The 108,875-nt window shown below is 33.8% G+C and overlaps 6 protein-coding genes across 7 annotated transcripts; all 6 read right to left on the minus strand.

The window, feature by feature from the left end:
• Positions 1-21,365: 21,365 nt before the first annotated feature.
• Positions 21,366-48,393, minus strand: CDase (neutral ceramidase). 2 transcript variants are annotated; one of them, XM_065369565.1, is made up of 15 exons: positions 48,258-48,393; positions 32,039-32,252; positions 31,785-31,910; positions 31,264-31,407; positions 30,991-31,167; positions 30,786-30,913; positions 27,043-27,244; positions 26,715-26,924; positions 26,509-26,628; positions 26,238-26,435; positions 25,908-26,132; positions 25,728-25,820; positions 22,957-23,133; positions 22,156-22,265; positions 21,366-22,081 (listed from the first exon to the last, which is right to left on the minus strand). In XM_065369565.1, the coding sequence occupies exons 3-15, from the start codon at positions 31,902-31,904 to the stop codon at positions 21,898-21,900; spliced, it is 2,088 nt and encodes a 695-aa protein (XP_065225637.1). In that variant the 5' UTR covers positions 31,905-31,910; positions 32,039-32,252; positions 48,258-48,393; the 3' UTR covers positions 21,366-21,897. The 2 variants fall into 2 exon arrangements, with proteins under 2 accessions (XP_065225637.1, XP_065225638.1); XM_065369566.1 differs by having other exon boundaries at positions 32,035-32,252.
• Positions 45,293-59,907, minus strand: LOC135849239 (transmembrane protein 135 homolog). The gene is made up of 9 exons (XM_065369567.1): positions 59,462-59,907; positions 59,246-59,376; positions 56,196-56,319; positions 55,938-56,098; positions 55,725-55,839; positions 55,465-55,632; positions 55,239-55,379; positions 54,357-54,520; positions 45,293-49,583 (listed from the first exon to the last, which is right to left on the minus strand). Exons 1-9 carry the CDS (start codon positions 59,618-59,620, stop codon positions 49,526-49,528), a joined length of 1,221 nt encoding a protein of 406 aa, XP_065225639.1. The 5' UTR covers positions 59,621-59,907; the 3' UTR covers positions 45,293-49,525.
• A 3,867-nt stretch (positions 59,908-63,774) lies between these two features.
• On the minus strand, positions 63,775-81,639 carry LOC135849510 (heat shock 70 kDa protein cognate 2-like). The gene is made up of 7 exons (XM_065369986.1): positions 81,250-81,639; positions 70,005-70,236; positions 69,671-69,921; positions 69,188-69,586; positions 68,829-69,098; positions 68,177-68,424; positions 63,775-64,368 (listed from the first exon to the last, which is right to left on the minus strand). Exons 1-7 carry the CDS (start codon positions 81,421-81,423, stop codon positions 64,071-64,073), a joined length of 1,872 nt encoding a protein of 623 aa, XP_065226058.1. The 5' UTR covers positions 81,424-81,639; the 3' UTR covers positions 63,775-64,070.
• A 6,167-nt stretch (positions 81,640-87,806) lies between these two features.
• Positions 87,807-98,799, minus strand: LOC135846628 (uncharacterized). Its single transcript, XM_065365830.1, has 2 exons — positions 92,039-98,799; positions 87,807-88,021 (listed from the first exon to the last, which is right to left on the minus strand). The coding sequence occupies exons 1-2, from the start codon at positions 93,249-93,251 to the stop codon at positions 87,999-88,001; spliced, it is 1,236 nt and encodes a 411-aa protein (XP_065221902.1). The 5' UTR covers positions 93,252-98,799; the 3' UTR covers positions 87,807-87,998.
• Positions 98,800-98,931: 132 nt separating this feature from the next.
• Positions 98,932-101,211, minus strand: LOC135846627 (uncharacterized). Its single transcript, XM_065365829.1, has 3 exons — positions 100,906-101,211; positions 99,633-100,834; positions 98,932-99,098 (listed from the first exon to the last, which is right to left on the minus strand). The coding sequence occupies exons 2-3, from the start codon at positions 100,832-100,834 to the stop codon at positions 99,056-99,058; spliced, it is 1,245 nt and encodes a 414-aa protein (XP_065221901.1). The 5' UTR covers positions 100,906-101,211; the 3' UTR covers positions 98,932-99,055.
• A 1,002-nt stretch (positions 101,212-102,213) lies between these two features.
• Positions 102,214-107,556, minus strand: LOC135847429 (uncharacterized). Its single transcript, XM_065366947.1, has 3 exons — positions 107,198-107,556; positions 105,886-107,101; positions 102,214-102,395 (listed from the first exon to the last, which is right to left on the minus strand). The coding sequence occupies exons 2-3, from the start codon at positions 107,099-107,101 to the stop codon at positions 102,373-102,375; spliced, it is 1,239 nt and encodes a 412-aa protein (XP_065223019.1). The 5' UTR covers positions 107,198-107,556; the 3' UTR covers positions 102,214-102,372.
• Positions 107,557-108,875: the final 1,319 nt, after the last annotated feature.

Here is a 108,875-nt window from a genome sequence, read left to right on the forward strand (position 1 = left end):
TGAAGACTTCCATACTGCAATTGTAATACCCATTTTCAAGAAAGGAGATCAAAATGACCCAGGAAACTACCATGGAATTAGCCTACTAAATGCTGCTTACAAAATACTTGCGAAGATGCTAGCAAGAAGAATTGAGAGCCATGTGAAGCCAATAATATTCGAGAATTTAGAATGCAAAACTGGATTTTGGAAGGGAAGATCATGCATAGATGGGGTATATGAAACAAAGCTGCTGATGGAGAACTCAGGAGAAGGAGACAAGAATATAACCTAGAAACACACATGTGCTTTGTTGATCTGGAGAAGGTGTATGATCAAGTACAAAGGAAGAAGTTGTTTGAAATCCTGAGGAAAATCAAAGTGAATGAACAAATAGTACGCTTAATTGAGGAGTCGGCCTGCAAAGTGACCTAACTGCAAAAATTGAATTTTTGAGATAGCGACACTATTTGGTAGTCTAGGGCATGCATTACAAAAGGAATATATCACCTTCATCCAGTTTCACTCGTAACACCTCTTCCCCACCCCTTGAAAATGATGAAATTAAATCTGTAGCCGGCAAAGTGAACTTATTTTTACGATTTTCTGAAAATGTGTTTCATACGGTACTGTTTGTTGAAATCAAAATTAATTTTAACCCCTTCTGAAGAAATTCAAAAATTTTGGAGACATCGAAAATCGCACTGGAGGCTCCAGAGTGATTCGAAATGGCAAAATCGTAAGTTGAGAATAAGGCACAACTCCAGTTTTAGCTACCCAGCTTCCTGTACATAAAAAGATCTTCAATGAATGAATAAATCTTTGCTTTCATAAAAAATAACATACGCAATGATAAAAGAACAATCATCTACGAATCACTCAAATAAAAGAGATGTGTCTTCACCGAAAACCAAATACGAATTGTTTATTTATAAAATCTAAAATAATCATTAGAATTTCAAAAAACCATCCATTCTCAATAGCCACGTATTCTTATACTCTCAATAGCCACGTATTCTTATATTCTTATACTTCCCTTTTTTTTTTTTTTTTTTTTTTTTAATAAATATAAATATATCAACTATACATGCGAAAAATTTATCTTTAAAAAATTGTCCAAGAATATCGATCATTTGAAGCTGCAATTTATGATTCACCCTACAACATCTTCACTATCAGTATTATTACCATCATCGTCAGTTAAATCCATAGCTCCTAAAATAAAAAATAAAAGAAAATAAATTAATTTTTAAATCGTATCAAAGTCTGCTCTACTTCTCACCAAATTACTCCTAAATTTTAAAAACTTCGATTTTCCCAAAGCTTTTGTAAAGAAATCTCCAATTTGTTCTTCTCCTTTAATCCATTTTAAAATAAGATTTTGTTTTGACACTTCGTATCTTATATAATGGTATGCTAACTTAACTACATGCTTAAAAGTTTGAGATTCTTCAGTCATAGCTATCTTTATAGCAGATTTATTATCCTCGTACATAACAGGTATAATAAACACCTTTAAAATTCGAGTTAACATCTCCTTTAAACAAATCACTTCTTTACAAGCTTGAGACATTCCAATAAACTCCGCCTCCGCTGAAGACAACGCAACATGCGTTTGTTTTTTCATTCTCCAACAAACTAGACTAGATCTCCAAACATAAAAATTGCATAACCTGTAGTCGATTTTCCACGTATGTCACTAGTACCTAGTGAAGCATCAACATAACAGGTTAATCCTTCATCTTTTTTACCTTCATAGATCAAACCAAAATCTGTAGTTCCTTTCAAATATTTAAAAATTTGAATCACCCTATTCCAATCTTCTACTTTTGGTTTATTCTGCTTTCTACTCAAATAATTAACAGCATAGGTAATATCTGGTCTTGTAGTATTATTCAAAAAAATTAAACTTCCAACATCTGTTCTAAACATAGTTTCATCAACTTCTTTGTTATTCTCCTCCACATCTTCATTCTTCAATTTTCTCTCCAAATCCAAAGTTATCATTGGCGTATGTACTACTTTACAATTTTCCATAAATTAAATTTTTTCAACAATTTCTCTGTATATGATTTCTGATGTATGGACATTTTTCTTTTACTCCTATCTCTAACAATTTCAATACCAAGAAACTTCGTTGGCTGACCTAAGTCTTTCATTTCAAAATGCAAATTCAATTGACGTTTTGTTTCAAGTATTTTATTCTTACAGTTTCCAAAAATTAGAATATTGTCTACATACAACAAAACGAACACAAACTTATCCTTTTTTCTCCAGATAAAAATACAATTTTGAAACGGATACGTTTTAAACTTCATTTTAGACATTGTTTCTCTAAATTTTATAAACCACCTCTTGGGTGACACCTTCAAACCATACAACGATTTAATTAGTTTACAGATTTTAGTTTTTCTAAATTTACCATCAACTTCGACTCCATCAGGTATTTCCATGAATACTTCCTTCTCTAGAACACCGTTTAAAAAGGCTGTCTTAACATCCATTTGTTCTATTTCTAAGTCATATTTATTTGCTAATGCCAAGAAAAAACGCACATCATTAGTCCTAGAAACAGGTGAATATGTCTCCAAAACATCATATTCGTTATTATCCTGATAACCGAGCACAACTAATCTACCTTTATACCTAAATTTTCCATTAGATTCTACCTTCTTTGCAAATACCCATTTTATTTTTTGAAATTTTCACACCTTTAGGTATACTTTTCCTATCTACGTATTCCCATGTTTCATTTTTTAATAACGAGTCTACTTCGTCTTTGATTCCTTTTCTCCAATTTTCTTTTTCTTCACACTTCATAGCTTGCTTGTATGATTTAGGTACTTCAATAATTTCATCCAAAATTCCATATACACCTTCCTCCCTATCTAAAAATTCATCATTTATTTCATTATTCAAATCTTGTTCAAACTCCAATCGAATAAAATGAGCTTCGTTATCTACTTTCAATTTCTTTTTGTCATTAAATTTACATTTATTTTCATCCCAGACATAGAAATCTCCTAAAACTTTACTTTCAATAAAAACAACATCTTTTGAAAAAATGAATTCTCCTGTCTCCGGTTGAAATAATTTATATCCAGTTGTCGTACATCCGATTAAAAAACCACGTTTACATCTCTCATCTAATTTATATTTCCTTTTTGGATCATACACATAAGCTAAACTCCCAAACATCCTCAAATACTTCAATTTTGGTTTTCTTTTTGTTAACATTTCATATGGGCTCAAAAAATTTATGCCACTATGAGGCAATCTATTATACACAAATAGAGCAAACATTAATGCAAAATTCCACAATTTTTGTGGCATCTTAGCATCAAATAAAAGTGCTCTAATTATTTCTAATAAACGCCTGTTAAACCTTTCAGCTTTACCATTATGCTGTGGCCTATAAGTCTCCGAATACTGAGGTGTAATTTCATTTTTTACAATCAATTTTTTAAATTCAGCAGTTTTATATTCAGTACCATTATCAATTCTCAAAGTACGTACATTAAATTTATTTCCGACCAACATTTTCATATCTTTCAAAAATAAACGAAAAGCAACATCAACTTGAGTTTTATCTTTTAAAGCATATGCACGAGCAAAACGTGAATAATCATCCATAAATGTAACTATATACTGATCTCCATCATAGCTAATCGGTTTAATTTTACCTATCAAGTCTGAATGCACACAATGTAAAGGTATGTCATGAACGTAACGTATTTCTTTACAAGGTAACAAAGTACACTTCGATTTTATACAAGTTTCACAATTTTCAATTTCATCTGAAAATTTTACTCCTTCAAGCTCAGGTGAAATACGACTCAACTTCTCCAAATAATCTTTTGAGCAATGACCTAATCGAACATGCCATAACAAATCTATCTTCTTCTTTAAATTTTCAACATTCTCCGAAGACAAATTTTTTAAATCATCAATACTGATCTGAGATCTTGTTTCCAAATATTTAGCCAAGCTGGACCCATCACTGATTTCCTTATACGAAATTTCAAAAATCTCATCATTTTCCAAAATACTACTTTTTAACTTTTTCGTATTATCATTCAGATCGAAATCTTCCGACTCTCCAAGCTTTCGTTTACCACAACTTCCACAACTATCAAATTCCAAAGTACAGAATTTACCATCAAATTCTCCTCGTAAAATAATTACGTTTTTGGTATTGAAAATTTCAACTCCGTTCGATGAAATTAAAATTTTACCTCCATTATTAATCAAGTTTTTAACAGAAAATAAATTTTTAACCAAATTAGGCGAGTAATAAATGTCTTTTAAAATTAGATTTTCGCCATGTACTCCCACAATCTCCATTTCACCAACATGAGTAATTTCTAAACTCGCTTTTGAATCCTTATTTGCACAATGTACCTTCTTAACTTAATCAAATTTCCTAATATTTTTAAGATTACTCAAATTATTTACAATAGAAATACTCACACCTGTATCAAGTATGAATTTTGTAATAAAATTCTTACCAAGGCCAGCAGCCAAAGCAACATTATCGGCATCGCCATTATCATTTTGATCACCATTCCAGTACGCCTCCTTTCGACCATCTCCATTTTTAGTTTTAGGCTTTTTCGTTTGACCACCTCTCGAATTATCATTTTTATTCAAAATTCGATTATCTAATTTAAACTTGCTCGGAGCGCCTACATTTCGCCGAACACCACCACGACCTTGTCCACGAGCAGTGCAAGTTTTAGCAGTATGAGTCGTTGTTAATTTTAAGCAGGAAAAACAAATCCACGCCTTACTGGTACACGTCTTAGCAAAATGTCCACTTTTACCACAATGAAAACAGTTATTTTCCTGAGAATTTAACGAATTTACATACGAACGCGGAGAATACCCTCCTCGGCCACAAAATCTTCCGCGAAAATTACCACGAAAATTACCACGTACATTATTACCGCGTACATTTGAATCGTTATTCGCACTTTGATTATTAAATTCATTGAAAAATAAAACATTACTGTTATCGTTTTCTTCCGATTCAATACGATTCGTAGATTCTTTAACGTTTTTGGTATGTACCCAAAGAGTATTTTTAATCTTGTCCCGAAGAGTATTTTTAATCTTGTCCAACGTCGTATTCGTGAGACCTTTATTTTCAATTTTCTCTACAATGCTCGGAAAAGCAACTCAAATTGCCTGCAGAAAGTTCATCTTGCATCTACGGTCGTCATATTTCTCACCGGCAGACTCCAAATCAGAAACCAGCTCGTCGAAACGCGTTATGAATTCTTCTACAGTTTCTTTACCTTTTCTAAAAACGATGCTTGAAAAACGAGTTGATAAAGTTAAAACTTCGGATAAGGTAAGATTTGTTTTAATAAGGTCTAATTTTCTAAGCATGTCACCAGCCGTTTTTTCACTACTTACTAAACGTCTATTATGTTCATCTAAACGAGTTAATAAAAAAAGATATACCGCTAGCTTCGGATCTTTCAATTTCTAAATCAGTCAACGTCTTACGATATTCGGAATTTTCTTCGAGCAGAAAATATAGCCCCATGGCCTTCATTTTATTGGTGATTATTTGTCTCCACATTTTATACGCAATCGATTCATCGAGAATTGTCGCAGGATTAGTGTAGTTTTGTTTAGCCGCAGTTGACTTCGCTGATGCTAGTTTACCTTCTAATTCTATAATTTTCAGTTTTAATAAATTAATTTCATTCGATACATTTGCATTGTTACTTGTACTCGTGTTGTTGTTATTAGGATTGGGATTTGTAGGAACAGCGGCACCTGCACCTCTTCTAGCACCTCTTCTCGAACCCGTTGACATTTTTTTTAAGCGAAGCAATCAGACACAAACGCTCATCTACGAATCACTCAAATAAAAGAGATGTGTCTTCACCGAAAACCAAATACGAATTGTTTATTTATAAAATCTAAAATAATCATTAGAATTTCAAAGAACCATCCATTCTCAATAGCCAAGTATTCTTATATTCTTATAAATGAAAAACCGGAGAAAATGGCGTACATATCACTAAAAAACTAAAAAAAGATGTATGTGTGGCCTGCAAAGTGACCTAACTGCAGCATTTTTCATTTTTGTTGCACTCTGTAGCGAACCCGTGTTCATATTTTTCAGAAACAAAAAGGTGATTGGGTGAGTGAAGGTTGACCCTTTTGATTCCCGAAAACAGATTTCAAAAATGTAACTTCATTTTCCTAGGACATGTTTTTCTCATTTATCTTGAAATCAATTTTTTTCAGTTAGGTCACTTTGCAGGCCGACTCCTCAATTGAAGAAATATACACGGATACAGTAGACTCCCAATTATCCGACCTCTGATTATCCGATGTATCGATTATCTGATCAAAAAAGTGCATCCGAAGTCTTCCGATTAACCGACCAAAAAAAGTTGGATAGTGTTTTTTATCCGACTTTTGCTGAATTTTTGATCAAATTCATGTCAAATTACAGTTTTTGTCTCATATAATACATGAACTAAGCATGAATAGTCATTTCTAACTATTAATACACAAAAGTTGGAGCGTTTGTCTCCCTTTTGCGCCGATTGTACGGTCGTTTTTGGTTTTTGCGAATTAATTTTGACATACTAAAACTTTAGTCGCTGTGCGAATGCCCTTCACTAATTTTAAAATTTTACATTTTTCGAAAAAATTGTATTTTAAAATTTGATAGAAATCACAACTCCAGGGACTGGTAATGTCAACTCACAAGGATCACGAAAATAGATCCGGAGTACCTCTATCATTTTAAAACCTTGGAAACATCAAAACATCAACCTTGATTGATATTTGCCTGACGTCATACGAAGGCATTTTAATTTTTTTCGTTTTTGAAAAGATGAGATTTTGTTGAATTTGAATGAGACTTCTATTAATACAAGTAATTAAATTAAATTTTTTAAATTTTCGTCAATTTGTTATACATTAATCAAAACAATATACATCGTCATCATTTCTTGAAATAATGGTGATTGGAGATTGGAGAAAGATGTTGAAAAAAAAATGAACACATAAAGTACCGCAAATTTCGGGCTTAGGTGTTATTTAACAAATGAAAATATGCAGATTTTTCAACAGAAAAGAAAACAACTGATCTGAAACGTCATTTTCATTATAATGTGTAAAGACTGTAAAGAGGCAATGCTTCCAAAAGTTCCAGATCCAGAAGCATCATTTTCATAGATTTCGATAAGAATATGATTTTTTACACGACCTTTGACTTTGAGCTCACTGTATGACTTTTGAAGTTCTTAACTATTTTTTGCGAATTTCACAACAATCGCTTCAGGTACATAACTTTTTTTGCTGGGCTTTACATGACCTGAAGATCACCTTTTTCTTGTAGGAGGGCGATGTTTTAGAAAATGGGTAGAAAATATAAATAAATAGTGAGTAAATAAATTGACCAAATTTTATTTTGTTAGCACCCTTGGTTCAGCTTGCAGAAAATGAAAAATTCATAATTTTTTTTCGTGCATTTTTTAAATTTAGGTAATTGATTATTTTGATTCAAAAAAATTTTTAAATGAAAAACCAACAAATTCATGAGAGAACCCCTTGATAAAAAAAATACCAATGGTTTCAAAATACTATAGAAATACCCTATGATATTTTCATTTGAAACCAACAAACCATTGTGTTTTTTTTTACTAGGGAATAGGAATAACTTCTCTGTAACTGGATAACTGGAAACAATTGACGATTGACCCATTTAGGCTCAGATTAAGGGTTCTGCTTCAAATTTTTTTTGGATAACAATTTTTTCTACGATTACGAAAATTTTTGGGCCAACTCAGATTATGGTTAAGGCTAAAATTCTGATCTGACTCACATCCCTGGTAAATGTGTGATTATCAACGGAAAGATAATTCATTTTTTTGTTATGGTATAAAAAAGTTATGAAGTGCTCGAGATGGATTTTGAGAAAAACTCAAATCGATTTCTCAGTGCACATCGCGGTCCATTCAGGTCCATCTCACTGGCCACCTTTTTTTCCTAAGCAGTTTTCAGCACAAAGTTCTTTTTTTAAAAGAAGGATAGTATTTGCAGATCTTTAAAAAAAATATTTGTATCAATGGAAAGAAGATAAAATTCCCTTAATTATGGTACAAAAAAATTGAAAAAATGATGGGGTCCAGCTATAGGTAGATGGATGTTGAGTGAAAAAAACAAACTTCTGCAATTCTTCACTTGGAAATTTTTATCCATTATTCTCCTGCACCTGCATAATAGCCAAGTTCAAGAGTATTTTGTTTAAATTATTGAAATTAACTTCTAAAAAATAAGGAAGAATTGATTGACACAAAATTCTTTTTTACAATGACGTCATGTCATGTACGTACATTTTATGTAGAATTTGTTGCGGGATTCTCCGCAACTGGTCGACTTGTCTAACTATTAATACACAAAACTTGGAGCCATTTGGTACCTTTTGCGCCGATTGTACGGCCGTTTTTGGTTTTTGCGAATTAATTTTGACGTTTAGAAACCTTTGTACCTGAGCGAATGCCTTCAAATCTTTTTGAAAATTCACATTTTTCAAAAAAAAATGTAATTAAAAAATGTTTGGATTTTGGAATTATTGGTTTTCGATCACGGAAATAGATCCGCAGTACCTCCATCATTTTGAAACCTTGGAAACAATAAACGAATGAAACCTTGAGTAGGTTGATATTCATGTGACGTCATACGAAGACATTTTTTTCGTTTTTGAATTATTAAATTTTTCAAATCATCATCAATTCATTTTTGAAGTTCTTTTTGAGAATAAATAGTGAGCAAATAAATTGAACAAATTTTTTTTTGTTCGCAGTTCCGGCAGTTCGCACTTCGCACCCTCAGGCCTCAGCTTACAAAAAATAAAAAATTCATAATTTTTTTCTTGCATTTTTTTTTATGTAGGCAATTGATTCAAAAATTTTTTTTAATAAAACACCAACGAATTCATGAGAGAAACTCCTGATAAAAAAAATATTAATGGTTTCGAAGAAACACCCCATGATATTTTCATTTGAAACCATTGTTTTTTTTTTTTACTAGGGAATGTAAATATTCATCAATTTATCAGGGGTTGAAACTGTTAAAACCCCCAAAACCAAAAATGAAGGAAAAACCAAATATAAATCTGTTTTGTGCAAAACTCAAAACCAAAAATGAAAAATATTTGATCAAAACCACTTAACCAAAAACCAAAAATAATAAATATTTGATCAAAACCACTTAACCAAAAATCAAATATAAAAAATTTAAAATTTAAATCATCAGAAATGCCAAAATATGTGTATTGTGTAATGTTTTGACATTTTATGCATTAATGACTAGTAGAAATGAATACAATAATTAATAATACTAATACTACCTAGAATTAGGCGGCATAATGCAATAATTGGCAGGAAAAAAAAACCTGAAAACTGAAACCAAAAACCCAATACCAAATAAAAGTAGCATAAAACTGTAACCAAAAACCAAAAAACCGAATAAAAGTAGCAAACAACTGAAACCAAAAACCAAAAAACCAATTATCAAAAGGTAAAAACTGAACTGAAACCAAAAACCAAAAATAAAATTTTCAATCAGTTTCAACCCCTGCAATTTATCTCAAATACTCAAATTTGATAGAAATGATGGTGATTTAGAAAAACATCAGCTTCTCTTTCTCTATAACTAGACTGGACAGCTAGAAAGAATTGAAATGACAACTGACCCATTTAGGCTTAGGTTAAGGGTTCTGCTTCAGATTTTTTTTGGATAAAATTAAAAATTTTGAAGATAAAATTTTCTTATTATGGTATAAACTAGACAGCTGCGCTTAGCGCAGCTGTAATAGTGTGCGTAGCCTACTTAGTTAGGCATCAACGTAGTTTCAAAAAAAAAACAGGTTTCGAAAAAAAAAGAACAAAATTTCAAAAAAAGATGCAACTACAAAAAAAAGCACAACGTGACTTTAAAATGATAAGCACAATGCGATTTTGAAAAAAAATCACCAAACAATTTTGAAAAAAAGCACAACGCAAATTTCGAAAATAGAACGTGATTTTGAAAAAAAATCACAACATAATTTCCAAAAAAAAACAATGCAAATTTGAAAAAAAGCGATTGGGATTTTGAAAGCAGAACGCAATTATGATTTTGAAAGCACAATGAAATTTAAAATAAAAACACTTAAAAAAAAGAAAAAAGCAGTTTGAAAAAAAAGCACAATGTGATCTTTAAAAAAAAACACACACTACGCAATTTTGAAAAAGAATCACAACGCAATTTTGAAAGTAAAACAACCTGATTTTGAAAAAAAAACTCAATTTTGGAAAAAAGCACAACACAATTCTGAAAAAACTGCGCAACTCGATTTTGAACAAGAAGCACAACGCGATTTTGAAACAAAAGCACAACGCAATTTTTTTAAAAAAAGCACAACTTGATTATGCGATTTTGAGAAAATAAGCACAAGGCGATTTTGAAAAAAAAACAACGCGATTTTGAAAAAATAAACAACGCAATTATGGAAAAAAACGCGATGTTGGAAAACGTGATTATGAAAAAAAAGCACAATGCGATTTTGGAAAAAAACGCGACTTTGAGAAAAAACACAACGCGCTCAACGCAATTTTGAAAGACTCAATTTTGGAAAAACCCAACACAATTCTGAAAAAATCGCGCAACTAGATTTTGAAAAAGAAGCACAACGCGATTTTGTAATAAAAGCACAACGCGATTTTGAAATAAAAACACAACGCAATTTTTAAAAAAAAACACCCTGCGATTTTGGAAAAAAACGTGATTTTGAGAAAAAGCACATAGCAATTTAGGAAAATGTGATTTTTGAAAAAAAAACGCGAATTTGAGAAAACGCACATCGCAATTTGGGAAAACGCAATTTCAGAAAAAAGCACAATGGGATTTTGGAAAGAAAAGCACAACATGATTTCGAGAAAAAACTGCACAACGCAATTTCAAAAAAAGCACAATGGGAGTTTAAAGAAAAGCACCACGATTTCTAAAAAAAAAGCACCACGCGATTTTGGAAAGAAAAGCACACCGCGATTTTAAAGAAAAAGCACTGCGCAATTTTGGAAAAAAAACGAGATTTTGAAAAAAATGCACAACGCAATTTTGGAAAGAAGAGCACAACGCACAGACAAAAGCACAATGAGATTTCAAAAAAAAGCTCAACGTGATTTCAAAGAAAAAGCACTACGCAATTTTGAAAAAAAAATGTGATTTTGAAAAAAATGCACAACGTGATTTTGGAAAGAAAAGCACAACACGCAGAAAAAAGCACAACGTGATTTTAAAGGAAAAATAAGCACAACGCGATTATGAAAAAAAGCACAACTTGATTTCTGAAAAGAAAGCACAATGTGATTTCTGAAAAAAAACCACAACTCGATTTCGAAAAAAAGCACCACCAAATTTCGGAAAAAAAGCACGCCATTTTGAAAAAAAAGCACAATGTGATTTTGGAAAGAAAAGCACAACGCGATTATGAAAACAAAAGCGGTATGCAATTTCAGGAAACAAAAGCACAACGCGATTTCAAAAAAAAAGCACAACGCGATTTTAATTGAAAAAAAAACAAGAGATTTCGGGAATAAAAGCACAACGCATTTTTGAAAAGAAAGCGCAACGCGATTATGAAAAAACAGCACAACACGATTCCAGAAAAAAAAGCACAACAGGATTTTAAAAAAAAGCACCACATGATTTCAAAAAAAAGCACAACGTGATTTCAAAAAAAAGCACTACGCAATTTGGGAAAAAAGCACAACGCGATTTTGAAAAAAAAAGCTCAACATGATTTTGAAATAAAAAAGCACAACGCGATTTTAAAAAAAACACCACACAATTTTGAAAAATAAGCACAAGGCGATTTCAAAAAAAAGCACACCGCGATTTCGAAAAAAAAAGCACAACGCAATTATGAAAAAAAACACAAGGTGAAAACAAAACGCGATTAAAAAAGCACTACGAGATATCAAAAGCACAGCATAATTTTGAAAGCACTGTACGCAAAAATGAAAGCTTGAAAGCACTATGCAACATCAAAGGCACAGCACAATACCAAAAGCTTGAAAGTATAACGCGACACGGATAGAACTTCTCTGGAGCACAGCCAAAGCGCAAATGACTGGTGGGATTTGGTTACTAAGGGTAGCCACCTGCTTTCATTGTCTATGGTACTGAACATGTGTAAATGAAACACCTGCAGGTGTTCTAAAAACCTTTCTCAAAATTGAACAATAGAGAAATGTTTGAAATTGAACAATGGGAAAGATAACACTGTAGATAAGAATATTTTAGGTGATACCTTTCTCATTGTTCAATTTTGAAAATTTAAAGGCTCTTCAAAAATAAATTTTTACCACCCGTTGTGTTTGCTCAATTCAATAAAAACCGGCAGATAAGTGAACATAAAGGGTGTCGACTTCGCTTTTGATAAATATAACACCGGAGGGGTCGGCTTTGCTTTTGATAAAATCTTTTCTATTGAAGCATGTGTTTCCAAAACGCACTAAGTCCAAAAAAATATTGATAAGAAATTCAAGGTACTTAGTACAATTTGGAAACGTAGAAATTACCCAAATTGGTTGATTTTTTGATATGTTGTAGCCAAGACCCTAGGGCACAACATATCAAAAAATCAGCCATTTTGGGTTGCAACTTTATGCTAGATGGCCTTGCAACCTCAGAATCTTAGAAAATGGACTTAGTGCGTTTTGGAAACACATGCTTCTATTGTTTAATTTTGAAAAATAAATTTGATAATTGAACAATAGAAAAGATTTTAGAACCCCTGTGGTGTTACATAAATTTGGAAATTTAACTGACAGCGGCTTCACTTTTGTCGGCTTCCTTTTTGATATGGCCCTTTTCCCCTTTTTATTCTTTTTTTGGTACAAATTTTCGTAATTAATTGCAATTGAGTAACTGCAATTATAATTACGGCATTGAATGCCTCACGCCAAGCCGCATCTACGTAAATAAATTTCAAAAAAATTGGCCTGTCCATCTAAGAGAACATTCGTTCCAAAGAATTTTTTCACTTTCAGACCGAAACTAATAGTGTGCTACGCACACTAAAAAATTATGGAGTCCGCTGGTCCAGGTCTTCTATAGATGGATTTTGAGTAAAAAGAATCAAACTTTTGCAATAATTCTCCACTTGGAATTTTTTTTCCATTCTCCTGCATATAGTCAAGTTCAAGAGTATTTTGTTTGAATTATTGAAATTAACTTCTACCAAATAATGGAGAATTGAATATTGATTAACACGAAATTCATTATTTTCACAATGACGTCATGTACATTTTATGTAGAATTTGTTGCGGTGGTCGACTTGTTTATTGTAATGCAAGTTACAGTATCACTCTTTTTGATAAAAAATTGATGAATCTGACCTATTGAGTTCTTTATTTTTTCATACCTAACTAGAGTATAAACTTTTCCTGTTTCCTGGGTATTTAATTTTGAAGCTTTTAATTATACTCTTTTCGTGCCCCGACTTTCATTCATTAAATTTCAGTAAAAAATCAAAAATCGATTATCCGACTTTTTTGGTTATCCGATGTCTCTCCACCCCAATTAACATCGGATAATCGGGAGTCTACTGTAATGTAATAAGAGTAAGATCTGGAAACATGTCAGAAGCAAAGAAGTTAGGAAGAGAAGTAAGACAGTGATGCCCAATGTCATGTAGTCTGTTCATCTTCTACTTCGACGGCATGATTAAAGAATTGCTGAAAACCAATCCAAAATGGCTAGACATCAATGACACCCATGTCAATACCCCGCTATTTGCTGATGTTCAGGTGGTCTTTGCTGACAATGAAGATGACTTGCAGAAAGCAATGCACAATCTTCAGAAAGTAGATGATAAATTACAGAATGAGAATCTCATCATCAAAGACAAAAGGCGGGAGTATAATAAGGTTATATCTCAAAAAAGTGAAATTTTACAGGAGAGTGATTTTCTTTTTTTTTTTTTTAAACTTGATTCATTATTTTTATCAACTTATAATTAATTGTGAGGAATGAATAACTAGCACCTCATTTTAAAGATCTGGTATCCTACCTTCATTTAGCATAAGAACACTTTGAAAAATAAAATCTTGAAGAGGAAATGTTTCAATGCTTGGAAAACATTTTGAGTTATAACCTCTCATTAAAGTTGATGTGGAGGCGAAAAGAAGTGTCCAAAAAATTTCATATTAACAAAGTTGTAGAGAATTAAATTTCCAATGGACATGATGTTGTTAGTTTTTTTCTAGAGTGCTTAGTTTTTGAGTTTTTCTCAAAAAACTAAAATTTTGTTATAGTTATATGCAAATTCATTTTTCTGAAAAGTGATCAATTTAAAATTTTTTTTTCATTTGGTACAAACCAATAAAAAATGCACTCCTTGTGACTATTTCTAACTGACAAACATTCAAAACAATCAAAACTGTTTGTAAACGCTTTGTATGTACAAAATTTGCTCAAAAAAGGTGGAGTTTTTTTGAGATGTATCCTTAAAACTCCAAACAATTTGCAATGTTGTTGGGATTTTGAGTTAGGCCATTTGCATTTTTTACAAGATCTAGATAATGTACCCAACTCAAAGTGTTATTTTTCGTTGAGGGGGGTCATACAAACCCCAAAAAATGTTGGGAACCCCTGGAAAACTAGAAACCTACGATTTGCGCCAAACTTAACGTTTTGAAGTATATATTCAATTATCTTGATGAAAAAGTTTAATTAGGCTCCCTGTATGTTCGTAATTTTGAACGCTTTTTTTAGAGCCCCCTCCCCCTTTAGGCACCCCTAAAAAAGGTGTTTAAGCCCATTTTTTCAAATAAATTGAAGAATTTACATTTGAACCACACTGGCAAGTGCTCGATAATTTTTCATTTGATTTTTCCTGTAACTTTCAAAATGAAGTTTTTTTGGGCCAAATTCTGAGATTTTACTCTTTACTTGGAAAAACGCCAAAATCACGTTTTCGCAATTTCAACGAAGTAAAATCTGAGAATTTACCCCAAAAAAGCTTAATTTTGAAAGTAACAGGAAAAAAATTTCAAAATTTTTTGTTCCGAAAAGGAGAATATGGGCTACAGGAAAATAACATTCCTGAGTAGAACGTGATTAGATGGTTCTTGTATGTGCAAAAAAAGGGGGTACTTTTCAATGTAGATGTAGAAACTAAAATTTCTGAAAAATTCTCTCATTTCCTCATGATCGTTCGATTTTGTGCAACTTTTGGAAGCTCCGTATAAAAAGATTACCATTGTGTAAGGAGGAGAAGGTGCCAGGGAAAGTTCATTGAAAAGGAGACTGTTCGGACTTGAGAGCAGTTTTCTGATTCTGAAATTGAGCATCAAGAAAAAAATGTCTACGATTTCATATTTTTAATAATTATTTCAAAAATTTGCCTACGGTACTCTCTACAAAAAAGAAAAAATGCACGATGGGCACTATTCGCGATTACAAAATTTTCAAGCAAGTGCCTGCTTGTAAAAATATCGCACACACTGTAGCGGTAGAAATGATCACTTTCAGAGAACGCGATGTCCTTAAACAAGACCCCAACAGGGGGTTGTAAATGAGCTTTTCGGCTTTGAGTTCAATTTGCAACTAAAAACGTTTGAAGCCTGCCACGATATTACGCATTTGACTAGAATTTTATAATTTTTATTTAATTATAGAAGTCTCATTCATGTATACGATTTGAGCAACCTGTGATATACGAGTTTACGTTATCAATACCATACATGAATTTATTATTTGGCTAATTGATGCATATTCATTTCCTGAGGTGACTAGTACCTGAGATGATATATTTACCAGGGCTTCCTACCTGACCAGTTCATGATGCATTTTATTATTTTATGACTTCGCGCTTCCCGATATCAAGATCCCCGTTAAATCGTGAATTTGTATCGGTTCACGAGGCTCCTTAGGAAAGAGTCATGGGTCATAATGTTGGCGGATAGTTGTATTTAAGCGAAGAAATGTAATTATAATTATCGAGAATCAACAAAAGCAATGTGTTCGATTATGAGATGTGCCCCCCCCCCCCATAGCAGACGCGGACAAGTCCATTTTCCGATGGTAACCAGAGAAGATGGTTAAAATGCGGTTAAATTACTTTCTCCCCCTACAACACGTAGCACTTAATGCACCAATTAATATTTAACGTAGCGTGCCCAGTAATCGACATGCCTCAAAACGTCGCCAGTAATCGACACCTAATTTCAATAGGCGAAAAAACAAATTCATTTCTGTTATTACCACTTTTACTGCAGTAAAAACGATCGATTAGGTCTCCAACTATTCATGCCTGTCAAAATCGTCTGTTTTCAAGACCCAAAAGTTTAAAAAAAATAATGTTTTGATCAGCTTGAATTTTGGTGGCATTTTTAGCTAAATTTTGGTGTTCAAATCTAAGGAGCAACGGTGAATGGTTAAGGATTTCTGAGTAAATAAATCAACTTTTGGTGGCAAATTTTATTTTAAATGTATTTCATAAGGTTTTAAGACGTGGATTTTGCTTTTGTTGATGTTCTGAAAGCCTTAATATTTAAATAATAAGTGAAAATATCAACTGTCGATAATAGGGTATCGAATAATGCATATCATACCAGTAATCGACAGCTGTTGTTTCAATGCAAATTTCACTGAATTTTCAACTTTTGTTGATTTAGAGTGGTTTCAATACTTTTTTAGTCGGATGAAGTGCAAATATAATTTCTTTTAAACCATTCTAACACCAAAAAAAATTCGAAAATTACATACATTGAAGCAACCTGTCGATCACTGGTACAATCGAATTCCATACCTATTCAGTTCAGTACCAATCATCGACAGTGGATATTTCCACCTAAATTATAAAATTATTAAAGCTGTGATTATGGTTTTATTATTTCATTTCTCCGAAGTTTCAAATTTTAATGCATAATTTAATTTCTCCTACATGAATCAATTTTCAAAAAGCAGTTTACATGTCTTATTTTATTGTGTCGATAACTGGCACCCTTTTTGTCGATAACTGGAACATGCGTGTTGATTACTGGTCCATGTATGATTTTGGACTTTATCATGAAAAAACGTAATTACTACATTAAATAATGAATAAAAATCTAAAGTAAAATATATTTTGTGTACCCAAATAGTGCCAGAAGGTACACAAAACAAATGCAGCTCAGTAACCTAAATTGTTTTGAAGATACATCAGTATTTGGAGGAAAAAATTCTTAGCACTGTCGATCACTGGGCACGCTACGTTACCACTATCACTGGCTGTTCGAGATTGAACGCAATAAAATATTTTTTTTTTCGTCGGATTTGAATGTAGGTACGTAGGTATAAGTAGATAGGTACTGACTACCGACTATTAAATCAAAACAGTAGAGTGCTAAGATGCTGATTAAACCGAATGATAACATGTTTAAAAAAAAAAGATTAATTGCGCTAAATAATGAATAGCATTTCGTTTGTTCTACATAAATAATCGTTAAATTTGTTACGTCGAGTTGGTTTATTACCGTGATATGTGATCAAATATTGTAAGTGATAAACGTATTTTATGGCCGAAATATGTGATCAAATTGTAAGTGAAAAACGTATTTTATGACCGAAAATTTTGCTTTATGAGTGATTTTTTCGGTATAAGAGGTGCTTTTGCCCTGTTAATTGATAAAATCAGGCTTGTACTTAATTGGTATTTAGGGACGAACAGAGGCGGGGAGAAGATTGAACAATATGTTAAAAAAGGATATATTATGTAACGTATAAAATATCTACCTACTTGAATATTTCTGCTGTTGAAGTAGAAATACTTGTACTCGTACATGGGTAATTTGAAAGAATGAATTTTTCGCCTTTACTTTGGAACATCTGGTCAGCTCAAATTTGGCTGGAATTTGGCTCATTGAAAGTTCGTGTTACCAACACCTCAGAACCAAATTTCCAGCTGCCGATGAAGTTTATTACAGCGCTTTCTGGAGCGATTCCGGTATGCTGGAGAAAAACCAATTTCTGCTGGAGGCTCCAGATCGTCTCGAAAATGGTCGCAATCCATTTGGGAGGTCAACTTTAGTATCCACACCAAATTTCATATTTATATCTCGTGGTTTACTACTTTTATGAAAATCTTGTCTGTATATAGATGGGCTATTTCAGCCATTTTCAGAAATTCTTCAATACTCGAAAAATCAACTTCGGCTGCTGAAAATTTGGTTTTGAGGTGTGAGTGATATGACCTTCAAGTGAGCCAAATTTCAGGAGGGTCATTCCATGTGAACTCAACCAAAAAAAGGCGATTTTGAAAGTCATGTCTTTCGATTTCACTGAATTTTTTTTTACAATATATACCCACCCAGTAAGTAATAACCCCGCAATCAGTTTGGTCCCGGCCCCCTCAGGGGTGGGTGGGGGGGGGGCTTTCATTATTTTCACATTTTCTCTCGTGGTACTCATCTTCAGCAGCCCATTCCTCCGAAACTATGATACTTTGATCAAAACTGATTTCACAGTTCGAAAGGGCATTGCATTTAAAACTTTTTAAGCATTTTGAAATTTTAAAAAGTTGAAAGTTGAACTTTCAAAATTTCAAAATGGCGCTGTAAGTGGGTGCTACCATTTAAAATTTTGAAAAAATTATTTCCATACATGAACCTTTTGATGATTTTTCGAAATATTTAAGTTTCGAGATGGGATCTCTTAATGGTGGAGGAGCACTCCCACACTCAATTTTGGGCGAAACTTTTGAAAGAAAATCTGGGGCATTTGACATATCGAATTCTATGTTTTTGGTGACGCTAAACACGAATATGACGTCAGATTTTCGACAGGAGCCCATCCATGGCCCCAGCACCTCCCCAAAAGGGGTAAAATATCAAAAAAGTGTTTTTGTTCGTGCGACAATGGAATAGTATGTTTTTGGTGACGCTGGACACGAATTTGACGTCAGATTTTTGATCGGACTCCATCCACGGCCCTCAAAAATTTTTATGAAATTTTACCTATTGATGTAGGTTTTGGGGGCCATGGGTGAGGTCGCTTTAAAAAAACTATGGCAATATTCGTGTTCAGCGATATCGAAAACATACTATTTCATGTGTCACACGAATGTAACCATGTTTTTGGGAGTTACCCCATTGGGGGGAGTGCTGTGGGACGTGGAGGGGTCCAATCAAAAATCTGACGACATATTCGTGTTCAGCGCCGCCAAAAACATACTATTTCATGTGTCGCACGAACAAAACACTTTATTGAATTTTTACCCCTTTTGGGGTGGTGCTGGGGGCCATGGATGGGGTCCTATCAAAAATCCGACGTCATATTCGTGTTCAGCGTTACCAAAAACACAGAATTCTATATGTCACATGCCTCAGATTTTCTTTCGAAAGTTTCGCCCAAAATTGGGAGTGGGGGTGCTCCCCCTCCATTAGAAGATCCCATCTCGGAACTTGAATACTTCGATAAAACATCAAAAGGTTTACCTATGGAAATTTTTTCAAACTTTTAAATGGTAATAGCTCCCACTTAGAGCGCCATTTTGAAATTTGAACTTTCAATTTGAAAGTTCAACTTTCAACTTTTGAAAATTTCAAAATGCTTAAAAAGTTCTAAATGCAATGCCCTTTCGAACTGTGAAATCAGTTTTGATCAAAGTATCATAGTTTTGGAGGAAAGGGCTGCTGAAGTTGAGTACCTCGAGACAATGTGAAAATAATGGAAGCCCTCCCACCCGCCCCCCGAGGAGGCTGGAACCAAACTGATTGCGGGGTTACTACTTACTGGGTGGGTATATATTGTAAAAAAAAATTGAGCGAAATCGAAAGACATGACTCAAAAACTTTGTTTGAGTTGATATGGAATGACCCAGGCAAATCTGAAAAGTGACGAGTTGACAAAACCTGACGAAGTTAGAATGAAAGAGCTTGCAAAAATATCCCAAAATCCAAGATTTCAGGTGCTAATTGTAAGTAAATGCGAAAAAAATCAGAATTTCACCTAATTGAGTAGAAAAGGTAAAATCTGGTATGTATGTAATCTACCTATTTTTGAACCTCCTTCCCCTCCACCCAATGTATTGAAAACTGTCTCAAGCCGTTTTGAGTAGTTCTGGAGTCTCCAATAGATGTTTAGAACTTGAAATTTCTATACGTAATTTAATTAAATTGAGTTGGGACGTATTTTTTTGGAAAACTGGAATTTCAAGAATGTCACTAGAGGCTCCAAAATGGCTTAAAATCATCTTCAGTTGACTTCAGCTCACATAAAAATCCTCTGGAGGCTCGAGAATTAAAACCGTTTTCAAAAGTTCAGAAGTGGGGGGGGGGGATTGAAAACATGTCACATGGAAAAAATTTGGTTCCCCCCCCCCTTTTTGACCCAAAAATTTTCAAGATTTTCTCTGCTGGGAACTTCCCTTCTTGTCAGATTTTTCATCTTTCCAAGTTTCCAACATATTGAAAAAACTGCCAAAAAGAAAAAATAAAGGGGGAAACGTTCTCAAAATTTGATTCTGAAGTTTGGGTGACGTGCTCTTTTAGAGAGCCAAGTTCATGTCGATGCGAATTTTTTTTTTTCAAAATAATAATTAAAGTAATATTTTTTCATGTGACATGTCTTTATTTCTTTGCACGTAGTTTAAACAATGAAGGTAAGTAGTTAGGTACACTTTTTAAACAAAAAATTTCATACAATTTTTTTTTTTTTTTTTTTTTGAAAAAAAACTTGTGTTTGTTAAACAAACTTACCTTTCGAAGGGAAAAGAAGTTGCGCACTTATTTGAAACTTATTTTCAGCTTATTACGTGCGAAAATAATGAATGGTACTCGATACTTACTCATTATCGAATAACGATTGAAACTAAATTACCTATACGTTCCAATTTCCTGTATGCCTATACTGCCTAGTTATTCACATTCAACTAAACGTGCTTTTGTTATCTTGTTTTTTAGGATACGTCATACAAGTTCATCGAAACGTACGGATTCAATTCAATATGTTGATGTATTCAAAATTCGCCGAATGTCCATCGGTAAATCGAAAATCATCCGTAGAATCGCTTCTGCATTAGGTAAACTTGACTTTATTGTATTCTTATTTCATTTTATTCCAATTCGAAGAAAAAAAAAATAGTGTCTTCCGTTTTTACGTAAACGTTTAAGTTTTTTCTTTTTCAAATCGAATTATAATCTCACTTTCGATGACTGTCTTGGATTCAGAATAAGAAGGGCTCTAAAAATGAAATTTATCAACTTGAATGATTGTGTCACTTGGTCATTTTTATTCGAGTCAAAATTCACGAGGAAAAGTTGTCAGGTGCTTATGAGCGAGTCAATCATATTTGCTCGAGTAGGTAATAACTTTTGATGAAAAACAGAAAATTTCCAAAATTTACTATCAACATTACAAATTATTGTACAAGACAGGTATACACACAAAAATACGTATAATCAAATTCAATTTGTTGTCGATTTGATTGAAATGGAATTAAATAGGTATCATTACAAACATATCACATATGTACAAATATATGTATTTAGATATCTTGCATTCAAACGCAATGTTTGCTCTTATTTTACATTTTTTTTGGAGGAGGAAAGGGGGGGGGGGTGAGGGACAAAAAAAAAAACAAAAAAAAAACGTAGAAAAATACGAGGAAAAATTGGCGAAAATTAAAAAAAAAATGAAGCAGATCCAGATCGCAATCTCGTGTAGATGTTGCATTCAACATCCGGATTCGCTGTTATCGGACTCGTTAATCATAAATTACATACTATAATTGGCCAAGTTTGATTACGAAGAAGCGCAACGAGAAGGGGTATTGAGATCAGTAGTGATGGAATTCGCATCGAGGATGAGTATTATAATTTTATATGGCAATATCCTTAGGTAAGTACATTGGGCTTAAAATTTAGTCACTTTGAAGACTTGCGTGGTACCATTGTATTCTTCCTTGCTGCCAGATATGTATTTAAAGGTGCCGAAATGACGAATACGGTAATATCCGGGTTTAACGTGAGGTTCGATCGTCCATTTAATTTCTACTTCGCTGGTACCCGCGAAGAAGGAAAGTCGACGCCATATAAATCTATAGAGGGGATCAAAACCAGGTTAGAAAGGGTACGAATGAAATGGTGACGGTTGAAAATGTGGGTTATTTACTTGGTTTCCCAGTCTGCATCGGTAGCGATGACGGTCCAATCACCGTCGAGTAGTTCTACGGTAAGGTAAGTGTCTTCGTGACGTAGATTATTTCTCGGATGTCCTGCAACCTGTGAAACAAATTGAGAAGATGATATGGTACGTCATTACTCATGAGGAAACAGAGAAAGACTCAATAGGAATCTCATGAAGTGTCCTTTGGGAATTTGGATGAAAAGTGGTCTCAGTTGTAGTACCTCACTATTGAAATTTAGCTGCCAGTTTCAAATTTAGCTCCCATGTTGAAATTTTGAATTTTAAAATTTTCAAAAATCGCTACCCCGACGCTTAAGTTTTTCCCACAGCGTCGTCGTGGGAAAATTCCGACCTCTCGCGCTTGTACAAGGGACTTGTTTCACTTTCCCATTCAACTTTTTATTTCATATTACATCTTTCAAAAATTATTCAAATTTTCGTCAAAAATGAAAAATTTGAATAATTTTTGAAAAATATACGAGTAGGTACCTAGTATGAAAAATTTAGTTGAAAATGGAAATAAAACATGCACCTCGTGAGTCCAAATTTTCCAACGACAACACCTTGGGAAAAACCTGATCTTCGGGGTAGTGGTTTTTGATAATTTTAAAATTCCGAATTTTATTGTGGGAGTTAAAATCAAAACCGGCAGATAAAATTTTAATAGCGTTGTACATGGGCCAAGGACTTCCACTGACACCACTTTTGTCCAATTCCGGGGGGGGGGGGGGGGGGGGGTTACTTCATAAGGTTCCCTAGTCAGTGATACCAAAATACATGACTTACAAATTTCACCGAAACAGTGCTGCCAATTTTGACAGATGCGGGAGGCTGCTGTGTACAGTCACCAAAGTTGTAATCCCATTGAGGATTGTCGAACACAACCGGAGGAGCTAATGAGATCAATTTATTGAAAAATTCAGCTGGCGTAGGACCTGGCGAGATCATATCTCCGCGTACACCCTGAAATTTGAAAATGCTGGTGTAAGTGGTGCACTTGAAAAAAAAGAATTTTCGAACTCAAACTTTTCGAGTTGAACAAAACCAAGTTTAATCGAAATATCGTGTCTTAAAAACCCATCTTAAAATCTTGAAGTTCATTTTTTTGGATTTTCGAAAATTTTAAAATTTAAAAGGGCTGTTTTGAAAGCGATTTTTGAAATTTTTCTTGAGTTATGAAATTATTGAGCTAAGTGGATCAAAAAGGAAAGGGATCTAGACGTATTCAAATGGTTCACGGTAATTTTTCCGAATACGAATTCCCGAATGGAAATTTCCCAAGTCCTTTGTTTCCCGAAATCCCAAAAAAATTTTCTTTCAAAGAATTTGAATTATTTTATTCAGAAATATTTTGTATGCTGTGGCTCTGAGCTAATTACTATTTTCCATACTTTTTTTTAGGACGTTTGTGTGACCTTTTGGTTCGATTTTTGCCAAAAAAATTCTTTTTTCCCCCACATCACTTTTTTACCAAAAATTGCTGAAAAGTCTTGCTTTTTTATTAAAAAATTGTAAAATTGAATATTAATACATTTTAATTTGTAATGTTCTGCTCCTGTCCCAAAAGGTCAATCATGATGAGAAACAATTTTAATAAAAATTTTGGACCCCAGGAGCAAGTATTTTGGGGTGGGGGGGGCTCAAATTAGTTTTTTTTCTTAATTTTTTCATCGTCATTTTTCACCAAAATTCTGAAAAAAATTTCGCTATTTTTTAGATGGGTTTTAGAAAGTTTAAAGAACAAAACTATTTTAGGAAAAAAATTTTGGGAAATTTGCCCTTAAATTCCATAGTTACTTCGACCCTTCATTACAAAATGGCGGCTCAAAATTTTTAAAAGGGCATAACTCCTCAAAAAATTGCCAAAATTTTTCCATGATTTAAGTAGTTCTTTGGAGTTTTTAAAACCCATCTAAAAAAACGCGAAATTTTTTTTCAACATTTGGTGAAAAAAATGAAAAAATTGAGAAAAAACATCCCCCCTCCCAAAAAAAATACTTGCTCCAAGGGCCCAAAATTAATTCTCATCATGGTTGACCTTTTGGTGCTGGGGGCGGTCATAATCTGTTTCAAGGGCCAAATCACCATACTTGACCACGTCTTGACCAGCTATGCCCATTCTGGAGAAAATTGAATGATCGCTGGAGGCTCCTGTATGACTTAAAACTAGTAGCTGTTGATATGCAGGAGTTGAATTGATCATTATTTACATTATTTTAATTTGCTCAAATTTTTTTTTATTTTTGTTTTATGAAATTCATCATTGAACCTTCATGGAGTGAACATCTCAGTATACTCATACAATGTATTAAAATGCCTAGTAATATTACCGATCCGATATTGAAGAAATCGATTGATAACAAGAGGGCCTTACTAGCCAAATTGGAATTGAAAAACGCCAAACCTCTAGTTCCAAACAATGGTGAATTCCAATTACCTAAAAGAGCTGTTAAACATCCAATTACTTAATGTTGCTCCACCCAACATCTCTACGAAAAACAAATTCAATTCCATTGCAGTGGAAGAATCTGAAGAGAATTCGTCGACTTCAAAAGAAACTTCAAAGGTTAGAATCCCCCCCCCTGATTATTCTCCCGGATGTTGCAAATTATATGTCTGAACTCTTAGAAATCAAGAAAATTACGACAAAAAAAATTTGAAACCAAAACAACGAATCAGGTTCTTAAGATATTCTTGACAGACATTAATGATTTTCGTAATTTGACCAGACAATTTGAAGAAGATAAAAGACGATTCTTTACATTTAGTAATCCTAAATAGAAAAAAATTTCTGTGGTGATGAAGAATGTCCCCTATTCGATTACAGACGACAAAATTCAAGATACCCTTCTTGAAGAAAAAATTCCAGTTCTAACTGTCCGTCGCCTTTACAGGCTTTACTAAAACCAAAAGCCAATTCCAGTCTGCGCTATTGATGTTCATGCAAATGAACTGAAGCAGGCAAACGAATCTTTGATCTTAAAAGTATCTTCCATGCCCTCATTAAAGTAGAAGAATGCCAGAAACCCAGTGGTCCCGTTCAATGCTATAATTGTCAAAATTTTGGACACAGAAAAAACTTTTGCAGACTCGATCCATGGTGCGTCAAATGTGCTGGCAGTCATTTAACTTTGGCCTGTGAGCATGGAAACATAGCTACTGCAAAGTGTGCGAACTGCGGTGGAGACCACACTGCCAATTTCCGGGGATGTCCTTTATATCAAAAATTAGAAAAAGTGAAAGCGAATAAACCGACCAAGATGAATCTTCCCACATCAATTGCTACGTCGAAAACTAGTAATTCATCTTCTTCAGATCTTTGTAAATTACAAATACATTACTTTTTCCTCTCTCTCTCACTCTCTCTTTATTTTATGAAAAAGTTTAAAAATCGCCCTTGAAGCAACTTTTTTTGAATTATTTTTCAAATTTTCGAAAATTCACCAAAAATTCAGAAATGAACTTCTGTGGGGTGGGGGGGGGGGGTTGGGAAACGCTATTTCGATCTAGCTTGGTTTCATCCAAATCGGAGAGTGTGACTTGTCGTATTAACGTACTTTGAGCTTAGAAGCGAGCTTTTCAAATTGACTAATGTATAATGGTAACGTATAAGGACCGAATATGGTGGATGCTCCTTCGTATCTTTGTACCTGGATCATGAAAAAAAAAATGATACAATTAATGAATAAAATGAGGAAATGTGGATACAAGAGGAAAGAGTTCGAGTCGAGAATTACTTGATATTCTTCAGGAGTGGTGATATAATCGCTATAAGTATTGCACAGACCGGCTATTATCACATCAGTGTCTTTCTCCAGTTGTAGAGCTTTCCTCAAAGCGGTTCTCAGTCTTCTACCAGACATGGTGGTGAATTCGCCCGGAACACAGACGATGGCTATTTTTCCAACGAGCGCTAGTTGAGTAGAGACAATATCTGGTTGCCATTGGAAAGGGAATTTCATCTAATTCAACGCAAGATGGTATAACTAATATGTAATTAAAGGGCTCCTTCTAAAGAGGAAAATGGTAAGTATTTTGATATGTATTTGTGGTTCGTCAAGACTCACCTCACCGGTTGTCAATAGGATTGGTTTGATGCCATGACAAGTGGTTTGATTGAGCGATGGTGTAGCCAAAGTACTGGTCAGCATGTTCCATAGAGGATTGTCTGGCATAGTTTGACTTTGCTTGAACGAGAATAAACCCGGACCGTCGGTTGTGCCGGCTGCGAAACTGTGCCCCATCGCAGGCAAACACCCAGTTACCTACGTAAATGACGAATTGATGAGTGAAAAAGTGCCCATGCTTCAAACTCGAGCTCTAGCTGGTTGCACTTACTATTTTACTTATTTTGGTTATCGGATCGGTATACTTGGCCGTCTGCGAAGGCATATGAACGTATTGATGAATCGTCCTTATATCACCAGTGACTTCGGTACTTTTTGAATTCCATAATTCCTGAAAACAGAAGATTATTAACGACGGTTCATAATACCCTGACTGGAATTCGGTTACACTTTGAGTACCCACTACAATATATTTACCAGAGCTTTACCATAAAGACGTTCGGCTATTATCTTGGTGCTCTCGAACATATCCTGTCCAGGACCATTAGCAATACACAGGTCTTTCTCGTTACCACACCTGCTGCTATTCGGTTCGCATTCGTTGCCCGTCAGTTGACATCGTGCGCCCATTATGTTAGGTGATACATCACCCAGATTAGTCGACGCGAAGGCCGCTACAAAAGGACCCTGGAATGGATTTTTAAATTATTTGTATGAGCCGAAGTCTATTATATACTTAGTAGGATTCAAGTACCTTTTGATGAAGTGATTCGAAGAAATGCACATGTGATTAATAATGACTTACTTTGCCTATAAGTGATCCCTTGGGGTTCATTTTTTTCTCGAATAGGATCGAAGCGTATCCAACGTTGTCTGTAGATATCAATGTATTGGTGTAGTTCATGCTGGTTGGATGTACAGCGAACCAGGATATCATTCCCATTGGTTTATTGTTGTCGTCTATGAATTTCAATTGTACCATTTGTTTGTCGACGTCGTATTCGTATCTGTGGAAAATCGTAATGATTTATTGATTGAGCGATTCGAAAAAAAGGAAGAAGTGTAATAAGTCAAGTAGTCCCACTGGTTTGTTATGTTTGTTGAAGGTTTGAAGTGGATTATATAAATTCAAAGCCCTCGAAAGATTTGATCAAAATTTCATATCCACTGCAGAATTATACTGTTCTCGTTTCAATTTCTCATAAACTTGAATATTGTTTTGACATTTTAGATTTGAAATTTGCATTTTTTTGAACGAGCTACTCGTGATAATTTTTTTTGTTGGTAATTTGAGTTGCACAAATTTTCGTGTCGGGTCGTTCGTGAACGACTCATCAATTTGATTTAATGAACGAGTTCGTAACAAATCGTTCGCGAACGATTTCGCAATTTTTTCAACGAGTCGTTATTTGTGGATTTTTCTAGTTCTGAAGGAATCATTCAAGGGCAATTTCAATGATTTTTTTAATCAATCATTTACGAACGAATCATTCAAGATTGGAACGTATTTTTCGTGTCGAATATTTCGGTCTGTGAACGATTTGATATGTTTTAAAAGAAGTATTTGCGAACGATTATGAATTATGATTTTTTTGAGTCGGTCGTTCACGAACGACTCATTTGATTTGATTTTTCATTGCAAAGTGGCTTATGGACTGATTGATTTTTCTGTTTTGTAAATGAATCGTTCGTGAACGATTTTCGAATTTTTCTCATGAAGTTGTTAGTAGTGATTTTTTTTTTCAATTTTGAAGGAATCATTCAGTAATAATGATTTCTATGGTTTTTCAAATCAATCGTTCGCGAACGACTGGTTTGGATTTTTGAAGTGATTTTTTTCAATTGTTATATAGGTCGTTACTTGACGATTCATTTGAACCAGTCGTTCGCGAATGATTCATTCATTTCTCGAGTGAGTCTGTTTTTTCGTGTGTGATTTTTCTTTGTGATCTATGAACTGGCTTATTTTCTCGTTTTGTGAACGATTTCGAAATTTTTTTCAAAGGTCACGACTCATTTGATTTGATAAAGAATGTTTTTTTTTTTTTTTTGATTGGCACGAATCATTGATTCTCAGGCTGTTTCAAATTATTTGAACAAAAATTGTTCGCGAATAGGAATAATTCTGCAGTTTTTTCAACACGTGTGATTTTTCAAATCAGTCGTTCGCGAACGATTCATTTAGGTTTTGAACTAACGTTAAGAAATTACTTGGTTGTAAATTTGTGATTTTTCGAATCAGTCGTTTTCGAACGACTCTTCTCAATCAATAATTTGTAAACAATTTCAGAATGGCTCCTCACGTTTTGAACGAATCTTTCACGAACGATATTTCAATGTTTCAAAGGAACTGCTGGTGTTTGATTTTCAATAATTCAGTTTTGATTTTTCATGTTTTTTCAAATCAGTGGTTAGCGAATGACTCTTTAGTCTATTTTCTAACCAATTTTTCATGCAGAATGTTACCCTTTTTCAATTTGTCTGAATCGCCATTCAGGGAAAAGTTTCGAATTTACAAAATGAATCGTTCGCGAACGATTTCACCACTTTTTCAAAAAGTTGCCTGTACTTAATTCTTATAAAAATTCTAAAGCAATAATTATTTGGCTATGATTTTACGTACAATTTTTCAAAACAACCGTTCGCGAACGATTCATTTGATTTTTGAATAAATTTTTCCCGTTGGATGTTTTGACCTCTAGATAACTACCAATTTGCAAATAGTTTCAGTTTCATATTTTTTGAACGAATCGTTCGCAAACAATTTTTCGCAGGCTTTGAGCAATCATTTCGTGATTTTCTCGAATCAGTCGTTCATGAACTACTCCTTCATTTTCGTACATGTGATTTTCATGGAAGATTTTCATGATAGACCATCGATTCGCGAATGGTTTTTTAGTGTGTGGAAAAATCGTTCGCGAACGATTCGCAATTTTTTCGACGAGTCAATCGTTCTTATTGTTAGTACATATTTAGGGGAATCATATGATAGTAATTTTTGGTGATTTTTGAATCAGTCGTTCGCGAACGGTTCACTACTTTTTGAACGAATCGTTCGCGAACGATTTTGAAATTTTATCAGCAAGTTGTCTACAATAATAACAATTTTTTCAAAAATTGCAAAAGGCTAATTTGCAGCGATTTTTAAATTATTTCTTAAATCAGTCGTTCGCGAACGATTCACTCATTTTTGAAAGAATCGTTCGCGAACGATTTTGACATTTTTTCCAAAAAGTTGTCTACAGTAATAATTCTTTCAAAATTTGCAATTTGCAGCGATTTTTTAATATAATAAGTATACTAATCAGTCGTTCGCGAACGAGTCGCTCATTTTTGAACGAATCGTTCGCGAACGATTTTGAAATATTTTCCAGAAAGTTGTCTACAATAATGATAATTTTTTCAAAAATTGCAAAAGACTATTTGCAACGATTTTTTAATAATTTCTCGAATCAGTCGTTCGCGAACGATTCACTCATTTTTGAAAGAATCGTTCGCGAACGATTTTGACATTTTTTCCAGAAAGTGGTCTACAGTAATAATTCTTTCAAAAATTGCAATTTGCAGCGATTTTTCAATTTAATAAATATTAAATCAGTCGTTCGCGAACAAGTCGCTCATTTTTAAACGAATCGTTCGCGAACGATTTTGAAATTTTTTTCAGAAAGTTGTCTACAATAGTAATATGTAATTCTTTCAAAAGTTGCAAAAGACTAATTTGCAGCGATTTTTTAATTTCTTAAATCAGTCGTTCGCGAACGGTTCACTAGTTTTTGAACAAATCATTCGCGAACGATTTTGAAATTTTTTCAGGAAAGTTGTCTACAATAGTAATAACTCTTTCAAAAATTGCAAATGACCAATTTGCAGCGATTTCCCATTTTCATAAATCAGTCGTTCGCGAACGATTCACTCATTTTTGAACGAATCGTTCACGAACGATTCTGACATATTTTCCAGAAAGTTGTCTACAATATTAATAATTCTTTCAAAAATTGCAAAAGACTAATTTGAAGCGATTTTTTAATTTCTCAAATCAATCGTTCGCGAACGATTCTCTCATTTATGAACGAATCATTCGCGAACGATTTGACATTTTTTCCACAAAGTTGTCTACAATAGCAATAATTCTTTCAAAAATTGCAAAAGACTAATTTGCAGCGATTTTTTAATTTCTTGAATCAGTCATTCGCGAACGATTCACTCATTTTCGAACGAATCATTCGCGAACGATTTTGAAATTTTTTCCAGAAAGTTGTCTACAATAGTAATAATTATTTCAAAATTGCAAAAGACCAATTTTCAGCGATTTCCCATTTTCTTAAATCAGTCGTTCGCGAACGATTCATTCATTTTTGAACGAATCGTTCGCGAACGGTTTTTTAAAAATGTTCCGAGAGATTATTTCTTGTAATTATAAACACCCCCCAAAAAAAACATTTTCGTAATTCGATTCATTTCCTTCGTGGAAACGAACGAAACTAGATTCAATGCAATAATCCTATCAGTAGGTATAGGTATCAATGAGCAAAGTCGTTCAACACTCACTTTGCCCTTTCAGCTTCCGGATTCTCTTTGTAAGCGGTCGGACTACGATTAATATTCGCATTCAGCAAGATTCCTACAGATTTATAGATTCTACCTGGTTTCAAGTTCTGGTGAGCTCGTTCAACGCTCTGTTAAAACGATGAAAAATGAGACTTCATCGACAATAATTCCTTGACTAACTTCAAAAAAATGGTCACTCATTTACCAAAACGATCCCTTTGGTCAACGCACTATACGTTTCTTGATTGAAACCCAGAGTCGATACGTCGAACAGGAAATCCATCAGGAATCCTCCAGGAGCCGAATGAGTATGAGTTCCACTAATCATGACATTATTCACCGTGTACAAGTCTTCGAATTTTTGACCAAGTTTTTTCAAAACCTGCATCGTGTCAAATTTCAGAGCAATTAGATTAATAAAAATAGGTATTTCAAATTCACACGAAATTATAGTGATGAAGAGTACACGTGGACGTACCTCTTTCCTCAACCCATTTCCTATCATTCCGCAATCGACACTGATGAAAACGAAGTTCTGATTATGCTCGCTGACAATGAACGCCCTGGAGAATTGTCTCAAATGAATTCCTTGACCTTTTTGATCTATATTGGCGTATCCCATCTGTAAACCGAATTACATTCTGTTGAAAAATATTGGGCGAAATTTTCCGTCCATACTAATTGACATAGTGTTAATTTAAAAAGTGAAGAGGCGGATCGCTCGAGTCGTTCGGCGACAATTATGGCGATTTGTTTGCAACAAAGTGGCTTCGTCGATGACCTACTCTCTATTACTTCCACGTGTTACGTATTATCATCGTCTTTGTCTCATTGTACGAAACAATGAAGGATTTTCTACACTCTTTGTTGACTTATTGGGATAATGATGGTCGATGAAAATAAGGATGTAATCGACAGTTTTGTCATTGGATTTAATGATTTTTTTCGGAGTAATTTAAAGAAATCGTAATTAATATAATAATCGATTTAGGTACTCACAAACGGAATTCCTACAGATGGACCGGTCACGTCGGCGATTCCGACACCAATTTGTAGGGCTTGCAGACGACCCACGAACGTGATCCAGACGATCAATAGCCATCGTATCGAGATCTCCATTTGTTTCTAAAAATACAAACACGCGAACTTGATTATACTTCTCGAGATATTTTCGTCCGAGGGCGATTATTTCTCCTTAATTCGAAGTAGGTACAATCTACCATGCTAGGCTTATAAGGTATGTACGTACTTACTCGACGAAATTAATGTTAATTGCGATTTTCACGGTAGCGAAGAATGGTATTGGTATTCGGAGGCTTTTCGGCGAGCATCGAAATCATCTGTTAATGAACTTGGAATATTCGCCGAGTCGCGATCTCGTGATAAGTGATTTTTTACACGTTCGCTGCTGCGTCGACGACGTCTTCGGCAATCGAAATCAACGTCACATTCGAGCATACTCGTATTCTGCACACGAATGAAGAAATAAAACAATATAATAATGATAATAAATGCGTAAAGTAGAAGTACATATTAGACTAGGTACGCTATTATATGATTCATACGCCCGTAGCATACTCACAACAGGCAAACAAATCGAAGATAAAGAGAGGAAACAACGCTTTTGTTATCTTACTATCGTATTTCGCGTGTTTTTTGGAGCAGTTTCACATATGACTGCGTACAGCATACATATACGAGTAGATATTTATTTCATTCGTAAAAAAAAAAAACGATCGAGTTCGGCGATAGTAGAAAATATTTTTCGTATAATAACCGCGAAAACAAAAAAAATCAAACAGGAATCCGGTATCAAGGTTATGAACGTAACGTTAATGACTTTTTTTTTCTTTTCAATCGCTGCATTACCTGTATTTATTGCAGTGCAGATGCGGGTGAATTGGACGAGATGTGGATCGGGCCGGAGGAGGGGGGTTGCCACGGTGCATCGTGGCACGGAAACACGTGATAATTTTATGCATGCTTTTATTGTTGCACTCGCAGTATTGATTGATGGGTGTTGATAACGATAAGACCTTCTGCTAAACGTTGATGAAAATACGTTGCAAGTTGTATAGATTTTAGGAGAGTTGAATTTGGCGGGGAGGGGGGTTCTGGTTGTGGGGGTGATGGAGGAGAGAAGGGGAGGGGGGTTAATTTCTAAAAATTTGACGTACTCTTCGTTTTTTAGGTTTTTTAAATGCTGAATTGGTCAAGGGTTTGAGGAGGTCTTCTGTAAGTTTAAGTAGTAAAAATATTGATTTTTTTCCGTAATTTGGAGTTTTTAGATAGACTTTTAATAAACTGTAAGGTTTTTGATTTCATCAAGGTGAAATTTTGGTATGTTAAATAAATAACTCTTTTTTGAATTGGGCAAAATCTAAATCAGCTAAAAAATCTGAAAGTGAAATTGCCAATTATTCGGTCAAATTTCCTAAAAGTTGTCCAATTTACAGATGGACTTCGAGACAGCTTACCACATTAAAGTTTTGTTGTAAAATTGAAAAAAAAATCGTATAACGTTAATAGAGTTACTTATTTTTTAATTGGAATTTTTTTTTCGCAATCTCCAGTGGCATGAAATTTTAAACGAATTTTGAACTTTCATTTCCAGGGCTCTATTATCTACTTATGACAGGGGGAGTGGGTGTGGAGTGAATGGAATCTTGAAAATGCTAAAAATGAACTTTTTATAGCTGTAGAATTCATTAGAAGATGAACTTTGGTTTGAAAGGATCGCCAACCCTCTCCCCTCCTCTCAAAAATTGATAAAATGCTTTTTTTCAAACTTTTTAATGGATTTTCTCACGAATATTTTCCATTGATTTAGTTGCCTGATTTGAATTTATGAACCTGTTGATTTTTCATGTAAAATTTTGACGAAATTGAACGTAAATTTTGAAACTATTCCCAATTCTCTAAAATTTTACAATAATTGGTCAGGGTTAGTGATGTTGATATTTAGAAAAATTTTATATCGATATATCACGATATTTTTCCAACAGATATCGATATATCGACGATATATCGATATCTTCAATATTGCCTTGAAAGTACCTATTTTTCCCATTTGTATACTCAGTCATTTAAGTTTAATTGCGAATTAACAACTGCAAAAAATTTGGTACGACAAAAAGTTTTTTTATAGATTTTTAAAAAAGTGAGAAAATTTTTTTTTGAAAAAATTTTAAAAATTTCTTTCTAATTTCAATTTTTACTCATATTTTTGGCTGTTTTCGTGCATTTTTTCCTCAATTTTTGACGATACGATATATCGTCGATATTGATTTTTCATATCGATATGTCGATATTGGATCTCATATCGATATATCGTTTAAGATATCGATATATCAACACCACTAGTCAGGGTGTCTAACAGGTCCTACTGGTCCTATTAGTCCTACTAAAGTCCTACTTTTTCTCAAACGTCCTTTTAGTCCTGCTAAAGTCCTACTTTTCAACAATTTCAATCCAAAAGTCCTACTTTTTTTCAATTAGACGTTTTAAAACTTCCAATTTTTCCCCTTTTTTCCCCAGAATTTTTAACAAATTTTGTAGGAAAGGGCTCATTTGTCGACTTTTTTAGATTTTGAATTGCACATTTTTGAGAGCTTTTGCCCTCGCTTTGCTCGGGCTATTTGCTCCTCTTTTCTCGCGTAAAAAACGTATCGTTCAAATTCAAGAAATGTTCAAAGTTTGAATCAGAAAAATAAACTTCTCTCTCCATGAAGAAACTATTTGTTTTCACTTCTCAAAACATGATTGAATTTTTGAAAGCTTTTGGCCACGCTTCTTTATAGGACTTAATTGCTTTTCTTTTTCAAGTTTGATTTTTTTTTTCAATAATCATCATTTTTTCAATTTTAAAATTTTAAAGCAAAATAATAAAATTTTTACAAGTAAATCATCACACCAAAAAAACATTGTTTTATACCTCTCGAAGTACTGATTTTCGAGAGCTTTTGCCCTCGCTTCGCTCGGACCCGTTTGTTTTTCTCTTCTGATTTTGAATTTTTCTAAAAAAAAAAATCATTACTCGAATACCGTTGTTTTTATGCCTCCTGGAATACTGATTTTCGAAAGCTTTTGCCCTCGCTTAGCGCGAGCCCATTTGATTTTTACTTGTTTGAATAAAATCCTACGGTGCTTGAAAACATAAGAAAAGCAAACGTTTTTTTACAAAAAGTTGACTAAAAACTTAAACGTAAATTTTTACTACCCTCCCCCCCCTTAAATTTTGTTAGACACCCTGTTGGTTCAATTTCGAAAAAAAAAATCGCTTTGAAACTGTTAAAGAGTTTTTATTGTGGTCCTTATTTCGGAGTTTCGCGGTCTTATGCCCCACTCCCTTAAGTTTTTGAATTTAATGGTGAAATAATCCCCCATTTTAAAAAAATTTCTGTCAAGGTCAAAAAAAATTGATACAAGGAACCCCCTCGAAAGTGAAATTTACTTTTTGGAAATGAAATCTGACTTTTTAGAACTTTGAAGAAAGTCAACGAGTAGCTAAAATCATATCAAACGTTCAACGATTTCTTCCCAACATTTTCTCAGATTTTTCAAAACTTGGAAAAATCCTTTTGAGTTTCTGAAATTATGTCAGACTGTTCATAACTTGAAACTTTTGTGGAGAAGGAGATCTTACTCTCATTTTTTTCGATGTTTTTCATTGGTGAGGCAAAAGGACTCCTTACAAGAGGACCATTGTGTAAGAGAGACTATGGGCGGGGGGGGGGGGGGTTCGAATGGAGGCTTATTCAGAGTGATTCTGTCTCAGAAATTGAAACATTTTTTTATTTTTATTTTTTTATCAATATTAAACTTTTGGAAAAAGCAACATGACTTTGAGAATCGAGAAAGTTTCTTGAAAACGGAATCGAAAAATTTTGACGTATGAAATTCGAAATTTTGAATGAACATTTTTTGATTCGATTTTTCGATTTTTTTTAAACTTTAAAGGTCTTTTGGCATGACTTCTTGAGTTTCAGGTGATGGGGAGGAGAGGGGATGGGGGGGGGTCAGAATAAAAAAATCACAAAAATGTTCGGCCCAGTTTACAAAAAAATTGAGGGATTCCACAAATTTTTTTCGCACTTTTTTTAATAAAATTCTACGAGAATAGTAATGATAATTTTGATCTTATTTCAAGCAAATGTTTTTGCCATTTTATTAAAATTGATAAATTACGTTTATATTGGATTTTTTAAAACTTTCGCGTAGTTGACGCTCTGGCAGGAAAAATTTCATTATTTTTTTCAAAAATTGAATCCCTCTCCCCATTTTTTGAACGTTGGTTGAATAAATATAAGTACATATTATCTACACACCCACTGAATCAAATCCCCTCCCCCCTCCCCCGCTGTCTCAAAATCTAATATTAAGGGGGCGTTATTTTGACTTTCTGTAAAATTCAATTTTTCGAGATTGGTGATATTTTTTTCCAAACTCTCAATTGATTAAGAAAATTTCCATTAATGTTTTTTTTATAGAGAAAGTAATCATTTTCAGATGATTTTCTATGACTTTCGCGAAAGATTGGACGATTTAGAATCGAAAGTGGTGAATTGAGAGAATCGAAGGATCGCGACTCTGAATCCGATTCAAAATCACGATTCTGTTTTTTCACTCAATCGTCATCTTACCCCCCCCCCCATCCTTTTTCGTCAGTTCCAAAGAAACATGATCTAGTTTCTGTATAGCACTGAAATTTCTTCGAAAAGGTTACTCAAAAATTTAATTTGTCTTTAATTATGTACTTTTTTCGATAAAATTCATCATTCAGTCCAATTTGCTTGAAATTTACCTGCGAATTGAGGAACGAAACATCCACGAAATTTGAATAGAAAATACTGATTTTATTCTGGAGTTTTTTTTTTTTTTTAGGTAGGTACACGTTTATTTCATTTTAAGAGTATTCCAAAATATTGTCCCAGCTTTAGAAAAAATATTTTTCAATGTTTTGGCATAATTAACTCGAAATATTTGAGAAGAAAAAATATTTTTCAGAACACTTTACCCTAAAAATGTCCAACCGCTTAGTAGAACATATTTTCCTGTGGTCTTGGATTTTGGAGTAATGACTTGGGGTTGACGAGAATTTCGTATACATAGATACGTTTCTTTTTGAGGTGGACATTTTTTCTTGAAACAGGTTGTGCAGGAGCTATAGCGAAAAAACTACGACCATGGATACCTCTGGAGCTAAACATTTTTCAAAAGAAATTCTCCATTAAATTTTGTCAAAATCCTTCAACTTTTTCTTCGTAATCCACTCCAGTATCTCTTCCTCCCTCTTTTTTCTTGGCAGAAAATTCTTTGAAAATGAAGGAAAATTATAACGAGAAGTACTGATTAAGATATCTACGACTCTAAATCACGAATGGTTATTTAAAAAAATTGAAGAATTTGTAACATTTTCTATGTATGTTGTTGCCTTAATTAATATTGCCGCGTTTAATGATTAGAGAAAATAAGTAAGAGGAAGATAATCAAAATTTGACGAGATAATTTCTCCTAATCTAAAATCAATCAAAAATGATAACCTCATAATATACTTCAAGTAAGTAAACAAAATCAAATCAACATATTCGCTGGTGTAGACCATCTCTCGAGACTCGTGCTGCTCGTGTTTTATCTCAGTCAAGGTGAACCTGTGCACCATCACTATTAATGCGATCGCCTGGCATGCGATAAAAACTGCATAAGTGATATTATACATAGATATATCATAAGGGAGGATTGAACGTAGAAAAGCTTCGTCATCGATTATCATGGTCTCGGTCTCAATTCTCGTGTACGAATTAGTGGCTTGGAAGATGATTAAGAGGTGAGGGGGGAGGTGTTTGGATAATAATTTAAAAATATTAATCACTAGATATGCTACCTAATAAGTAATAACCATTACGAGAAGACATCGAAGGTGAAATCTGTCTGCCATCTTTCTATGTACCTCTACCTAAATGCTCATTTTTATGCAGTTCAGTAGACGATTTTTAATTTACGTTTATCTCCAATATTTTGTTTTATACGATATTGAACAAAACACTGATAAAGGTATAATGAGAAAGATAGAGACAGATTATAACACTAAGCAAAATGAATCATGCAATTTATTTAGTAAGTAATCATAAATAAAGACGCGTGTATTTATGAAGGCTGATATAAGATATAATCCAGACTATTTTCCTCCTTTTTCTCCTCGTCTTCCTCTTACATTCAATTCAGTCGTGCGATCGGTGAATAACTCGTGCTCGAGTTTGCTACACTACTAACACGTGTATATTGTTCCAGCTGCAACGAGCTCTCGTCGAGCTGAGAATAGGTACCTAGATATTTTATATTGTGCAGTGATCTGTGTCCTTTCATCACAGCTTCATACCTGACAATTGTTGTGTAACCTTGATGAGATGTTTGACGATAATTATACTCGGTAGAGTTTATATAGTATGTGGTTGGATCATATTGCCTATGCATTGTTCGTTCTAGAGTATAAAAAATTGGCTCGAAAAAAGACAAAATGTTGACCATAGTGATGAGTAGATAGTTTTTTTTAGACCTTTTGAGACCCGAGAAGAATCTGACGGATGAAAATTGAAAAATTTCATCATCTTATATGAGAAGGATTATAACTTCGTTAAGTACATTTTTTTAAAAAATTGAGATTCACTCAAAATTTCATTTTGGAATTTGAGGAGATGCTCAAAGTGGACATTTCTTTTATCCTGATTTCCAAAATGAATTTTCGATGTAGGGATACGAAATTTTTTCGAAAAGTTTCTTTAGATAAAAAATCAGATAATTTTGAATAATATTTTAGGTTGAAAATTTTTGAAACCAAAATCCAAGATTTTGAGAAAAAATAAAAAATGATTTTTTGCACAAGTTGTGACGATTACAAAATGTGGAAGTGACATAATTTTCAAATCAAAAAAATTGTTGCTCAAAAATAAATAGATTGACAGTGAAAATTTTAATTTGAAAAAAAAATATTTTGGAAATTGAGTTTCAAGGTCGTTCCAGGGTCTATTATGAAAAATATCATTTTTTGTAAAAGTTTTCAAGGTCATCGAAAGATTTATAAGTATTTTACTTCGACCCAAAATTCCAAAATGAATTTTGATCCCAGTGGGTGAGCTTTTACATTATAGATTCTTTGAACTTTTATATCTCAGCTTTCTGAGAACATTTTTCAAAATTTATAGAATCTCATTTTCACCAAAAATTGTACTTTTCATGGAACGACCTTGAAACTCAATTTCCAAAATAATTTTTTTTTCGAATAAAAATGCCAGCCGTCAATCTATTTATTTTTGACCAAACATTTTTTTGATTTGAAAATTATGTCACTCCCACATTTATAATTCATTTTTTATTTTCAAAATTTTGGATTTTGACTTCAAAAATTTTTGACGCAATATTATTCAAAATTTTCAGATTTTTATGTTGGTGTAATATTCTGGCTAGATTTCATCAGCTAACTTGACATTTAATCGGTTCAATTCGTTTAATCGCATATAATCGTTCAATTCATCCCCTAATTAAATTCACATCCTAAATCAAAATATTTACTCACGCCATCAAAACTCATTGAAACATTGTAAATTAAAAATCACTTACCCACGGTTTTCGAGTCAATTAATAGACGATAAAATTTTGAAGCTGTGGGCTCTTCATTTCCCACAGCCACCCCCGATTCACACGATAATTCGCACCCCCGATTCACACGATAATCTGGAGCTCATAAAAGTCAAATTTGAAATCTTTATGGCTCCGGGCTCACGCTTTCGGCTCGCGCTCTCAACCATTTTCGATATAGCAAAAAACCGAGATTTGAATAACTTTGATTATTTCACATAATAAAAAGATGACACTTGCAACAATTTGTACAAGAGCTAATGAGCTCTAAGTACCTTTTAAACCCTTTTTAAATTAACCACAAGTACATTCAAATATTTGACATGACTTTTACAACTTTTTTATTACTTACTAATTATTCAGTATTGAACCCTTTTTCATTTGTCGCGCACACTTACCCTCCAAATTGCAATTTTATGATGTCGTAAATGTCACCCGCATTTCGAAATTGTGCATCCCTTTTTGATTCTTTCCCAAAATAAATTTAACCAACTGTCTAACCAATTTGCGGACTTCGAAGTCCTCCCTCTCAAAATCTGACCAATTTTTATTGTAAATACAATTAGGGTGAGTTAGCAAATCCTCAGTTGTTTTTCAGATCTTCTAATAGATACTTCGAGTTCTATATTACAGTTCGTTTTTTAACTGCCTATTTTTGTATTTAAAAGTGCGTACCGAATTTTCGTTTTATCAAGTTTGCAATTTTTGTCAATTGTCGAGTTCACAGTTTTACTAATTTTTTTGTTCAATAATTTCTGAGTCGCTTTCGGAGATTTTAATCGCCGAATTAATTCGCGAATCCAGCGGCACTTGCGATTTCCAGTTTTATTTCCTGATTATTTATATTGTACGAATTATTCTACTTACTTGGTGAGTCTCCTTTTGGAGTTTTATTTATTTATTTATTCAGATTTTTGTAATTAAGTATTTTTCCTTTTTACTTCGCCTAAACTTAAATTTCTATTTTTTTTGTGTGTGTAAATAAAGATTTAAATATTTCCGATTTTAAACAGTAAATTTAGATTTTTTATTTTAATTAGGTTTTAAAATAATCTTCTTATCCAAAGTTTTGTAAATTTATATTTCGAGTTTATCAAATTAAAATTTTAAACTTTAATTCTCAATTTTATTGATTTCAAACTTGAGGAATATAACATTGGTATTACCTGAAGAATCTTTTAGTACCCCTAAATCGAAAATTTATTTTGAAAATCGGGATGGAAAAAAATACCCATTTTTGAGCATTTCCTCAAATTCCAAAATGGAATTTTTAGTAAACCTCAATTTTTTAAAAACAACTTCTGGTAATTTTTAATTACCTATTGGGAATTTTTATGGAACCTTCTGCAGTTTTGACAAATCATCATTCAATTTTGAGAATTTTCGATTTTAGGTCTTGGTATTTTTCAATAATCTGAGCCCTTAAGCAGTCTCTGCAAAATTTTACCCAAATTGGGCACTAGGCATTTCAATTTTTGATATTTTTGAGTGATTTTCACAATCAATTTTACAATTTTTATGATACTTTCTTTGTGAATATTCATTTCTCGCTCATTATTAAACGTCGAGATCTTCATCTTCAGAATTTTTACTTCAGCTTTCGACCATTATTATTCCATCGTATAAGTATCTGTTGACTGATCAATAATTTTATAACTAACTAATCCAACGTAATTTTTCTTTGTTTCAGGTGAGTACAAATTTCCTTCCAAAACTGATAGAATATGAACTCGCGTATGAGAACAAGTAAGTAATTTTATAATCCTTATGAGAAAAGTTACCTCTAACTCACTTCTACATCTGTGTCCTTTTATTTTCAATGGCAAATCAAAAAAAAAATTCTAAAATCACAGAATTTGAAAATCAGCTAGCTGAAATAATTGTCCATCAAGTTTGAATCGAGGTGATCTGATTTTCCGAATACGAATTATGAAACAGTAGATCAATTAATTTTTGAGTTCACAAACGATTTTGATTTTTAATAAATTTTTAAAAATATCAAACTTGGCTCAAAAGTGGAAAAAATCAAAATTTCACCAAGTTGACCAAGAAAGCTGAAATTAGGTGAGTATCCTGTTTTCGACCCTTCAAATCGATTGGAAACAGTTTCAAATCATTTTGAGTGGAAGTTCTGAAGCACCCTATAACAGATTTTTGAAAATTAAAATTCAATATATCACTCGACTTTATGATGATTTTTTGAAATTTTAGCCCCCTTGTTGGGGCACAGAAAGACATTGGGGGGGGGGGGTAGGACCCAAAAAATAAATTCATATTCGTACTCAGCGACCTCGAAAATATACCATTCGATATATCACTCGACTTTTCACGATTTTTCAAAATTTCAACCCCCTTTTTGGGGCACACGAGGGGCTTTGAGGAACTGGACCCAAAAAATAAGTTGGTAATCGTATTCAGCGACCTCGAAAACATACTATTCGATATATCGCATGTCCAGATTCGTTTTTCAAATATATGATTCAGTTGCGTGTTACTTGAAAAATTAAGCACCCCCCCACCAACCCCCGGGGTGGATTGAAGACAAATCAATGATAGTGTAATTAATTGTTGAATGAGTAGACTTTGTGAAAAAAGTTTGAGCAAAAACGAATGATATAAAGTGGTAACTTTGATCAATTTATTGAACTGACCTTTTTTGAAACACCTACTCTTTCCACCCCTTTTTTCAGACACCCCTTTTGAGGGATGGGTTTCGAGCGTAGTATCAAATTGTCGAAAATTTGAAGGGGAACATTTTTTGTCATGGTACTTTTCATCGTAAACCTAATATTTTCGGAGTAAATCGCAAAAAACGTGAATCGGAACCGGTTTTAGCCCCCTAAAAAAATTAGCTCCAGGGTTTGGAGGGTCGGGTTTTTTTTTGTAGTTCAGGGGGTTCATCTGAACACATTCCCGAAGAAAAAATTTATGTGCCAATTTTTTCCTTTTCGTCCTCGCTTTTTTACGTTATTTTCCTGCTCTATTACCCAATTGAGTTATTGAAATGAAATTTACTTAGTATACTTACTCAATTTTAAATATTCTGAGTCGATTGGAGGTGGTTTTAGACTGTTCTGGAGTATTCGGGTATATTTTGGAGGATTTTCTAAAAATGTGTGAGGGGGAAGTGGGTCGAGTGGAGAGCTTTCTAAAAATTTGGTTGAAGAAAAAATCGTATTACAGAGTTTCAAGAAGTCATAGAACGAATGACAGAAGCTGGCCAAAGTTGAATTGCCACAGACAACAATGAAATAGGTACTACGACGAAATATAATAATTAATTGGAAAGCAATTATATAGATATAGAAACGCTTGACACGTGTATTTTTCTCTTTTATACGAGGATGAATAAAGAAATACCTACTAAAACTAAGACTCGTGTAAATATCTCACTCGAATACGTCGAGTCGTCGATCATCTATTAAAATAGGTATAAGCCCAGCTTGCGATATCTTCGGCTATTGTTTCTTCAATGTTTAGTTTATTATCGTCTTTGTACGTATTTAATTTTGACGTGTACTTGAACATGGTTCTTGTATTTGTTGTAATTGATTTCGTATGTTTTTTTTTTCAACTTGTCACCAGGTTCCTCTTTGAATAAATACTCGTACCTACAATGTTTTCAAGGTATTTGTGGTTTATTTTTAAAAATGATATGAACATTGGACACTCGGTGAGAAGCTCGAGTGGATTTTATGTGTGTATAGAAAGTATGGGAGAATATTTTTAAGGTTCTAATCATGTGATAATTAATGTATTAGGTATAAAAAGTTTAATCGAGTAAAGAGTGATTCAAGTTGGTATAATTAGGCATGCGTGAAATTTGTTTTATTGTTCGGAGAACTACTTAATCAAATATTACGATCTTATCAGTAAAATTAAAATTTGGAAATAAAACACCATAGGCGAGTACGTTTCACGTTATTCGCTCTTTTTATTGAAGTATTTTACTTGTAAAACCACAAGTAAGTGCTAGCTGTGTACACAGTGTACTAAAGTATACATACTTACATACATTATTATTGGGACAAATTTGAAGATAAACCCAAACCTACTGTACAGCTACGTCGAAAATAAATAAAAATACCTAATGATCCTACGATACAATAATTGTGATGGAAGAAAACAGCATGTTTATATTTTCCAAGCTCGAATGCGTCGTATCTACTTCCATTTTCAAGAAGAAATGCGAGGAAATGAGTAAATAAATGGGATCCAGTTTCATACTCGTACATCGAATCGTACCAAGAAAACATCGCAGAGTAGGAGGAATGGTGAATTGAAAACCAACGTACGAGTACGGCGAGTACATGTGTGTGTTTTGAATGAATTCGGTAACGGTAAGTGAGGAAAGGAGTGTCGACTCGAAGAGATTAATTTTTGATAATTATACCGGTTATTCGGCGCGTAAATTGGCCAAAAGTGTAATAATTAGTTATAAACGTTGAGCAAATGTTCCCAAAGTTTGTATTCTGATGTGAAGTTTCAACTCTGTATGAATTTTTTTTGCTCGTTTTGATGTTGTACTTTAGTATTTAGAATTAGAACGAAGAAAAAAATAATCTAGTTCAAAACTGTGATTTAAATGAAAAATTGGAAAAAAATTTGACCATTAAAAATGGAAATTTATTCAAAAACCAAAAATACTTGTAAGTTTTCCGCATGAGAAATTTTTCAGGGTGAAAAAATTGCAACAGAAGCTATAGGTGGACCTAAAAGGTTTTTTTTAAAAGCTAGAAAATCCTGTTTTACAAAGGAAATGATATTTTGACGCTAGAATGGCATTAATTTGACAAATATAAAGATATACTCGAGCTTAAATTTAATTAATACTATTTAAATCCTGACCTCTTTTGATGATTCACGGTTGCAGATGTTTTTTGTTTTTTTTTTGTAGTTCAACTGTACCTAAACAACACGCATTGCTCATCGCGAGTAGGGCTACATTAAGTGAATTAATTGAGTTACTCGACTTGTAAAATTTACTTTATCAAAATGATGCGCAATAGTAAAACTTGTAAGTTGTATGTACTCGTATTAGACGAAATCGGAAATTTCCATCAGAAATAAGTCGTGGTTTTCCCTAATGAGATGTCGAAGAAGTCGTTCGGCCAGTTTTTTTGGACGAATTTTCGTACAGAATGAGTTTGCAAGTACATATGATCAGTCGAACTTCACAAACTGGGTAGGTATTTGCACATTTGAAAACAATTTTTTATCCAGCTTGTTTATGGCTTTATGTGTTTGTATTCGTATTGTTGGTTATTTCCTTATTCTTAATCGTGTTTGGTGAGTTGAGTTGAAGTCAATGCCCTTTATACTGTTAATCGAGAACTTTTTGTTGTCGACGTTTTTTGTGAGAAGCAGAGAATTATGTACCTTACCTAGGATGGCTCTTATTTTGAAGTTTCGTGGTTTTTTTTCACTCCTAACCCTACCCCTCAACCCCCCTCCCCAGTTGTATTTTATGAAACGACAATTCTTCATCTTTTGATTTTCCCTTAAGTTAAGAGGAAATTGTACGAAGAGCCCTCCCCCTCCCTAGTAAAAAAGAATCCAAACAATTGAAAAAATCCCATTTCGCTAATTTTCTTCATTTTTGGGTCTGTGTTCTTCTGAATTATTCCATTTTCGAGAAAAAACCTGCGCCGGTCTCCACAGATATTTTGACACCTTTGTATGGTGATCTCGCCTTCCCCCATCCCCCCCCCCCCCCGCCTAAAAAATAAAGCAAATCAAACCCTGGTGAAATTTTTTTAATTTCTGATCTGACCAGAATCTTTTTAAATGAACTAATTTTTAAGAGGAAAAAGTAAGGCATCCCCCTCTTTTCCAACAATATTTTTTATTTTCATTTTTTCAACGTATGAACCAAGTTTGTTTGAGGGGCCGACAATTTTTTTTTTTTTTTGTTGAAAAACTCGAGGGATCATTTGGAAGAATTCTGGCGCAAAAATGAGAAACTTTTGAGTGAATTTGATTTTTTTTCATTTTTTGATTATTTTTCTTCTGGTTGAATGCTCCAAGTTTTCACGGTGTTCCCCCCCCCCCTCCTCTCATAAAAACCGGTAATTTGTGGAGGGGAGGGTTGGAGAATTGGTGGTAAAAAATTGCAAACAAATTTTCCACGACTATGAAAGAGCCACCCTAACTCGATTATTGATGAGCCAAAAAAGGAATTCTCATTCGAATGGGAATGCTTAAAAATTTAGTGAGTTTGTCACACGCCGTCTAGACGATTTTATTTTTTATTTTTAATCAAAATTAGGTGAGATATTTTCAAAACGAAGCATTAATTTATTTCACATCAGCTTGATCCAAAAATATTGTGAGGTTCTGCGATTTCACTTTGATTTTTTTACAAGCTTTCTTCGTTTTTCAAATGTCAAATAGAATAACCTTCATAATTTTCTTCGTTATTTTCAACTTGATGGAGAGGGAAGAGGGGGAGGGGGATGGGACTGAACTTTGAAGAAGTGTCTTATCGAAAGCGAGATTGTTGGTTGAACTTCTGGAACCAGTCTATTGGAAGAATTTTAATAAGAGTAGAGTAGAGTAGATGTAAGAGGAACTTCTGCAATGAAAGCTCAACTTTTTATGAAAAATACAAAAGTTGAAAAGGTTCTATTTGAATTTTGAAAGTTTGAAAACGATTACCGCGAAAATTTTGTGAGTTATTCAATTTTCTAATTTTCAAAGCAGGATCTCAACACTCTCATGACTTCAAATTTCAGCACCTCAAATTGATTTTCAGCAATCCAAAAATTAACAATTTTTCAAGAAATAGGTGTATTTTTTTGTTTGAAACTTATCTACCAATTTTCCAGTAAAAATACGAAAATCAGGTTTGAATCTAATATCGACTCTCTTTTCTAACGGAATCGCACCATTTTCAATTATCGTGGAGTCTTTGGTGCGATTTTCAAATTTTCCAGAATTTTTGAATTTCTCCAGAAGATGCGAAAATTGACTCAGGTAGCTAATAATCAAAGTTTGGCCCATCTTCGACCCAATTAACGAGTTTTTTTTCAACTGCAATTTTGGATTAAAAATACTCGAATTGTACTCCCTGGAAATCGCTCCTTATTGTGGACATCTCTTTGAACAGGTTGAAAATGAGCCAAAACCGATTTAATCCAAGATTGCACTGGAGGTTTCAGAATGGCTGGAAATGGTGAGATTCGGTCTGAAGTAGTCGATATCAACGTCAGAACTCATTAACAAAAAAAACAACATTAATTTTCAAAAATCATCGTCGATTTTTTGGATTTTGAAAAATTTGCCAAAAGCCAAAAAAATCAATTTAGGTCGCTGAAATTTTGGTTATATATTGGGTCTTCAGATCATGCCCTTTCAGGGTGTCTGACAGTCCTGCAAATCCTACTAATCCTAGTTTTGTACTGCTTTTGGTTGATGTATTCTGCTTTTTTGAAATAAGACTTTGAATTTTCAATTTATCTCCCTCTAAATTCGTTGTATTTCCCTCCTGACTGATGGGAAAATTTCATGTAAAAATAGATTTCAGGTAACAGAAGGAAAAATACAAAAATTCGCTTCTCTTCTTTTATTAATTCGCCTTTTTTTTCAAAACAATTCCGTTAAAAAAAGTACCACCTACTTATGATGAGAATTTCATGTAAAGAGCTTGAATTAAGTTGAAAAATTTGAAAAACAAAAAATTAAGATGGCAAAAATATTGATAACTCTCTCCCTCACACCCCCCCCCCCTCACCTCAAAAAATATTTAAATACCCCATATCAATCGCCGAAAAAGTGAAAATTTTTGGTGTAAAATTTTGACTCTTCCCTTCCTCCTGTTCCGAATGAAAAATTGAAATGATAAAGATATTGTGAGCCCCCCCCCCCAGTCTCGATAAAATCTTTGAAATTTTCAAAAACTTTTCTTAAAAAAACGAAAAATTGAGTGTAAAATGTTGGAACCCCCCCCCCCCCCCTTACGTAAAGAAGTTGATAAAATGTTTGAAAAATGCCCTGCCAAGAATCCTGCGAGAATTCAATTTTTTCATTTTGAAATTTTGCCCTCCTGTAAAGAAGTTGGTAAAATGTTTGAAAAATGCCCTGCCAAGAGTCCTGCAAAAATCCTGCTTTTTCATTTTGAAATTTTGTCAAGCACCTAGTAGGGCAAAAATCTCATCCTCGTTCAAATGTACGGGTCTTCATGGCCTTTTAAGGCCCCTCTCCTAGTTTGATTTTTTTTTTTTTTTTGAGATAAGACGTCTGGATGTTCTCTGAGCTTTTCTCTCCCCTCCCCCTCCCTTCTCATCGCTAATTTTGGTTGAGAGTTTTTTGCGACGAGTTAAGCACGAGGGGAACGATGTGTCGGAAATTGAAACCTGATTTATGTTACCTAATGTGTTTTATTGTTCGCACCCTAACATTATTTTCGAGAGGTCCCCCCCTTCAACAATACCCTCACACCTTTCGATGGATTTTATCGTCCTTTTTTGGGGGCTTTCTCGAGTAAATTACTCAATTTCCAGTTAATTTTTGTTTAAAATGTTTTTTTAAGCAGCATCGGCATGACATACATGACTCCAGATCAAGTTTGAAAGTGGAATATAGGTAATTGCAACTCGTATTGCGGATTGAAACGGATGTGAAATCGGCAATAGATTTGAAAAATTTATAATTTCAATTTTCAATATTTTTATTTGGTGTAAGTATTAAAAAATGAAAAAATTCAAAACAATTAGATTAGAGTGATTTCAACTAGTAATATTCCATTTTTCTTAACATTATCTACGTACACGTAGGTAGGTAGAGGTACTAAGTACATAAATAAATATAAATTGACAAAAAACTTTCAAAAAACCTTACCATCTATCATATTCGAAGCATCGCAGAAAGATTCCATTCGCGTAAAAATACCTCCTTTATTTACAAACTGATTACGAACACTCGGCGTTAAATTTACACAATTTTTTTTATCGTAGGCTATATCTTAGCGTAAAAGTTTCGAAAAATTCTACTCTCAGTAATCGCACATAAATACCGATTTATTAATAGTAAAAAATATGATTTAGAAAATAATACCAATATTGAGAAATACTAAATCAGAAACAGAAATACGAACAATATACGAGTAATTCGAAAAAACAATTTCGCGAACGATCACGCCGTTTCGAAAACACCGCACAGCACAGCTGTTTTCTTTCTGTGTACTCGTGTATTTCTTTCTTCGATACACAAAGCAAAGCTACACTACGAAGTACATACGAGTACTAGTACTACGAAGACGACGATGACGAGGAGAACAGCAACAAAAAACTACAGGTTCCGACGGGGTAAATAGGTGTAACTGTAATGGTCGGGAGATATACTCGCGGTTATAATAATAATAGCGTTTTGGCGTTATCACAATATAGATATACGTGGGGTACTCGTATACTATGCTATTATTCTCTATCTCTATCGTATACATGTGTGTAGAAAGAAACCTAAACCTATACCTAACCTATACACAGATAGAGAGAGAGAGAGATCACTAAAGACTAAAGAGCTGAATGCTGAAAAGAGAAAGAGAACAGAAGCAGTGCGTATAGCTGGTCCAGTCTAGGAGCCTGTGGACTTACAATTTATATGCACACTGTTGTAGTAGAGACGACGATCTCTGGTGACGTTGACGCTGTCGCCGGACCCCTTCTCCGAATACGCACACCTATGTACATATGTTAACGTGTGTAGATGAAAATTAATCGTACTGTACATTTTTTTTTTTTTAATATACTGGTCTTATGGTTAGTCATCGCAGTGTACTGGTACACAACGATACAAGGCTGTTGAACTATTAACACGCTTTGTGTTCGTCGATTCGAGCACAAACAACCGAAGAAATCTGTGGCACTTATGACTATACCTATAGTACGAGTTTCTTGATTCGGGAGACGGAAGACTGGAATATAATTTTATGAAAATATCGAATGTATTGTTATCTTTCCATGGGCAACTGGGTGTAGTATAGGTTGTATAACTGAAGAGGAAAAGTCGTCGAGGTTTTTTAATTGGACGTCACGTGGTCGAAATGTACGTGCTATTGTGGAAAAATGACCGTGAAAAGGCACGATGAGCTGGGCTACTCTTCTCCTCTAACTGATCATCGTTGTAGGTATGGAATTAAGGAATGCTTCGAACATCTCGTCGGAGCTGTAATAAAATAATAAGCCAACGATTAACAGTACGTAATACGTAATTGCGTTATTTTTAGACGACGATTTGACTGACTGAGAAATCATCGTACGTAGCTCTTCCCTTCCCTTCCCTTCCCTAAACGCTATTCACTCACTTTTCAATTCCATGTGATGTCGTTTGTTAATATCTTTGTATGGTCGTGATACACGTAGAGGCGTGCTGGAGGAAGGGGGGGGGTCTGATCTTGCTAGACAGAAAAATTTGGGCGAAAAGTTGGGAATTTTGGGGGGGGGGAATTAAGCGAATTGGAAATTGTTATGAAAGTTGGAAACGTTGCAGGCGCGGACTGGGTTGGTTGGAGACCCCTGGCGAATGAATTGATTGAGGCCCTCAAAATTACCTCCACCCTCCCCCCGGCGAATTTTTCTCCTCGGTCATTCCATGTCCGATTCGACCAAAAAAAAATGCGATTTTGAAAGTCATGTCTTTCGAATTCGTTCAATGTTTTTTTACAAAATTTTTGCACGTAGATGCACGGGAAATCCCAGTGGCTGGTAATACTTGAGATAGTGTAGCTTATATCAAGATGTTAATTGCCATTTTTGCCCCAAAGTGCCCCGGCGACCTCCACAGCCGATTATAGTGAAAAATCTTAGTGAATTTCGTTAAAATGTTACAAATTTTCTCTTACCGGGACTTGAACGGCTTCCCAACAGAAAATTCTTCATCCCCACCCTTCACCCCTTCTAACCCTTAGAAAACGTACATTTCGACATATCACACATCATTATAGTCAAACTTTGAAATTTTTCACCGTTTTTACCCCCTTCACCCCCCCCCCCCACCATTCACCCATACGAAAAAAATATTGTCAGATTCGTGATCTACACTCTCAAAAACATACATTTAGACATATCACACTTCATTATTTTCAAATTTTGAATTTTTCACCCCCTTCATCCCCCACTATTCACCCCTACGAAAAAAATATTGTCAAATTCGCGATGTACAACCTCGAAAACATACATTTTGACATATCACACATCATTATAGTCAAATTTTGAATTTTTCACCGTTTTTACCCCTTCACCCCCCCCCAACCATTCAACCCTACAAAAAAAATATTGCCAGATTCGTGATCTACTCCCTTAAAAACATACATTTCGACATATTACACATCAATATTGTCAAATTTTGACGTTTCCACCTTCCTCCCCTCATCCCCACACACCCCACCCCTACAAAAAAAATATCGTCAAATTAGTATTCTGCGACCCCAAAAACATAAGGGAGGTTATCACTGTACCATTGTTTTAGGATTTTGTTGGGGGGAAATACCAACTTAACCACTGAGTGGTGCCACTCCCTGCGTTATCCACTCCTGGGGGCACCACTAACTTGGCTATACTACGTCAGTCCCAACCAAGTACCATATAATACCCCAATAAGAAACAATCCAGTTGCTTATTACGTTTATTATATAATGCACAATGGTCACCTGGTCATACAGGTGACACGATACAATACGATGGTATTCTTCTGCTGAGCGTTGTACTTACGACGGTAAGCGGCCAGCGTTAAAGCCTTGCTACGTCAATGAGATAAATACAACTGCACAGAGGCAGGAGCTTTCGGCAGGGTCTACCTCTGGATGGAACGAATCCACCAGAGGGCGCTAGTCTAGCTAGCTTACCCCCAGCCTGGGCATAATTCCCTACCAGGTAGGTAACTAGGAGTCCCTAGTCCCCACTACAATTCATTGTAAGTTTTTGAATTACAGGCGTTTTGAGGGTGCTCACAGCCCACTGTGTGACGTCAGATTTTTGATTGGACCTTATCCACGTCCCCCAGCACCTCCCCAAAGGAGGTAAAAGTCAAAAAAAATGGTTTCATTCGTGTGACACATGAAATAGTATGTTTTCGATATCACTGAACACGAATATAACGTTAGTTTTTCAAATTGATCTCACCCATGGCCTTCAGAACCTCCTTAAATAGGAAAAAGTCCAACAAATAGGTAATGATTTACATATGTGGGGTCTAATCAAAAACGAGTCACACGAATGAAACCATTTTTTAACTCTAACCCCTTTTGGGGAGGTGCTGGAGGACGTGGATGAGGTCCAATAAAAAATCTGATGTCATAATCTTGTTCAGCGTCACCAAAAACATACTATTTCATGTGTCGCACGAACAAAACGCTTTTTTGAACTTTTACCCCGTTTGGGGAGGTGCTGGGGGCCGTGGATGGAGTTCAATCAAAAATCTGACGTCATATTCTTGTTCAGCGTCACCAAAAACATACAATTCGGTATATCACATGCCCCAGATTTTTTTTCGAAAGTTTTGCCCAAATTTGGAGGAGGTGCTCCCCCTACATTAGGAGATCCCATCTCAAAAATTGAAACCTTCGAAAAAACATCACGAGGTACATCTATGGACATTTTTTCAGAATTTTAAATGGCAGCTCTTACATACAGCGCCATTTTGAAATTTGAACTTTTAATTTGAAAGTTCAACTTTCAACTTTTGAAAATTTAAAAATTCTCAAAAAGTTCACAATGCAATGCCCTTTCGAACTGTGAAGTCATTTTTGATCAACGTATCATAGATTTGGAGCAATGTGCTGCTGAAGTTGAGTACCTCGAGACATTGTGAAAATAATTGAAGCCACCCCTCACCCACCTACCCCCTAAGAGAGAGCTGGGACCAAAATGATTGCGGGTTTTTCACTTACTGGGTGGGTTGACATTGTAAAAAAAAATTGAGCGAAATCGAAAGACATGACTCAAAAACTTTGGTCGAATTGAGGTAGGGTGGAATGACCCTCTAGACTGTTTCTTTCTCAGGTTCGGATACTCGAATGCGAGTATGTTCAATTGATTTTTTAAATTTTACATCAAGTAAGTTGGGTTCATTAAAAAAATTGTTATTTTCATTTTTGAAATTATGGAAGTTTCAAACTTGGATTTTTTAAAGATTAGGGATAAGAATTGCCTCGCCCCAGCGAAGCAAGGGGAAAAGGTTTCAAAAATTTGGGTTTCGAGAGGTAAAAACAATGTTTGAAAAAATTTGTTCGTTTCTTTTGATCGAAAATTTTATAGAATTTGAATAATGAGTTTGACCCGAGTGAAGCGAGGGCAGAGCTCGTACTCAATTCCCCCCCCCCAAAAAATGTAATTTTGTAACCGAAAAAAATTCGAAAAAGTAGCCAAAAATTAAGCAGTTGAAAAGTACATAATAGGTAGTCAAAAAAGTGACAAAATGCGAGCAAACCATTTCAATACAGAACCCCCCCTCCAAAAAAAAAAACAGAATAGGTATTACGAATTGAAAATAATTATGTATATTATTTTAATTTTGAAAAAGTGACCATTTGGAAGCTTTTTGATGAAAAATCGAGACTTTTTGGCAATTTTTTGGCAGCAAGGTAAGGATTTTGGCTACGAGTATTTTTGACGAAAAAGGTAGTTCTTGGAAAAATAAAACGAGACCGACTATTTTAACAAAAGGACTGGTTTTTTGACAGCTTCTGGCGAAGAAGTGAAATATAAAATCCAAAATATTCTAAAAGAGTGGCCATTTTTAGAAATTTAAAAAGGGAGGATTTATTTTCAATTTTTGGCAAACAGCAGGATTTTGACAATAATTTTAGCAAAAAGAAGAACTTTAGAGCAAAAATTTGATAATTTTAGTAAAAATCAGTAATTAAAAATAAAAAATTACGTAAGTCTTTTCGCAATTTTTTTTTTTTTTTTGAAAAGTAAGATTTTTCATTTAGCAACTTATGGCAATTTTACGTAAAAATCCGAAGCTTTTCAACTGCAAAAAAGCTAGAATTTTCAGTAATAGGGGATAATTTTGGACAATTTTTGGGAAAAAATAAAACTTTTTAGAATTTTTTTGCAAAAAACCGACGTTTTGACAATGTTAAGCCAAAACCAAGACTGATTTTTAGGGAAAAGCACGAATTTTTGGCAATTATTGGCCAAGAAAATGATAATTTTTTCGCTATCTTTGTTGAAAATGAGAGAAATTTTTTGGTCATTGATATTTTATTTTTTTTAAGCAAAAAATTGGGATTTTTAGGTAATTTTTTGGAAGGAGAATGGATATTTCTTGAATTTTTATGCGAAAAAGTGACAATTTTCGGCAAGAAACGAGGCTTTTTGGAAATTTTGACAAAAGGTGAGATTTCTTAGCTACTCGTATATTTGTCAGAAAGGTAGAACTTTGACTATAAACATGAAAAAATTGCGAATTTTTGATTGAGGATTTCAGTGTCAACCTTGCAATAAAACAATTCAAATTTTTTGTCAAGTACATTTATATAAAAGTATAGATATTGTTTTTGAACATTTAAAATTATTCAACATTTTTTTTTCCAATTCATGCTTCCAAAATTTGTTCAAACCACATCTGGCTAATTAACATGAAAAATGCTTTAGATTGGAGGGGGGTGGTCTGAGATGAAAAATTTGGGAAAATTTCAGTTTCAACCCCTCTCTCCCTCTCTTCCTTCGTCACGCCTCTGGTGATACGATAATTGCATCGAGAATGAGAAGACTTAACAAATTGAAATATTTGTAAAAAGAACTACCTACTTTTGGTTTCAGGGTCAATTTTTTTTTGGCAAATTCACGCGTGTCGATGAGTCGACTGATGCTATTAACGAAATAAATAATCGCATGTTTTGGGGAATGTTGTGAAGTACGACTGAGGTTATTATAATTGAGGTAAATAGATTGATTGGTAGGTCTAGGTAACTACATACATAGAGATACTCACCGTCCACTGGTCGCCAGAGAGATTATATTTATGAAAAACCTGGAGCAACGATCCGGAACACGCATACGATAGTGGAACAGGAATCCGACTACGAACATGAATGTTACTTCGCTAGTGGAAAATTCTCCAAAGTATCGGTTCACGTTGAAATATTTCCAGCTTATCTGAAAATAATAATATTTGTTCACTTTTTACGTGATTGGGTTCAAAATATCTGGGAGAATGATTTTGGAAGTGATGTGTCCCAAATGGTATTTTCCCCTATATCAGTCGGCAAATTTTCAGTCGAACTCCCTCCTTTTCTCAAAAAACCTCTATATAGTCATGTCCCTAGAAATGGGACCAAATTATATTTTCCCTGGGCCCTCATTGGCTCTCGACGGCCTTGCCCTTTTTTCACCAACCCGAGTCAAACATGAAGTCTGGTCCTTTGATTTCGTTCGGTGCCTACAATTTGTCATTTTCAGATGTTAGTATTTTGATCAGGTTCATAGTTATGAGGAGGAGGGGGGAGGGTAAAATTGAGAAATGATTGGAAAGTTCTTTCCCACACATTCCCAAATTATAAAATAACTTACGACAGTGAATTTTTCCCTAAAAATGGCTTGGTAATTTAAAAATTTTGATTGCCTGTATTTCATACGTCGTGCATTACCTATCTGAAGAGAAAGAAATTGAGGGGAAACAAATTGATAAAACTGTCACGTTCGCATTGTCTGCTGATGGACGTGCCCTCCATGGCGTTGACTTTATTCGGTATTATTATAATGGGCTGGATTTATCTGGCAAAAATATTGGCTTGCCTATTTAATTTAATCGTATACCTACTTGTATGTAGTTAAATTCGCGTGTGTATTTTAATACATATTTTGGTCAACTTACATGAATCAAATTAGTGAACGCCGTTAGAGCCAAGGATAAATTCGGATGAATGTAGTACGATAAACCTGATACAAAACCCGAAACTAGGGCATTGGTGGCATCGTCTTTACCAGACAAACGACACTGCAAACAGTTGGTAACCTGTTGGAATAGGTACAAAAACCTAGAATCAGCACGAGTAATAATTTATCAACTACTTGAGAGTAGGTATTATTCGATTGCTTACTTTGTACAAGAATACGTATAGACTAGCAAATGCGGCTAATTTCAGAGTGGATTTTTTGAATATGAATTTAATTATCGTCCTGGGATTACGAATCATGGTTCGGAAATTTGATACGGTGATTCTGAGCACTTCCAAAATCGTACCAAACCAAAAGTAGTTGGAGGTTTCCTGCAACCAATGAGTATTATTTTTCACTACAGGTAAGTATGCAGTGTGGAGACGAGTTCGATTCAAAAAAAAAGGAAAAAAGAGAGTAGAACCTTGAGGATGCTTCTAAAACACGAATTCAAATGATTACAAGGATGATAGCTTATCGATTTGCGTCTATCTTCGGTCGTCTTCTTCGCAGATATCTCCGCAGAAGGTGAATAAAACCTGTAGAATGAATTTGCCCTTGGTCATTACCCTGCTGATTGATAAGTTGCCTATACATAGTTTACTAGGTACATAGCTTTAACTGTTCTGTTACTTACCATATCTCTGGTAGAATTTTATCAGCTTTGTTGGTCTTCCATAGTTTCATTAAGTATAGGAAAGCTCCGTTGACCACCATGAAGAAAAACGTTTGGGTTTTCAAGTAGCATTGGCGACCGGCATTCAAAGGCGTGTAACAGGTTAAAAATGTTTCTAAAGCCTGAAATAAAATTATCGAGATTGAGTAGGTGTATTTTTACGATAATTAGCGAGCTGACTCGATGCGTATGTGGACTTCGAATCGTAAAATTACTTACGCCACTGCTGAAAGCTGAAATTACGTAGTGTCTTTTGGCCTTCTGCATCAGAAATATGGCTGCTCCGGAGAAAAATCCGGGCACAGACATGCATATTTGGTAAACGTATCCGCCACACAGCTTTCTGAAAGGTTTCAAATTCAAAAATATTGTGTAGACTGGCTCAAATTGAGGTTGGCATGTTTTATGAACGAAACTACAGAAGTTGACCAATTTTATAATAAGTTGAAGCAATGCTTTTGATGTATTGTGCAATTTTTGCGTTTTTTTCTCGAGTTTTTAGGCAATTTTCAAAAATTATTAAGTATGAGTTATAAATTAAGTTTTTTCAAATTTTGGAGTAATTTTCATCCAGGTTTGGTGAGGTTTAATCGTGTTTTCCCATTTTTTCAACAATTTTGAGGAATTTAGTCTTTTTCCATAATTTAAAAAGCTTTTACCCCAGTTTAATGCATTTTTATCATTGTTATTTTTAATGCAAATTTGGACCTCTTTCATTAGGAGAATATAGGATATTATGTTTCAATAATTTTAGTCATTTTTTTGACAATTTCTTCTATCTTTGGCAGCTTTTTCAATTTTTGGCAATTTTATTAATTTTTTGACATTTATTTCAACTTTTTCAACTTTTGACAATTTTTTTAATTTGTTGACAATTTCTTCAACTTTGACAATTTCTTCAATTTTTGGCAGCTTTTTCAATTTTTGGCAGTTTTATCAATTTTTGGCAATTTTAGATAATTTTTTGACATTTTTTTCAACTTTTTCAACTTTTGACAATTTTGTTAATTTGTTGACAATTTCTTCAATTTTTGGCAGCTCTTTCAATTTTTGGCAGTTTTTTCAACTTTTGGCAATTTTATTAATCTTTTGACATTTTTTTTCAACTTTTTCAACTTTTGACAATTTGTTTAATTAGTTAACAATTTCTTCAACTTTGGCAGTTTTTTTAGTTTTTGGCATTTTTTTTCAGTTTTTGGCAGTTTTTGGCAGTTTTTCCAGTTTTTGGTACTTTTTTTCAATTTTTGGCAGTTTTTTCACTTTTTGGTATTTTTGTTAGTTTTTGGCAGTTTTTTTAGTTTTTGGCAATTTTATCAATTTTGACATTTTTTAAAAAAATTTTCAACTTTTGACATTTTTTCAATTTTATGACAACTTTTTTGACAATTTCTTCAATTTTTGACATTTTTAAGTGTTTTAATAAATCTAGAAGCGAAGGAAGTAACTTTTGATCCCATTTATCGCAATTTCCTCATTTTTTTTCATAGTTTGCTCATTCTTGTTATTTTCATTTTTTTGACACTTTTTGAGATATTCGTACGCATTTTGTGCCATTTTTGTTGTATTTCAGATACTTTTTTTTTTATTTTCAGCTAGTTGCATGGTCGACTTTTTGCTAATTTTGCAAAAATTTTATTCTGATTTGATAAAATTTCATTTTTTATTTTATTTTTTAATACTTTTTGTGGCATTTAATCCTTTTTTTAAAAATATTTTTCGATATTATTTGTTGTTTGTAAAATTTTTGTGGTATTTCTTCAGTTTTGATGTGATTTTAAATCTAATTTAATGGAATTTTTTTATTTTTTTTAAATATTTGGTCAGTTCTTGTGAATTTTACATTGATTTTTTGGTAATTTTAAAACACTTTATCAACAGTTTGTGCAATTTTTATGATATTTTCCTCAGTATTGATTAAATTTTCAACGAAATTCAAGCAATTTTTCAACTTTTTTGTGGTGTTTTATTAGTTCTTAAAATACTATTGGCTAATTTTAGAGTGATTTTTGTCCTTTTCAATCAATTCTCGCGTTTTTCCCAATTTTTAAATTGTTTTTTTTTGGCATTCTTTTATGCTGATTTTTTTGCAACTTTTAGCAGTTTTTTTTTCAAAAATAATAGTTGTAGCCACTTTTTTTTGCTACTAAATTGTTTTGAAGTTGTTTTCACTCAAACCAAAATTTTTCGCCTTTTTCGATTTTTTCGCAGATTTTGATATTTTTTGGCAATGTTTTAAATGTTTTACGCAATTGTTGTATCATTTTGTCAGTTTTGATGTAATTTTCCACGAAATTCAACTTATTTCCGTCATATTTTTCAATTTTTCAATGAATAATTTTTTTCAATTTTTTAGACAGTTTTCTCATCATTTTGTGCGATTTTTGTTGTGTTTCATCAATTTTACGTAATTTTCAATGATTTTAACGATGTTGGTAAACTTTTTGTTGATTTTGAATCGTTTTTTGTGGGTATTTCTTCGCGACTTTTCCAACGTTTTGAGCCATGATCAGTTTTTTGACATGGTTTTCAGCTAAATTATTTTTTTGTTCAATTTTTCAATTATTTTTATGGTACGAGTATTTCATCAATTTTACGTGATTTTCAACCATGTTGATGAAGTTGTGGTCTACTTTTTACAAGGCTTAAAGCAGTTTTCAGCCAAAAAAAATTTTTAAATTTTTGGCATTTCACATTTTTTTTTGGTAAGTAGTTTTTACTGGGTTTTTAACATGTCTTGACGATTTCTTCACGGTTTGTCTAATTTTTATAATATTTCATCTGTTTTGAAGTCATTTTCATTCTTTTTCTTCTTGAAAAATAATTTTTGTTGTTTTTACCAATTTTTCGATAATTTTAGGCAATTTTGTTGATATTTCGTGGACATTTTTTCCATATAATCTCAAAGTCATAAAAATATCTTTTTACTCTATTTTTGTCATTTTCATCGGTTTTGTTAATTTTAGGAGTTTTTTTTTGCAATATTTCGAGCAACGTTGACAATTTTTCAAATAATTTCGATAATGTTGTATGAAGTTTTACTTAATCTCCACTGACTACACTGATAAGTGTGATGAAGGGGGGCGAGAAGGAGGGATCGTGAAAGCAATTTACTCGACCTTGAATTGCTCAAAAAATTGAACGAATTGAACAATTTTTCCTCTAGGAAATGTGTTTGTTGGTAGAATAGAGGTGGGGAAGAAGAGTGATGGCTTTAATGACATACTGTGTAGGTTCTTTTTTCATAAATGACTTGTAAGGTAGGTACTTACATTTGTAAGCAGCTGATACCAACGAATATTAATCCGATACCTGGTCCCAACAGCGTCATTCTGATGGCCGATTCTGCGACATATTTGACGTGTTGTTTGGTGAGATTTTTACCTTTGCTGAGTAACTGTAACTGCGAAATAGTACAGACGAGAGAAATTGACAGTGTGGCGAAATACGTCGATTAAGTAATTAAAATATGCCAAAGGTTTACCAACAGTGTGTAAAGCTAAGGAAAATTTACCGGAGCCTTTGATCGCCGACAGGACCATTTCAACTATTCCTTGGGTGCAAGTGGGACTCCAAGGATGGATAAATTCTCGACACGGTTTCCCCTCGGTCGTTATGTTGAAGATTTCCGGCGTTATGGTTCTCATTTCGGGGTTTTCTCAAAAATCACAGTGTAGGTACGATAAAAAACTATCACGAAATATTCAGTCGAGAACACTTTGCCACTAGGTTTTTACACTTTTAATGTACCTATACGGACGAATAATAATTCACGTATTGAAATCAACAGTGTGTAAGTATTCGATGCTCGAACAATAATAAGTACGGTTGATAGGAATTATGCTAATGAATGAAATACCTAATTTATACGAATTTACGATTCGTTCAGCGAATTGACTGTTTGAGTGAATTACATCGTTTGTCAAGGTGCTTCGTCGTGTAAAATTTACTAGCTTATGGTGCAAAATGAAACGAAAAAAAAAAAGGTGACAATACATAATTTTTGTATATATCTTATTCTTGTATTATGACCCCCCCCCCGCTCTCTATTGGAATGCCATTTCGTGAGGTATTTGTGCTGAGTGAGCTAAGCTAATGATAATAATAGCCACTAGGCTCCTGGTACAATGTACGTGTAATGTACCCGTCACTTGAGATTTACTAATGTTGATATTATTAGGATATTAATGACTGTAAAACCGAGCGAAAATGTTTTTCTAATTACAATAAATTTACTGTGTTATCCGTATAGAGGTACCAGTACATGTATTTCTCATTAATTATTCTTCCTTCGATATCCGCCAGCGCCAGTCTTTTACTTATTTTTAGGCTCGTTTGAAAAAGTTCGTCTCAAATACATATTTCCATTTCCACCAATAAGTGAAATTTTGTTTATAAAAAGTCTGGTAGGTATAATTTGCTGATTACGTTGTCTATGACTCAGACAAATTTTAATTACACGAACAAGTAATTTTTTTAGCCTTGTAATATTTTTTTACAAATGTTTTGGTTTAGCCTAAGTACCTACCTGTTAATCCGGGATATGACAATAGGAATAAATGTACCCCCCCCCCTCCGATCCTCTGAGACGACTTTTTTCTGATAGGGGGCATCCTACGGAACATTTTAAAGCAAACTTGCCCAAAAAAGTTGGCCCTACTAACAAAATAGCGGCCATTCACCAGCCAAAATAAATTTCAAGTGAAAAAGTGCATTTTTTGATTTTTGGTGAATTTTTGAAAATCAAATTGATACTGAGAAAAAAATCAAAATTTTACCAAATTGGCCTAGAATACTGAAATTTGGGATATACCCTATTTTCGACCTGCCAAATCGGTTGGAAACGGTTTCAAAACGTTTTGAGCAGTTCTGGAGTCTCCAGGAAATTTTTGAAACTTGAAATTTCTACTTACATGAAGGAAGTTGGAAAGCCAAAATTCATTCATGTATACTTGTAATTTCAATACGCTATTAATTCGACTGCAGGTAGATTTAAAGTCATTTTGGAGCCTCTAGCGACTTTTTGGAAATTCCTGGAGTCTCCAGCAGATTTTTCAATGCTCGAAATTTCCATAAAATTTTACCAAACTAGTTGGAAATTCAAAATTCACCCTGCATTCCTATTTCAATAAGCTATCAAGTCGACTGCAGGTGGGTTTAAGTTATTTTGGAGCCTCCAGTGACTTTTTGAAAATTCTTGGAGCCTCCAGCAGATTTTTGAAACTTGATATTTCCACAAATTTTCATCAAACGGAGTTGGAAAGCTTAAATTCACTCTGCAAACTAATTTCAACAGTCAAAATTTCAAGTGCTAAAGTGTATTTTTTGATATTTGGTGAATTTTTGAAAACCAACTTCAGGCCTAAAATTGAGAAAAAAATCAAAATTTTTCCAAATTGACCTAGAAATTTTAAAATTTGAGATATGCTCTATTTTCGATCTGCCAAATCGATTGGAAACGGTTTCAAGCCGTTTTAAGCAGCTCTGGAGCCTCCAGCAGATTTTTGAAACTGGAAATTTCCACAAAATTTTACCAAATTAAGTTGTACATCCAAAATTCACTCTGCACTCCAACCTAAACACGCCATTAGGTCGATTTCAGGTAGATTTTAAGTCGTTTTGGAGCCTCCAGCGACTTTTTGGAGATTCTTGGTACCTCCAGTAAATTTTTGAAACTTAAAATTTCTACAAAAGCTCATTAAAATGGAGTTGGAAAGGCGAAAAAATGGATTGAAACTTCCTGCAATCCACCTCTGAATTAATGTCTCAAAAATAGGGTGTAAACTGAATTTCATCTTTCTGCCTCAATCGGAGGCGAAAGAAAAATTTTTCAAATTTTCAAACAGGTATGAAATTGATGGACAAAAGTGTTTTTCAGACTGAAATACACCAATTTTGAATATCCAAAAAGTGGCTGGAAGCTTCAAAACTATTTGAAATCACCTGCAGTCGACTTCATAGCGTATTGAAATTTGTTTACAGAGTGAATTTTGGTTTTAAAACATTATTTGATAAAATTTTGTGGAAATTTTATATTTAAAAATCAGCTGGAGGCTCCAGGAATTTTCAAAAAGTTGTTGGAGGCTCCAAAATTACTTGAGTTCATTTGCAGTCGACTTATAGCGTGTTGAAATTAAAGTGCAGAGTAAATTTTGGATTTCCAGTTCTGCTTGCTAAAATTTTATGGAAATTTTGAGCATTGAAAAGTCTGCTGGAGGCTCCAAAACGACTTGAAACATATCTGCGGTCGACTTCATAGCGTATTGAAATTTGTTTGCAGAGTGAATTTTGGCTTTCAAAAATTATTTGATGAAATGTGGAAATTTTAAATTTATAAATCAGCTGGAGGCTCCAGGAATTCTCAAAAATTTGCTGGAGGCTCCAAAATTACTTGAGTCTATTTGTAGTAGACTTAATAGTGTGTTGAAATTAGAGTGCAGAGTAAATTTTAAATTTCCGGCTCTACTTGGTAAAATTTTATGAAAACTTTTGAGCATTGAAAAATCTGCTGGAGGCTCCAGTAATCTCAAAAAATTTCTGGATGCTCAAAAACGACTTGAAATATTTTTGAAGTCGACTTCATAGCGTATTTCAATTAGTTTACAGGACGAATTCTGGCTTCCAACTACATTTTGATAAATTTTTGTGGAAATTTCAAGTTTTAAAAATCAGCTGGAGGCTCTAGGAATTTTCAAAAAGTCGCTGGAGACTTCAAAATGACTTGAACCCACTTGCAGTTGGCTTGATAGCGTGTTGAAATTGGAGTGCAGAGTGAATTTTGGATTTCCAGCTCTGCTTGGTAAAATTTTATGGAAATTTCGAGCATTGAAAAATCTGCTGGAAGCTCCTGTGATTTCAAAAAATCGCTGGATGCTCCAAAACGACTTGAAATATACCTGCAGTCGACTTCGTAGCGTATTTAATTTAGTTCACAGAATGAATTTCGGCTTTCTAATTACATTTTGAAAGTTTTTAAAAATCGACTGGAGGTTCCAAGAATTTTCAAAAAGTCGCTGGAGGCTCCAGAACTGCTCAAAACGGGTTGAAACCGTTTCTAATCGATTTGGCAGGTCAAAAATAGGGTATACTTCGAATTTCAGCTTTCTAGGTCAATTTGGTAAAATTTTGATTTTTTTCTCATTTTCAGCGTCATTCGCCAAAAATCGAAAAATGCACTTGAGCTCTTGAAATTTTGGCTGGTGATGAATTTTGCATGTTCTTTCGATCTAGTTTTGTCCAATTCTAAAAATTTTGTGCCAATCCTATGCTCGGAAGCAAAATCTGCGATTCCGGCTCACCTGTCTACCAAATTGGCTGCCATCTGTTGGTAGAGTCGACTTTTTTTGGACAAGTGTGCTTTAGAATGTTCCTTGGGATGTCCTCTTTAAGAAAAAGGTTGTCCTAGAGGATTGAAGGGGAGGGGGTGCGATTAATAAAAACCTGTTATAACGCAAAGGTCAATTTAGTGAGTTTATCTAGTAAATATTCTATTCCGCCTACCCCTTCCCCCCTCAATAAGTCCCAAAATTTATTAAAATTTGAGAAAATCGTGTGACATATGGTTTATACATATATAAACTTAGTTTTTCGATTCAGCCCCTGCACTCATCCTCCCGTTCCCTTCGTAACTGATATTTGAAATATCGGGAAAACTAAAAGAATAAGTTGGAAAAACTAGAAAAAAGTATGAGAAAATCATTTCGTTGAAGGACTGGTCATCCTTCCATGATAATTTGTACACTGCAGGTTGTCTTGGTCAAATCTCGTAAATCATAACGAAGAAAAACAAGAAGAAAAAGAATGAAAAATTAACACCATTTTTATTGCCACATTAGTGCTTTCGGTACATTTACGATACTATACACATAGAGGTATACTCAATATACATTGTAGATACCTACTAGATTGTGTATAATGCGAAAATGAAAAACACGATCCATGTACATTAGATACAGGTACAGGTAGGTATAGGTACGTATTATTAACACGTCGTCGATTCGCGTGTATGGTAATCTGTTGCATTAGTCCATTATAAATTGTGAATTATGGTAATGATGGAAGAAGGAAAAAAAAAATCAAAAATCATATTCTTAGGTATTAATCGACTTCTTCCACAGTCGGTCCTTTACCTCCGGCTTGATGTAATTTGGTCATAATAGGAGCGCACTCTTTTTGTACTTCTTTGAGTTTCTCTTCGAATTCTTCTTTTTCGGCCAACGTGTTGGTTTCTAACCACGTGAGTATGGATTTGGCTTTATCTTCGACGGTTTTCTTGTCGTTGTCGCTTAGCTTGGATCCGGCTTCTTCGGCCGCCTGCTTCACGCTGAATACGTAGCTTTCTAGTTGATTACGAGCGGTGACTTTTTCTCTTTGTTTTTCGTCTTCGTTGCGGTATCTGTGAAATGAGAAGCGAACAATGGGTGATGATTGATGATGGTGCGATGTGTTGGTTTTATAGTATAAATATAGAAACGTATTGTGGATATTTAAATACGTGTTGGGGAAAATTGGAAAGACTATCTGAAATTTTGAATACTCTGCAGAGAATAAAATAAATATTGTGTTCATTGCTCATGTAAAAAATTTGAAGTGTTGGATTGTTTTTCAAAATTTCAATCATTCGTAGCTCCCTTAATTCTGAAGTTGAGCTGATTAAAAACCACCTTTTGTGGGCCCATTTAATTATCCGTTAGCATGGTGGGATCATATAATCTATTTGCGATCTTTTTGGAGCTATACAAAGTTGAAGAATCGCTGAAAATTTTATACTTAAATGTGCCCTTTCAAAATTCAGAGATCGGCAACCCAATTCACATGTATGCAATTCGAGTTGCTAACTTCCTGTATTACTGGGAAAACTATTCGACATGCGTTAAGGACAATTTACCAAATTTACAAAAAAATTACCCGTAATTTACCTAAAATTACCACTAGTTTACAAATGATAACCAGCAGTTTACCAAAAATAACCAGTAATTTACTGAAAGTTGAGAGTAGATGACCAGAAATTACCAAGAATTAACCAAAAATTGCCATTATTTTATCAAAATGTAAAATTTCTGGTAATTACCACAACTTAAAATTACCAATAATTGTCAGAACTAAGAACTTTCCAGTAATTTACCGAAAATTACGTCGTCATTTACCAAAACCTAATGAAAACAAACATTCTTGGTAATTTACCAAAGCTAAAAACTTTTAATAATTTTTATGCTAAAACTAATAATTACAAAATAAGGAATTCACCAAAACCGTAGTTTCCCAAAAATTACTTGTAAATTATCAAACCCAAAAATTTTCTGCAATTTACAAAAACCAGTAATTTTGTATTTTACCAAAACCAAAAATTTGTAATTTACCAAAAAGTACCTGTAATTTACTTAAACTGAGAATTCACAGTAATTTGCTGAAATCACAAATCACCTATAAAGATTCATTAAAACCAAAAATTACCCGAAATTTACCAAAATATTATCTGTACTTAGTTTACCAAAACTGAAAATTTCTAATAATTTACCAAGACAACAAATTATACATACCTATGTACCAACAGAAATTTACTAAAACCAAAAATTACCCGTTATTTATAAAAACTAATGATTGTAAGAATTTCCAGCAAATAGCAATTTACCAAAACCAAAAACTAGCTGTAAATTGCCAAAAATTACCAGTAATTCATAAAAACTGTAAATTTTTTGCAATTTACTAAAACCAAAAATTACCAAAAATTCACCAAAATCAAAAATTCTCGGTAATTTACCAAAACTTGAAAATATCCCATAATTTACCATAATCAAAAATTCTGAAAGTTTACCCAAATCAATTTTTTTTTAGCAATTTCTTTCTTCACTAAAACCAAAAATTACCAAGTAGAATAAACTTGCCATGACCAGAAATTACTAGTAAATTACCAAAAACTACCTACCAATAATTTATAAGAACTCAAAATTTACTGTAATTTACATACAAAAACTGGAAATTTTCAGCATTTTTCGAACCAAAAATTACTGATAGGAATTTATTGGAACCAAAAATAACTAGTAATTAATCAAAACTAAAAATTTTCCATAATTTACAAAAACCTATACTTAATTTTTTGTATTATACCTAAAATTACCTGTAATTTACCGAAATTACCAGTAATTTACTGAAATTGCCAGTACTTTACCAAAAGTTACCGGTAATTTACCAAAAGTTACCGGTAATTTACCAAAAGTTACCGGTAATTTACCAAAAGTTACCTGTAATTTACCAAAAGTTACCGGTAATTTACAGGCAATTACAAGTTTTTTACCGAAAAATTTCACCAAATATTACCAGCAATTTAAATTTACCAAAAAATTACTGGTAATTTACCAAAAAATTTCTTCAATTTAACAAAAAATTTCTTCAATTTAACAAAAATTACCGGTAATTTACCAGAAAATACCACCTGTAATCAGGGTTGTCAGCGTAGAATGTAAAACGTAGAATAACATGTAGAATAAATGTAGAATATGTAAAGTAGAATAAATTTTTATTCTACGTAGAATATGTAGAATAAGTAGAATAAGTAGAATAAATTGAAAAAATGCAAAAAATGTTCTAATTTGCTGGAAAATTGTACTTTGCTAAGCTTTTGGATGATTAATTAATTATGTTTTCACCATTGTAATGCTGAAATTCTTCAAAAATGCTGAAAAAAGTTTAGTAGAAGCTGAATTTCTCATGTAATTTCACCTCATTTTGATAGGTCACCTGACACTTTTTCAATTATCCCAAAATCATGATTCATGAGCTCAAAATTTTCCAAATATGTTCAAATTCAATCAAAACATATTTTCGTCATAATATTCAAATTCAAATTCCTCATGTAATTTTGATCCATTTCAATAGGTTGTACCTACCTATGACTGTTTAAGTTTTTTTCAATTACCTATCTCTTAAAATCAGGACTCAATTTTGAACTCAAAATTCTCTAAAAATTAAAAAATTTCAAAACATATTTTAATAGAATTCAAAATATTTAAAATAATTGAAAAACTCCTCGCATAATTTCGACCCATTGCAGCCAACAGGTTGCATTGCATGACTTTTTTTCAATTATGAATTATTATCTCAAATTTATAACTCGATTTTGAGCTCAAAATTCTTCAGAAATGCTAAAAAAAATACATTAAATTTGTTGAAAAATTGAAATTTCTCGTTAATGGTAAAATTTTAACACATTTTGATAGGTTTCAACTTTCAAGGTTACTTTATTCGTTTGTTCATTTTTTCTCATGCATTCAGCTTTCAAGCTCACCAAAAAAAATTGATGAACTTTTGGTCAATTTGTTAAATTTTATTGTAAGTTGTTGTAAGCTCAAAGCTGTAGATTGTAAGCATTATCACGTTTCGTCATTTCTTATCAGGTAAACAGCCAATCAGAACTTTTTCTACATTCTACATTCTACGTATAGTCTACGTCGATATTCTACTTATTCTACTTATTTTACACGTAGACGTAGAATAACTTATTCTACATGTAAAATGACAACCCTGCCTGTAATTTACCAGAAATTACCACTTGTGATTTACCAAAAATTACCACCTGTAATTTATTAGAAATTACCACTCGCAATTTATCAGAAATTATCACCTGTAATTTACCAGAAATTACCACCTGTAATTTACCAGAAATTACTACCTGTAATTTACCAGAAATTACCACCTGTAATTTACCAGAAATTACTACCTGTAATTTACCAGAAATTACTACCTGTAATTTACCAGAAATTACCACCTGTAATTTACCAGAAATTACCACCTGTAGTTTACCAGAAATTACCACCTGTAATTTACCATAAACAACCTGTAATTTACCAGAAATAACCTGTAATTTACCAGAAATTACCTGTAATTTACTAGAAATTACCTGTAATTTACTAGAAATTACATGTAATTTACCAAACATTACCAGTAATTCACCAATTAAAAATATTAGCAATTGACCAACAATTACCAGTAATTTACCAAAAATTACCAGTAATTTACCAAAAATTACCCGTATTTTACCAAAATTGATCTAGTGTTGTACGATTTTGAAATAAATTGAGAATTTCGGTACATGATCCGATTTTGGTCAGTTGCCTGGGGGGGGGGGGGTGACGAAGGTATTCTTATTCCAAATGTCTGGAAAATGTTACCATACGTTTTTCAATTTCCGAAATGCGACTACAAACCTTTCAGCGTCAGCAAGCATTTTATCGATTTCGTCTTTGGAAAGTCGTCCCTTATCATTTTGAATGGTGATCTTTTCGGATTTTCCTGTGCTGGTATCTTTGGCGGAAACGTTGAGGATACCGTTGGCATCCAGATCGAAAGTAACCTCTATTTTAGGAATACCTCTCGGTGCTGGTGGAATTCCTGTCAAGTTGAAGGTGCCTAAGAGATTGTTATCCTTGGTCATGGCTCTTTCTCCCTCGAATACCTGGAAACATGATGACGTCATCGTAAGTCAGTGGTGCAATTTATTCGAGATATCGAAGCCTTAAAATATTTATCGGGCTTCAGCATCAGAAGTGACTAGTGAGTAATATTATTTAAATTGATCTGCTCTAAGATCTAGATTCTGGATCTGTTGATGCTCAAGAGCTCGAGCTTTGGCCTTGACCCCAGAGTCCCATGCTAATTTTTAAAATTTTTTAGAGTTTTGAGATAGAAAATTACAAAGATTTTCAAAATGTTATCAGTTGGCTTCCTCCACCCCCTTCCCCTCTTCACAATTCTCAGATCCGATGAGGCGTTTTAAAAGTTCAATAGCGATTGAACGGATTTCACTTTGGTTGGCAACACTGTAGAGGAAAAAAGTATGATTTGGACGTTTGTACGTACTTGAATTGTGACTGCCGGTTGATTATCCGAGTACGTGGTAAAGGTTTGGGCTTGTTTGCAAGGAATGCGTGAATTACGTTCGACCAACTTGGTCATTACACCTCCGGCTGTCTCGATACCTAACGACAATGGAGCTACGTCAACCAAAAGCACATCTTGTATGGAAGAGCTGGTATCACCGCTGAGAATAGCTGCTTGAACGGCTGCTCCGTAAGCTACTGCTTCATCCGGGTTGATGGATAAGTTCAAAGATTTACCACAGAAAAAGTCCTACACAGTGCAAAAATCGTACAAATAAATTCAACAATACCGCAAATCGAAATATCTGCCTGCAGTAATTGGAAAGAAGGTGTACAAACTTGTAGTAATTTTTGAATTTTTGGAATTCTGATGGAGCCTCCGACCAATACAACATCGTGTATGCTACCTTTATCCAATTTAGCATCGGATAAAGCTCGTTCTACCGGAGTCAACGTCGATCTGAACAAATCCATGCAGAGTTCTTCGAATCGAGCCCTCGAGATTTTCGAGTAGAAATCGATACCCTCGTGCAAAGCGTCGATCTCCAAGCTGGCCTCTGTGCTGGAAGATAACGTACGTTTGGCTCTTTCGCAAGCGGTACGTAATCGTCTCAGGGCTCTGACATTGCTACGGATATCTTTTTTGAATTTCCTTTGGAATTCTTCGGCGAAATGGTTGACTAATCGGTTATCGAAGTCTTCGCCCCCCAGATGAGTATCTCCGGCTGTTGATTTCACCTTGAATGAAAATAAAACAAGTTGATATTATAATATTGAACGAAACAATTCTGAAAGCATGGGATGTGTATGAATTGATATTACTTGAAAGAGAGATCCTTCATCGATGGATAAAATAGATACATCGAAGGTACCGCCGCCCAAGTCGAAAATCAACACGTTTTTGTCTCCAGTTAAATTCTTATCTAGACCATAAGCCAATGCTGCGGCTGTCGGCTCGTTAATTATACGTAATACGTTTAAACCGGCAATGGCTCCGGAGTCTTTGGTCGCTTGTCTTTGGGAATCGTTGAAATAAGCTGGAACTGTGATGACCGCGTCGGATACTTTGCCTCCTGATGAAAATGGTGGAAAAGTATTGATTATTGAGATGAATCAGATTGAGATTTGGGAAATTATTCGAGTGAATTTCACCTACCCAAGTACACTTCGGCGATTTCCTTCATTTTGGTCAATACCATCGAGCTGATTTCTTCGGGGGTGAATTTTTTCGTCTCGCCTTTATATTCGACTTTGATTTTCGGTTTACCTCCTTCGTTGAAGACGGAGAATGGCCAATGTTTCATATCTTCTTGGATTTTCGGATCGTCGAATTTTCGACCAATTAAACGTTTCGCATCGAACACTGTGTTTTTGGCGTTCATTGCTACCTGTTTGTAAAATAAAAAAATTGGCACATTAATTTTTTCTTCGAGAATGTGTTCAGATGAACCCCCTAAAAAAACCGACCCTCCTAACCCTGGAGCTATTTTTTTTAGGGGGCTAAAACCGGTTCCGATTCACGTTTTTTGCGATTTACTCCGAAAATATTAGGTTTACGATAAAAACTACCATGACTAAAAATGTTCCCCTTCAAATTATCGGCAATTTGATACTACGCTCGATACCCATCCCTCAAGAGGGGTGTCTGAAAATAGGGGTGGAAAGAGTAAGTATTTCAAAAAAAGTCAGTCCAATAAATTGATCAAAGTTACCACTTAATCTCATTCGTTTTTGCTCAAATTTTTTTTACAAAGTCTACTTATCCAACTATTAATCACACCACCATTGATTGGTCTTCAATCCTCCCAAGGGGTTGGTGGGGGATGCTTGATTTTTCAAGTAACACACAACTGAATCATGTATTTGAAAAACGAATCTGGACATGCCATATATCGAATAGTATGTTATCGAGGTCGCTGAATACGAATACCAACTTTACGTTATTTTCCTGCTCTAAGTACCTATTCAATTGACGAGTCTTGCAGAGTTGAATTTAATCTGCGAAAAAAATTAAAGGGGTTAGGGACGTACGAAAAAAGGACTCGAATGGTGAAATATTTTTTGAAACTTTTTTCGCTGTTTCGCTGATGTTGTGATGTTGACATTTTTTTTCATTTTTATGGTGGAAGTACTAGAAAAGGAGAGAGAGGACGGTGCGGGGGGCAGGGTTTCAGGACATTTGATGGGAATTATTTCTCCATTTACTTACATGCATATTTTTTGTGTTTTTCTCATTTTATCGAATTTTTCATTTTAATTTCAATGTTACCAGGTATACCCAAGTCAAATTTTGATAATTATGATTTATTATCACCCAACTAATAAACGTTTTTTTAAATTTCTGTTTCAGGTGAGTTAAAATTTTTGGCAATATAATACCTACCTAGAATGATCCTATATCCGCAAAAAAATAGGCAAGTAAGTTATTTTCACTGTTCCTTTTATTTTTCGTCGAAAATAAGTTGAGTTCATTTTCAAGTTTCATTGAAATCTTGTGAATGCAATTTTCAAAATAAAATCTCAAAACACTTGAGGGTACGAGGCCTCCCATTTTGATCAAAATTCAAAAGTGGGATGTATACATTATATATGTAGATGGTTCCCCCTCTCCATGAAAATGGTCAAATTGATGGTCTGATACCCTTCTATAAAAATTTCTGCGACCAAAATTCATTTTTCGATTTTTGGCGAATTTTTGAAAATCCAAAGTTTTTTACTTACTTTTGAAGTCGATGTAGGCATGCATATTATTTAAAATATACGCACTCGTTCATAAGAAATGATGGATACTAGTCCTAAAACTGATATTAACTTCTGTTAACTTAATTTCACTCCTTTTTGGACATGTTGGAGCCTCCAGCGCAATCTCAACTTAGGTTACCGAACGTGAGTTTTTGGTTGATTTTTAAAATTTTGGTTGCCGAAGTTAATTGAAAAAAAATTTTCAAGAATTTAAACAGTTTTGTGCAAAAATCGAGGAAAGTCTGGCCTTTCGTCAAATTTACCAAAGTCCTGCTTTTTGCTGAAAAAAAACTAAAAATTGTGTTTTTGTCTGAACATAATATCGAAAAATTAGCATTTTTTCTTCAAAAACTGCCCAAAAATCTACCAGTTTACCAAAAGTTGTGAAAAAGTGCCTTGTTTTTTACCAGAATTGTTGAGAAGTCTTGCTATGTATTTACTTAAAACTGCAAAAAATTTTAATTTTCTTCCAAAGTCTCGTTTTTGCTGTCTGCAAGAAAATTTAAAAAAATTTGACTTTTCCTTTAAAAATTTCCAAAAAATCTCGCTTTTTTGTCGAAAAATTGTAAAAATGTATAACTTTTTCGTTATTTGTCAAAAAAAAGTTCTGCTCTTTGCTAAAATTGCCAAAATTCTGATTAAGTTTCATCGTCACATTTTAATTGGAATGTTTGTTTCATAATTTTTTTTTTTTTTTTTCGTTAAATTTAATTACTTGGAAAGTTTTTTGTACTCAATTTTTTTTCTATTGAAATGTTTTGTGCCCATTTTATAAGTTTTTTGGTGACTTTTTTGTATTTTTTTTAGGCTGGGATACTGATTTTTTTTTGAAAAAAAATTGAAAACGAGCCCTGCAATTTTTAATTTTTCCACAATTTTCAATTTTTTTCTGAAGACATGGAAATAACGTAATTTGGGCGACCAAAAATCGAGTTGTCTGTTTTCTCAAATTCACACAATGTCTGAAATCACCTCCCTTCCCCTTTCAATTCAAATTTCTCCATGAACAGAAAATCTTTTAGTATTTCATTTTAATTGTTTATTTTTTTTTTTTTGAAATTCCCCCTTAATTCCGCATCTAGGTATATTGGTCAAAAAATATTCAACTACCCAAATTTTTTTTGTCTTCTCGAGTTCAAAAATTCTGGAGAAATCGAGATTAAAGCCAGAAGCTTTAGAATGGTTCATCAAAATGGTATTTACATGAGAGGGGGTGGGAGTCGAGTGTCTGCTTGAAAATCGGCTCAAATGTGGATCAACTAATTGAACGGCATCAAGAATAAGCCACAGCTCGACTTTTAGCTGTCAAAATGAATTTGTATGTCTTCTGGAGAAATCCAAAATTGCGCTCGAGACTTCAGAATGGCTTGAATTCTGATTTGAGGAAGGAGGGTGTATAGACAAAATTTAAAATGTTTGAATTTCTCCCCTCTTTGGATATATGTATCTAGGTGTAGGTATATCTCTACTAGGGTGGGCCGTCTTCGACTTTTTTTGGAAATTGGGATGGGGCGGGTGCTAAAAAGTTGTGGGTGGGGGGACCTCAAAAGACAGTAGGAAAAATTTGGGGTCTCAGACTTCACCCAGCATTTTGCGACCGGGGTTGAAAATTTTAAAATTTTCAAAAAAATCAAAATTTTCAAAAAAAATATTTTCGATTTTTTTGATGATTATTGGTCGCATAAAATATCTCTAGAAATTACACTACTAAGATTCTGAACGGAGTAGATTCAAAAGTACTTTCACTTTGAGAAAAAGCATCAAAATTTTGATGAAATCGAGGTACTTAAGATGGGAAGGCTGAAATTTGGCGTATCTACCTATGCTTCATTTTCGATGTCTTGAATCGATTGATGGTGATTTTGAGTAATTGTAGAGTCTCCGAGGGGGGAATGGGGTATTCACGGATTTTTTAGTTTTGGAAAAATTGCCATAAAAATGATCAAAACGAAATTCGGAACGGTAAACTCTCATTACCAAGTTTGTGACTCTTCGTAAATCATTTCTACCAATTCAGATTCAGATTTTAATCGTGTTTTTTCGAGGATTAAGAAATTCAAAAGTTCACTGGAGGCTTTAGGAGTTAAAACGGTTTGAAATCACCCCACAAGTTGATTCAGAGGATGAAAAATTCTATGTTAGAACACAATTATTTAGAAATTGAGAATATCAGGAAGTGGATGGAGGAGGAGGAGGGGGAGGGGGAGAGGCCATTTCAAGTCATGTAGTGCCAAATGACATCCTAGACTTCAAATTGATAACAAATTTGTAAAAATCAAGATGAATCGCGAATTATCTTGAAAATGGCTGTTATTGCAAATTTTAAAAACCAGATAAAATCTCCGTTAAAGTAAAAAATCCGATTGAAAATGGCTTTTTACTCTTAAATAATGCATAATGCGACCAATAATCATCAAAAAAATCAAAAATATATATTTTTTTAATTTTGATTTTTTTGAAAATTTTAAAATTTTGAACCCCGGTTGCAAAATGCTGGGCGAAGTCTGAGACCCCAAATTTTTCCTACAGTCTTTCGAGGTCCCCCCCATCCACAACTTTTTAGCACCCGCCCCATGCAAATTTCCAAAAAAAAAGTCAAAGACGGCCCACCCTAGTATCTATACCTACATTTATAAAAATAAAGCCAAAAAAGTTCACCGAATTTTCATCCTGCTCCAATAATATGCTCTCAACGAGTGCTTCACAGGAAAATTACAACGAAGAGTCAATTTTGATTTCAATGTTTCAAATTTGGGGTAGTAAAGGGTCCTAAAATCATGTGCATTTTTTTACCCTCAAAATTGCATTTTAATCTTTTTTTCTGAATAAATTCCTATTGTTTTAAAAACATGAATCGTTGGAAATAGTGAATTTTGGTTTTTCAAACATTTGCAAAAAATTGGAAATTGATTTTCTTGAGGGGGGAGGGGGGTTTCAGACCGAGTTCTTTTCAAAAATTGTGGACAAGGTACTTCAAGTCAGAGGGAAATTCTTTTGGATCTGGATGTGATTTTTTTGCAAAAAGTGTGGCTTCTCGAATCCATTCCATTGTTTCTATCAAAATCGGTCTAATGGGAAATGAACCTAATTTAAAATTGTTGCAGGGTCATTCCACGTCAATTGGACCAAGAAGTGGTAGGTGGGTTCGGCGATTTTTTTGAAATTTTTCCTGTGGAAAGACCTTCCGAAGGGATGACCAATGGCGCAAATCGCAGCCCTCTAGCCCATTTTTAACGGCAGCCAGGGGGTGTCAAAGTTTTCAGTGAACCTAAAATATCATCCATTTCAGCAGTGGATTGCTCGATAACCGCGATACCTACCGAAATGGAACTTTTCCCAATAGTTAGGGGTTTTGAAAGGCTTTTTGGTGATATCATAAAAATCAGTGTTGCCACTTTTTTTTTGTACAAAAAATTAGCTCAAAAAGTTTCAAAACGTAGTTTTCATATCGTTCCGACTCTAAAAAATTCTGAAAAAAATATATTATGGACAACTGTTCATGCTAGAACAACATATTAAAAAATTGGGATGGTAACTTGTAACAAAGTCGATTTAAAAAAATTTAAACTTTGCGAAAAAATGCGATTTTTTGATTTAAAACATGAAAAAAAGTTTTGATAGGTGAAGTTGACCCATTTGACCCCTATTTTTACGTATCTGTTGAAAAAGTTGAAAAAACCCCTTAACTCGGTGAAATTAACTCATCACAAAAAAATCAAAATTCGAAAAAATTCAATTTTCAATTTCAAACATCAAAAAAAGTTTAAATTTATTCAGTTGTCTTATTTTGACCACTTTCTGACGTATTTCATGAAAAAGTTGATAAAAACCTCACTCACAGCAAAAAAAAATAAAATTTGCTTTTTTTTTGAATTTTTTTGAATTTTGATTTTTTTGTGATGAGTTAAATTTCACCGAGTTAAGGGGTTTTTTCAACTTTTTCAACAGATACGTAAAAATAGGGGTCAAATGGGTCAACTTCACCTATCAAAACTTTTTTTCATGTTTTAAATCAAAAAATCGCATTTTTTCGCAAAGTTTAAATTTTTTTAAATCGACTTTGTTACAAGTTACCATCCCAATTTTTTAATATGTTGTTCTAGCATGAACAGTTGTCCATAATATATTTTTTTCAGAATTTTTTAGAGTCGGAACGATATGAAAACTACGTTTTGAAACTTTTTGAGCTAATTTTTTGTACAAAAAAAAAGTGGCAACACTGATTTTTATGATATCACCAAAAAGCCTTTCAAAACCTCTAACTATTGGGAAAAGTTCCATTTCGGTAGGTATCGCGGTTATCGAGCAATCCACTGCTGAAATGGATGATATTTTAGGTTCACAGAAAACTTTGACACTCCCTGGCTGCCGTTAAAAATGGGCTAGAGGGCTGCGATTTGCGCCATTGGTCATCCCTTCGGAAGGTCTTTCCACAGGAAAAATTTCAAAAAAAATCGCCGAACCCACCTACCACTTTTTGGTCCAATTGACGTGGAATGACCCTGCATCTAATTCAAAAAAATTTATAAATTTTAAATTCAAAATCTCATTTTGGGAACGAAAATTTTTTCACTTTGAAGTTTTCAATTGAACGACCAAAAAAAAGGTGATCTATTACCCCATAAATCCCCCTTATTTTAATGGAAAATCTGCTGGAGGTTATCTTATGGCAACTTCGCCTTCCATTCCCTTCGATTGCTCCGTCATCATCACCTTTATCTACTGATGTACTTGAAACTTGATCGACCTCTGAGGGACATGTTAAAATTGCTCATATCACACAAGTCTAACTTAGTTCTTATTAATTGCCAGTGCCACTACAGTAAATTAAATTAATAGTAAGTGAGCCTCTAAAGGGATATACCACTATGCCAATTGCCATAAGCCATAAAGATGAAAATGATGCAACCTGTTCTTCTCATTAACGTTTGTTAATTTTTTTCCATCTTGTACCTATCTTATACCTAACTACTTGTAGCCGGTGTAATGTTTTTTTTCCTTGTGTCGTACGCGACGAATACCGATAATACATAACCAAATAAGCATATTGTGAATTTTTTAACAGCCGAGACAAATTTACATTCCGTAATTGAAACATTACATATGATTACCTACCAGTTACACGAGCATGAGCGATACGAAAAAACCAAACATAGGCACGAGATTGATTTTTCTACACGTGATACATTCCTTAAACGGTAAACGAGCCAGCGTTTACTTTTACTATAGGTATACGGTATCTATGTATCGTACACCTATCCTTATTGTTTGTATCAAAAACGAATGCCGAAGCTGATCGACCTTAAATATCATGACTACGATTTGTGCAGTGTGTACTCTTCGACGTACGTACGATATTTTATCATATAAATATTAATGAAGCTGGCGAGTTCGCTGAACAGCAATTTTTCTGTTTTCATGGCTTCTTATTAGACTCATATGTGTGATGTACTCAGACTCGTGCTATGAATTCCCTGCTGTAACCAAACTACTGTATTTTACATACATTGTAGGCTCGAGTATGTGTAGAATATAAAGATACCTAACTCACCATCGATGATATTAAACGAGAGAGGATTATTTTGGCACTGACCAAGTGACCAGTGACGCTGACATGACGACTATAGAGCGGTGAATCCGCGAATCGCATCACCGTCTAAAAATAAAGGCGCGGGCGGCGCCCTCCATTGCCTCACTTGCCCTTCCAATATGGTATTTCTGACTAATAGTTTTTTTTCTTTCTTTCTTTCTTTTCGAAAAGTTGATTAGGCCGAATCTTATGTACATTAGGTAATACCAGGTTCGATTATAGATTGGGTACCAATTGGATCGTCTCACGTTCGTATGTACATTTGGTCGTTGATTCGTACGAATTGCATCAGATTGTATAATTTTACCAAATTGTACTCGTAAAGAAGTGGAAAGTGAGTACACTGTGTATGGTGTAGGAAGAGCGAGTAGGTTGAAAGCATTACGTGTATTTGGGAGCTTCCGAATATGGAGATGACCTTGTCAGCTGGTTCCTTATATTCTGGTTGGATTTTTTTTTTTTTTCGTAAAGAGGTACTGGGTATTCCTCTCTGTGGTCGTCGTTCGGTGATCGCTAATACATTGTATGAGACGAGAGTAACGATCGTAGTGATCTAATTCAAGGATTTTGATCTTCGAGTTTTGGTCAGATTTTTTTGTGGGCTGGTCTATCCTGGTTGTGTAGTGTTGATGGACTGTGACGATAGAGGGTAGAGAGGGGAAAGGGGAGTGTGGTAGTTTTTCCTTTTGGTAGATTTTTTTTGTTTTTTGATAAGCCCTAAATGTGATTCTTTTTTATTCGTTGCGAGTTTTTTTTTATTCGACAAATGAAAAGAATTGGTAAATAATGGGTATTGAAATTTCATAGAATATTGATCTGGTTGCCTAAAATATTCGCTAAATTGCTCAAATACTGAACCAAAAGAGTGGAAAATTGACAAACGTAGAGAAAAAATGTCGTGCCCAAGTCCTAAAGAGAGATGAAAATGTGGACCCCTTTGTCCTTCAGCATTTATTCAATATGATTTGTCTTCAAAAATTTGGCTGACTGAAAGATTAAAATTTATGTGATATATACAGGGTGCCCCATAAGTATGGTTCCAAAAAAAATGTTCAATGAAATTGAGTTTTTTTGATCTTTGCTAAAGATGTCTCAACAAGGAAGCCTCACTTCTACCCGGCTCAAAAAATTTCGAATCGAATCAAGAGGAATCGAACGAGGACCTCAAAATACACCACTAGTAAAAATTTCAAGTGCTGAAATTCATTTTTCGATTTTTGAAAAATTTTTCAAAAATTCAGTTGTGACCATTTTCTTATTTAAAAAAAATCAAAATTTGATCAAATTGATATAATTGGACGAAATTCGGTTTGTACCCTATTTTCAACATGCCGAGTCGATTTGTGACGGTTTCGAGCCATTTTGAAGCCTTCAGCAGATTTTTGGATTTTCCAGTTTTTCGAAAAACGCTATAAAATGTGGTGAAAATAAATTTCAGCACCTATAAACTCATTGGATTTACCATCTTTGTGGCCCTTCGGTCAATTTAGGAACATATTTTCAAAATATTTTTCTTTCGGTTCTGATCTGAAATTTTGATTTTTTTGTTTTTCAAAATCAATCAATCGCTGAAAATTTTTTTGGATTTGATCGTGCTCGAAAAAAATTAAAAAATATGTGCCTGAATCAATCTAGAGGGGTCGCAATTCCATTTTCAACCTATTAACATAAATTTTTTCGAAAACTGGAGAACTTGAAAATTCGCTGGAGGCTCCAGAACGGTTTGAAACTATCACCAATGGACTCGGGAGGTCGAAAATAAAGGTTCACATACTGAATTTCAGCTTCACGTCGATTTAATCAAATTTTGATTTTTCTAAAATAAAAAAACAACTCCATTTGAATTTTAAAAGAATTTCCAGAAATTGATAAGTGAAATTTCAGCTTCTGGAATTTTTGCTGGTGGTGTATTTTTGAGGCCCCTTTTCAGTTCTTTTTTTGCCAGGTTCAAAAAATTTCGCGCTGTTTGGGATCAGTATGTATACTTACCTTGTCAGACAAAGACAAATCTCCCTTTCCTAGTGAGAAATTTGTTGCTCTAAAATTATGTTAATTAAATTTTCTTGTCAGTTTTTCTCCAAAATAATCAATTTTTTATAAAATTTTGGAGTTATAATGAAAAATATAAAGAGAATTAAAGTTATGGTTCGGTTTTTTTCTGAAAGATTTTTGATTTTGAGATATTTTGAACAAAAATTGGAAAGTTCAATATAGAATTGATTTTTTGTTTGTTTGTGGTGATAAATTCGAATTTTGTTTCAATATTTTTCTAATCTGCACAATCATGTGTAAAGAAGACCCCTCCCCTCCCCTCCCCTCTCCTCCTATTCTACGTCACTGGAAATCTCATGAAAATGATTTAAAAACATTGGAAGTTTTGAACAAAATATCCCTAATAAAATTGACAATAAAATATCAAAAGTGATGGGAAAATACTAAACATGAGTAAAATTTGGCGCAAGTAGATCTGAATTTTGGGGAGGGGGGGAGTCTCATAATAACAGAAAAATATTTGAATTGAAGTAAAAAGATTGAAAACCTCCAAAAAGATGAAATCTCAAAAAATTAGACTGAAATTGTCAAAAATTGAAAAAATTTTTGTTTTTAAATACAAGTTAGAAAGTCAAATTGACAGAAAATTTGCCAAACTGACTTAAAAATTGATAAAGATCAATGAAATATCAAAAGTTTGTAACATTGAGAAAAAATATCCAACATTAAAAAAAAAATTCTTGTTGTTCATGAAATTTTAGAAGTAATTCCAAAAATTGTTCAAACTGTTAAAATAAGAATTTCGAATGCTTTGAAAATTAATAAAATATCATTGAATTTGTATAAAATTGTTCAAAATCAATCACAAAAGTGGCCACATTTTGAATAAAAGTCGTGAAAAATGAAAGAAAAAGTTATCAGAAAAAAAAAACTTGAATTTTATCATTTCAAAAGTTGGATAAAATTTGATAAAATCACAAAAAAAAATTGATAAAAAAATCAAAAATCAAAAGGAATAAGCTTGTTGAAAATCATGCGAAAAAAAAACAATTGAACTTAAAGATTGTTTAAATTGGATGAAATTAGAAAAACAAAGTATAAAAAATTGGTAAATTCAAAAAAAAGTCTTTAAAAATGATGAAAAATGTGTCGAAAGGGCATCAAATTTGCGAAAAATTGAACAAAAATGGCTAAAACCTCGCGAAAAGGTTCTCAAAAGTGTAAGTAAAGTCTTTGAAAATTACGTTAGGATTTTTATAATTTTTTTGAAGTCATTTTTCTGTTGTTTTAAATTTTTGTGGTTCTGAATTCCATCTCCAAAAAGTAACTTTTGTTCAACTCGAGCACATTTTCAATTGGAAAAATTTTTATTTTGAAAATTCCTGCAATTTTTAATGCTACAGTAAAGGGTTTTTAGACGGAGAGGGGGGGGGTTACTCTGAAGAATTAAAAAATATCTTCTTGCTATCGATTTCATGGGTTTTGATGGTACAGGTTCTAAATTCGAGGTTTTTTTTGGGGGGGAGGGAGGGGGAATTTTTCTAATTGAACATTGAAGATGTCAAGTTTGGTATTAACTTCGAAGAAATTTTTCTGTTTCGTGCTTCTGTCATTTTAATGTGACGATGCCCCGATCAAAAGTTGCAAACATTTTTTTTTGGCCTTTTTGATGGATTAGACAGATGCGAGGATAGGAATTTCGCCAGACTAACGAACGCGTGCGTTTTTCAACTCGAAAAAAAAACGAATAGCATTTTTCTTAATTTACGAGACTTACGAACTGATTTATTTTCTTAACGCCATTTTAATTAAGCAGTTGGTTTGAAAACTGGCCAACATTTATCTCAAGTGACACGTTTAACATATTTGGAAAATTCGTGGTCCGGTGCTCGAATGTGAGTCATTTTTTTCTCATTTTCTAATTCGAGCTTGACAAATTTCGTCATAGTTACCGATGTAATTACAAAACGATCAGTTCAAAATTTCAGTGACAGGGGAGGTTAGTAAGTAAAGTCTCGATTAAAATTCTGCTTCGATGTATATTTATTGCTGGAATTTGCCAATTGGAATTACTTACTTGATTTTTCGCAGCATCTCCGATCAATCTTTCGGTATCGGTGAAAGCCACATAACTCGGTGTCGTTCGATTACCCTGATCGTTGGCGATAATCTCTACTTTTCCATGCTGCCATACTCCGACGCAAGAGTACGTCGTTCCCAGATCTATACCGATAGCCGGTACTTTACCCATATTTCTGCGGCGTTGAAAATTTAACTACACAGACGATTTTTTCGAAACACAGAGATTTAAGTATTCGAAAATGTACTCGAAAGCGATCAAAAAAGGTACACGCACCGCGAAACACTGCGAAAATGCGACGATAATTTGCCCCAGTTGCCCAGTTTGAACTCGCGATCGTCGAAATGCCGACTGTGGCGGTGTACGTAAGTTGTATGTTCGCTCCGGTGCGGCGCTCTTCCCTGACAAAAATAAAAACCACTCCACACCCACATTTATCATTGTGTATTGGGAGTCTATCTCGTGACAGGAAAATAAGTATACGCGGTGACGAGGCATTCGAGCATTAAATACATTATTTATGTTTTGTTTGAGCGAGGTGTACGATGTATGAAATTTTGTTTCGTTTTCATTTTCGTTTTACTCTTGTATACTTACTTACCTATACTCTTCATGGTAGATTTTGAATGAAATAGCTGATGTGATTTGTCAAAAATGATGACGCCTGTTGACGTAAATGATGAGTACGCCGATTGTAATTTTGGATCGTGACGTGAAATTTCAACTTGAGCCTGGTACAGGGTGGTCTTTTTTTGGAATCGTAGAAGGTGGCGGATTTTTCTTTCTAGAATGTTAAATATTTGAAATCGGTGTTTTGCCTACGAGCGGAGAATTGAACGGTGGGAAATGAAACATTTTTCGTATGATTCTTTGAGTAATTTTTTTTAAACCTTACTTTTTTTGTAATTTCAAAAAAAATGAATTTTTCCCAATCTTGGTCTAATTTTTTGAAAAAAAAAATTGAAAAAAGTGTTGACAATATCCTGTTTTATTTCATCCAAAAAATGTTAAAAATTGTTCCTCTTTTGCAAGAAATTTAAAAAAATGTCACTTTTTTGAAAAAATTGCCCAAAAGTCTTGTTTTTTGTGGGAATTTACCAAAAATTCCTTTCACTAGAATTATTGCTGGTCTCGCTTGTTGTGTGAAATTACAAAAAATAAGCCTCATTTTTGCTGAAAGTTTCTAAAGCCCCCCCCCCCTTCTGCTGACATTGACAAAGTGTTGCTTTCGGCTAAAAATAGCACAAAATCTTTTCTTTGGCGAAAATTCAAAGAAACATTTTTTTTGCAAAAACTGCCAAAAAGCCGATTTTTTTCACCAAAAAACTGCCAAAAACTCTCATTTTTGGCTATACTTGCATTGAAGACCTGTTTTTTGCTAATTTTTAAAGGTATAATTTTTACCTTTTCCAAAAATTTCAAAAGGAGGAGTTGCGATAAGGTCATTTTTTGGCCCCACCTGGTTTTCGACTCGATCACTCTAAAAATGTTGTAATAAATGTCCGAAATACAAGTCCATCAAAATTGAGCTATTTTGGGTCAAATTCTGAGATTTTTACATTGATGAAATCGTGAAAACATGATTTTAACATCTTTTCGAAGAGTTAAATTTCATAATTTGACCCAAAATAGCTCAATTTTGAAAGTTACAGGAAAAATCATACATATGAAAAATTATCGAGCACCAGCTAGAGTATTTCAAACGTAAATTCTTCAATTTATTTCAAAAAATATGCATAAACGCCTTTTTAGGGGTGCCTAAAATAGGGGGCTCTAAAAAAAGGGTTCAAAATTACGAATATACAGGGAGCTAAATTCAACTTTTTCATCTAGATAATCAATTATATAGGTACCTCAAAACGTTACGTTTGGCGCAAATCGCAGGTTTCTAGTTTTCCAGGGGTTCTCAAAATACCGAAATTACAAAAAATTGAAAAATTGCATTTTTGAGTACCAGCGAAAATTTTTATTGAGCTCAAAATTTGGTAGGATGGAGGTCTCTCAGATACTAATAAACTGTGAAAAGCTTTTTAGCGAGGTTCAAAGGGGTAGGATCAAAATGGAGGTTCCAAAATTTTCCAAAAATCAACCCCCCCCCCAATTTCTGCCTCCGAGGGTCGAAAATAAAAATATCTCCTCTTATAACGTTTATCGGCTTCAAACAGATATTTTACGCTGAAAAAGTTTTTGAAAATAATACTCAGTGGTTCCTAAAATCATTTTCTTATTCGCAACTTTGGGAACCCCTGGAGCCCAAAAAACAGTGATTTTGGGTTAACTAAACACGGACTCGTATTTCGGACATTTATTACAACATTTTTAGAGTGATCGAGTCGAAAACTAGGTGGGGCCAAAAAATGGCCTTATCGCAACTCCTCCTTTGCCAAAAATTCCTGCCTTTCGCTATAAAATTGACAAAATCTTGCATTTGTCTTCAAAATTACAAAAAATTTCTCCTTTTTTCAAAAAGTTTTGCATTTGGCTGAATTATGGCAGTCTTGCTTTTTATCAAAAAATACCCATAACTTTCACTTTTTTTTATCAAGTATTAACAATAAATCTCATTTTTGTGCTAAAAATTTCAAAAAGTCCCCTTTTTCCCCAAACGTAGGTACGTTGCCTAAATCTCGACATCTTGTCAAAAGTTGGCTAGAAATGTCAAAAATTCCCCAGAATTGTTATTTTTTTTTTTGTTGTTGAAAATAGCCATAAAAAGTTACGAAATAATTAAACCTTTTTGACAAAAATTGCAACCAAGTGTCACTTTTTTGTCAACTTTCAAAAAAGTTCTGCTTTTCGATCCGTTAAAATAGTTAAAAACTCGATTGAGTTTTTTGTTGTTAATAATTTTTTTCACATTTAAACGCCTTGCTCACATTTTGTAAATTTTCTTAATTTTTCTGGTGACTTTTTCGTCACTCTTTCGGTCCTTTTGGTTCATTTTTTTTGGAAAAAATCGAGTACAAGCTCTGAAATTCTGAACTCAATTTTATGGCACAAATACATACAAGTCCTGAAGTAGTTTTGAAAACATTCGTCAAAAATATCAAAAGTCCAAAGTTGAGCTTTTTTTGAAAGTTCCGTTTTCAAATGATTCTTGCACCATTGAAAAGAGGATGTCGGGTCCCAATAACCCCAAATTTTCAGCTGCTGAAGCTTTTCTTTCGATTTAAAAAAAAAATCAAAGAATCACACTTGCATTTTTTATTATTTGCATTTACCAATCTGAACATTTCTTGAGGGTATTTCTAGAGCAGGGGGGGGGAGGAGGAGAATATAGAGTCCCAAAATTCAGGTCGAAAATGTAAAAAAAAAAGGTCAAATATCGTGTAACACATCGTTTCATACGTTTTTGAAAGCGCCAAATAAGAATATCAACTAATTTTTCTGATTCGACCTCTCCAACGCTCCCCTCCCCCTCTTTCCTTCAAAATTTTCCAAAAATTGAAAAAAAATTGTATGATTCTATGATTTTATACGCTTTTGGGAGCGCCGAATAAGGTACAAATATCAGCTTGTTTCTTCAGTTCAGTCTCTTAAACGCCCCCTCTGGCCCCAAAAGTTTCCCAGAATTTGAAAAAAATCGCGTAACACTTGGTTTATTTGGTTTTTGGGACCGCTGAATGTGAATTTGTTGCTGAATAAGGAAAGATATCTTCTGAAGACCAAATTTCGTAAATTTTAATGTTAATACATTTTTTCATGCAATTTTGTTGAATTTTTAGCAAAAACTTTCTGATCTTGTTGTGTATCATGATCAGGCAACGACAGTACCCGGTGCCAGGATTTTTCCTTGGAGGGGGATAGTTGGGTCAGAACCAAAAAATTTTGCCGTCTCATTTTTCGGTTGGGGGGGGGGGTAAAATTAAGCTTCTCGGAGAGCAGAAATCATATTAATTTAGTGGCATAGTCAGAATTTCCTCAAGGAGGAGGCAAAACCAGATTTTTAGGCATGAAAAATCGAAATTAGGAGTCATTTTCTGAAAACCTATCGTGATGTGTGGTGATTATATTATGAAAATGAAGGTAAATTACTGCTCGAGCGAAAATGTTTAGAAAAAATGGGTCCGAACAACAAAAAAAAACGTTTACTTTTGCATGTTTTATTTTAAATTTTCGTTCGCAAGGCCGCAAAGGAGGACAATGGCCCCCTTTACTCCCTGGCCACGCCACTGAATAAATATGTCATTTATTTATTTAATTTTTAAAAAGGAGGGACCTCAGTGACTGAAATTTGCCTAAAAAGTATTATTCAAAGTAAATCGTGTACGAATATACCTATAATGTGGGATTGAGAAGAAAAAAAAAGGCTTCTTCTTCTCAAAAAATATGAAAAAAAATGAACATCGGTTTGTAATCGGCATCCATCTTAGTGAAACAAGAGCGCAAAAATGCTTGGAAAATTCCCACTTTATAGCATCAAAACTTTTTCCAAAAAACTGGCCTCTTGGGGGGGGGGGATTATCACCCAAATCCCGCCCCCTTAAAACCGGCACTGGGCAACGACGTTGCAATTCCAGTAAGTGATCCACAGTATAGCGATTTTTTCAATTTTCAGAAAATTTTTGGAATCGATGGCGGTCTTGGAGGCGTAGAATCAAAAATACATACCTGTAAGTCGATATTCATAAATGCTTCAAAAACCAAATAAACCACGTTTTACAAGATTTTTTCAATTTTCAAAGAGGCGTTGAAGGGATCGAAACGAAAAAATGAAGGACTGATAATCTGATATACATTCTCAGCGCTTTCGAAGACGTATGGAACGATATGTCACACGATATTTTACATTTTGACCGAAATTTTGGGCTCTTGTTACCTCTTCCCCTCATTCTGGTTTTGCAGACCCCCCTCATGAAAAGTTTATATTTGTATGTAGTTCCAAATAAGTCTATCATAAAAATGTATGTTTTAAATTTTTTTTTCAAATTTTGAAATTTTGCAAGTTTTTGTAATTAAATAGAAATCGTGAAAAAGTCCTTGACAGATCGGTCACCAGACGCGAATAATTTTCAGTGGAAAAATATTGAGCAAAAAATTACAATTTTAATTCAAAAAGACATCAGTAAACGTTTTTTAAAAAATGATCTTAATAGGTATCGAATTAGAATGAAATTAACGAATTTGAATTTCGAGTTGCTTGTTTGAATGATTCATTGAATTTTTATAATCCCAATGAAATGGAGGTGGCAAATTATTACGCTATGCAATAAAATGGTATGTCGATGACACGTTCCGGCTTCTGGCATCGCGCCAACCATGCCACAAGTTTTCGTAGTAATTTCGAGAATTATCATTTATATCATTCGTACGATACTAATGGATTATAATTTCACTGGACACGCATCTATGTGATCATTCTCATTAAAGCTCGTTAATAATTACCTACTCTTCGAATAAAAATCATCACAATAAAAGATATGTACTTAATCATCCTATGAAGTATCTGGATTTTTTATTAATTTTTGAAAGAAGAATATATTTCCAAAATTGGGCGATTCCTAGAACCCCGGTGTGGCGGGTTCGGGTACGAAAATAAGTATATTTTAATAGATGCTTTTTCTTTTCATTTTTTATTTTAGAGCGAGTGCTCTCTAACAAGTAAATATTGGATTTATGCCAAAATCGCGCATAGTTATCGTTTCTATGGCGATGGAATAAATTTAGAAAAAGAAAGCAAAGAATTTGATATTCGCGAGTCAATAATATGTGTTTTGGACCATAATAGTATCTACTCATCGCGGAATGCGTTTTTATGTAAGGTAAGGACGAAGAGGACGAAAGCCTTTCGCGTATCGTAATTTGTTTACGGTAGTTACCATGGAAAATTATACATAATTACGTCGTGTGAGAGTGAACCATCAATGGGCACGTTTTGTACAGGGATTGTGATGGGTTTTGTGTGACAAGGTCTTTTGGAAGAGATCGATGTTTTGTAGCCTTTTCCCATAGACTGATTTCATTGGAAGTTGGATGCATTTTGTAAACAGAAATGCATATTTTCCCTGATGAAGGTTTGTACTCCTTTGAAATTATTGGCGTTCGGTTGTTGATTTTTTTTCGGTTTCCTTTTTTTTTTTTTGCAGAATATTATCTAGTTTCTTATCAATTTATGAATGACAAACACCACATAGTATGTTGAAGGCTTATAAATGTGTTTTATTGCAGTAAAAAATCACTCAGTTTCTTCTCCTCGAACATGAGCACCAGCAAAAAGAAATCCATTAGTATTGATAAAGCTGACCAGAAGCCAGCTCTGAATGACACGTCTGCTTCGGATAAAAATAAGAAATCCAAAAAACCAACTGGAAAAGTTATACAGAAACGAGAAGGCAAAGCTCGGTCCAAGAATCTGGTAGATATATTCAACGAACACGCCATGATGAATGCTTATTATACCTGTCATAATGTGCAAGATTTACTCAAGAATCGAGGATTTCCCTGGCCCGAGTTGGCTAAGAAGAAGAAAAAAAGTAAAAAGTAGAAGAGGAAAATACACTTTTGTGAAATTAATTGCATTTTTATTCCGTTGATGTTTTATTTGAATCTTTCAATTTTGTTTTGAAATATATATTTTTAAAAATTAGTCAATACATAGTTAGGTATGGTTTTTAAATACGAAAGGTGAATTATGAGTAAGTATAGCGTTCAACTTCAATCTTACCAATCAATTTTATGAAAGGAAACGTGGGTGAACTCCGATGGTATCATCGATCTGCTTTTGATAAGGTGATTTTTGGAGTATTCTATTCGTCGATGCGCAGAGTACCTTTAAAAAAATGGAATCAGTATCAGTAAAGTTACATATAAGATTTACAAATGTGCTTACAAATTATATAAATCCTGATTTGGTGTAAATTGTACAGAAAGTCCTGTTTTTTGCCAAATTAGTTAAATAAGGTTCCGTTTTTTGTGTTTTTTTGTCCAAATTTGCCCATAACAATTTTTGAAAAAAGTTGTCAAAAAGTGTCCATTGGGGGGGGGATGTCAAAAAGCGTAAATTTTTGGCCAAATAGTCAAGAAAAATGTACATTTTTGGCACAATTGTTAAAAAGTGTCCATTTTTGTAAAAATTTTCAAAAAGTGTCCATTTCTGGTAAAATTGTCAAAAGGGGCCAACTTTTGCCAAAAATGTCAAACAGTTGTGTTCTTGCCAAGATTGCTCAAAAAATCCTAGTTTGGCTAAAATTGTCGAAAAATTCCCGTTTTTTATCGAAATTATTGAAGAGTGTCAATTTTTGGTGAATTGCCGAAAAATTGTAATCTCAGGGAGTAGGTAGTTTTTTGATAAAATAGTCAGATGATCGTAATTTAAAATTGCCAAAAATTGAAGTTGAATAAAGCATAAAAATCATATGATAAAATTTCAATAAAATTGAACAAAAATCTATCAAAAGTTGTCCAAAGCATAAATGGTTATAAATTATTATTAAAAACACAACAAACCGGCAGAAACTGATGAAATTTCAGTATAATTTAATAAAAGGTGCTGTAAAAAGTGTCAAAATTATGTTTATAAATGACATTAAATCATACCAAAAAAACATTTAATCACTAAAAAAAAAAATTGAAGAAATTTCAGCGAATTTTTACAAAAACAGGTAAAAATTTCATAATAACATTCTGTTAAAAACTTATTGAAACGACTGAAAAAAAAAACTCAAAAATGCGTTAAACTTACTGAAAGTTGCCAAAAAGTAATGAAATTTTGGTGAAATTTAATTACCACCGTCCAAAAGCTCGCAGCTTTCTATTTATTAACAATTGGATCTGTTTTCAAGCAAATTGTTTACGTATAAATTGATTCAATTCTGAGTGAACTGTTTGTTAGAGTAATTTATTCATTTAAGGGAATCATTCATGAACGAATTGATTCATTTTTTGAAAGAACCATTCGCGAACGAATTAATCAATTCTTCAATTTATAAATCAATTGGTTCGAGAACGATTCGCCAAAAAATATTCAATTCGTTCGCGAATGATTCACCAAAAATTATTCAATTCGTTCGCGAATGATTCACCAAAAATTAAGTAAATGAATCGATTCGTTCGTGAATGATTCGCTTAAAATTATTCAATTCGATTGTGAATGATTCACCAAAAATTAAGTAGATGAATCGAATCGTTCGTGAATGATTCGCTAAAAATTATTCAATTCAATTGTGAATGATTCACCAAAAATTATTCAATTTGTTCGCGAATGATTCATTTTTAAAAAATTCAATTCGTTCGCGAATGATTCACTTTAAACAATTCAATTCGTTCGCGAATGATTCACTAAAAAATATTCAGTTTGTTCGCGAATGATTCACCAAAAATTATTCAATTCGAACGTGAATGATTCACCAAAAATTAAGTAAATGAATCGATTCGTTCGTGAATGATTCGCTAAAAATTATTCAATTCGATTGTGAATGATTCACCAAAAATTATTCAATTTGTTCGCGAATGATTCACTTTAAACAATTCATGAATTCAATTCGTTTGCGAAGGATTCATCAAAAATTATTCAATTTGTTCGCGAATGATTCACTAAAAAATATTTAATTCGTTCGCGAATGATTCACCAAAAATTATTCAATTCGAACGTGAATGATTCACCAAAAATTAAGTAAATGAATCGATTCGTTTGGGAATGATTTGCTAAAAATTATTCAAATCAATTGTGAATGATTCACCAAAAATTGAGTAAGTAAATCGATTCGTTCGTGAACGAGTCACTTATAAGTTATACCTACGAATCAATTTATTCGCGAATGATTCACCAAAAATTAATTGAATGAATTGATTGGTTCGTGAACGAGTCACTTATACGAATCAATTCGTTCGCGAATGATTCACTTGAGAATTCAATTCGTTTGCGAACGATTCACTTTAAACAATTCCATTCGTTCGCGAATGATTCATCAAAAATTATTCAATTTGTTCGCGAATGATTCAATAAAAAATATTTAATTCGTTCGCGAATGATTCACCAAAAATCATTCAATTCGAACGTGAATGATTCACCAAAAATTAAGTAAATGAATCGATTCGTTCGTGAATGATTCGCTAAAAATTATTCAATTCGATTGTGAATGATTCACCAAAAATTATTCAATTTGTTCGCGAATGATTCATTTTTAAAAAATTCAATTCGTTCGCGAATGATTCATCAAAAATTATTCAATTTGTTCGCGAATGATTCACCAAAAATTATTCAATTCGAATGTGAATGATTCACCAAAAATTAAGTAAATGAATCGATTCGTTCGTGAATGATTCGCTAAAAATTATTGAATTCAATTGTGAATGATTCACCAAAAATTAAGTAAATAAATCGATTCGTTCGTGAACGAGTCACTGATAAGTTATACGAATCAATTCATTTGCGAATGATTTACCAAAAATTGATTAAATGAATCGATTAGTTCGTGAACGAGTCACTTATACGAATCAATTCGTTCGCGAATGATTCACTTAAGAATTCAATTCTTTTGCGAATGATTCCACTAAAAAAATTCAATTCGTTCGCGAATAATTCACCAAAAATTATTCAATTTGTTCGCGAATGATTCAATTTTAAAAAGTGCAATTCGTTCGCGAATGATGCATCAAAAATTATTCAATTCGTTCTCGAATGGTTCACCAAAAATTATTCAATTCGTTTGCGAATGATTCACTAAAGAAAATTCAATTCGTTCACGAATGATTAACTGAACATTATTCAATTCGTTCGCGAATGATTCACATTAAAAAAATTCAATTTGTTCGCGAATGATTCATCAAAAATTATTCAATTTGTTCGCGAATGATTCACCAAAAATTATTTAATTCGTTCGCGAATGATTCACTAAAAAATTCAATTCGTTCGCGAATGATTCACCAAAAATTATTCAATTCGTTCGCGAATGATTCATAGAAAATTCAATTCGTTCGCGAATGATTTACTAAAAAAAATGCAATTCGTTTGCGAATGATTCACATTCAAAAATTCAATTTGTTCGCGAATGATTCGCCGACTCAATTTGTCCAATCGCCAATCGGTTGTGAATGATTCGATTCGATTCGATTCGATTCACTTCCCTTGAAAACAGATCAATTCCTATACCACAATAGTTTCACAAAAACCGAATCAATCGTAAATTAATTGATCCGTTTTCGTTTGCGAATGATTCACCAAGAAATCAATCAATTTATTCAATCACCAATCGTTCGTAAATGATTCGATTCGATTGTAAACAGATCAATATGTTACACAAATGTTTCAAAAAAAGTGACACAATTTGTTCGTAAAAAATTTGTATTTGAAGAAAAGTCGGTCTTCTCACGCTTAATGCGTGAGTCTTTTTTTGGACGGAAATGTTTTCAAAATATTACCCTGAAATCTCGTTATGAGTGAATGAGTAGCCATAACTCTGTAAATCTGCTTTTTAGACTACTATGTACTTAAATGAGCTTTTTTGAACATCTCGCTCTCGCATAATTTTTAAAAATAGAAGGGAGAACAATTAGTCACTATTTTTGCGTACATAGGTATTTCAAGTTATCGTAATCAGTAGAACTTTGATCATAGGTTGAAACGCGTCATTGGTATGCATTATCGTTTTATTTAGAAAAATATTTCGAAAAATTCTGCTGCAAGCGATATTTTTTTCCTTTATGAAAAATACGAATTTTATGGTTAGTCATTCTGAAAATTATTGTTTTTTCATCTGATCACTTTTATGTATTCATTTTAAAATTGAAAAAGGGCTCATCAAATGATTATTAGCTAGTCTAATTTGCTATACTGTTGCTTACATACCTTTCTGGGCGAAATGCTCGAACCACTTGGCTGAAATAACCCGGAAAGGTTTCTGTTTATAGCCCTTGGCCATACCGTGGATTTCGATTTTATCATCTTTGCTCATTTCTTCGGTGTTGATCGGATCATCCGGATCTGATATGATTATAGGCAGCATGCTGCATAATGTGATCGACGCGAACGGAAACATAATATCTATATCGTCGAGCAGACTGCTCATATTGTAAGTTGGACAATTCAACAGACCGAGTATTCTGTTCAACGTATCCAGATAAATTTTCAACAACAGGGGGAAATATTTTCGGTACACTTGGAATTTGATACTGGTGATGGCGAAATAAATCAAATCTCTGGCCGGACTCGACCACGTAGTCATTTGAAAATCGATCAATTTAACTTCCTTAATCGTATCGCATTTGTCGTACTTGAACATTATGTTATTGGTCCAGAAATCACCGTGATTCAAAACTTTGAACTCGTTAGCCATCAGCTGTTCCTGCATGCTTGTTACAGCTTCGAGAGACGATAATTTTTGAAAATAGTCGATCATTTTGGGGTATTGATCTTTCAGATCGGATGGAAGACTATCGATAAATATGGGTATCTGTAACTTGATCGCGGCACCAGTGTCAGCAGACCATCCCTCTGGGTGTAGGAAATGGTCCCGTTTTACCGATTCTGGTAGACCGACGGTTGACTCCACTTTGACGGATAATGCGTGGAATTTGGCGAGGCATCGAAGAGCGTGAAAACAGTGCTCGATATCGAGCTGTTCCAGTCGATCGGCGCATCTGTACCCGGATTGGGATAGATCTTCTAATACTAGAGATTTTTCATCGTCTGAGTAGTATTGTCTCGGTGAGAAGTACTCGTCAACGACGATGTACATTTGAGGGAGTACTTCGGTGTATATTGCTACCTCTTTGTCGTAGCTGCCCAATTGTTTGTGTAATTCGTAGAGTGGAGCGTTGACTGGTACCTTGAGGAAGAAGTGTTCTTTTCGAGGAGCGATGTCGTCGTGATGTTCTTCAGTTTGAGGATTTTCCAAGTAGCGAATAGTTAGACGAGATACTTGAGTCGAAAAGTTGCTTCCAGCTTTTACGATGCTGTCGTCGATTTGCCAATCGAGTATACGAATCGATTTTGAGGAGACGTTCTCGTGATGTTTGGAGGTTAATATGGAGCGTAGCACGGCGTCGTTTATGAAGTTCATCTTTGAGTCAAATAATAAGACTCAAATAATCGAAAAAAATGGAAAATATTCGAAAAAAACTTACTTTTAAAAATTTGTGATGGTTTTAGCCAAACCGAAATTACTTTCTATTCACGTTTAGAGAAAAAAATTGTCAACATTCGATAAGCAGAAGCACTACTATCTGTAATGGAGTCAAATGAACGATTCTGCGATATCATGAATTTTTTTTATCTTCGATGACATTGATTCATTTTTAGTCATTTCATTTTGCGCTCATGTACTTACCTAATACCTACGTGACGTGAAATCATTAAGTAATGGCAAAAATGATGAACAGAGACCAAGTATTAGATGAGTCTTCAGAGCAACACTAGCAACAGTGTGAATGTGAATCAAATTTATACTGATTACGAGTGATTTTGTGACAAAATAGTGCACTTGTGTGTAGTTCTGCGCCAGTCTGCGAAAGATAGGCAATTTCTTCAGCTTTCGTATTGTAATCTGGTCGAAAGCGAGTCTGCAGGCGTGGTTCTCCACTATCAAGAACGAAATTATTCGAAAGGGAATTCCAAATTGGAAAAAATGATCGTTTGGTTGAATTTCAAATTTTTCTTCTTCATTTTTGTACGTCTTCAATTTTTTTTCTGAGTGTCTGGAAACCTGATAAGAGAAGGGGGAGAATATCCATTTTTTCGTTCTTTTTTTCTTTTTTATTTTGTCGTTGAATCAACTTATCAACATTTTATTTCATTTTTATGTTTCAGGTGAGTGTGAATTTTCGACGTAGCATTTAATACTCGCAGAATGTGCACTCAATGAATCCATACCATACACTTGAAAGAATAAGTAAGTAAGTGCGTTGAATTTAATCGCTGAATTTTCAGATCCTGGGGCGTAAGGCCCGAATTTCGATCCCCGAATTCCAAATTGGCATATTAACCTCGAATTTTCATCATTTTTTCAGATGCTTCTAACCACCATTTCCTCTCATTTCTGCGCAGTTGAGTGTTTCTGGCGTTTCGTAATTGTTGACTTGAGTCGTAAAATTTTGCAAGAATTGTGATTTTTAAAAATATGCTCGAGGTTTTAAAACTGCTCCATCTGAATGATCCGAAATTGATTCAAATTGAATTAGAGTGAGGGGAGAGGTATTAAAAAAAAATGGACTAAACGGATTGAAATTTTGAGTGATTGGGTATTTTTGCGTGTTCTTTTTGTTTAATTTTTTGGCCTTATTTTTCAAATTTTTGATCAAAGTCGATAAATTCAGTATCAAAACAAAGAAAAATCTGATCATTTCCTTTTTTTTGATGATCTAATATAGTGTTGCCATACTAGGGGATCTGAAATTGTCATAATCGCTTGAAAAATAATCTTTGGACGATGCGGGTAATTCGAAATTTGCAAAAAAAAATCCTAAAAAATACATTTTTTTATGCTCTGAAAACTTTTTATTGTTTTGTTTTGGACAATGGTTCTTTTTTTATTAGCTCGAACAAATATGCACAACCTAATTATCACTAAATATGACCCAACTCTTTCAGAATTTTCAAAAAAAGACGTGAAAAAATAAAATCGTCGAATACTTAGTAGCCAAAGTTGTGGTTTGGGCGATTTTGGGTGATTTGAAATGGGCAAATTGGCAAATTTTAGAGGGGGGATGTGATGAAAACATTTTTTTCACATCCAAGGAAATATTTTGAACTAATTTTTTTATTTCAAAACTTTGAGATCTGTCTCCCAATTTCCATTTTTTTTTCAAAATTATTCAAATTTCTATAATAAGAAGGAGAGAAATGGAACATTGAAAAATTTGATTTAAAAGATGAAATAACAGTGCATTTTCTTCAAGTTGTACTATATTGTTTTGACCTAATTTTTTTATTTCAATTTTGGAGGGGGGATTGGAACTTTTGTAAGTTGATTTCTTTTAATTCTACATCCCCAAAGAAAAAAGAACACATAATTGGAGAAAATGAAAAAAAAAAAAATCGAAGGTTAATTTTAAAAATGAAAACTCAATACGATTTTTAAATAAGGATGAAGGGTAGTGGAAGGGGGGGGGGTGCCAAAACTTGTTCACATTTTTTTTCAAATTTATATCATTGAAGATCAAATTATTTCGAAATTCAAAATTTTGAAAGAATGAAATATGTACAAACTGTCAAACAAGCAGGACAACATGAAAATATGGGATAGAGCAGAACTTTCGGAAGAACTTCTTTCAAATATTTTGGTGTTTTAGGAGGGGGAGGGGGGGGTCGAATTTTTTTTCTGATACATAATAAATTTTTAAAGTGAATATTTCTGAGGGGGTTACAACTTTTTCAGAGTTTTTTCTTTCAATTGTGTAAGATTCGAGAAGAAAATTTTTCGAAAATCAAAATATCAAAAAAAATTAGGAAATTTACACAAACTGTCAGAGAAGCAGGACAACATGAAAATGTTAGGGGAAACAAACAGAACATTCGAAAGGACTTTTTTCAAGTGTATTTTGGTTTTTGAGAAGTGAAGGAGGGACTAGAATTTTTAAAAAAGGGAAAATAAGTAAAAATTTTTCAAGTTTTATTTTAAAATGGTGAACAAAAGCCGTATTAGCAGGACAGTCAACCACCCTGTGATCTCAATTCTACACAAATATTCGTCTTTTACAGAATTACAGAAATTTTTCTTCCAGTTTTCCAACTCACAAATTTTTTTGCACTCACTTTTTTCCATGTTGAGACTCCTTTTTCTGAAAAAGTTGGAGTTATTTTTGAGAAAATGACTGGTTTTTTCATATTTTAAATCAAACATTTTTGAATTTTCTATTTATTCATCTCTTACTTAAGTATTTTGAGAATTTTTTCTCTCAAGTGATGATAAATTTTAGAGGGAAGGTGTAAACATCTGAAAATTTTGAATTGAAAAAAAATTTAAATGCTTTCTTAAAGTAGTGAAAAGAATTGATATCTACCATTTTTTTTGAAGGGGAGGGGTGATGACAACATTTTTTCAGATTTTTTTCATTATTCAAAAAAAATGTTTTGAACTAATTTTTTTATTTCGATTTTTTTGGGAAGGGGGGGGGGTTGGAACTTCTGTAAATTGTTTTTCTTTCAATTCTACATTCCCAAAGAAAGAAGAACATTATTCCGAAATAAAAAATGTCGAAGGTCAATTTGAAAAATGGAAAACCAAAACAATTTTTAAATAAAAATGGGGGGGGGGGGTGCCAAAATTTGTTCACATTTTCTTTTAAAATCTATATCATTGAAAATCGAATTGTTTAGAAAGTCAAAATTTTGATAAAATGGAAAATATACAAACTGTCAAATAAGCAGGATGACATGAAAAAAGCAGAACTTTCAGAAGATCTATTTTGGTAATTTTTTTGGGGGGGGGGGGGGGGGTGGGAGGGTGGAAATTTTTTCTGATTGAAAATTTTTCAAGTGAATATTCCTGAGGATGTTACAACTTTTTCAGAGTTTTTTCTTTCAATTCTGTAAGATTCGAGATGAAAATTTTTTCCAAAACCCAAAATATCAAAAAAATAGAAAAGAAGGAGGGTCATTATGGCCATTTTCGTGCCCCTCGCTACTTCGAGACTTGAATGGCCTTTTCTTATAGGGGATGTTCCCTATTATTAATATCAGGTGATATTTTCCCAGGGGAACCCATAGGGTGGCTGTGGGGTGGCCCCAAAGTCAAAAATTTCAAAAAATTTTATAACCACTGCTCGAAAATGTAAAAAATTAAAAGTAGCGAATATATGTTGCTTTAAGGGTAAGCAATGCAGCTCGTAACGCTTTTTTCATTTTTGACCTTTTTGGGGGTTGTGGTGAGGGTATTTCTATTTTTGAAAATTTTGGAACCCCCTTTTTTGACCCTTCCCGTCGAGCCCCGCTAATGCCCTTTTCATGGTTTATTGCTACTAGTAGTAAGGTCAATTGATATCATTTGCAAATCCCTCAATAACTTGGCTCATATCGAAAAATTCAATTTTTGACTTTTTTTTGAGGTCCACATTTTGGGAAACCATGAAAAGCTATCGAGGTCCGATTTGCGGCAAAGATGTTGCATTTTACTTCTTAATCGACTGGCACGCTTGAATTTTTATTTCGAGTCAATTTTTGACTTCATCTTTGCAGATCACTTTCGGGGATGGCGAACTTTGAGAACCCCCTGAAAAAAGTTCTAAAGTCAATTTTTTCAAACTTTGAGCTGAAATGGTCTTAAATACAATGTGTTTAACCAATATAATATGCGAATGCGATACTAACATTTTTTCAGATTTTTTTCATTATTCAAGGAAATATTTTGAACCAATTTTTTCGAATTTTTTTTGGGGGGAGGGGTTGGATTGTAAGTTGATTTCTTTTAATTCTACATCCCCATAGAAAAAAGAATAATATTCAAAAAGGAGAAAATGAAAAAAAAAAATTCGAAGGTTAATTTGAAAAATGGAAAACCAAAACAATTTTTAAATAAGAATGAGGGGGGGGGGGCAAAATTTGTTCACATTTTTTTTTCAAATCTATATCATTAAAGATAAAATTATTTCGAAACTCAAAATTTAAAAAAAATTGAGAATGTACAAACTGTCAAGGCAGGAGAACATGAAAATGGCGAATAAAGCAGAACTTTCAGAAGAACTTTTTTCAAATATTTTAATGTTTTAGGAAGGAGAGGGAAAGTTGAAATTTTTTCTGATAAAAATTTTTTAAAGTGAATATTCCTGAGGGGGTTACAACTTTTTCAGAGTTTTTTCTTTCAATTGTGTAAGATTCGAGATGAAAAATGTTCGAAAATCAAAATGGGTATCAAAAGAGTGGAAAATGTACAAACTTTTAGGGAAACAGGACAACATGAAAATTTAGGGGAAACAAACAGAACTTTCAAAAAGACTTTTTTCAAGTATTTTGGTTTTTGAGAAGTGAAGGAGGGACTCAAATTTTTAACAAAAGAAAAATAAATATGAAAATTTTTCAAATTCTTTTTATGTAAAAATGGTGAACAAAAACAAGATTAGCTGGACGGTTGTCGGTCAGCCACCCTGTGATCTCAATTCTACACAAATATTTGTCTTTTAAACAGATTTTTCTTCCTGTTTTCCAACTCATAAATTTTTTTGCACTCACTTTTTTCCATTTTTTAATTATCATGGAACTAAAATTTTGAGACTCCTATTTCTGAAAAATATTGATTGAGGTATTTTTGAGAAAAAGACTGGTTTTTCATATGTATTTTAAATCAAACATTTTTGAATTTTCATTTATTCTTCCTTATTTTGAGAATTTGAACTTCTAAAAATTTTTTCTCATGTGATGATTTTGGGAGGGAAGATGCAAACATCTGAAAATTTTGAATTGAAAAAAAAATTGAAATGCTTTCTTAAGTAGTGAAAAAAATCAATAAAATCAAAATTTGTGAAATTGTTCTGTTTTTGTTTTTTTTCTCTATTTTTTGATCATGAAACAAAAATTTTGAGAACACCGTTCTGAAAAAATGGCTTGTTTTTTTATAATATATTTTAAATAAAAAATAGTTGAATTTTCCACTTATTCTTCCCTTATTTTGGTAATTTTAATTTCTAAAAAATTTCTCCTAATGTTATGATAAATTTGAGGGGAAAGATTTAAACATTACTCCTCCAGCATTTTGATCGATTTTTGCTCCTGAAGTTTCGACCTATGTACTAGATTCGAAAAACTGAAAAATTGAGAAATTTTAGTTTATTATTCGTTATCATAAATCAACATAATAATAACACAGGCAATACCCATGGTCTTTTTACTGAGTAGAATTTTCATTCATCACATCACTGGTTAGTGGTTGTACTATCATTCTGTTGTAATCGAAGTGTTTTCTTCATCAATACGCATGGTACCTTGAAAAACAACAAAAAAAAATATCCGATAAGTATTAATTTACTTCCAATATTTCATTTTTTTCTTCGTATAAAATGCTTGTAATAATTTTTGAAAAGATGTTGAAAATTCAATCATAATTGTGATAGCCTGATAGGTGACCTCAGAGTACGACTTTCGAACATATTGTAGGGCTGAATATATAGCCAGATTTTTTTTTGTGAGAGACGCGTAGTTCCCCCGAAGGGAAGTTGGAAAACATCAAAAAATTGCAACAAAAACTAAACAAATTTTAAAAAATGAAAAAAATGATTTTTCGAGAATTTTTAATTTTTTTTAACTCAAAATTATCCTAATACAAAATCTATCAAAGTTGCCCCACTAAAATTTTTGAATTATGGAACATTATTACTTGAAGAGCAAAAAAAGTGACAATTTTCTAAAAACACAGAAGCAGGGGGGTATGAAAATTAAGGAGCCCCCCCCAGGAAGAAAACACAAAAAAAGGCCTGAACATATCCATAATTTAATTTTAAATAAATAAGTATAGGTACCTTTTTTAGCGAAATGCTCGAACCATTTAGCTGAAATTTCTTGAAAATGCTTTTGTTTATACGCCTTAGCCATACCGTCGATTTCAAATTTATCATCTTTACTCATTTCTTTAGTATCCAGCGGATCATCTGGATCAGATATGATTATAGGTAGCACACTGATTAGCACAATTATCGCAAATGGAAACATATCGTCAAAATCTTTCAAAAGACTGTTCATCTGATAAGTTGGACAGTTGAATTGACCGAGCACTCTGTTCAACGTATTCAGATAGATTCTCATCAACAAAGGAAAATACTTAAGGTACAATTCGAACTTTACGCTGGTGATGATAAAATAGATCAAATCGTAGACCGGGCTTTTCCACAAAGTGAGTTGAAAATCGATCAGTTTGACTTGTTCAACCGTACCGTATTTATCGTACTTGAACATTATGTTATTGGTCCAAAAATCACCGTGATTTAAAACATTGAATTGGCTGGTTGACATCTGGGTCGCGAAATCGGTCAAGGATTCAGGAGACGATAGGGTTTGAAAATAAGCTACCATGTCGGGATATTGGTCTTTGAGATTTTGAGATAAGCTATCAAGGTATACGGGAATCTGTGAACTGACAGAGGCGATGCTGTCCTCTGACCATCCCCCATCAGGACCCGTGTAAGGGTCGCGTTTCACCAATTCTGGTAGACTAGCGGTGGTCTCCAGTTTGACAGATAATGCGTGAAATTTAGCCAGACATCGAAGGGCGTAAAAACAGTGCTCGATGTTGAGCTGTTCGACTCGATCGGCGCATCTGAACCTGGATTGAGATAGGTCTTCTAACACGAGAGATTTTTCGTCGTCTGAGTAGTATTGTCTCGGAGAGAAGCACTCGTCATCGATGGCCAACATTTGAGGGAGAACTTGGGTGTACATGGCGACCTCGTTGTCGTAGCTGCCCCATTCTTTGACCACCTCGTATAGAGGAGCATTGGCTGGAACTTTGAGAAAGAAGATACCCTCGAGAGTTGAACTTTCATCTTGCTGTGTTTGAGGTTGGTAGCGAACGCTGAGTTGAGAAACTTGAGTACAGTAGTTGCTGCCAGCTTTTAGGATGTTGTCGTTGATGTGCCAGTCGAGTATACGAAATGAGCTCAGGTTTCCATCGTGTTTAGAGGTTAATATGGAGTGCAGAACGTCGTCGTTGATGATGTTCATCTGTGCACGAAGGCGAAAATTTTGTTAGAATGGGGTAATTTTTTAGTTAGATTTTGTTTAAGAATACTTACTTTTTGAGGCGGTAGGTTTGGATGAAAAATGTAAACACTGTAGATTTTAGCAACAAATTTGTACTTGAAAAAAATTGTAAACGTAAAATATCACTATCGTATTATTAATGTTGATATTAAAGTATTATATTCGAGAATTAGGGCAACACAGTTCACTTGAGCGGTTCGACAATATGATGTTTTTTATCGCGAATGATGTTAAAATTTATTGTTACTTATCTCATGATGTACATACTCGTGTAACTTTGTGCAATTACATGTAAATTGGATGTTCCTGTCGATCCAAAACAGTGTGGAAGTGGAGTGCCCAAATTTAAAATGCTCGTGTCGTATCTAACGTAGGTAGGTAATTAGATTATTACACGTTTGTTTTGTAACTACATACATATGAGATAAAGCAAGTTCAAGGTTGAACTCAGTTAGAACGTCAGTCTGCGAAGAGATGAACAATTTATTCAACTTTTGGTGCATGGGTTGATCAGAGTCAGACCATTGCTCAAAGTCGCAGTGCTCAAGAAAAGTTTCGATGGACATATTTAATTTTATGTCAAAGTTTTAACTCATTTTGATGGGTCGCATGATGAACTTTATCAAAAATCTCAAAAATCATGATCCAATTTTGGGGTCGAAATTTTTCAGAAATTCTTCGAAAATATTCTTGTAAAAGTTTAACCCATTACGATAGGTTGTATGGCATTTTTTTTCCTTCAAAAATCCAGAAAATCAAGTGCTCATTTTGGGTTTAAAATTTTTCAAAAATGTGCAAATGATAGTTTCGTCGAAATATTTGGATTTTTCGCGAAATTTTAATCAATTTTGATAGGTCGCATGGCACTTTTTTAAAAATTTTGAAAATCATGACTATGACCCAATTCTGGCCTCAAAATTCCTCAAAAATTCTCGAAAAACTTATTTGTCGAAGTATTTGAATTTTTCCGAAATTATAACCCATTTTGATAGTTTGCAAGGTCTCTTTCGAATAATTCTACCTACAACTGTCGACTTTTACTTGAAACTTGTGGGGGGGGGGGGGGTGATTTTGAAATTCGAATGCGCTCATTTTGTCTGAAACTTTAATTCAATGGGTGTGGAACTGTGGAACGACTCCTTTATGTTCTGGATATGAATTGTTTTGGAGGGGGGGGGGGGGTTGCCTAAAAATCATTTGAAAAATTGGGGGTATTCACGAACCCATCCCCTCCCCTTTTCTGTAACTGCGAGCATCCAAAATTCATATTCTTCTTCTAGACCACTATATCGATAAAAATTCCCAGAAAAGAACTGTATTCAACGTAATAAGTATTAAAATACAGTTTGATCGTTTTAATGTACATGTTCAATTCCATTTGATCAGCTAATCTAAAATTTGAAACCGAACATTTTCTTTCATCGATTGTGAGCTGCATTGCCATTATTCTGCTTTTAACATGTTCTTGATGCTTGATGTTATTACCCAGACTGTGCTACTTATTCATCAATACGCATGGTACCTTGAAAACAACAAGAACAACAAAAATAATTTCAATTTTGTGAAAAAAGTACACTTATTATAGTTATATTGTACACATAAGTTGCCTATGTGTTCAGAAAATTTATGAAAAGTATGTAAGCTAAATTTACAGAAAATTTATTGAAAAGGAAGTGAAAGTTGATGCAAGGTGTTTAACGATCCTGCGTATCCTGCTTTTCTCACTTTTGTTCTGTTTTTTGCTGGCGTGTCCCACTATCCTGCTTTTGTCCAAAATTGTCAAAAAATCTCATTTTTCACCAAAAATTGTGAAAAGATCTGATAAAAATTTCAAAAAACCCAGTTTTGACTTTTTGCTTGAAGTTGCCAAAATTTTTCACTTTCTTACCTAAAAATGCCAATAATTCGTCTCTTTTTTTTCTAAAAGTTATTATCAAAGGGCCTCCGCACCTTTTCCAAAAATCAGCCAAAAGTCTCGTTTTTTCGCCAGAAGTTGCCAAAAACTCCTGCTCTGTGCTATAAAATTATTTGAATTTTGCATTTTTTCCCTCAAAAACTGCTAAAAATTCTCACTTTTCTGTCAGAAAGTTTTTTTTTTAAATTGTCAAAGTCTTGCTTTTTACCAAAAATTACCTACCCAGAGATTTCATGGTTTTTTTTCTGTTTTCTTTTTTTGTTTTTTTTTTAGGTGTAACCTTTTTCACAAAAATTGCAACCAAGTCATTTTTTTAGGTCAATAATTTCCAAAAAAGTTTTCCTTCTTGCAAAAATTGTTGAAGTCTGGATTGTTTTTTTTCTAGTGGGAGGAGGGGGGAATTTTTTCTTCGCTGAAATTGTTTTGTAACTTTTTTGGTGACATTTTGGCTACTTTTTTTTGTTTTTTTTTTTGTCACTGAAGTCACTTTTTTATGTTGAAGAAATTGAGCACGAGCCATGCTTTTTTTCAAAAAACTTTCAATTGGCTTGAGAATTATCAAAGAAGTTGTATTTTTTTCAAAACCATCAGAAAAGTCTTGTTTTTTTTTCAAAATTGTGTGAAAAATCTGGTTTTTAGCCAAAATTGTCACAAAATACTTGTTTCTTTCAACGTTGTCCAAAGTCCAAGTCCTGTTGCATGCTTACCAAAATTGTGAAAAAAAATTACTAAAACTAAAATTATCTAGAATAGTCCTGTTATTCTCCCCAATTGTCAAAAAAGTTGGGGTTTCCCAAAATTGTTGAAAAAGTTGATTTTCTAAAAAAATTAGGTAGATATTCTAAAAGGCTTGTTATTTTCAAAACTTTGTCAAAGAACCCCTCGTTACCTTAATGCCAAATCCGAGTATGTCCATCCAAAAAAACATTGTCGTTTTGAGTCACTGATAAGACTCTGGGAAGCCCTGAATTGAAAAATTTGCACCTGAGTACAGTTAAAATGCACCACCGAAGATGCACGAAGCTGACCGATGTTCAATCAGAACTCAACGAACCCTTCCGAGCATATCCGAACCTTACCAGTGATGCGTAAAATCGCACTTTTTTTGTATGGACATACTCGGATTTGGCATTAAGGTAACGCCCTGCTATTGGCAAAATTATCAAAAAAGTTCGTCATGGTAACAGGATGCCTACTGAGGCCCTGGTTGACCGATGTGGTCGTAAGTTGTAATGTGGGAGAGCGTCCGTTGTTGGTTCACAAATTCGTTGCGACCTATTGCGTACTTAGCCACCAAAAATAAGGTTTACAATTTCCCTAAGTCATAAGGAGACCAGTACCATACCACTAGGCCTGGTCTGGATACTTAGGATGATGCAATTTGTCCGTACCACAAGGCCTGTTTGTATTGCAAAGAGAGGGCGTAATATCTGCACGTACCACAGGGCCTGTTCAAATCACAAGAGATTGAGGAAAATATCCATCTGTACCACGTGACCCATTAGGATATGTAACTGAGAAAAGGAGAACTCAGCAGCAACCACACCTGGACCAGCAGGCCTGTGCAGGGCCGGACCCATTGAACACGTGGTCTACCGAGATATCCCATTTCAGCCCCCCCCCGATTTTGGGCTCCTCAATTAATCTGCCAAATTTTTTTCTCCCCTTTTTTAAAGTGCAAGACACTGAGCATAAAAATTCATTCAGAATTTTTTAAAGTGGCCCAGTTTTTTCCTCATTGGTCCAAAAACGTTGTGGCCCACCGAGATTTTCTCTGTAACTCTGTGGGTGGGTCCAGGCATGGGCCACGAGGCCCACAAGTAGTCGAACAGGTGCGAGAGAGAAGAGAGAAAAGAGAGAGAGAACGCAAGAATGAAAAGGTATCGTGAGTGAGTCGAATCAGTAAACCAACAAGTCAACAAGAAGATGTAATTTAGTTGTAAGTATTTACAAGACTAGTTTTTAAGCTATATTTATATAAAAACCCTTATTTCTATTGACCAATGGAAAAGACGCTATCCTGAAATCTTTTTCAATGAGGTTGTTTTGTAATGTAGATGGTTAAACCAATCACATTACAGAAAACTGTATAAGAAAAAGGGCTGAGGTATACTGGCCAGTGTTCTTCACTACGGTATTACATCATGATACATATACAAAAAGAATGACTTTAATGTATCACTGTAGTATGTATAGGGTGGTTGTGAATGCGTCAGACTCCGGAGAACGCTTTTAGATAAGTACCTGGAATTCCGTTAGGTCGAGTCAAACGAAACACAAAAGGTATCTAGCGTTGTCTGATGCGATCACACATACCCTTACATTCAGTTTTTGCCAAAACTGGCAGGAAAGTTCCCATTAACTTGAATTGTCAACAAATTCCTTTTTCTACCAAATTGCCATAAATCCAAACTTTGGTCAAAATTGCCAAGAACGTTTTTTTTTTTTGTGCTAAAATTATCAAAAGTGTTCCCATTTTCCAAAATTCTCAAAAAAGTTCTGTTATTTGTCAGACTTGTCACGAAGCCTGGTTTTTGCAAAAATTCAAATTGGTGAAAAAATCCAGTTTTTTGGAAAGTGGCAATAAAAGTACAAAATTGATGTCAGTAAATTTTTTTTATATTCTTCGCTTGTGGCCAAAATCCTTTTTAATCCTTTCTTTTCAAAAAAAAAAAAAAAATGCCTCTAGCCCTTAAAAAATCAAGAAGTCCTGCAAACAATTTTTGAAAAATTCTCATTTTTTTGTCAAAACCCTTCCAAATAATCCTGATTTAAGAAGAAATCCTCCTACAGCTTGTGTTAGTTCGTTTCTCTCACTGTTGGCTTTTTGCCAAGGCTACCTAGGGAAATTTTTTATAAAAAGCAGGGATTAGGTATTGATAAATTTTTATTAGAAATGAAAACTTTTCAAAAAATCTTTACATTCAATTTTTCATCGATTTTGTGGAGCTCTATTTTTTTAATTTTTTTATTCAAAAGAATTTTGACGCAGAAATGGAAAGTTTACCGAAATTTTCGCCAATTTTTTGCCAATATTCGGTGCTCAACTCAAGCTGTAACATTATAGAGGTTGAGATGAAAATAAATAAGTACTTACCTTTTTGAGCCAGATGCTCAAACCACATGGCTGAAATCTCCCGAAAGCGTTTGTGTTTAAACGCCTTAGCCATACTTTTGCTTTCGTATTTGTCATCTTTGCTCATTTCTTTGGTATCGATCGGATCGTCAGGATCAGATGTAATCAAAGGCAACGCAGTGCATAATATTAGTGGCGCAAGCGGATACATGGTATCTAAATCGTCGAGAAGCTGGTTCATATGATAAGTTGGACACTCTAGTCGACTGAGTACTCTGTTCAAGGTATCCAAATAGATTCTCAGCAAAAGAGGAAAATATTTCAAGTACAATTCGAACTTGACGCTGGTGATGATAAAATAGATCAAATCTTTGGCCGGATTCGACCAACTGGTGAGTTGAAAATCGATCAATTTGACTTCTCGAATCGTATCGTATTTGTCATACTCGAACATGATGTTATTGGTCCAAAAATCACCGTGACATAAAACGTTGAACTTACTAGTGGTCAATCGATTAGCCGTAAGGGTTAAATTTTCAGCAGATGTTAACGTTTGAAAATACTCCACCATATTCGGGTATCGATCTTTGAGATTTTGCGGAAGACTATCGAGGTACATGGGAATATGCGACTGGAAAGCTGTGATGCTCGGATCAGACATACCGTCGGGGCTCATGAAAGCGTCACGTTTTACTAATTCTGGTAGACCGACGGTTGTCTCCAGTTTGACGGATAGTGCGTGGAATTTGGCAAGGCATCGGAGGGCGTAAAAACAGTGCTCGATGTCGAGCTGATCCAGTCGATCAGCGCATCTGTATCCGGACTGGGATAGATCTTCGAGCACTAGAGACATTCTATCGTCTGAGAAGTAGTGTTTCGATGTGAAACTGCAGTTGCCTTTATGGTCGTCATTTTCGATGGTGTACATTGCAGGGAGGACTTTGGTGTATATGGCGACTTCGTTATCGTAGCTGCCCCATTGTTTGATGAGATCATAAAAAACTGAGTTGGATGGTACTTTGAGGAAGAAGGTCTCTTCTCGGGGTGGAATATTGGCATCATGTTCGCTTTGAGGGTGGTAGCGAATGGTTAGTCTGGATACTTGGGTTGAATAGTTGGTGCCTTCTTTTACTATTTTGTCGTTGATGTGCCAGTCGAGTATACGAATCGAGGAAATATAGTCGTGATGTTTAGAAGCCAATATGGAAAGAAGTGTGTCTTCGTTAATCTGACTCATCTGTGGTTTAGGTGAAAATAAGTATATTGTACAAAAAAATATTCAAATTTTAATTTGAGAACATCTACATAGGTAGGTCTAGGTCTAGGTACGTACCTTTTTTTCTGGAGAGTAGTCGATCTGGATTGAAGATGTAAATGCAATTATTCAAATTACGAGTACTATCGACGTTTTTTTGTTTTAAAGGAAAATCGTAAATATTTAATAGCACAACCGTATTTTACGTTAGTACTCGTACTTTGGATGTGATGTTATTTAACCGGGTTTACGACGAGGACGAGGCTCAGTTAAATGATTCTGTGAAATGATCTTCTTTATCATGAATGATGATGTTGATTCATTGTTGGTTATCTCGTTTCGTACTCGTGTATTTGTGTACGCAGGCATCTACAATTATAATTTTGGGTGTTTCTGTTGATCGAAAGCATTCACACAAGCAGGGAGCCCAAACACAGAACCCAGAACATCTGACGTAGAATAATAGATAGGTACATATTAGGTATAATTAGTACTGTTCGTATAATAGGTTAGGTATTTACGTTAGTACTGGTAATGATGAGATGAAAGAAGGAGGTTTTGTGCTTGATGTATGTTCAAGGTCACAACACGAGCTGAATTTTGCACGAATGTCAATTAAACCTACATTTCATCAGATGCCAACATTTATTTTATATAGGATCATTCCACGTCAATTAGACCAAGAAGTGGTGGGGGGTTCAGTGATTTTTTTGAAATTTTTCCTGCGGAAAGACCTTCTGAAGGGATGACCAATGGCGCAAATCGCAGCCCTCTAGCCCATTCTTAAAGGCAGCCAGGGGGTGTCAAAGTTTTCAGTGAACCTAAAATATCATCCATTTTAGCAGTGGATTACTCGATAACCGCGATACCTACCAAAATGGAACTTTTTCCCATAGTTAGGGGTTTTGAATGGCTTTTTGGTGATATCATAAAAATCAGTGTTGCCACTTTTTTTCGTACAAAAAATTAGCTCAAAAAGTTTCGAAACGTAGTTTTCATATCGTTCCGACTCTCAAAAATTCTGAAAAAAATATATTATGGACAACTTTTTATGCTGAACAACGTATTAAAAAATTGGGATGGTAACATGTTGCGAAATCGATTTAAAAAAATTTAAACTTTGCGAAAAAATGCGATTTTTTGATTTAAAACATGAAAAAAAGTCTTGATAGATGAAGTTGACCCATTTGACCCCTATTTGTACGTATCTGTTGAAAAAGTTGAAAAAACCCTCTCACTCGATGAAATGAACTCCTCACAAAAAAATCAAAATTCGAAAAGATTCAAAAAATGAACGAATTTTTATTTTTTTGTTGTGAGTGTAATTTTTAACAACTTTTTCATGAAATACGTCAGACAGAGGTCAAAATAAGGCAACTGAATAAATTTGAACTTGTTTTGATGTTTGAAATCGAAAATTGAATTTTTTTCGGATTTTGATTTTCTTGTGAGGAGTTCATTTCATCGAGCTAAAGAGTTTTTTCAACTTTTTCAAGAGATACGTACAAATAGGAGTCAAATGGGTCAACTTCACCTATCAAGACTTTTTTTCTTGTTTTAAATCAAAAAATCACATTTTTTCGCAAACTTAAAATTTTTTAAAATCGATTTTGCAACATGTTACCATCTCAATTTTTCAATATGTTGTTCAGCATGAAAAGTTGTCCATAATATATTTTTTACAGAATTTTTGAGAGTCGGAACGATATGAAAACTACGTTTCGAAACTTTTTGAGCTAATTTTTTGTACGAAAAA

This window comes from Planococcus citri, chromosome 5, assembly GCF_950023065.1.
Source record: "Planococcus citri chromosome 5, ihPlaCitr1.1, whole genome shotgun sequence".
NCBI classification, from domain to species: domain Eukaryota; kingdom Metazoa; phylum Arthropoda; class Insecta; order Hemiptera; family Pseudococcidae; genus Planococcus; species Planococcus citri.

Excerpts from the sequence above, each read along its gene's own strand:
- CDase (XM_065369565.1), bottom strand. The coding sequence starts at position 31,904 with ATGGAGATCTCGATACGATGGCTATTGATCGTCTGGATCACGTTCGTG. Across the intron at positions 30,914-30,990 it reads TGACCAAAGGGATCGTTTTG|AGCGTTGAACGAGCTCACCA; the intron begins GTAAATGAGTGA and ends TCGTTTTAACAG. Across the intron at positions 22,266-22,956 it reads GCACTGTTTCGGTGAAATTT|GTTGCAGGACATCCGAGAAA; the intron begins GTAAGTCATGTA and ends TTTGTTTCACAG.
- LOC135849239 (XM_065369567.1), bottom strand. The coding sequence starts at position 59,620 with ATGAGAACCATAACGCCGGAAATCTTCAACATAACGACCGAGGGGAAA. Across the intron at positions 56,320-59,245 it reads GGTATCAGCTGCTTACAAAT|AAAGCTGTGTGGCGGATACG; the intron begins GTAAGTACCTAC and ends GAAACCTTTCAG. Across the intron at positions 56,099-56,195 it reads TTTCAGCTTTCAGCAGTGGC|GCTTTAGAAACATTTTTAAC; the intron begins GTAAGTAATTTT and ends ATTTTATTTCAG.
- LOC135849510 (XM_065369986.1), bottom strand. The coding sequence starts at position 81,423 with ATGGGTAAAGTACCGGCTATCGGTATAGATCTGGGAACGACGTACTCT. Across the intron at positions 69,587-69,670 it reads ATGAAGGATCTCTCTTTCAA|GTGAAATCAACAGCCGGAGA; the intron begins GTAATATCAATT and ends TTTTCATTCAAG. Across the intron at positions 64,369-68,176 it reads ATGCTTGCTGACGCTGAAAG|ATACCGCAACGAAGACGAAA; the intron begins GTTTGTAGTCGC and ends CTCATTTCACAG.
- LOC135846628 (XM_065365830.1), bottom strand. The coding sequence starts at position 93,251 with ATGAACTTCATAAACGACGCCGTGCTACGCTCCATATTAACCTCCAAA. Across the intron at positions 88,022-92,038 it reads CGAGCATTTCGCCCAGAAAG|GTACTCTGCGCATCGACGAA; the intron begins GTATGTAAGCAA and ends ATTTTTTTAAAG.
- LOC135846627 (XM_065365829.1), bottom strand. The coding sequence starts at position 100,834 with ATGAACATCATCAACGACGACGTTCTGCACTCCATATTAACCTCTAAA. Across the intron at positions 99,099-99,632 it reads CATTTCGCTAAAAAAGGTAC|CATGCGTATTGATGAAGAAA; the intron begins CTATACTTATTT and ends TTTTCAAGGTAC.
- LOC135847429 (XM_065366947.1), bottom strand. The coding sequence starts at position 107,101 with ATGAGTCAGATTAACGAAGACACACTTCTTTCCATATTGGCTTCTAAA. Across the intron at positions 102,396-105,885 it reads TGAGCATCTGGCTCAAAAAG|GTACCATGCGTATTGATGAA; the intron begins GTAAGTACTTAT and ends GTTGTTTTCAAG.